This window comes from Chiloscyllium punctatum, chromosome 36 (genome assembly GCF_047496795.1).
Source record: "Chiloscyllium punctatum isolate Juve2018m chromosome 36, sChiPun1.3, whole genome shotgun sequence".
Classification (NCBI taxonomy): Eukaryota; Metazoa; Chordata; class Chondrichthyes; order Orectolobiformes; family Hemiscylliidae; genus Chiloscyllium; species Chiloscyllium punctatum.
The window spans coordinates 2424505-2568683 of record NC_092774.1 but is presented as its reverse complement, the minus strand read 5'-3'; the positions used below and the strand labels follow the sequence as shown (position 1 = coordinate 2568683).

At 44.1% G+C, this 144179-nt stretch overlaps 1 long non-coding RNA gene and 1 gene segment (V, D, J or C); one reads left to right on the top strand and one right to left on the bottom strand.

Moving 5' to 3' along the window:
• Positions 1–83724: 83724 nt before the first annotated feature.
• On the bottom strand, positions 83725–121780 carry LOC140460167 (Ig heavy chain C region, secreted form-like). The segment is given in 9 exon segments: positions 83725–84186; positions 86298–86437; positions 100432–100749; positions 100835–101137; positions 105430–105747; positions 105839–106141; positions 109061–109366; positions 110590–110910; positions 121272–121780. Coding segments are annotated over 9 exon segments (2112 nt in total).
• Positions 114291–143313, top strand: LOC140460170 (uncharacterized). The gene is made up of 3 exons (XR_011953894.1): positions 114291–114355; positions 136010–136155; positions 142858–143313. It is a non-coding gene; the product is annotated as an uncharacterized lncRNA (long non-coding RNA).
• The last annotated feature ends 866 nt before the right edge of the window (positions 143314–144179 follow it).

Genomic DNA, 144179 nt, shown 5'->3' with positions numbered 1-144179 from the left:
TCTTTCTGTTTCTGGAAGTGAAACTATGTCCTTTCCCTTTTAACACCACTACAGATCAAACACAGAGCTGTACATGTTCCCTCTACTCTAGAACCCAGGTTTCCAAACAATATGAATAATATTGGTTTTGTTTATTGTTAGGATTTGTTAGCATTTATTGCCCATCCCGACTTGTCCGGAAGGTAATTCAGAGTGAACCAGGATGCTGTGGATCTGGAATCAGGTGCAGACCCGAGCAGGTAAGGATAACAGATATCCCCCCTTAAAGGAAACCAGATGGGCTTTTATGGGAATCATTGCATGGTCACCATTAAGCCAGCTTTTTATTCCAGATTTTTGTTGAATTTCACCACCTACTAGAGTAGGACTCACACCAATCTCTTCAGAGCCTAAAGTTCTGGATTAGTAGTTCAATGACATTACCATGACAATACTCTTCTTTATACATCAAGGCCTTCATCACAATATCAAGTGAAGCATTGAGTCACTCTCTCTATCACTATATGAACAGTAATTGTTCCCAAGGGCATGGTCTCTGGGAACAGTAGAACCATATATATCCACAGGGTTAAGGATATGCTGGTATCCTGCTTTTGTTTTCAATAAACATCTTACACAGTCCACTAACACCCTGCTACATGATTCCTTAAAAACTGGAATGACAATGAAATGTTTACAGTTTGATTGAAGTTTGTGGTTTTCCAATGATCTTGTGTATATGGTTTTATAAAACATCAAGGATAAATTCTTGGAACCTTTAACTGTAACAGCTCCACCTCCTTGACCTCACTGAGCTCTCAATAACAACTAGAGAAGCTGCTACTTTCACTCCAGTCAAATCATCTCTCAAATTCTCTATAAGTTTGTCCAGACTGCTTCTGGGTATTCCAGAAATAGCTGCCTGTCAACCTCTGAGACCAGCTCCTGTGAGATGAAAATCGTCCTTTTTCTCACCTCAATATCTCCAGAAGCCTCTTCAGAAAGCAAGGTTTTGTCCAAGCAATGCCCACTTTTCTTTTGACCACAGCATCTGTTTGGCTGTCCTTTCAAAAGAAATTTTAAAATGCCTCTATGTCCTTTTCATCAAACCCCAGAAAGACTTTCACCAATTTAAAAATCTTCCCACTGGCTCTTGGGTTGAATCTAGATGTTTCCCCACTGGAAAACTCCTCATAGTCTCAGCCATCTTCTTTCTCCCTTCCAGCTTTCTAACCCAGTATTCCTTTTCACACTCCCTTTCCTTTCTCCTGCACCTCTTCTGTTTCACTTTTCAATGCTCATTCACTCTCTTTCTCCTGCACCTAAAATTCCGGTCTCTGACGATCCACCCTATTTATGTTTCTCATAATTTGATAGAGCTCGATCAGGACACCCCACAGCTTCCATTATTCCAGTGAAAATAATCTGAATTTATCCAACATCTCCTCATTATCCAAACTCTCCAGACCAGGCAACATTACAGTAAACCTTCTCTGCACCTCCTCCAAAGCACCTATGTACTTCTGGTAGTGTGGAGAGCAGAACCCCATGCAATATTAAAAACGTGGCATAAATACGGTTTGTTCAGCTGTAACATAACTTGCCAACTTTTATATTCGATGCTCCAGCCAATGAAAGCAAATGTGCTGTATGCCATCCTGACCACCTTATCCACCTGTGTTGTCACTTTCAGGGATCTGTGCACCTGAATGCCCAGATCCCTCTGTATGTCAATGCTCCAGTTTCATTTTTTATAATTCTCTCTCTCTCTTTCATCTCACTGAAGTCCTCATTCTTTGTCTGGTTTCTGTTTGTTTTCATTTTTCCTCATTTGAAGGTGGAGTTGCCCCATTTCATTTTCTTGTTCAAGCTGCTCCATCAGGAACTGAAGCCTTGGTAATTCAGTTGACTCACCTCTTGTATCAGTTTGCTTCTTTTCCAGTTTTAAATGCTCTGCTATTACCCCAATTGTGTCTACTTTACTTGTCCCTGCTTTGAATCCTAACTTCCACTTCCTCACCAATTCTAACAGCCTGGCTTTGGTTACTTTTTGTCAATCACTCAGGGATAAAATGGCCCTCTTCAGGAACGTTTCTGTAACTGCCAAAGGCATTTATCCTTTTTCCAGTTATTATTCCCTTACTTCCACTGACATGTTTGTAGCATCAGGTATCCCACAGTGAGCCTCCTGTTTTATGTTATGACTGAGATGAGAAAAGTGCACTGTCTTTCTGATCCCACTTCTCCATGGATCAGGAAGGATGTGGAAGCATTGGAAAAGGTGCAGAGGAGATTTACCAGGATGTTGCCTGGTCTGGAGGGAAGGTCTTATGAGGAAAGGCTGAGAGACTTGTGTCTGTTCTCATTGGAAAGAAGGAGGTGAAGGGGGGATTTGATAGAGACATACAAGATGATCAGAGGATTAGATAGGATAGACAGCGAAAGACCTTTTCCTTGGGTGATGATGTCAGCTTGTACGAGAGGGCATAACCACTGATTAGCTCCCATATCTCTCCAAATTGTAACATCTTTCCCGTCTCCCCACCCCCCAACTGTTTTTCCTGAGTAAACTTTACCCACAGAGGTGAAGTCTTTATAGTGATCAGGCACAAACTCAATAACCAGCCCCTGCCTTGGGGCTGTGCACTCTCCTGCAGCTCCTCAACTTTTCTTGGTATTTCCTTTACGACTGTCATTAATCCCACAGGCTGAGCCTCTTTCACCCACCTTTTCCCACAGTGCCTTTCTTCAACGACCAGCACTGTGATGTTATGTGTCCCACCTTCTGGCAGTGAAAACACCTTTTCCCAGTGCCTTTCTTAAACCCCAGGCACTGTAATTTTATGTATCCCAGTCCATTACTGTGAAAACACCTTTCATCTCCTTTCCACCCCCTGGGTCTTCTTTTTTAACCTGTGTAAACTATTCCCACTGTGCTCTATTCTTTGTTTTGTAGTAAAGGCTCTCCCCTTCTCCCAATTTCTATCCTGCACAGGATGAAATTCCTTTCGGAAGCTAAATTTCACCTTGTGCACTCTTCTACACTCATCTGCCATCTCTGCCAGTCTTCTCACTTCTTCAACTTTCTGTTCATCCTCGTGAATTCTTATCATCTCTGGAAGTGAGTTTTTAAACTCCTCAGGCAGCATAACCTCTCTTAGTGCCTCCCATATCTTATCTATTTTTAAGGTCCACACCCATCTAAAATTACTATGTTTAAATCTTTCAAATCAACACAAGTCTGACCTGGTTCCTTCTTTATGTTTCTGAACCACTGTCGAAATGCTTCTGGAACCAATTCATAAGCACTCAAACTAGTCTTTTTGACATCTGCATCATATCTTGACCCCTCATCTGACAGCACTGCATACACCTCTCTAGCTCTGCCTATCAGCTTAGTCTGAATGAGCATTACCCACAAGTTCTCTCACCGCTCCATCGGCCCCGCCAATTTTTCAAATTAAATGAAGAAGGCTTCATCATCTTTCTCATCAAAATGTGGCAATGTTTTAACATATTTGTACACATCACTACCTTCTCTCTTCATCTCCATCCTGTTAACATGACTTTCCTGTCTAATTCACAACTTTGGAAGTTCAGATTCTCTCTCCTTTGCTCTTCCTTTTTCTCTTTGCTCAGCTAAGTCCCTTCTCTCCCTTCCTTTTTCCTCTAATGTGGCTCTTCATTCCTTTTCTTTATCTTCTAACTCCATTTGCCTCAGTTTTAATTGAAGTTTTTCTAACTCTACTGCACTTGTCTGTTTCTCTGATACCCCCCAGTGCTTGACCAACTCCATTACAATGTCAGCTTTACTTTTGTCCCTGGTTACACCCAATTCTAACCTGTTTGCTAATTCTAAAAGAATGTCCTTCCTTTGTTTTTCTAAACATCCTTGGCAAATTTTCACATGAAAAGGTCCCTTTGATAAAATGTTTTCTTAAAGGTACAGTATATGTTTTCAACTTCAGAACACATATATCCTCTCTCATACTCACACTCTCAACCTCTCTCACGCACAGTCACACACTCACTCCATGTCTTTTTCTCACACACTGACTCTATATCTCACATACACACACTCTCAAACACAACCCCACACACACTCTCAACACACACACTCACATACACTCAGTCTCACACCCATGTTGGCTGTTGTCTCACTAAATGCCTTAATCATCACAACAAGACTCCCTAAATGTTGTGCCCTACTTTCCCAACAATATAGACAAGCTCACCATTGAACAGCCTCATTGTTGGCTGTAAGGGTGAAAGCGAGTATGTGTGTGTATGTCTGTGTATGCTCTCAGTGTTTTACACAAGCTCAACATTTTTATTTTGTGGTGGTTTCTGTATACAATGACAAAAACCCAATCGAGGGGTTCTGGGTGGTTTACTTACAGGAATGAGTTACAGGCAGAAATCTATTCGAGGGAACTGTCGATTCAGTGTTAACTCTGAAACCCACAATTATTTCCAATCTCTTACTGTGCTATCAACATTTTACCCAAAGTTGTGGAAGCAACAGCACGATCATGTGATGCAGCATCACTTCCTTTGATGATGTGTGCTGTGTCTGATTAGCATATTACACTATCAGAAGTGATAAAATATTCTCCAAATCCCAAGCTCAGGTTGTTTCTGTAAATGGTGAACAACAGTGTTCCTAGCACCGTTCCTTGTAGAATATCACTTCCCAGCATTTGTCAATCTGAGTAACATCCTTTAACCAATATTTGTGGTTTGGTTTAGTAGCCAACTTGTTTTCTATTCTGTTGTTGTCCTTTGATTTACACCATTTGGTCTTTGCAATTTTGTATCATCTCGCAGGCCTTTTGTAACTCCAATTGTATTACATTGAGTACATTAATCTTGTCGACACTTTCTGGGACTTCTTCAAAGAATGCAATCTGGTTGGTTAAGAGTTTCATTATTTTATTCCTTGCTGACAGCACTTTGTGATATTTTTAGTTGACATGTTTCTGTTAGATTTCTGAAGGAGTTACAGAAATGATAAGAATACACAACAACAAATATATGTTTATAAATTCAAGCAAAGGGAACAGGCTCAGAGAATGAGCAAAAAGCTGATGTGATTAGTATTTTTAAGACTGGAGATAGATTGAAAGCTTCATAAACCTCTCAAGGAACTGCTCCCGCTTTCGAGCAGCACAATGATTGTTTATGATTAATATGTGACAGATGTCTGAAACTCAGTGATAACATCAAGATCAGTTCCTTCTCCTTCCACTTCCTCTCAGAGATCACAGTCAGGTTTAATCTGAGCAGGGGGATCTCCCAGAGGGACTTGGTTACTAAAAGGAATAAGTACATTGATACTGATATGAAAATCAAATTCTGATTTTATTCTTTGCTCCAACAAACAGGTATATATTTACTGAAAGGTGACAGACCGGCAGAACTGAAACTAATTGCAAAAGACCTCCAACATCATGGCTTTAACCTCACATCAGAATGGTTAGAGCCTGCAATGAACATTCAGATTCTTTTGTGAAACATGTCCACGAGGAAGGTATGAATAGGAAATTGGACTATTGCACAGAGAATTTTATCGTCTGTTAAGTTCAAGATTTTTAGTTTATGTAAAGAAGGCTCTCAGAAAAATGTGTCAGCACAATTAGTGTCTGACTGTACACGGACTGAGGGAACAACACAAACACACATTTATCGTGGGAGACAATACACAGATTGAGGGAACGTTAGAGAAACACGGTGACAGTATGGGAACTGTGCACTAATTGAGGACAGTATGCAGGAGCACAGTTACACAGTGGGACTTTATACAGGTTGAAAGAATGCTCCAGAAATACTTAGTATGGGACTGTATGCCGAGTGAGAAAGCTGAACAGAAACACAGTTGCAAGATTGTACAGTGAGAGCGAAGTACAAATACATGGTTACAGTGCTGACTGTGCACGGAGTAAATGAACTATGAAGAAACATTTACACTGTGGGACTGCACACAGAGTGAGGGATACTTTAGTATATCAGTGACAGCATAATTGTACACAAAGTGAGGGGCTCTACAAAAACACAGTTACAGTGTCAGACCCCAATCGGAATGCGAGAAGTCGACAGAAACACAGTTAGAAGATGGGACTATACTTTCAGGATTCATTCGAGTGTGTAGTGGATATCAAGCCCTCTACTGGAGTTAGCACAAAGTTCCAAATGTTAAAATAACTACACAGAATTTCCTATTTCATCTGATTAACAGATCCAAGTAGATAGAAAGCATGGACCAAGTTTTTGTCCTGAGCAAGAAGTCAGAAAGATTGTAGCTACAGATAAACATCTGTGTATAACACAACAAACTAAAACTCCAATCCCCTTATAAACTCCTCCTTAAACTCACAGTCAGAAAAACAGACAGGGAAAAATAGGTTTCAGACATAGGAATACCTGTAAACATTTCAGTGGTTCCTATTAACAGATTGTTGAGGTGATCCTTATGATTATTATACCAGTTAGAATGTTGCTTTTCAATCATATTTCTGCAAAAGTTTCCACTGTTTTGCAAGAGACACAAAGTGCATGGTTCACTGATAAAAGGGCTGTGACGTTTCAGTTAAAAGTCACAGCTTACAACAACCGCTGAACGAAAGAGGAACAGATTTTCATGTTTAAAATGGGCTCGAACTGAAGAGACCAGAGAATCAACTCCCATGGAGATCAAACGACTTCTCTCTGTGACGTGTTTCCACCCCAAAAGGTTCAGTTCCCAGAAAACTAATGACACAATTGTTGGTAGGAAAAAGGCTTTTGCCATCAATAACTGGTCACTAGTCCATAGACCAATACATAGAAACACAGATATGTGTGGAACTATACACAGAGTAAGGAGGTTCCACAGAACCATAGTTGTATTGTGGGATTGTACAGATATCGAGGAAACTGTATACAAGCATAACAGAAACCAGTGTGGTGCTTTCCACAGACTGAGGGGATGATACAGAAATACATTTTAGGTCATGACTAGCACAAAAGAAGTTGTCTATTGCTGTGTGATGTGAATGACTTTGGTTCCAGGACCTCGCAGCTGCAGTTCCTCATAATAGTGTCCCAAGCCCAACCATCTTTAAGAATGGCCTTTGCTCCATAGTTAGGAAAGAAGTGGTAATGTTTTCAGTTGATTGCACAATGTATAACAACCATTCATAACTACTCATACATTGCAGCAGTCCATATCCTTACGGAGCAAGATCTGAACCACATTCTCTCTTGGGTCGTGAAGTAGGAAGGAACTTTCACATGAGTGCCAGGCAATGACCATTTCCAACAAAGGAGACCAGAGCTATCTCCCCCTCACATCCAATCTCATTATCATCATTGAATCCCCCACTATTAATGTCTTGGAGTTACCACTGACCAAAACCGACTGGACCATCCATCTCAATACTGTGTCTCCAAGACAAGATCAGATGATGGGAATTCCCTCACGAGGAGCTGTCATGGAAAATAGCAAATTTCTTTCCCCAAAGGTCATCAGTAAACCAGATGGATTTTCTTCTGAGGATCGACAGTGGTTACATGGTCATCATTAGGTCAGATTTTGATTCCAGATATTTCTTGGGGTTGTCTGCCATGGTATCTGGGATTATATGACCCGAAAACATTACACTGGGTTTCTGCATTGTATCAGGGGAGGTATATTGGTAATGTCACTGGGCCAGTAATCCAGAAATCCATTATTAATGTTCTCAGGACATGGGGTCCAATCCCACAGTGGGACATGGTGAAATTTGAAATGATTAAAAATCTATCATAATAATATACCAATGGCGATCATGTAACCTCTGTCCTTTATAAAAATCAATGTTGTTCACTAATGGCCTTTAGTGATGGAAATCTGCCATCCTTGACCCCAGGGCAATTAGGAATGAGCAGTAAATGCCAGCCTAGCAAATGATGACCACATCCCACAAACAAATACAAATATAAAAATACAAGTCCGGTGTGATCACCCCCACCTCCTCCCAGTATATGTGATCCCACTATGGTGATCAGCGATTTTAATAATGGGATCAAAAACACCAGATCCAAATATTCTTTGCACAGAAAGATAAGCAGCACTGGAAATAAAACATCAGGAAGCATCAAATTAGCAAGAAATAATTGACCAAACTATGGCAAATAAACTCCAATGTTGGCAATTGTGTGGTCATCCACTTCAGAACCAGAACGGGTAGATCTGAATACTTTCAAAACAGTGATAAGCTAGGAACACTGATGGTACAAAGACTCATAGGGATTCATACACATAGATAATTAAAATATCATCATCAGTTCCAGAAAATAACAAAACATGTTTAAAAGAATGTTAGAGTTTGCGACTAAATGCTATATTTGAGAAAGCCAGGTGGTGGAGGATAAAACTGGAGCCATATTGTTACACTTACCGCGATACACATCCTCCCTCTTTCTCATCCTCCCTCATCCCCATCCTCCCTCATCCTTATCCTCCCACATCCCCATCCTTCCTCTTCCCCATTCTCCAACATTCCCACCTCATCTCATCCCCATCCTCACTCTTCTCTGTCCTTTCTCATTCCCATCCTCCTTCATCCCCATCCTCCCACATTCCCATCCACTCTCATCCCTTTCTTCCCTCATCCCCATCCTCCCTCATCCCATTCCTCCCTCATCACTATCCTCCCTCACCATCCTCCCTCATTCTTCTTCTCCGAGATCCTCATTGTCTGTCATCCCATTTCTCCTGGATCTCCATCCTACCCCATTCCCATCCTCCTATATCCCCATCCTCCTTCATCCCCATCCTCCCACATGACTATCCTCCCTCATTCCCATCCTCCCTCATCGCCATCCTCCCTCATCCCCATCCTCCCACATCCCCATCCTCCCACATCCCCATCCTCCCACATCCCCATCCTCCCACATCCCCATCCTCCTACATCCCCTTCCTCCCTCATCTCCATCCTCCTACATTTCCATCCTCCTACATCCCCTTCCTCCCTCATCTCCATCCTCCTACATCCCCATCCTCCTACATCCCCATCCTCCCTCATCCCCATCCTCCCACATCCCCATCCTCCCTCATCCCCATCCTCCCACATCCCCATCCTCCCACATCCCCATCCTCCCACATCCCCATCCTCCCTCATCCCCATCCTCCTACATCCCCATCCTCCTACATCCCCATCCTCCCTCATCTCCATCCTCCTACATCCCCATCCTCCTACATCCCCATCCTCCCACATCCCCATCCTCCCTCATCCCCATCCTCCTACATCCCCATCCTCCCACATCCCCATCCTCCCACATCCCCATCCTCCCTCATATACTTTCTGTGGAATGTGGACATTGCCAGGCTGGCCTGCATTTCTTGCCTGTCCCTAGTTGCCCCCTTGAGAAGGTGGTGGTGAGCTGTCTTCTTGAACCGCTGCAGTCCACCTGCTGTGGTTGACCCACAATGCCATTCGGGAGTGAATTCCCAGATCTTGACCCAGCGACACTGAAGAAACGGTGATATATTTCCAAGTCAGGATGGTCAGTGACTTAGAGGGGAACTTGAAGTTGGTGGTGTTCCCACATATCGACCTGAACACGTGATGGTCTCCATTTCGTCATTAAAACTTCCATTTTAAGATCCTAACATTCTGGGACACACTCAGATCCTGCTTCTGTGTACGCTTTTTGATACAACTGCTTTGTTGTAATTTGACTAACCTCTCTGAACTAAAAATATCCACTTTGTCCTCCACCTATTTCTGTTTTTATTTCTCAGCCATTCAATCAAACAACGTTTCTGATAATTGAACTTTAATTTCCTTATCTTTATTCTTTGATTTCCCTCCTATTTTAACCTGTGGCTTTGTGACCTTTTTACCACAGAGTCAGGAGAATTCCCAGGATATACTGCCTGTAACATCTTACTGCCTGATTTTCCACTGGCCTTTCAACCACAATAGGTATCACTCCCACCTGTGATCCAGCTGTATCATACCTGAGGATAAACTGGATTAGAGAATCTCACCCTGTTATAAACGATCTGCATTATCTTCAAAGACATCTCATCCTCCTTTACGACCGGAGCATTTCTCTTTTCCCCAGTTTCTATCCCTCACAGATTGGAATTGATGCTCAAAGTCAAACTTTGATTTTAACTGGGGTTAAATCGGGGTTAGAGCCCCCGGGGTGAAATCGGGGTTAGAGTCCCCAGGGTTAAATCAAGGTTACAGCACCCCAGAGTTAAATCAGGGTTAGAGTCCCCAGGGTTAAATCAAGGTTACAGCACCCCAGAGTTAAATCGGGGTGAGAGTCCCCAGGGTTAAATCGGGGTGAGAGTCCCCCAGGGTTAAATCGGGGTGAGAGTCCCCAGGGTTAAATCGGGGTGAGAGTCCCCCAGGGTTAAATCGGGGTTAGAGTCCCCAGGGTTAAATCGGGGTGAGAGTCCCCAGGGTTAAATCAGAGTGAGAGCCCCCAGGGTTAAATCGGGGTTAGAGTCCCCCAGGGTTAAATCGGGGTGAGAGTCCCCCAGGGTTAAATCGGGGTGAGAGTCCCCAGGGTTAAATCAGAGTGAGAGCCCCCAGGGTTAAATCGGGGTTAGAGTCCCCGGGGTTAAATCAGGGTGAGAGTCCCCAGGGTTAAATCGGGGTTAGAGTCCCCCAGGGTTAAATCGGGGTTAGAATCCCCAGGGTAAAATCGGGGTGAGAGTCCCCAGGCTTAAATCGGGGTTAGAGTCCCCGGCGTTAAATCGGGGTGAGAGTCCCCCAGGGTTAAATCAGGGTGAGATTCCCCAGGGTTAAATCGGGGTTAGACTCCACAGGGTTAAATCGGGGTTAGAGTCCCCCAGGGTTAAATCAGGGTGAGAGTCCCCCAGGGTTAAATCAGGGAGAGAGTCCCCAGGGTTACATCGGGGTTAGAGTTCCCCAGGGTTAAATCGGGGTGAGAGATCCCAGGGTTAAATCGGGGTGAGAGTCCCCAGGGTTAAATCGGGGTTAGAGTGCCCCAGGGTAAATCGGAGTGAGAGTCCCCAGGGTTAAATCGGGGTTAGAGTCCCCCAGGGTTAAATCGGGGTGAGAATCCCCCAGGGTTAAATCGGAGTGAGAGTCCCCCAGGTTAAATCGGGCTTAGAGTCCCCCAGGCTTAAATCGGGGTGAGTGTCCCCCAGGGTTAAATCGGGGTGAGAGTCCCCAGGGTTAAATCGGGGTTAGAGTCCCCCAAGGTTAAATCGGGGTGAGAGTCCCCCAGAGTTAAATCGGGGTGAGAGTCCCCCAGGGTTAAATCGGGGTGAGAGTCCCCAGGGTTAAATCAGAGTGAGAGCCCCCAGGGTTAAATCGGGGTTAGAGTCCCCGGGGTTAAATCAGGGTGAGAGTCCCCAGGGTTAAATCGGGGTTAGAGTCCCCCAGGGTTAAATCGGGGTTAGAATCCCCAGGGTTAAATCGGGGTGAGAGTCCCCAGGCTTAAATCGGGGTTAGAGTCCCCGGCGTTAAATCGGGGTGAGAGTCCCCCAGGGTTAAATCAGGGTGAGATTCCCCAGGGTTAAATCGGGGTTAGACTCCACAGGGTTAAATCGGGGTTAGAGTCCCCCAGGGTTAAATCAGGGTGAGAGTCCCCCAGGGTTAAATCAGGGAGAGAGTCCCCAGGGTTACATCGGGGTTAGAGTTCCCCAGGGTTAAATCGGGGTGAGAGTCCCCAGGGTTAAATCAGGGTGAGAGTCCCCCAGGGATAAATCGGGGTTAGAGTCCCCAGGGTTAAATCGGGGTGAGAGATCCCAGGGTTAAATCGGGGTGAGAGTCCCCAGGGTTAAATCGGGGTTAGAGTGCCCCAGGGTAAATCGGAGTGAGAGTCCCCAGGGTTAAATCGGGGTTAGAGTCCCCTAAGGTTAAATCGGGGTGAGAGTCCCCCAGAGTTAAATCGGGGTTAGAGTCCCCCAGGGTTAAATCGGGGTTAGAGTCCCCCAGGGTTAAATCGGGGTGAGAGTCCCCAGGGTTAAATCAGAGTGAGAGCCCCCAGGGTTAAATCGGGGTGAGAGATCCCAGGGTTAAATCGGGGTGAGAGTCCCCAGGGTTAAATCGGGGTTAGAGTGCCCCAGGGTAAATCGGAGTGAGAGTCCCCAGGGTTAAATCGGGGTTAGAGTCCCCTAAGGTTAAATCGGGGTGAGAGTCCCCCAGAGTTAAATCGGGGTTAGAGTCCCCCAGGGTTAAATCGGGGTTAGAGTCCCCCAGGGTTAAATCGGGGTGAGAGTCCCCAGGGTTAAATCAGAGTGAGAGCCCCCAGGGTTAAATCGGGGTTAGAGTCCCCGGGGTTAAATCAGGGTGAGAGTCCCCAGGGTTAAATCGGGGTTAGAGTCCCCCAGGGTTAAATCGGGGTTAGAATCCCCAGGGTTAAATCGGGGTGAGAGTCCCCCAGGGTTAAATCAGGGTGAGATTCCCCAGGGTTAAATCGGGGTTAGACTCCACAGGGTTAAATCGGGGTTAGAGTCCCCCAGGGTTAAATCAGGGTGAGAGTCCCCCAGGGTTAAATCAAGGTTACAGCACCCCAGAGTTAAATCGGGGTGAGAGTCCCCAGGGTTAAATCGGGGTGAGAGTCCCCCAGGGTTAAATCGGGGTGAGAGTCCCCAGGGTTAAATCGGGGTGAGAGTCCCCCAGGGTTAAATCGGGGTTAGAGTCCCCAGGGTTAAATCGGGGTGAGAGTCCCCCAAGGTTAAATCGGGGTTAGAATCCCCATGGTTAAATCGGGGTGAGAGTCCCCCAGAGTTAAATCGGGGTTAGAGTCCCCCAGGGTTAAATCGGGGTTAGAGTCCCCCAGGGTTAAATCGGGGTGAGAGTCCCCAGGGTTAAATCAGAGTGAGAGCCCCCAGGGTTAAATCGGGGTTAGAGTCCCCGGGGTTAAATCAGGGTGAGAGTCCCCAGGGTTAAATCGGGGTTAGAGTCCCCCAGGGTTAAATCGGGGTTAGAATCCCCAGGGTTAAATCGGGGTGAGGGTCCCCAGGCTTAAATCGGGGTTAGAGTCCCCGGCGTTAAATCGGGGTGAGAGTCCCCCAGGGTTAAATCAGGGTGAGATTCCCCAGGGTTAAATCGGGGTTAGACTCCACAGGGTTAAATCGGGGTTAGAGTCCCCCAGGGTTAAATCAGGGTGAGAGTCCCCCAGGGTTAAATCAGGGAGAGAGTCCCCAGGGTTACATCGGGGTTAGAGTTCCCCAGGGTTAAATCGGGGTGAGAGTCCCCAGGGTTAAATCAGGGTGAGAGTCCCCCAGGGATAAATCGGGGTTAGAGTCCCCAGGGTTAAATCGGGGTGAGAGATCCCAGGGTTAAATCGGGGTGAGAGTCCCCAGGGTTAAATCGGGGTTAGAGTGCCCCAGGGTAAATCGGAGTGAGAGTCCCCAGGGTTAAATCGGGGTTAGAGTCCCCCAGGGTTAAATCGGGGTGAGAGTCCCCCAGAGTTAAATCGGGGTTAGAGTCCCCCAGGGTTAAATCGGGGTTAGAGTCCCCCAGGGTTAAATCGGGGTGAGAGTCCCCAGGGTTAAATCAGAGTGAGAGCCCCCAGGGTTAAATCGGGGTTAGAGTCCCCGGGGTTAAATCAGGGTGAGAGTCCCCAGGGTTAAATCGGGGTTAGAGTCCCCCAGGGTTAAATCGGGGTTAGAATCCCCAGGGTTAAATCGGGGTGAGAGTCCCCAGGCTTAAATCGGGGTTAGAGTCCCCGGCGTTAAATCGGGGTGAGAGTCCCCCAGGGTTAAATCAGGGTGAGATTCCCCAGGGTTAAATCGGGGTGAGAGTCCCCCAGGGTTAAATCGGGGTTAGAGTCCCCAGGGTTAAATCGGGGTGAGAGTCCCCAGGCTTAAATCGGGGTTAGAGTCCCCGGCGTTAAATCGGGGTGAGAGTCCCCCAGAGTTAAATCAGGGTGAGATTCCCCAGGGTTAAATCGGGGTTAGACTCCACAGGGTTAAATCGGGGTTAGAGTCCCCCAGGGTTAAATCAGGGTGAGAGTCCCCCAGGGTTAAATCAGGGAGAGAGTCCCCAGGGTTACATCGGGGTTAGAATTCCCCAGGGTTAAATCGGGGTGAGAGTCCCCAGGGTTAAATCGGGGTTAGAGTCCCCCAGGGTTAAATCGGGGTGAGAATCCCCCAGGGTTAAATCGGAGTGAGAGTCCCCAGGGTTAAATCGGGGTTAGAGTCCCCAGGGTTAAATCGGGGTGAGTGTCCCCCAGGGTTAAATCGGGGTGAGAGTCCCCAGGGTTAAATCGGGGTTAGAGTCCCCAGGTTAAATCGGGCTTAGAGTCCCCTAGGCTTAAATCGGGGTGAGTGTCCCCCAGGGTTAAATCGGGGTGAGAGTCCCCAGGGTTAAATCGGGGTTAGAGTCCCCAGGATTAAATCGGGGTAAGAGTCCCCAGGGTTAAATCGGGGTTAGAGTCCCTAGGGTTAAATCGGGGTTAGAGTCCCCCAGGGTTAAATCAGGGTTAGAGCTCCCTAGGGTTAAATTGGAAAGCCCAAGAGATGTGCTTGATTATGTCCCACACACTTCCCCCCCCTGCGTCCCCCCCAAAAACCGAAAGACGAGTCCAGTGGATTTCATTGATTATATTACAGGGACAATTCAAATGTATCTAGCCACACCTCAGGACCTCTTCAGTCTGTGCTGCTTGGCTCTGGCCCCAAGCGAGGGTTCGAGATGGAAACCCCAGTTGGGGGTTACAATGATTGGGAGGCCTTTTCCAGAGGCGTTCCCCAGCTCGGGGACCAGATCCTGGTGATTGGGGGTGCGGGGGCTCTCCAGAGAAGTCTGCAACAACACCAGGTATATATAATTAGGGTATTGGAGTGCAGCCCAAAGCAGGAGGAGGCCAGTTCAGATCGGCTTTGCTCCACATACTCCACCCATGTAGGGGACACCACTTGTCATGTAGGAAATCCCTCGCCCCAGCTTTAATGCACTACTATTACAATGTATCCCAGAGCGGATAGCTACTGCTGTTCAAACCAATAATATGGATTGGCCGGATAACACCCGCCAACAAATGAGAAGAGCGCTCACTTATTACTGACATAGTCTGAAAGAGCCTAAACAGGCAACAGACAAGCATGAAATTATACAGCACCCTCCCCCCCGCCCACCCCCTCACAAAGATTCTAATGTCCCTGTTACAGGCCCTGACTCCCTCAGGAACCACCCAATGGACCCCCACCCTTGTCCCAGGAGTGGGTCGATGGATATGACCATACACATGCTGCTCACCCGAATGGCCTCAGTGCAATGTTTCATCGTTCCCCTGACACCCCTCCACCCACTTTCCACAACTAACACGGCTGCCCTTGACCCTGTGGTGGCTACTCCCCCCATCCCCCCACCACTTCACGGACAATGACACGGCCAATGCAGACCTGTTTTCACTGTGGTGTGGATGGTCATTGGCGGTGAGACTGCCCACTGTTACACCTGCGATACAGAACCCCAGACAGGGGATGGGTTTGCTCTGCTGCCCCCTTCCCAGCCCCTGATTATCCTAGTTTCAGCTCTACCCTGTCCTGTCTAAAGACCCCAAGGATGAACCGGTCGTCTGCTTGACTGTTGAGGATAAAGAAATCCCCTTCCTGATTGATACCGGTACCACTGCCTCAACATTTGAGACTTCCTGTGTGGGCTCACATACAGCTCTGTACACCTGAGTGGTCTAACTGGACAGGAAAGGCAGTGTCCCCAAACAGCACCACTCATGATTCAGTTTGGGGCCCCCCGTACCTGTGCTGTCCAATTCACTCAAACCCCTAATTTAGGCATTAACCAAGCAGGGAGGGATTTGTTGTGTGCCCTTCAGGTTAAGATTCTCTGCCTTAATGAGGGCGTTACAATTAGACAGAATTCGACCAACAGACAGTTCTGGGTCTATTGCACCCCCCAATGGTGGGCTGTCACATTACACCCAAAGGATTTTCCACCTCCTCTCCAAGTCCCTGATCCCCACGTAACCCTTTGTTATGATTCCACTGGAGCCTCCACTGAGCAGACACCTTTGTCCCCTTCCTCGAGTCCACTGTCACTGTTACTGTAACAAGACACATTGAAGGTAAGCAGGGAACCGCCTTCTTAGTAGACGTTCCTGTCCACCTCTTGTACCAACCAGGACTGGTTTCTCCCCACATTACCTTATCTGGAAATGAGGGCAACAAAGTAAAGGCCCTGGGATTTTTAGCACACGGCAACAGTCAGATCCCGGGATCACTGACCAGACCCAAATGCTGACCAACAGGAAGTAAACTTGTTTCTCTAACCCTTACACTGTGGTGGGTTTACTTCACCACTACCAACCCCGACATGACCCCTCAGAAGGACCCTTTCCCGACCTCTGTTCGGTCTCTAAACATGAAGTGGGGTGCACCTCTGTGGATCCTATCAAGATCCAAATTACACCAGGAGTAGAATTGCCTTCGATACCTCAATACCCCCTCAGACCAGAAGCCAGAGAGGGGACATTAGCTTTGATAGACTCGTTCCTCCAACAGGGTGATCTAGTCCCCTGCCAATCGCCCTGAAATACCCCCATTCCACCGGTCCCAAAGCTAGGACACCCAGAGTGGAGGTTAGTGCAGGATCTCTGACAGATCGACAGAATAGTGCAGCCACTACACCCGGCCGTGTTGTACCCTGTGACCATTCTCAGCAATATCCCTGTCAGTGCCTGCGTTTCACCATCACTGACCTGCAGCATACTTTCTTTGCTCTCCCCCTGGCAGCTGAGTCTCAACATGTGTTTGTTCTCACCTTTAAGGGTCAGCAGCAACACTTGGACCTGAGGAGCTGCAGGAGAGTGTCCAGCCTAGGCAGGGGCTGGGTATGGGGTTAGTACCTGATCTCTACAAAGAATTTGCTTCTGTGGGTAAAATTTACTCAAAGAACAGGGCGAGAAGGGCAAGAAGTTATCATTTTGAGAGATACAGGATCTAACCAGTCGCTGATAGTAAGAGATAAGCTAATTCACACTCTGCTCATCTGTTCACCCGAGAATGTGGTCATTTGTGGGATAGATGGACAGAAATTTAGCGCTCCCCAATGTAAGATCAGGTTGGAGTTCCAACTCCAGACTGGGCAAGTAACAGTGGGAGTCATTGACAAATATAAGTTCCAGGAATTCAGTTTGTTCTTGGGAATGGTTTAGCAGGATCCAAGGTGGGAGTGACATCCCTTGTTATAGAGAAACCCAAGGAAGACCAAGAAACTGAGGAGTTGAAACAGAACTATCCTGGTATTTTCCCAGTCTGTGTAGTAACCAGATCCCACGATCATAAATCACAGCATGAAGCAAAAACTAAAGAGAAAGATGAAGGAGTTGAGGTTCAGTTCGTGGACAGCCTGTTTGAGGTAATGGTGCAGGAAAGACCTGAACAGGGAGAGGGTCAGACAGAAGTGTTTACTCCTGAAAGGCTGAGGGACGTGCAATGGAAAGACAAGACGATAAAGGAGATATACAGTGGGAAACTCGATTATCCGAACGAGATGGGCGGGCACTATTTCGTTTGGATAATCGAATATTCGGAAAATCCTCAGGAGCTTGGAGTTTTAAAAGTCTGTTCCCACGTTCAAGAGACTAGTAGCAGCAGACAACGCAGCCCCCGCCTGCCCCCAACACCGCTCCCTGGCTGCTCCCCCGTCTAACACTCCCCCACCTGCCCTCCCATCCTGCACTGCCCCCCAACCCAGTCTAACCCCACTTCCCGCCCCCCCAAGCCCACCTACCCCCAGAGCCCTGTCCAACCCCGTCCCTGCAACCCATCCAACCCCCGCCCCACAGAACCACGTCCAACCCTGAAACCAGGTCCAACCCTGCCCCCCAGCACAAAGTGCGTGAGTCCCTGCCCCCATCGCAGCCCCCTGCCATCGCCCAACCCCCACCCCCCCTCCCCCACCTCGTCCAGACCCAGCCCCTCTCCGGGGCATCTGGAGTGCACAGTAACAACAAGACTGTTGCTGCTGTAGTTGCCTTTGTGGGGTAAGTCTCCAGACAGAACACACAGACACAGACACACACACACACACACACACACACACACACATACACACACACACACAGACACACACACATACACACACACACAGAGACACACACACACAGACACAAACACGACATGCACACACACACACATACACACACACACAGACACACACACAGACACACACACATACACACACACACGCACACACACAGACACACACACAGACACACACATACACACAGTCACACAGACACATACACGACACACACAAGACACACACACACAACACACACACATACACACACAGACACACACATACAGACACACACATACACAGACACACACACATAGACACACACACACACACACACAGACACACACATACACAGACACACACACATACACACACACAGACACACACACACAGACACACACGCACACACACAGACACACACACACAGACACACACATACACGACACACACACACAGACACACACACTTACACAGACACACACAGACACACACACACCACACACACACACAGACACACACATACACAGACACACACACATACACACAGACACACACACACACGCACACACACACACGCACACACACACGCACACACAGACACACACACGCACACACAGACACACACATGCACACACACAGACACACACAGACACACACACAGACACACACACACAGACACACACAGACACACACACACAGACACGCACACACAGACACAGACACACACATACATGACACAAACACACACACATGCACACACACAGACACACACACACACACACACACACACACACACACACACACACACACACACAACATTTGACTGCGAATTGTGGACCAGTTCCACGTTTGCCCAGCACAGGACAATTTTGGAGAGATTATTCCTGGGAAGCAGGGGGATAGTTAGGGTACACCCCTCTGCAGAACTCCAGGGAAAGTGTGAGGAGAGAGAGAGAGGGCAGGAGGTCAGTCATTTAGAGACGGTGCCTGTTTACTCACTGTAAACAAAAGACACAATCTCTGCTGGAAACATGTCTTTCATGTAATATTGCCATTGGGACCTCGAGATCTCCTTCGGGAAATCCGATTTTCGGATAATTGGTATTCGGATAGTCGAGGTTCCCCCGTGTGTGGATGTGTACTCCGAAAAAGATGCTAGAACTTTCCTGAGGGTTATTATCCGAAAGATAGAACCCTGAGATGGAAATGGAGACCACAGCAGGTTAGTGCAGAGGAGACATGGGCTGAAGTGCACCCGATTGTGATGCCGGTAGCATACAGAGATGTGGTGTTACGGGTAATACTTAAACTACCAGTCGGAGGTCACCGAGGGGTACGAGAGACTCAGGCTGAGGTACTAACATATTTTTCGTGGCCTCGAATGCATAAGGAGGTGGTTAACTTTAGCTGTAATTGTCATACATGCCAAATGGGGGGGTAAGCCACAGGCGGTAATAATACAGCACCTTTGATGCAAATTCCCACATTTGAAGAACATTTTACACGGGTTATAATTGATTGTGCAGGTTCCCCTCCCAAGAACTAAAAGTGGGAACCAGTACTTGTTATCCGTAACGGATGTGTCTACCAGATATCTGGGGGCAATTCGAATACGGAATATCGAGGCAAAATGGGTGGTAGAGGAGTTAGTAGCTTTCTTCACACAGTATGGGCTGCTCAGAGAGATTCAGTCGGACTAAGGGACAAATTTTACTGCTCGGCTGTTTAAGGAGGTTATGGGTAGATTAGATTTACAGCACTTTAAGTCCTGAATCCCAGGGAGCATCAGACCTTGAAGACCATGTTGAGAGTATACTGTCAGGATTACCCGAATGATTGGGATACCTTTATCCCACTCGTTTTGTTTGCCATTAGAGATGCCCCAAATTAATCTACTCAGTTCAGTCCCATCAAGTTAATAGTCGGGCATGGAGTGAGAGGCCCTTTGAAATTAATTAAAGAAAAGTTGACAGGACCAAAGTCAGAGATCTCATCCTTAGATTATGTATCGGAGGTGAGGGAGAGATTAAATCGAGGAGGTGAGTTAGCTAAACAGCACCTAAAGAGGGCACAGCATAGAATGAAGCAGGTGGTAGATACAAGCTCCGAGACTCGGATGTTTTCCTGAGGGGATGATAGATGTGTTGGACTGTTACCAGTGATAGGAGGTCCCTTCAAAGCCAGGTTTCGTAGTCCTTATCAAATTGAGAAAAAGTTGAGTCAGGTGGACTATCTACTAAAGATGTCAGATAGGAAAAAACAGTATCAGGTATGTCATGTGAATATGCTGAAACCATATTATACTCGAGAGAAAGAACTGGAGAAACATGTGTTAGGAGCTGCACTGCAGAGTAAAGAATCAAATCCAGATGGGGTGGATTGGGGTGTGCCTCAAAATAGATGAAAATGAAGAAGTCCTTGAGGAGTGGGATAAGTTAGTAAACTATCTGTCTCAGGATCACAGAACGCAGTTAAAAGGTTTGTTACTGCAGTCCAAGGACATATGTAAGAATCAGATGGGGAGGACTCATGCTTTGTACATGAAATAGACATAGGGAATACTGCTCTGATAAAACAACACCCCTATTGACTTAATCCTTTCAAAGCCAGACCGGTCCAGAAGGAGGTGGAGGCCATGCTCGATAATGATATCATTGAACTGAGCCAGAGCGAGTGGAGTTCACCAATCGTCTTAGTTCCCAAACCGGATGGGACTCGACGATTTTATGTGGATTATCGGAAGGTCAACGTCGTTACAAAATTGGACTCCTATCCAATTCCAAGATTGAAGGACTGTATCGGGAACATTGGACAAGCCAGATACATCACCAAGTTGGACTTACTGCGCGGTCTTTACCAGAGTCAGCAAAAGAAATGTCTGTGTTTGTAACCCCAGATGGGCTGTATCAATTTAACATGATGCTCATTGGAATGACAAACACACCCGCCACATTCCAAAGACTCATGAACAGAGTTGTGGCTGGGTTAACAAACTGTGTCGTCTGTTTGGACGATGTAGTGGTCTTTAGTAAATCCTGGAAAGTGCACATGGTACAGTTGGCAAAGCTCTTTAAATGACAAGAGAAGCAAAACTGATAATAAACTTGAACAAAGCTGAATTCACAAAAGTAGAGGTGACGTTCTTGGGAGATAACATTGGTCACGGAACACAAAGACAAAGGCTATCGAGGAATTTCCATGACCAACCTCTAAGAAAGAGGTGCTTCGATTTTTGATACTCAGCAGATTCTATTGGAAGTTTTTTCCTAACTTCAGCACTGTAGTGGCACCGTTAATTGTGTTGATGAAGAAGAACACAAAGTTTCAGTGGACAGAACAATGCCAGGAGGCATTCAATCATTTGGAAGCAATATTAACCACCACACCAGTTTTAGCTACATCAAACTTTTCAAAACCTTTTAAAGTTGCCATCGATGCTCGTGACATAGGTGTTGGAACCGTACTACTACAGGAAGATGATGATGGGATTGAACTGGCACTTGGTTACTTTTCAAAGAAACTCAACATCCACCACAGGAAATGCTCCATGATCGAAAAAGAACGATTAAGTTTGGTACTGGCCTTCCAACATTTTAATGTGTATGTGACAAACAATGTGTTGGATACAGTTGTGTACACGGATCACAATCTTCTTATGTTCTTGGAGCACTTTAAAAACAAGAATATGCAACTATTTCATTGGGGTCTTATGTTACAGACTTTTAATTTACATATCGTACATGTTGTGGGTGAGAAGAATGTAATCGCAGATGTGTTATCGCTGATTGAACTGATAAAGTATAGATGAGATTGATATTTATTCATTGTTATATTTATGTGGGAATAGGTTAATCTGAACTTTAATTAAAGTCATATGTATGTCATGATATTGTAGTTAAGCATTAGAGAAAAAAATGAAACCATTCTTTCATTGTGATGGTTCATTATTTTCTGAAGGAGGGAGGTGTTACGAAGGTGTAGAGGTACTGTACATTTCAGAGTTGAAAGGCTAGTAAAACTGTCTGACACAGCACAAAGTGGTCTGAACAAGGTAACAATGTAACACACAGTCGACACAAATAGAGTAGATGGGTTGCCATGAGACAAAAAAGAATTTAAATTTGGCCAATCGGTTTAAATAATGCTCTAAGATACCAAAATCCAATCAAGTTTGAATTTTGTATTTTGATAATATTAAAACCAATGAAATGATCCAATGTTTTCGGATATGAAACCGGACATTTTGAACAGTTGAGAGAGAACTGCCAAAAGACAAACAGAAGTAGGCTGCTAGTTTAAGAGGTATCTGAGAGGTACCTGTCTGGGGTAGGAGTTTGCACAGCAGAACATCAAAACCGACCTGGAGAGAATCTACAGAGGAAAATCTATGGAGGAAACTCAGCAAAGCTGAATGGTTTTGAAACATGATTGTTTTTGTGAATCTTTATCAGACCAGCATTGTAGAGTGGGAGGTAAAAGATAGGTTGAAGAGAAAGGAGTTGGAAGTAGTTGTTATTTTCAATATTCTCTGTTGGACTTCAAGATTAAAGTTGTTAATTTTTACTTTAAATAGTGACCTCTGGGATAACTCTTTGTCTCTTGAATTTTAAGATTACAGCATGGGGTGAATCTTTTCCGGTTTGAATTAACAGAGGTGTTTATCCCATGTCATAACACTTAAAGGAAGTTCTGGGATTTACATATTAAAGAACCGAAACTAGCAAACCCATTCTAAAAAATGAAAGACTTAATCTAGGTTTATTCAATATATCATTTCAGCTAGATGACACTGTAATCTTTTGGTATAAATTCTGTGTCTTATGATCCTGCTTCACAACCACCTGATGAAGAAGCAGCGCTTCAAAAGCTAGCACCTCGAAATAAACCTGTTGGACTATACCATGGTGTTGTGTGATGTTTAACCCTGACAAGACTCCTCAGTGAAGTTGACTCTTACCCATCTAAACAACAGCCCCGATCTGTTCAATCATGAAAACATCTGCCAATTCCAGGTGTAAACTGTCTCCAGTCAGCTTCCAATGGCATTTACATCCTTCCTTGAATAAGATGACCCATGACCATCAAAGGTAGGGCAGGCTCAAGGAAGCTGTTCCTGGTGCTGGCTGGTCTGCAGCATCCCAGGGAGCCCACCTGAGAAGCTTTCCCCCCACAGGTTGGGTGGTTGGTCAGCCACTGGCAGGAGAGGGGGCCACACAAGGGAGGCTGGGCCATCCCACAAGGCCCCACATGGAGGAAAGGACTCGATCTGTTCCATGAGGAGACAGATCTGCATGGTTTCTGCCACTGCCCTATCCCTTCATTTCCTTACTTACCCTGGACCATTCGCCTCAAGGTGGGTTGGTCATGGGAAATGTAGTGTTACAGGGATAGGGGAGGGGAAATGGAGGTCTGTGGGATGCTCTTCGGAGGGTCAGTATGAAACCGTTGGGCCGAATGGCCTGTTTCCACACTGTAGGGATTCTATGATTCTGTGATGAAGAGTCAACTCAACTCGAAACGTGAGCTTCCTCTCTCTCTCTCTCTCTCTCCATGGATGCATGTCTGACCCACTGTGATATCCAGCATTTTTTTTGTTTTCAGTCCAAAACAGATTGTCTTTGTGAAAATCTGATAATATCCTCTCAGATCGGGCTGTGGTTACCACCTGGCCACAGATGGACAGGAAATTTGCGGTCATTGTGGGAATTTGGGAAGTGGACCGTAGCCCTGTTTCCTGAATGCTGCCCAGACCTTTGGGGAAGAAACAGACCATTTATACCCTTATCTGTTGGAACAGACTCTGGGAGACTGCCTGCAAAACCTCTTCCTGAGTGGGAGAGAACAATCATACCATCTGTCCTCTCCAGCACTCTTGCGAAGTCCCAAAGAGACATTTTGTGTTCTTGTGAATTTGATGATCTGCTATCCAGAACATGGGTCACAGAATCCCTAATGTTCAAGTACAAGCTATTTGGCCCATCAATTCTGCACCGACCCTCCAAAGGGCATCCTACACAGGTCCGCTTCATTCCATTACCCATATTTCCCATGGCTAACCCACCTAGCCTGCACATCCCTGGATACTATGGACAATTCAGCATGTCCAATCCATCGAGACTGCACATCGTCATAGAATCACGGAGATGTACAGCACAGAAACAGACCCTTCAGTCCAACCTGTCCATGCCAACCAGATATCCTAACCCAATCTAGTCCTACCTGCCAGCATCCGGCCCATACCCCTCCAAACTCTTCCTATTCATATACCCATCCAGATGTCTTTGAAGTGTAGCAATTGTACCAGCCTCCACCACTTCATCTGGCATCTCATTCCATACATGTACCACTTACTGTGTGAAAAAGTTGCCCCTTAGGTCTCTTTTATATCTTTCCCCTCTCACCCTAAACCTATGCCCCTCTAGGGCCAGAAAATAGACTTTGTCTATTTATCCTATCCAGGCCCCTCATGATTTTATAAACCTCTATAAGGTCACCTCTCAGCCTCCAATACTTCAGGGAAAACAGCCCTAACGTATTCAACCTCTCCCGATAGCGCAAATCCTCCTTGTAACATCCTTGTAAATCTTTTCTGAACCCTTTCAAGTTTCACAACATCTTTCCAATACGAAGGAGACCAGAATTGCATGCAATAATCCAACAGTGGCCTTACCAATGCCCTGTACAGCCACAACACGACCTTCCAACTCCTGTACTCAGTGCTCTGATCAATAAAGGAAAGCATACCAAATGCCTTCTTCACGATCCTATCTACCTGCGACTCCACTTTCAAGGAGCTATGAACCCTGCACTCCCAGGTCTCTTTGTTCAGCAACACTCCCTCGGACCTTACCATTCAATGAAAAAGTCCTGTTAATATTTGTTTTCTCAAAATGCAGCACCTCACACTTATCTAAATTAAACTCCATCTGCCACTTCTCAGCCCATTGGCCCATCTGATCAAGATCCTGTTGTACTCTGAGGTAACCCTCTTCGCTGTCCACTACACCTCCAATTTTGGTGTCATCTGCAAACTTACTAACTATACCCCTTATGCTCACATCCACATCATTTATATAAATGATGAAAAGTAGTGGACCCAGCACCCACTCTGTGACACTCCACTGGTCACAGGCCTCCAGTCTGAAAAGCAATCCTCCACCACCACCCTCTGTCTTCTATATTTGAGCCAGTTCTGTATCCAAATGGCTAGTTCTCCCTGTGTTCCATGAGATTTAACCTTGCTAACTAATCTCCATTGGGGAACCTTGTCGAATGCCTTACTGAAGTCCATATAGATCACATCTACCGCTCTGCCCTCATCAATCCTCTTTGTTACTTCTTCAAAAACCTCAATCAAGTTTGTGAGACATGATTTCCCATGCACAAAGCCATGTTGACCATCCCTAAACAGTCCTTGTCTTTCCAAATACATGTACATCCTGTCCTTCAGGATTCCCTCCAACAACTTGCCCACCATCGACATCAGGCTCACTAGTCTATCGTTCCCCAATTAGATCCTGGCTGATTTGCATCCTGATTCCCACTGCTTGGTTCCATTTCCTCTCCCTTGATAACATCAGTCCATGTAGAGAAACATCCATCTCACTTTGTTCAGGTTTGTCTCTGCTAACCAGGAAATGCCCTTCACCCTGGCACTGGGCAGGCAATACAACTTTCTGAGCTCCTGGTCCCAGCTGTAAAGTTATAATGTCCTGAGTCAAAGTCTGGGCATTGATCCAAAATCCAGCTTGATAAAGACATTTCTAACAATGCAGCTATAATCAGATTTGGTAGACTAGGGCCTGTGACTGGCCCGATCGATTAAAACCTGATACTAAAAGATCCATCAGACCTTGCAAGGAAGCCTGCTGTCGTGGTATGGACACTCCATGGAGACCAGAAGGCATTCAACCTGGTTATGAGACAGTGAGTCACATTAAACAACTGATAGCAAAACTGATTTGTCTGACTTGTAACCTGGGATTGAGACCTTTCTTACTCACTCATGTAGCATGGACACCATTTATGACCCATCCCTAGTTGTCCCCTTGAGAAGATGGTGGTGAGCTGTCTTCTTGAACTGCTGCAGTCCACGTGATGTTGGTTGACCCACAATGTTCCTTCGGGAGGGAATTACTGGATTCTGACCCAGCCACACTGAAGGAACGGTGATATATGTCCAAGTCAGGATGGTGATTGGCTTGGAGGGGAACTTGCAGGGGCTGGTGCTCCCATGTATCTGCTGCCTCTTGTCCTTCTGGATGGAAGTGGTTGTGTGTTTGGAAGGTGCTGTCAGAGAATCTTCGGTGAATTTCTGAAGTGATCTTGTAGATGGTGAACAATGCTACTTCTGAGTGTCATTGGTGGAGGGAGTGGATGTTTGTTGATGTGGTGCCAATCAAACATGTTACAGCACTTATATTGAAAGCAGTTGTGGTCCTCTATTCTCATAAGACAATATATGACAGGATTGAAAATTGTGACAGGGGTGGGGTGTTGGTCGGGGCAGTGGGTGGGGGGATGGTGTTGACTAGTCAGCACAACCCTTTCAGCAGGACTTGAAATCAGACAGCAACTAGCTGGAGCTACAACCAGACAGACTTACTCGCACTATTCTCACTGAGGCTCACTGAAGGGTTTAAACTGGAAAGATGAACACCAAGTGCAAAGTCTTTCAGGTGGACATAAAAGGACCAAATGGCAGAAAAAGGCAGCAGTTTGATCAGCATGACTGACTACATTCAGCTAGCTGCAGTGTGACTGTCAGCCACACTCACTCTAAAGTTCATACAAGAACTTGAATTTTGTAAATTACCTGGACTCAGTCAGTTTTATAAACCCAAAGCAAAAGAACTCATCAGATCACTGGTCATGGACTGACCTCACATGTTGATGTGTCCTTTGTTCTTCTGCAGCCCTTGGCACCATTCCTGCATTGAAGAAGGATTGACTGGAAGCTTGTATCCTCTGCAGCAAATGCAGCCAATGTTTCCAGGTCAGGGGAGGGCTGCTGAGTAGGACATAGGAGCACAATCAGGCCATTTGGCCGACCGAACCTGCTCTGCCATTCAATGTGATCACAGCTGATCTGATAACCCCTGAACTCTATTTTCCTGCCTTTTCCCCATAACCTTCAATTCCCCTTCATGATTAAAAAATCTGAATATCTCAGCCTTCAATATACTGAACGACACAGGGAATTCCATTTATGCAGCACCCTCTGGGTGAAAAATCCCCTTTAAAACCTCCTGCTTTTTACCATAAAACTGTACCACTGTGTGACTGACTCTTCTTCAAACAGGAAAAGCTTCTTCCCATCTCCCCTGTCCAAGCCTCTCAGAACCTGGTACACTGCAATCAGAAGGCCATTCAGCCCTTTCTGCTCGAGGGAAACAATCCCAACCTGCCCCATCTGTGGGGTTTGGTTCGCTCAGTTGGCTGGATGGCTCATTTGCAAAGTAGAGTGACGGGGACAATGTGGGTTCAGTGCCTACATCAGGCTAAGCTCTCCCTTCACCTGAGATGTGGCGACCCTGAGGTTAACCACCACCAGTCATCTCTTTCAAATGAGAGAGTAGCTCGGTGGTGACTTTCCTTTTATCTCTGCATAGCTGAATTGCTCCAGCTCAAACAACATCCTGGTGAATCTTCTCTGTATCCTCTCCAGTACAATCACATTTTCCCTTTAGTATGGCAACCAGAACTGTACACTGTATTCTATCTGGTGCTGAACTAAAGTTATGTTTCAATTAGAATAACTCCCATTCCTCTCAGCTCCTGGAATTATAACCTTATTAAATCTCTGCTCATTGGACAATACTCTTATCCCAATCTGTTGCTCTTCCTTTAGTCTGGGAATGTCCTTGTTGAGGTCAGGAGATTAACATATACACTGTACTCGAGATGGGACCTCACCAGGGCTCTGTGTAATTGGAGCAAGAATTCTCTACATTTACAATAAACATCCGAAAGGGGAAATGGTAGCATAGTGGCCATGTCAATGTAATCCTATCAGTGTGCTGATTAGGGGTCAAATCCTACAAAGGTGGAATTGTGCAAGGAAAGTGGTGAGATTTTCCCAAACACAAGCTGTCCCGTGCAGAGATGTTTTACTTCTGGGAACTGTGGATTCAGAAGAGATTGAATGAAGGAGGCACATGTCTGTTCATAGACTGCAAACGTCAGCAAATGGACCAACTCTGATTGCCCTTAACAGCTCTGATACACAAGATGTTGAGAGACTGGATGAAATAGGAGCCCAGGCACAAAACTACACTGTCTACTGTTGTATTGGAAAGAGTGAGTGAAAATCTTTCTGGATATGGGAGAAGGGAACAAACCAGAAACAGTTTCAGACAAGGAACTGCAGCAACACAACAAAAGGAATATTTTACTGGAAAGCAACACCTACAAGGGGTGTGCGTTATTTTGCACTTCCTTCAGACAGATCATACACATTGAAGGGGGGAAGAAGAGGAAATATGGAAGAAAAGAACTTGACACCTGTATCAAAAGCTAAAATACCATTTAACTCCCTATTCATTTAATGACCTAAAATTGAGCTGCCAAACCCCGAGTGAAGACGTTCCTTCTCAATTCAGTCCGAAATCTGCTCCCCCGAATTCTGAGGGTATGCCCTCTTGTCCTAGTTTCATCTGCCAGTGGAAACATCCTCTCTACATCTGTCTTATCCTGTCCCTTCATAATCTTATAGGTATCTCTAAGATTCCCCCCTCATTATTCTAAATTCCAAATATAATCCCAGTCGACTCAGTCTCTCCTCATAAGCCAACCCCCTCAACTCCAGAACCAACCTAGAGACCCTCCTCTGTACCCCCTCTACTGCTTGTCCATCCTTTCTCAGGTAAGGAGACCAAATCTGCACACAGTACTCCAGGTGTGGCCTCACTAGCACCCCGTTACAGCTACAACATAACCTCCCTGTTTTTAAACTCCATCCCTTTAGCAATGAAGGACAAAATTCCAATTGCCTTCCTAATTAGCTGCTGTGCGTGCGGTGATTCATGCACAACCCTCTGTGATTCATGAACAAGGAAACCCAGGTCCCTATGCACAGCAGCACACTGCAACTTTTTAACCATTCAAGTAATAGTCCTTTTTACTGTTACCCTGACCAAAATAGATGACTTCACATATATTAACATTGTATTCCATCTGCCCGACCTTTACCCACTTACTTAAAGTATCAATGTTCATCTGTAAAGTTTCACAGTCCTCTGCACACTTTGCTCTGCCACTCATCCTCGTGTCATCTGCAACTTTGACAGACCACACGTGGTCCCCCAACTCCAAATCACCGATATAAATTGTAAATAATTATGGTCCCAACACTGATCCTTGACGCACACCACTACTTACTGATTGCCAACCAGAATAGCATTCATTTATTCCCACTCTTTGCTTCCTGTTAGTCAACCAATCCTCTATCCATGCTAATACTTTGCCTGGAATGCCATGCATCTTTATCTTATGCAGTAGCCTCACATGTGGCATCTTATCCACCTTGCTCATAATGTCTTCATAGAATTCCAAAAGAATAGTTAAGCAAGACCTGCCCTTCATGAACCCATGTTGTGTCTGCCCAGTGAGACAATTTCTATCCAGATGCTTTGCTATTTCATCCTTGATAATAGATTCAAGCATCTTGCCCACTACAGATGTTATGCTAACTGGTCTATAATTCCCCGTCATTTGTCTACCTCCCTTTTTAAACAGTGGCGTCACATTTGCTGTTTTCCAATCCGCTGAAAGTGCCCCAAAGTCCAGCGAATCTGGAAAATTACCACAAGTGCACTTGTTATTTCTCCCGCCATCTCTTTTAGTATCCTGGGATGCATTCCATCAGGGTCAGGAGACTTGTTTATCCTTAGTTCCATTGGATGCATTCCATAGCTTTCCCACCACTACCTCTTCTGTAATACAGATTGTTTCCCAGTCCTCACCTACCTTTGTCTCTTTGTCAATTACTGGCATGTTATTCGTGTCCTCCACTGTGAAGACTGACACAAAAACCTATTCAATGTCTTGGCCATTTCATCATATCCCATAACTAAAAACCTCTTCTCATCCTCTAAAGGAACAATGTTGACTTTAGCCACTCTTTTTTTGTTTTGTATATTTATAGAAACATTTGCTATCAATCTTTATATTCTGTGCTCGTTTTTTTCTCATGTTCTATCTTACTTATATTTACACCTCTTTTTGTGACTTTCTACTCGCCTTTAAAGGTTTCCCAATGTTCTAGTTTCCTGCTGATCTTGGCCACTTTGTATTCCTTTCCTTTCAATTTGATAGCCTCCGTTAATTCCTGAGACACCGATGGTAGATAACCCCTTTTCTTACAGTCCTTCCTTTTCACTGGAATATACTTTGGCTGAGCACTTTGAAAAATTGCTTTGAAAGTCCTCCACTGCTTGTCAACCTTCTCACCATAAAGTCTTTGTTTCCAGTACACTTTAGCCAAGGCCTCCCTCATCCTATTGTAGTCTCCCTTGTTTCAGCACAGGACCCTGGTATTGGGTTTTATCTTCACACTTTCCATCTGTATTCTAACTTCAACCATACTGTGATTGCTCTTGCTTAGAGGATCCCTAACGATGGGGTCATTAATTATCCCTGTGTCATTACACAGCACCAGATCTAGGACAGCTTGCTCCTTCATTGGTTCCATTACATACTGTTCAAGAAGACTATTACGGATGCACTCCATGAACTCCTCCTCAAGGCTACCCTGACTGATCTGGTTCGACCAATTGGCATGTAGATTAAAATCCCCATGGTAACATACCATTTTTACAGGCATGAGTTAGTTCCTTGTTTACTGCCTGCCCCAAGATGATGTTATTATTTAGTGGCCTATAGTCTACACCTATCAGTGCCATTTTCTTCTTCGAATTTCTCATTTCCACCCAAATGGATTCAACCTTCTTCTCCATAGAACCTATATCATCTCTCAGCACCGCCCTGATGTTGTCCTTGAATATCAGAGCTACACCACCTCCCTTCCCTTCCTGTCTTTCCTTCCGAATAGTCTGATAGCTGGGTATTTAACTCCCAGTTGTAACCATCCTATCACCATGTCTCTGTCATGGCGACTAAATCATATTCATTCTGTATTATTTGTGTTGTTAACCCATCGACCTTGTTAAAAATGCTACGACCATTCGGGTAAAGTGCCCTCATGATGGTTTTCACACACCCAGGATTTCCAACATCTCTAATAATGTCTCCTGAGTTATCCCTCTTTTTTCATTCTTTCATCGGCTGCCTTGTACTTACGAAGAGTCATACAGCTTGGAAACAGACTCTTCGGTACAACAAGGAGAAAGCGAGGACTGCAGATTCTGGAGATCAGAGTCAAGAGTATGGTGCTGGAAAAGCACAGCAGGTCAGGCGGCATCCGAGCAGCAGGAGTATTGACGTTTCAGGCAAGAGCCCTTCATCAGTTGAAGAGGTGGGTTTCGAGGGCGGAGGTGCAGGAAGTGGATGAGATGCGCTGAGGGCATCATCGGTAGAACTAGTCCATGTCAAACAAGTTCCTAAACTAAACCAGCCCCACCTGCTTGGGCTTGGCCCATTATCCCTCCAAACCTTTCTTATTCACTCACTTAGCCAAATGTCTCTTAAATGTCGTCACTGTATCCTCATACAGCACTTTTGCTGGCAGTTCACCCACAGACAAATCACTCTCTGTGTAAAAACGTTGCCCTTCATATCCTCTTTAAATCTTACTCCTCTCGTCTTAAGAATATGCCTGCTAGTTTTGAACAACACCACCCTAGGGAAAAGACCCTTGTCATTCACCTTATCTATGTCCCTTATGATTTTATAAACCTTAAGAAGGTCACCCTTAACCTCCTCTGCTCCAGTGGAAAAAAATATCCAAGCCTTTCCAGTCTCAACTCTCAATTCTTGGCAAAATCCCGGTAAATCTTTTATGACCCCTCTCCAGTTTAATGATATGATTCCTGTAAATGAACGATCAGAAATGGACACTGTACTCCAGAAGAGGCCTCACCAATGTTCTATACTACCTCAACAAAATATCCCATCTCTGATACTCAAACATCTGAGCAATGAAGGCAAAGGTACTAAATATCTTCTTAATCGCCTCGTTTATCTGTGATACAAACTTCAAAGACTTATGTACCTGAACCCCGAAGTCTCTCTGTTCTAAAACACTACCTATGGCCCTATCATAGGTTGGGCCCTAACAGTCCTTGTCTTCCAAATCCATAACCTCCACCATGAAAAGGAGATGGCCAGCTGATACATGGGAACACTATCATCTGCAAGCGCCCATTCAACCCACACACCGTCCTCACTCAGATTTCTTCACTGTTGCTGGGCCAAAGTCTTAAAATCCCCTCCCCAATGCCATTGTCTATCAATATACACTGGAGCTGAATCCATCCAAGCAGGTGTAGAGTATTCCACCATCACAGTCCAGGTTCGGGACTTATATATTGTAGAAAATTATGGAGAGTCAAGATACGACTCACCAATTGCAGTGTTCTTGTCCTATGAATTCTGTTGTAGCCACAATTTTTCTGTAGCTGCCCTTTACAGTTACCCTTTGCAGATCAGCAGCTCTTCATTACAACAGACAATGCTGTGAAAAAGTGGGATTTACGCTGAAGATGAGATGGGGTTAGTGGAAGGGAGAGGTAAGCCGGTCAGTGGACATGTAGACCAGAGAGAGAAAGAGAGAGATATGAAAGGGGTAGACAAACAAGGGGATTATTGACAATAGGCCAATACAGAAGGGAGCTGAATAAGTGAAAATGAGAGCTGAGAGCAGGAAAGAATGGGTAGGCTGTGCTGAAAACAACCCGTGTCATGACAGGACCAGAGGGTGGAGATGGGTAGAAAGCATGGAAGGACAAAATCAGACTCTAAAGTTATTCAACTCCGTGTTGAGCCCTAGTAGAAAATGATTTGTTGTTTGTTGAGCTGGCACTGAGGGTCACTGGAACACTGCAGCAGGCTTGGGACAGAAATGTTGGTGTGGGAACATGGCATGTCACTGGAGCTCCAACTTTTTTGTCCTTTTTTGCTGATTGCTAAAAGCTACCAATCCTCAGGTTGCTGCTTTTTCCGGTCATTTTATATGATTCCTCTTTGGATCTAATACTGACCCTCATTTCTTGTGGAAGCTATGGCTGAGTTGTCTTTTCTCTATTATTTTTGTGCCAGACAGGAATGAATGATTATTGTAATTCATGCACAAGTTGTTTAAATATTCATCAATAATTCTCCACTATCAAACCTTTCAGTAAAGTTCTTCAATCTGTTCTTGCACGTTTGCAATTTATATCCTTGTATTTCCCTTCAATTTAGAATCAGGACCATAGTTTCAGATTCAACTACTTTACTTTCCACATTAATGAAAAATTGTATGATGGTTCTCTTCCCCAAGAGATCCTGTGCAACAACGTTATTAATTATTTCTTTCTCTTTGGACAATACCCAGTTTAGAAAAACCTGATCTCGAGTTAATTCCTCAACATACTAGTGTAAAAAACTGCCATCTACTCATTCCAGGAAATCCTCCCTCACAATATCATTGCTAATTTGATTTGTCCAATCTACATGTCAATTTGAGTGGACCATAATTACAGTTGCTCCTTGTTGTATGTATCTCTGATTTCTTGCTGAATGTCTTCCCTTACATTTCTGGGACTGGATAGGGTCCTGTATGTAGCAGGCACCAATATTTTCGAACCCTTGGCATTTCTTATCTTCACCAATACATGTTCCACCTTGTGAACTGTGCGTCCTTGTGTATGAATCACAAAAAAGTCAGCATGTAAGCAAACAAAGTGATTGGGACAGGAACTGGAAAGTTGTTTTTTTTTAAATTGCAAAGGAGATGAAGTGTAAAAACAGAGACGTTTTGCAATGACTGTACAGGGCATTGGTGAGACCACACCTGGAGTACTGTGCACAGTTTGATCTCCTCATATCGGGAGGGATGGACTTGCAGTTGGAGCAGTGCAGAGAAGGTTCACTCAGCTGATTCCTGTGATGAGGGGAGTTTAGTTCTGAGGAAAGATTAAACAGGTCGAGACCTTATGGATTGAAATTTAGAAGAATGAGTGATGATCTTCACGAAACCAATAATATTCTGAGGGGGTTTGGCAGTATCGACTGATGGTCAGAAGATGTTTGACTCTCCGAGGGGATCACAGTTTAAAATTGAGGTGTTTGTCCGTTTAAGTTGAAGATAAGGATGAATTTCATCATGGAGTGAGGATGATGATTCTGTGGAATTCCCACTCCCTTAAAGCAGTGGAGGTTGGGCCACTGAGCACATTCAAGGCTGAGTTGGACAGAGTTTTCATTGAAGGAGTTGAGAGTTGTGCCTAACAGAAAGGAAAGCAATGCTGAGCCCAGGTCAACCACGATCTTATCGAAAAGTGGAGCTGGCTCAAGGAGGCAAATGTCCTTCTCCTGCTCTTATTTCCAATGATCTTTTAATTTTAATAATCACTGTAGAAGGAGCACTGGAATACCTGCCATTTAAGTGAGTGGTTTCCTGGTTACGCAACACATTAATGTTGTATGTGTATAGAATCATGTAATGTTACAATACATAGGCCATTCAAACCGGTGCAGAAAGAGCTACCCAGCTGGTCCCATTCTCCAGCCCTACTCCTGCAGCTCTCTAAATTCATCACTTTCAAATATATATCCAAGTCTCTTTTAAAACATCCTGAAAGAGAATAAGGAGAGAGTAAAAAGGGAAAACCCAAGGAAAGTCGCAGAATAGAAAATAAACTTGTGTAAGCAGTAGGTGGTAGTGCTGAGTGAAATATATTCATATAAGGAAATAGTTAGTGCATGCTTTGACAATCTAACAGCAGGGGCAGAGAAAGGGAACAATCTAACTGAAGGAGTAGCTGTTATTTGTGTTGGGCAAGATGGTCATGCTATATTGATCCCTGGACCATGGGTTATTGGCATCACACAGTACAGTCAGTTAGGAACAGGAATACAGGACATGGAGGATAAATGGGGAAAACAGATTAGCCATGCAAAGAAACAAGGGAATCGGAAGGTCTGGTGAAAACATGAAAACCATAATTGGGAACTGACAAGAGGTTAATTGACATGGTGCTTAATTTATTCTGACGTTGCATGTAACCATTGTAACTCAAAAATGTATAAATATGCTGCTCTGGACTGGAACTTGCAAAACCTCTCTGAGCCAGACTTTGAGGCTCTCCCAGAAAAACATAGTACGTGTTCTTAAGAGCAACTTGGGACTGAAAACCTCCTACCAGTTGGGGTTGTGAGCAAAGTGGTGAGTGGATATGTGATGGGTACATTCATTTCACTGCCCGTAGTTAGAGGGGATAACCGTGTAGTTACTGAGTGTATGTTGTGGTACCAAAGGACTCATATAATTACAGAATCCTTACAGTGCAGAAGTGGGCCATTCAGAATAGCATCTTATTCTATCCCCATTATCATTGCTAATCCAGGTAAACTCTACACCACAGTACAATTTAGCATTGAGCACATTTTCCGAGTGTGGGAGTAAACTTGAGCACTCGGAGGAAACCCAGGCAGGCAGACATGTGGAGAATGTGCAAACCTGACAGAGAGAGTCTCCCAAGGCTGCAATTGAACCCGAATCCCTGATACTGTGAGGTTTACCACGATACCGCCCTATTCTAGGCTGAGTCGGACGGAGTAGAATGAAATACGAATTTATTTTAATCTAGGGGTGCGGCCTAGTAGAATATCTGGAAACCTCGAAGTAAGGGATGAGGATAGGTGGGGTAAACTTAAAGCCGTCTGAAAGCGAATAAGGTATATCAGGAAGCCATACAAAACGCAAAGGAACGTCTGAGGCCAACCTGTGAAACCAATCTGAAGCCCATCTAACCTACACTCTTTCATTCTCGTCCATATGACTATCCAATGACCATTTAAATGCCCTTAAAGTTGGCGTGTCTACATCTGTTGCAAGCAGGATGTTCCACACTCTTACCAGTCTGAGTGAAGAACCTACCTCTGACATCTGTCCTTTATCTATCACCCCTCAATTTAAAGCGATCTCTCCTATGATAGCCATCACCATCCAAGGAAAATGGTTCTCACTATCCACCTTATCTAACCCTCTGATTATCTTATATGTCTAAATTAAGTCACCTCTCAACCTTCTAACGAAAACAGCCTCAGGTCCCTCAGCCTTTCCTCAGAAGACCTTCCCTCCATAACAGGAAACATCATGGTAAATCTCCTCTGCACCCTTTCCTCGGCTTCCACACCCTTTCAGTAATGCGGTGACCAGAATTGCACGCAATACTCCAAGTGCAGCCGCACCAGAGATTTGTACAGCTGCACCATCGCGCTGATAAGTGTAACACCAGTGACCATCAAAAAACCTGACACCATCCAGGACTCAGCAAAACACTTGGTTGACACCACATTGTCAATGATGTACAGTAACAGCAGTGTGTACCAACTACAAGATGCACTGCAGAAATTCGTCAAATGTTCCTGACACAGCACATTCCACAATCTGTTAAGAGCCTGCTGAACAGTTTTTCAAAAGCTGGTATCGCAATTAAAGATGCAGGTGTATTGGTGGTTGGGGTTTGCCTTTGTGGGATATAGGTAAATTAATGTTACTTCTGCAATTCTGCAATTCCATCTTACAAAGTAAAATGAACTCACATCAGTGTGTAATTGTTTTAGCCAAGAGCTGAGTCAACAAGAATGGAAACGATGTGGAGGAAATATATAATTGTTTTTGTATTAGCTAAAACTGTATGTCAGAAGGTAGACATTATGGGCAAGTAGATAAGATGTTGTGAGGGGATGAAGTTAAGCTAGATACGCCTGTACAAACAGTAGATATAAACATGTGCTTCCCACTTTTACAAAAACACAGGAACAAACCCCAATTAAAAGGGTCATAGGGATCAGAACGGCCTCGGGAAAGGCACAGATGAAGGGGGTAGATAATGATGAAGAAAGAATATGCCTAACAATGACCTACAGCAGGATGAGGTCAAACGGCCTTGTGAGGCCAGGAATAAGCATTTTGTCACAGACAAGGCCGGATAAGGCAAGAGATAAACAGGGGTAATGGGGGCCGGTCTTAGGGAAGTGGATGATGTAAACAGGGGAGGGAGCAGTGTAAAACAATAGACATCAAATCATATAAATGTTGTGTATGAATTGAATTTGGGGTGTGTATGTCCTCTACCTTATAGGCACTGGACATCACTCCCACTTGCAAGTGTAAAATAAATGGCACTACTGATTCAGATCTTGTCTCGGACTGAAATTATTGAAGTGAGTGGGCTTTGTTTCTCACAATTGGGGGCTGTCCGGGATTTTCTTCCATCACCGGGGGGAGTGGCTGGCCTTGGACACTGGGAAGACGCCTCCCGTTCCCCATTGAGGAGCGGTCTCGTGTCCTGGTTTGGTCTGCTCCCTTGGGCAACTGGTACGAATCCCACAAGAGAGACATCTGAATCAGACAGTGATAGGAGCTCGATAGACAATACGGCACAAAGGGGCCAGGCAACTCTGTGCACAGACCAAGGTAAGAAACCTGACTTTTAAGTATTGCCTTGGTGGCCGGGATTGAGTTTTAGTAGTTAATAAGGGACTAACGAAGGAACTCAATATGGGTTGTGCCATGGGTAAGGAAAAAGCCTCCGGGAAAACAAAAGAAGGAAAAAGCAATGGAAATGGAGGCGGGGTCCCTTTCAACATACCTCCAGAAAGTCCTTTGGGGAGGATGTTGTGGAATTGGCAAAATAATACTTGTACAGGGGAAAAAGATGATTAAATATTGTTGCTTCGTATGGACTAAGGAATCCATTCTTTGTCCCGCCTCTTTTGGCCAAAATTCAGGTCGGACAAAGACTGGGTTTGTAAATATCTGAATTTATTTGTCAATGAGTGAGAGAGAGAGAGAGAGAGAGAGAATGAAGAGAGCTGTACAGCTGGTAGAAAGTTTAACCCTTTGTGATTTGGTTTGAATGCACATTTGTTTGTTGGTGATTGAATGTTTGTGTTTTATTCCCTGGAGCTTGAGTTCCGGGACTGTTTTGAATCTGATTTTTATTATGGAAACTTAACATGATTTCTTTTAAGGTTAAGGATTCTATAGAGATTATGAAAAAAAGAATAATAACTCCTGTTCTTCTTACAGGTCATGACTGCCTTACTATCAGTTTCTAACTAATCTCTTTTATCATTACATGAAAGCGATTTATGGAGGACAGTTGAAGTTTCAGTTCAACATTAGATTGTAGTAAAAACAAGATCCTATGGTTAATATCTGTGACCTTGGATTCGGCCATTGTTCATGCATTAGAAGTTTTTTTTTAAACTTGAATAGACAAATAATTTTAAGGCAGCTCTGATTATTTCAAGACCTATAGTATTGTAATTGAGCAATGATTAGTCAGCACTACTTAAGAAAACTAATTTTGGATTTAAATTAAGGGACTAAAACTGGGTGATTACAGTGGATTTCAAAATTGAGAACTGTATGCATTTTACATTTTGAATATTAAATACTGATTAAATGAATGTAAATATATAAATATATTTACAAGTTTGGAACAGGCTTTAAAGTTAGTCAAGCATGAATTGATGAATTGGTGTTTGAAGTTATGGGGAGCTAGAAATATTGCAATATTTCTTTAAAAAAAGAAAAAGGGGAAGAACGTAATGACTTATCCCCTTCGGGAGGTACCAATAGGGGACAAAGAGATTGGGTTTGTAAGTGTCCCCCTCAGCAGTGGGGAGGTCAGAATATTTAAAAAAGAAATGAAGGTCCTGGTTGAGGATCCGGTAGGGTTGTCTGAACAAACTGATCAATTTTTGGGGCGCAGTCTGTATACCTGGGCTGAGTTAATGTCTATTTTGAATATACTATTTACTGGGGAAGAAAGGGGACTTATATGGGGAGCAGCCATTAAAATATGGGACAGGGAACACCCCATTGGAGATGGGGATGCTGGACAGGGAGAGGTGAAGTTTCCCCTCAGAGACACCCAGTGGGAAAACCAAAATCCGGAGCATAGAGAAGAAATGAGGGAATTGAAAGACCTGATTCTAAAAGGTATAAGAGAGGCAGTTCCGAAGTCACAGAATTTGACTAAAGTCTTTGAAGTTAGACAGGAGAAAGATGAGACTCCTTCGGCTTTTTTTTGCAGAGATTAAGAGACTCAATGTGGAAATATTCTGGAATGAACCCTGAGAACCCAGTGGCACAGGGTCTTTTGAAAGTACATTTTTGTGACAAAGGAATGGCCAGACATACAGAGAAAGATACAGCAAATAGAAGGGTGGAGTGAAAAGCCATTAGATGAATTGTTAAGAGAGGCACAGAAAGTGTTTGTAAAGAGAGAGGATGAGAGACAGAAACAGAAGGTGAAAACGATGGTAGCTGCGGTTGATGAGGTAGTTAAGAAAAGAGTAGAACCAATAGTGACCAACCGGAGGGGCGGGTGGCAGCATGTAGGACAGAGAGGACAAGGGGGAGCGTTTGATAGAGGGTTCGAGCGACAGGGGCAGAGCTGGAGGTCTCCACAGGCAGGATGCTATTATTGTGGAAAGATAGGGCACTTTAAGCGGGAGTGTCCTGCTCTGAAAAGGGAAGAGAGGGCAATTCCGCTTATGAATTTTGATGAAGTATAGGGGTGTCAGGGGTTCCTGCCCCTGGGGACCCACCAGGAACCCTTGATAAACCTGAAGGTGGGACCCTGTAGGGAAGAGGTAGTCTTCCTAGTAGATACGGGGGCAGCACGGTCATCGCTGAATTTTAAACCAAAGAAAGTAGGAATGTCAACACGGTCAGTTACTGTTTCGGGGGTAAAAAGGGGACGGATTTACTGTTCCAGTATTTGAACCTATGATGATAGAAGGTCCTAAGGATAGGGTCACAGGGGAACTGTTGTATATCCCTGATATAGGAAGTAACTTATTAGGGAGAGATTTAATTATCCTCTTAGGACTGGGGATTGGAATTCAGGAAAAAGAATTAGTTGTACAAAAGGCAATGTTGACAGAGGATGTGGAGAGAGAGATAGACCCTATTGTATGGGCTAGGGAAGGGAATTGTGGAAAACTACAGATCCCTCCCCTTGAAGTAAATTTTAAAAAAAAGGAAAGGGGACGATGTCTGTGAGTGACAATATCCCATTTCCATAGAAGGTAAACGAGGACTGCAGCCAGTAATTGAGGGATTGATTAGAGATGGACTGTTGGAGCCATGTATGTCTCCTTATAATACCCCAATTCTACCAGTGCGGAAATCCGATGGAACTTATCGATTGGGGCAGGATTTGAGAACATTAAATCGAATAGTACAGATCAGGCACCCAGGGTGCCAAACCCCTATACCTTATTAAGTGAGATCCCTCATGACCACAAATGGTTTAGTGTGATAGATTTAAAGGATGCCTTTTGGGCTTGTCCCTTGGCAGAGGACGGTAGGAATTTGTTTGCCTTTGAGTGGGAAGACCCAAAGACAGGACAGCAACAGCAATACCGATGTACTGTGCTTCCCCAGGGGTTTATGGAATCCCCGAATTTATTTGGACAGATGTTGGAACAAATATTGGAGAAATTTAGCAGCCCCAAGGGGACTACCCTGTTGCAGGATGTAGACGACCTCTTAGTAACAGGAAAAAGAAGAGAAAGAGTAGTAGAAGCCACTAACAAATTATTGTATTTCCTGGGCCAGCAGGGACTGAGGGTATCTAAAAACAAACCACAATATGTGGAGCGAGAAGTGAAGTACTTGGGACATTTAGTTAGTGAGGGAAAGCGAAAGATAAGCCCGGAACGGATAGAGGGAATAGTGGGAATGCCGCTGCCCAGCACTAAACGGGAGTTACACAAGTTTTTGGGTATCACGGGTTATTGCAGATTGTGGATTGATTCCTATGGACAGAAGACTAAGAAATTATATCTCAAACTATTAGAGGGGGAACCAAAATGTCTAAGTTAGGATGATGAGGCAAAAGAGATCTGATCCATGCCCCCGTGTTAGCCTTACCTTCCCTAGATAAACCTTTCCACCTCTTTGCTACCGTGGATAAGGGAGCGGTTTTGGGAGTATTGACCCAGAGGTGGGGGAAGGAATTAGTACATGAAGAATTGATTAAACGAGTCTTGGAGTCCCTATTACTTCCCCGAGAAATAGCAGTAGTGCATGTAAATGGTCATCAGAAAGGAAATGAACCAGAGGTTAGGGGAAATAGATTAGCCGATGAAGTGGCTAAGGAAGCAGCCCTGAACCCACAAGAAGTGGTGATTCATTCCCTAATACCTACTGTCCCAGGACCTCGGGAAGCTCCTATATTTACTGAAAGCGAAGAAAAAGAATTGAGAGATTTAGGGGCTGTAAAAACAGCAGACGGGCATTGGATGTTACCTGATGGAAGGAGAATGTTGAACAAAATGATGATGCGAGACATTATGGCTGTCCTACACCAAGGCAGCCATTGGGGAGTACAAGCAATGTGTGATTTGGTTCTTAGGGAATATGGATGTAAAGGAATATATACAATTGCTAAACAAATATGTGAGGGATGTGTCATATGCAGAAAGGTAAATAAGAAAGTCTTGAGAAAACAGACCCCGGGAGGAAGAGACCCAGAACTGAGACCTTTCCAGAGTATACAAGTAGATTATACTGAACTCCCCAGGGTAGGGAGACTAAAATATATGCTAGTCATAGTAGATCATTTATCTGGTTGGGTTGAGGCATACCCCCTAGCTACCGCCACTGTGAGTGGAGTGTCTAAAACAATATTGGAGCACATAATTCCGCGATATGGGCTCGTGAACCATATTGATTCCGACCAAGGAACTCACTTTACCTCTAAAGTGTTACGGGGGGTAATGAAAGGGTTGGGAATTTCCTGGGAGTTCCATACTCAATGGCACCCGCCATCATCGGGAAGGGTTGAGAGAATGAACCAAACACTCAAACGACAGCTCTCTAAATTGATAATAGGAACCAGACTCCCTTGGATCAAATGTTTACCTATAGCTCTCTTGTGAGTACGAACAGCCCCAAGGGAAGATTTGGGACTATCCCCCTATGAAATCTTATTTGGATTACCTTACTTGGGAACGAATGGAGAATTGCCAAGTCCCGAAACTAAAGATTTGTTTTTAAAGAAGTACATACTGGGCTTGTCCTCCTCTTTGTTTTTCCTCAGGAAACAGGGTTTATTGGCACAGACTCCAGCCCTTGAATGCACCATTCATCCCATCCGGCCGGGCGATTGAATCTTAGTAAAATCATGGACAGAGACTAAATTGCAGCCGGACTGGGAAGGGCCGTACCAGGCTCTTTTGACCCCTGAAACAGCGATAAGGACAGCAGAGAAAGGCTGGACTCACTACACTCGGATCAAAGGGCCAGTGGACCCTCCAGTTGAGGAAGAAGTCTGGACAGCCGAATCAATGCAAGATTCGCTGAAACTCAGGCTAAAGAGACTTTGAGTAACTGATTATACAGTGGCGACGCGAGCGCGGGATTATTTCTGTAAGATTGTATATTCAGCATGATGGTTAGAATACTGGGAATGCTGCTAGAGATATGATGCTAGCCCTTTTAGTATTGGGATTTTGTCAAATATCATTTTCATATGTATTATTAACGGTCCCCAAGTCTAATAATCCACAAGTAATAGACGCTGATGTATGCAGCTTAGTAAATTGTGGGGATGTAGATAATCAGAGACAGTACCGCAGCTCTGAGATACATCTTAAGTCCTATGGGGATAGCCTTGGGTATGGTACTTAGTATAATGGTCTCGTCACAGTACACCAGGCCCCCTTCCGACCAGCTCGTGATTGTCCTGATAAAAAGTGTAACCCAATATACCTAACGATAAGGAAAACCACATGGCACGAAACAATCCTGGTGGGGTGGGGGGAGGCACCTATGAGATACAATGAAATGAAATGTTTGGGATAGAAATGAAAGTAAATGGGAAAGATTTCTTGGGCTATTGTTTTCGAATTAGTGTAGGACAGGGAAAACGGGTAGTACTACTGGGTTATAAGATACAATCTTTCACCCCTCCCGCTGATCCTAAAGTAGTAAAATTTATAGAGGTAAAGGACTTGAAACAGACCATTGAAATAGAAACTGGGTAGGGGAATGCAAATGCCTGGGTTGAATGGGTAAAGTATACTGTGAAAAGTCTAAACAAAAGCAATTGCTATGCATGTGCCTCCGGTCGGCCAGTGGCCCAGGTGGTTCCCTTTCCGCTCGGGTGGAAGCGAGACAGGAAGGGCATGAAATGTATGATAGCCCTGTACCAGGATGAGACTGCATGGAATGATAGAAATTGTACCTCCCTATCTCTGATGTTCCCTCCCTTGGAGAAGAAAGATGTAAAAGTTCCCCCCCCCGTTTTCTGCCACAGTTGGAAATCACACATCGTGTGTGTAGACGAGGTACAAGTTAGTCGAAAGATTTGGGGGAGCTGAAATTATGTACAGAAATTAAGAATGTAACCGAAATGGAGAAGGGAGGGAACTACTCAGCACTAAATGTTCCCCGAGCGGATCTGTGGTGGGACTGTGGAGGCAAAATATAGAGACCCACCCTCCCTCCGGATTGGAGAGGGGTATGTGCAATTGTACAATTGGCAATTCCATTTACCTTGGCATTTGAGAAGGAAAAGATAGGAGGGAAAAAGGGAAGGGGTAAGAGATTACTGTTAGACACTTCTTTCAATGACAGGATTTATCTCGATTCTGTAGGAGTCCCTGGGGGGTACCTGATGAATTCAAGGCTTGTAACCAGATTGCAGCAGGCTTTGAGTCAGCTCTCTTTTGGTGGGTAACAATTAATAAAAATGATCATATCCTGTATACGAGGGCTCACCCAAAGACTGATTGAAACAGCCTTGATGAAACAGGTGCCCCGAAAAGAAAAATGCAGAAGATAACAAATGGTAATTAAAGAAAAGGGGGAAATTGTGGGATATAGGTAAATTAATGTTACTTCTGCAATTCTGCAATTCCATCTTACAAAGTAAAATGAACTCACACCAGTGTGTAATTGTTTTAGCCAAGAGCTGAGTCAACAAGAATGGAAACGATGTAGAGGAAATATATAATTGTTTTTGTATTAGCTAAAACTGTATGTCAGAAGGTAGACATTATGGGCAAGTAGATAAGATGTTGTGAGGGGATGAAGTTAAGCTAGATACGCCTGAACAAACAGTAGATATAAACATGTGCTTCCCACTTTTACAAAAACACAGGAACAAACCCCAATTAAAAGGGTCATAGGGATCAGAACGGCCTCGGGAAAGGCACAGATGAAGGGGGTAGATAATGATGAAGAAAGAATATGCCTAACAATGACCTACAGCAGGATGAGGTCAAACGGCCTTGTGAGGCCAGGAATAAGCATTTTGTCACAGACAAGGCCGGATAAGGCAAGAGATAAACAGGGGTAATGGGGGCCGGTCTTAGGGAAGTGGACGATGTAAACAGGGGAGGGAGCAGTGTAAAACAATAGACATCAAATCATATAAATGTTGTGTATGAATTGAATTTGGGGTGTGTATGTCCTCTACCTGAAAGGCACTGGACATCACACCCACTTGCAAGTGTAAAATTAATGTGACTACTGATTCAGATCTTGTCTCGGACTGAAATTATTGAAGTGAGTGGGCTTTGTTTCTCACACCTTCGACCCGACCTGTAAGGAATGTCTGGAAAATGTAACCACATCATTATGAAATAAAAGTGTTTTGTTATTTTAGTTTGCATCTTCACTGGTTATTGGAATTTTGAGTCACGCGTGAAATATTGTTCCAATACTCACACGGAATGACCACCCAGTGAATGACTGCCCATTCCTTACTGGCTACTATGTGAGATGGTTTCCATTTCGTCATGGTACTTTTTGTTTAAGTCATGACATTCAGACATTGATTTTGATCCTGTTTTGGTGTGGCCTGTTTGATACAGATCTCTCAGTTAGGATCTGCCATTTTGTTGCATTTCAAGAAGGTGGTCTAAATAGGTTTAGCTTTACCTTTGACCCTATTGTATAAGTTTTCAAAAATTGCAACTTGGAACATCATTTCCATGACATCTCCCAATTCATTGACTCCTCTTTCTCTCTAAATCTGAGAGACTGAGATCTAATCACAACACAGTCAGAAAGCACAGAATGTTCCTCCTGTAGCATCTCAGTCGCTGTTACTTTTTCTGGTTACTGCACCATCCTCAATGAGACCAATATCTTTGAACCAGACAGGTCGTAGACGAGGATAAAATCAATTCCTCCTCTTCACTGTTGGTACACTATTCCAATTCCAACGTCTCAACATTTGCTCAGTCATTCTTCAATCCAGCTCTACATAATGGGACCAGTATATCCCTACAATTTATATTGTTCTTTCACTGATTCCTCTGGAAATCCACTTGCATCATCACCATCCAGCATTGGTGACTGATTAGTTCCAGTCTCTCTCAAAAATCGTAATTCGTTGACATCATTGATTGGAAGAATAAGAAAATACTTCCATTCTTTGCTCTCCCCCCAAATGAATCCAGGATTTTAAACTGGACTGAACGACAATCTATGGCTTTGGGGGTTATTGAGTTCACTCGATGAGAGCGACTTCTGCATTTCTTCATCTGCATTTTCATCATTTTTCTTTGCAGCTGCTGCTTCTATTTCGTCCTCCAACCTTTCCGTCCTCCACGCTGTATACCCTCTTGGAGGATAGGCGGCGCAACATCCTCCTCCGGGACCCGCCAATCACAGCCTCGCTTTTCCGCCCGCGCTCTGGCCGTTGGGATTTAAACCCCCGATCTCCCGCGCCACGCGGCAGCCCCTGCCCCGGAGGAGGGTCCGCCAATCACAGAATCGCTTTTCTGGCCGTTGGGATTTAAACCCCCAATCTCCCGCGCCACGCGGCCGCCCCTCTCGCGAGGGCGGAGGAGGGTCCGCCAATCACAGAATCGCTTTTTTGCTCGTGCTCTCGCCGGTGGGATTTAAACCCGGCTCCTCGCGGCCAGCTTCGCCCCGCCCAACCCAAAAAGGGGTGCGGCCCCGCCAATCACAGCCTCGCGTTTCTGCTCGTGCTCCGGCCGTTGGCGGTTTGAAAAGGCCCGAGCTCGCGCGGGCTGAGGGTGACGCTGCGCGATCTTTCAGTCTCCTGCAGTCAGTCTGTGGAGGGAGGGAGGGAGGGAGGGAGGGCTCAGAGGGAGGTCACTCACCCATACCACACAGGGACAAGGGGGGGTAAAAAAAAACACAGGGGAATGAATTTGGGGGTGGGGTGGGGCATGACATCGTCATTCCTGGTCAAAACTAAAAGGAAAACCCCAAAGAGCTGGAGGGAATGACCCCTTAGGGGCACTATCTGCAGGACCTCTGGCTGACGACGTCGTGGCGTTTGGCATCTTCTCCCAATTTTTGTCAACACTGTGTATGTGGTGCCCAGGTAACCATCGATCCCACCAGATCGTCCAGCACACAGACAAAGTTAGTGCCTACTGTGACCATATATAACTTATGAAGTTTATAATCTATTGTCGTTTCAGACCTTGGGTTCTAAAGTGTATGAGTGATGAATCATTTTAAATTTGATCTGTATGTCTACGTAGTTTTAGTTTCATTTTCCATTTGTTCTGTGAGCGCTGCATGGTTCCCTGGAGATTGTTTACTAGTTTGTGTAATGCGACTGTTTAATCCTTGAGGTGAACAGTTCAGTACATTAGGACACAAAGTGATCCATATGGACTTGAAAGGTTAACTTTGTTTCTGTCTCCCCAGATGCTGCCAGACCTGCTGAGTTTCTTCAGTATTTACTGCATTTGATCCAGGACATTAGTGTGGGATTCTGGAATACTAATCCAGTGGTGTTACCATAACACCGCAACCTCCCTTTGCTTTACTGCTGACCAACAAGTGCCCAAATATATGTGTGCAACAAGTAGCCTGAGTTTACAATTTTAGACCTGGAAGCCCTAACCTCTTGCAGTAGTAAAGCTGGAGGGATATATGTACGACGGATGGATTCTCCAGCATTCATTCTCAAGGTCTATTTGGTGTGTTGCCTGCTGCTCCATATCCTGAACAGTTCATTGACCTCAGTGCTGGTTCCAATCACCTCAATGCACTTGGTAAAAAATCTCAGAGTCATAGAGATGTACAGCATGGAGACAGACACTTCGTTCCAACTCGTCCATGACGACCAGATATCCGAACTTAATCTCATCCCATTTGCCAGCACTTGTCCCATATCCCTCCAAACCCTTCCTATTCATTTCCCCATCTCAATGCCTTTTAAATGCTGTAATTGTCCCAGCCTCCACTGCTTTTCTTGCAGCTCGTTCCATACATGTTCCACCCTCTGTGTGAAAAACTTTCCCGTTAGGTCCCTTTTATACCTTTCCCCTCTCACCCTCAATCTATGCCCTCTAGTTCTGGATTCCCTCAACCCAGGGAAAAGGTCTTGTCAGTTTTTCCTATCCATGCCCCTCATGATTTTATTAACCTCGATGAGGTCACCCCTCAGCCTCCGAAGCTCCAAGGAAAACAAACCCAGCCAATTCAGCCTCTCCCTATAGCTCAAATCGTCCAATCCTGGCAACATCTTGTAAAGTTTTTCTGAACCCTTTCAAGTTTCACGACATGCTTCTGATAGGAAGGAGACCAGAATTGCACCCAATATTCCAAAAGTGGCCTAACCATTGTCCGTGCAACCGCAACACGACCTCCCAGCTCTGACGCTCAATACTCTGACCAATAAAGGAAATCATACCACATGCTTTCTTCGCTATCCTATCTACCTGTGGCTCTGCTTTTAAAGAACTATGAACCTGCACTCCAAGGTCTCCTTTTTCAGCAACACTCCCCAGAACTTTACCATTAAGGGTGTAAATCCTGTTCTGATTTGCTTTTCCAAAATGCAGCACCTCACATTTATCTAAATTAAATTTCATCTGCCACTCGTCAGCCCATTGGCCCATCTGATCAAGATTCCATTGTACTCTGAGGTGGCCTTCGTCGCTGTCCACTACACCTTCAACTTTGGCGTCATCTGCAAATTTAGTATCTATGCTTCCTGTTTTCACACTCACATCATTTACATCAATGACGAAAAGCAGTGAACCCAGTACTAATCATTGCGCACACCACTGGTCACAGGTCTCCAGTCTGAAAAGCAATCCTCCACCACCATCCTCTGTCTTCTATCTTCGAGTCAGTTCTGTACCCAAATGGCTAGTTCTTCCAGTATTCCATGAGATCGAACCTTGCTAACCAGTCTCCCATGAGGGACCTTGTTGGATGGCTTACTGAAGTCCATATCGATCACGTCTACCGCTCTGCCCTCATCAATCCTCTTTGCTACTTCTTCAAAAAACTCAATCAAGTTTGTGAGACATGATTTTCCATGCACAAAGCCTTGCTGACTATCCCAAATCATGTCTTGCCTTTCCAAATACATGTAAATTCTGTCCCTCAGGATTTCCTCCAATTTTCCCACCACTGGTGTCAAGTTCACCAGTCTATAGTTCCCTGGCTTTACCACCTTTCTTAAATAGTGGCACCATGTTTGCCAACCTGCAGTCTTTTGACATTGACATGAGGGATATCGTGTTGGACAGATGAGTGGTCACAATGTGGTTTTGTTGCAATGTCAGTGAATATAGTGGTTCCACAGTAAAGATTGAAACTAATGACCTATTACCCTGGTCCTTGAATGCTTTCAGACATTCCAGCTATCCTTCGATGTTTTTGAACATAGTTTTTAAGTTTCTGTGTTGAGAAATCCCTGTAGGTAGAGGGTTTTTGCAGATTGAAATTGATTGCATTTGAATAAGGAAGCTTCAGTTCAGTGGCATGAATTCTGTCTTCTTCACAGCTACCACCACAGAGATGTGAACCCCTTGGCTTGGGATGTCGGTTATTTCTGGTCATTCTGGATTTTTAAGTCATTTCTTTATTTGCATGAGGTGTGAACTAGAGGGAACATTCACCAATCAGAGGAGAACTCAAATGGTTTTGAAGCATTAGGTTGAAGACCCAGGGAGGTGGGGGTATGTTCAAAATAAAATAAAGAGGATTCAACTCAGATCAGATGGGTATCACACTTGATCATAGTCAAATGATCAAGTTGCTGCTGTTCATTTAGTGAAGCTCCACTCACATTATAGATCAGGTAGGAGTTCCAGGTCATCGACCAAGCGACACTGAAGGGACTGGTGATATAGTTCCCAGTCAGTGATGTGCTCCTTGGATGGGGATATGCAGGTGATTGTGTACATGGGAACCTGCTGCCCTTTGTCTAGGTGGTAGCTTTTGCAGGTTTGGGAAGTGCTGCAGAAGCCTCCTTGACAAGGTATTGCAGTGAATTTTATAAACAGGACACATTGCTGCTGCTTTGTATCGTTATTTAAGGAACTGACTGGGATGTCAATCAAATGGATTGTAAACTCTTGGATTGTGTGAATCATTTTGAGTGTTGGTGAGCTGCATTTAGCATGTGATTGAAGAGTGTTCTATCATATTCCTGACTTCTGCCTAGAAGATAGTGGTCAGGATCTAGGGAGTCAGGAAGTGAGTAACTTGTCACAGAATTCCCATGGCCAAGAAAGCTGAGACCATCAAAGCAGCCATATTCCTGTCAAGTGGTGAAGCACTATTATCAGAATCAAAACTCGGGAAAATATAGAAGAGAGCAATCTCTCTACTCACTAACAATACAACTGAATTGTTCCAGATAGTGTGGAACCAGGAAACCATTCCTGTTGAATTTGAAGATGCAACATTTTCTCATTTTTACAAAAAGAAGCAAAGTTGTTGAGTTAGTAGCAACCATTGCAGGATTGTGCAATGTTGAGAAAGTATTTGCAAGTGTCCTGCTAAGTAATTTGACACTACATCTTAAGATGCATGAGGAATTGTGAGGGGTGGAAGGGCTTTTGCCCGAAACATCAATTTTGCTGTTCCTTGGATGTTGCCTGGACTGCTGTGCTCTTCCAGCACCACTAATCCAGAACTACATCTTAAACAGAACCTTCTACCAACGAGTGAATGTAATACCAGAAAAAGTCATGGTACAGTTGGCCTTTAGCTTCTCAGCAGCTTCTGGAGAGGTCGTAAGAGCATGACAGCATCTTGTCATCAATATTGTTAATCTGATTAAAGCTGTCATCATTGTGGTGAGGTAAGTCTGTGATGCCATATATGCTCATGTCCTGATTGGTAGACCAACCTCTGACACCTTCCAATTCACAAAGCGAATGAAGCAGAGCTGTGAGTTGGCTGTCATTCCATTCAGCAGGATTTTCTCTGCCATGCTTTCTGAAGCATTCTGTACCAGTGAAAGTGGCATCAACATCAAATGTTGTACAACATGCAAAGTGTTCAAATTGACAAGACAAAACCAAAATGCATGCAACTTTCTTTTTCTGGATGCACTTCTCCCTATGTCTCATTCAGCAAAAAAAAATCCCTAGTTGCATGGATCATGCAGACTCATGGTGTCATGGACTCTCCATGCCACTTTCTTCCACAGTTTTAAAGCAGGTAGGAGAACACGTTGCTATTGCCATAACCATATTTTCTCACAGTTACTTAGATTCAGGAGTTGGACCTCTGGATTAGAAATTTGCTCATGTCACCCTGCTGTTTCAGAATGGTGGCAGAGGGAAACTAGGGTTTTAAGACCAGTTGTCCGAACATCTATGATGCAAAAATTGTTGGAGTTTACAGTCAAAGATAGTGAAACTGATCACCTTGAAAAAGTTTGGTTAATCAGAGAGAGTCAGCGTGGACTAATGAAGGTTGGTCAGAGAGTTTTTGAAAGCTGGTGGAGAAGGGTGAGTCAATGCATGCTGTTTCGATGGATCTTCAGAAGACTTTATCAGAAGTCCCACTGAAGAGACTATTACTGGAAGCCAACAGCATTGAGGACAAATTAATGATTTGCATTGGAAATCGGTTGAGTGACAAGAAACAGAGAGTAATGGGTAAGTACTCAAATTAGTATGACATGACGAGTGTTGTCCTACTGTGATCTGTGTTGGGGTCTCAATTATTCACAATATTCATTAGCAACTTGAATAATAGCAGAAAATGTCAACTATCCAAACCTGCTGATGACACAAAATTGAGCAGCATTGTAGACGGTGTTCATGACAGCGTAGAATTGCAACAGCTTATTGATAGGTTTAATGAAGGGGCAGATGGATTTGAAGTAAGTGTGACATTATCCATTTCGGACTGAAGGAAGGTACATCAGGGTATTTTTTAGAAGGTTCCAAGTTAGGTACAGTGGAGGTCTAAAGAGATTTGAGGTTCAGGTGCATAGCTCTTTGAAATGCCACGAACAGGTACAGAACGTATTCAAGAAGGCTAATGGAATGTTGGCCTTCATGTTTAAAGGGCTGGAGTACAGAGATGCATGCTGTGCTAAAGGTATACAAAACCCTAATTTGACCCCACTTCAAGTTCTGGGCATCACACTTAAGGAAAGATGTTTAGCCCTGGAGGGAGTTCAGCACCAGTTTCCAATGATGATACCTAGACCTCAGGGGTTAAGTTATGAGGAGAGATGAGACAAACTATTCTTTATAGTCTAGAATTTGGAAGGTTAAGGGGTGACTATTCAAGGCCTTCAGGATATTAACAGGGAAAGACAGGGTTGATAAAGAAAATCTATTTCCACCGGATAAGATTCTAGAACAGGGGGCATTGTCTAAAAATTAAATTCAGGCCATTCAGGAGAGATATTACAAAGCACTTCTGCTTGCAAATGGTATTGGAGCTTTGGATCTTCCTTCCTCAAACATCGTTGAATGCAAAGTCACATTGTAAAATTTAAATGTGAGGTGGACTAATTTTTATTAAGCAAGAGTTACAAGGGATATAGGCTGAAGACAGTCAAATGGAGTTAGGCCACAGATTAGGTTATTGAAACACTGAACATGTTCAAGGGGCTGAATGGCCTCCTCCTGTTCCTATCTTCCTATAACACTGCTTTTTGGATGTATCACCTCTCCGTTTTCTTTGTTTCTCTGATCTTCCTGCTCTGGAATAGTCATGAGATTTTTGACATTCTCTTTGTTGATGTTTGAAAGGATGAGCTTGTCTTCTTTACAGTCATTGGCTGAACACTACAATTACTCAGGGTAAACTGGCCTGGACAATTGAAGCAGATAATGTGGAGAGCATTTTTAACAGCCCCATCTAGTCATGGTGGTGAGACATGTGATCATGAAGAGGGTTACTTCATCACTCAGGAGGCAACCTTAGTCCAGCATCACTTCAGTCTGATGGAAGAAGGTCCTGTGGCTTGAGCTGTTGATGTGCTAGATTGTGGTTACAGTATATTATGTCTGTTGTTTCATTGAACACTCATTGCCCCATGAAAGGAGTATGATGAATTAATTGGTTGGTACTCTGGTGACTCGTTTGTGGTGAGGAATCATTCCACAGTGTCACCCTGACTTGCCCTTCCAGGTATGTCTGAGCTCAGTGGTTGGATTAAATTGCGATGTTTAGAGATCATTCTGTAAATAATGGATGATTTTTGGAACTTGTGTACCTGACCACACACCTAATGCTTCAGCTTTACACAGTAGCATGATAGCCATGAATTTGTGTTGAACTATTCCACTCACTTTGGTGATTAAACTTAAAAAGGAGGGTGAGTTGAATCCTAATTCACCAATGGAGAGACATAGCTGCTACTGTCATGTGGATTTGTTCATCTGTCAAGATAGTTTCATGGGGTTTGGCCACTGTTGTGTATAAGTAGTTTTTTTTTGAAACTACACCCATTGGGGATCAATGATAAGTAAAAACAATGCAGATGCAGGAAACCAGATTCTGGATTAGTGGTGCTGGAAAAGCACAGCAGTTCAGGCAGCATCCTCCACCCTTCAGACACTCTGTCTGTATTCCTGATGAAGGGCTTTTGCCTGAATCGTCGATTTTACTGCTCCTCGGATGCTGCCTGAACTGCTGTGCATTTCCAGCACCACTAATCCAAAATCAATGACAAGTGACTTACAACAAAGATTTCTCTAAGTCCCCTCTTTAGAAAACTACAACAATAACCCTGTTCTTGAATCGTGTCAAAATAAAACTGAGATCAACCTACAACTGGTCACCCCGACATAAGTTGAAGGAGAGACTCTGAACGATGTTACTGAACTCTGAACTCCCATACCTTGGCAGCTCCCTATCTCAAAAAGGCTGCCATCAATGAGGAGAACAAATCTGACCAATTCAGCCTTCCACCAAGTAAGGCAACAAATGTTTCACAGCAGGACTTTGACAAGTGAATGAAAACCATGACATATTGCGCAGTTGTCATCACCACACTCACGTGTTCCAGTACTGTGCTGTACTGTGTATCAGTGATACAGAAGAATGCAACGGAAATTCCATCAGCAATGCTTCCAATCTCTGGATTCAGTGGGAGAACCAATGGAAAAATGCATGTGGCCTTCTTGAAAATGGATCGACAGGTGTTCAGGCACAACTTGTTTAAAATCAACTTTATTGGAATGGCCACTCTGGATGGATGTCCAAAAAAAAACTATCACCCCCACCAGGTCCTGTTCTTTCAAATGGTCAGCATTCCTTGGGAAGAGAATGAAAAACCCTTTCAAGGAAACTGTGTCAGACAGATGCTTGTTTTGTGGTTGCACTGGAACAGCATGGCTCAGGGCACCACGAGAATGAGAGTCTCCAGTATCACAAGTGGAATATTATCAGACCCCATCATTATCATTGTAACCCGTACATTCAGTAATTTCTTCATACTCTGGGAAATGGTTTGAAGTGGCTGAAATATGGTGAGAGGGATTCTGTGAGCATCAGATGAGATTGAGATGGATTATTTGCTTGATCATGGTGGAAGAAAATGGCTCGAAAATGTGAGGGAGAAGATGGTGGAGAGTGGTGATTAAATAACTTGATGAGTAATCCACCAGCCCAGGTTTACTTATTTTTAAATTTCAGAATATACTTTATTCATAAATTATTGGAAAATACAAAAGTACAAACATGTCCACACGGATTTTTGTGGGATTTTTCAGTTTCCTCTTTAAAGCTTCAAACCCTTTGCAACAAAAATGCAATTCTGAATCATGGAAGCCACTCCGGTTATAATGATATCATGAATTTTAACAGACACTTGTTATATTTTGATGGAAATACCTTAGATAATTGGTCTTCACCCATTTCACTTTGGCTTTAGTGCATCCCTCAGCATGTGGTACTGAACTTGGAATGTGCCAGTCTGCAACACTCGGGCAAAGTCAGCTCTTTCAACTGGAGCGAGGTTTTTGGCTGACCTTAATGCCCTGGGGACAGCGGCTAATGTCCCACTATGGCTGCTGGTCAAATGTAAATTTAATTGATAAAATCTGGAATCGAAAGCAAGTCTCAGTCTTTGTGACTGTGAAACATTTGTTGATTTTTGTGAAAAGCCATCCAGTTCACAGAATTTGTTTAGAGAAGGAAATCTCTCCAGAAACAGTTTGTTGTTGTTCTGATTAAGTGTCACTGGACTCAAAATGTTAACTGCTTTCTTTCGACAAATGCTGCCAGACCTGTTGAGTTTCACCAACAATTTCTGTTTCTGTTACAGCAAAACTTTTGACGTTCAATGACGTCTGAAATACCTGAGTAAGTCACTCAGTTAAAAGGAAAGTAGATGTGGGGCAACGTGTGCTGGTCTTGCCAGTGACACCCATATTCCAGGGAAAAAAATGTAAAAATCATGTCTTTTCCCAGCTGTTCTGGACTTCCAGGCTTCAGGGTCGGAAGATTCATTGAACTTTCTCCTCTGAACATATCGAGCAGTTTAGTTGCTTAATTGTTCACCACCATTCAGGACTGGATGTGGCAGGATTACAGAGTTGATCTGATCCACTTGTTATGGAACTGCTCAGTATGTCCATTGGTTACTTCTGCTGCAGTTTAGCATGTACTGGGAGAATGGTGAATCTGTGAAATTCTTGTCCACAGAGGGTTGAGTCACTATGTGTATCCAAGGCTGAGATGGCCAGATTTTTAATCAGTTAAGAAATCAAGGGGTTTAAGGAAAAGGTAGGAAAGTAGAGTTGAGGATTATAGGATCAACCATGATCTCAGTGAATGGTGAACTGGACTCAAGGGGCTGAATGACCTCCCTACTTCAACATCTTAGGGTCTTATTTCAACCTGCCTTGTAGCTGAGACCAAGTGATACAAAAAATGTCTAAGAAAGGAAGATAGATGAATGACAGATGAATGTTTGAGTTTGGTGATTCATGCTGACTCCAAGAAAAGGAGAGTGAATGACAAGTAAGTAGTTAAGTGCAGGTTTGAGCAGAGTGCTTCACAACTCAGATCAGTGGCCAGAACACAACTGTTTTCACAAATGGAAGATAAGAGGTGAATTTGGGGGATACTTTTTTAAGAATTGTGTTGTTACAATCTTTGACTACAGTGCCTGAGAATGTGTTGGTGATTGATTCAGTTGTGGCTTTCAGCGGGGGATTGGATAATTATTTCAAGAGATTTGCAGCACTGTGGGGAGATGGATGAGCTAAGTTGCTTGCAGGAAAAAAAGACCAAGTCAGAAGTCACTTCACCTGACAAAGGAGCATCACTCTGGAAGTTTGTGATTTTAAATAAACGTGTTGGACTATAACCTGATGGCATGTGACTTCTAACTTTGTCTACTCCAGCCCAACACTGACATCTCCACCTCAAAAAAGGGAGTTTGCTGGACCACTACAGAAGGCCGAGTTGTGACCTTTCTTCACTGGACTTGAGGCGTTCACTCTGTTTCTCCCTCCTTTCATGCTACTAGGTCTGCTGAGTTTCCCCTGCAAATTCTGCCTTTGTACTCCTTTGTTGAACTTGCTTATTGCCTGTTCCAAGAATTGTAACATACTTGTCATACATGACCTCCCTTTGACCAAGCGGTGCAGACTCAGCCCTATTTTACCTTGTACTTCCAAGTCCTCCCCAATCTCATTCTTAGTAATGGATTCTAAAATCCTCCCAATGACTGAGGTCAGGCTAACCGACTTGAACTGTTTTTGTCTTCTGCCTCCCCCCACCTTCTTAAAAATGAGTGTCACATTAGCAATTTTCCAATCCTGAACGTATAGAGGAGATTTACCAGGATGATGCCTGGACTGGAGGATCTGTTTTGTCAAGTAAAGTTGAGAAAGCTCGGGTTTTTCTCAATGGAGTGAAGAAGGCTGAGAGGGGACTTTTTGGATGTGTACAAGATGATGAAAGGAATAGATAGAGTGGATAGCCAGAGACGTTTTCCGAGGATGGAAGTGACGATCACAAGGGGGCATAATTTTAAGGTGATTGGAGGAAGATTAAAGAGAGATGTCAATGGAAGGTTCTTTACACAGAGAGTAATGGGTGCGTGGAATGAGAGTCAGACACATTAGGGTCATATAAGTGACTCTTGGATAGGCACATGGAAGATAGTACAATGAAGGGTTTGGATTTTAGTTTGATCTTCGAGTACGATAAAAAGTCGGCAGAAGATGGAGAGCCGAAGTGCCTGTTCTGTGCTGTACTGTTCTCTGTTCTACGTTCTTATCAGGGTTAATCCCAGGATATTCATAGTGGAGAATTCCAAAGATAGGAAGGTCATTAAACATCAAGGAGTTAAGCTTAGTTTCTCTTTTGTTAAAGATGGCTATTGCTTGGCACATGATTGAACAATACCTATAACTTATCTCCTGTTTTGCATACTGTTTTTTTTAAGGGGGGGAGACCTACCAGGCAATGACCTCAGCGGCCAGGTCTCTAACACTGAGCCTGGCTGTGTGGCTCAGAAGGGAAGGGAGAGACGAGGAAAGCGATAGTGATAGGAGATTCAATGGTGAGAGGAAAAGACAGGAGTATCTGTGGTTGTGAACGAGACTCTCAGACAGTATGTTGCCTCCCAGATTCCAGGGTCAGGGCTGGTGCAGATCGAATCTACAGGATTCGTAAGGGCACTGGTGAATAGCCAGAAGTCGTGGCACAAATCGGTGTCAATGATGTAGGTAGGAAAGGGGATAGGGACCTGAAAAAAGAAGATCGTGAGTTAGGTTGGAAGCTAAAAGGCATTATGAGCAGAGTAGTAATCTCAGGATTGCTACCGGTGTCACGAGCTAATGAGGCTAGGAACAGAGAGTAAGTGCAGATGAACACGAGGCTGCAGGGCTGCTGTAGGAGGGATGGCTTCAGATATGTGGATCATTGGGATACTTTCTGGGGAAGGTGGGATCTGTAAAACAAGGATGGGTTGCACCTGAACTGGAGGGTGCATCAATATCCAGGGCTGGAGGTTTGCTGGAGCTCTTTGGGAGAGTTTAATCTGGTTTGGCAGTGGGTTAGGAACTGGAGCTACATATTTGAGGATGGGGTAGTCAGTGAACAGCCAGATACAGCATGCAGACAGTCTGTGAGGAGGGATGGACAGTTGTTAGGGCAAAGTTGCAGTCAGTGTGATGGTTTGAAGGAAAAGGAATAATGATGATGAACTTAGAGCATGAAGCAGTACTTGGAACTATGATGTTGTGGCCATTACAGAGACTTGGATATTACAGGGACAGTAATGGTTGTTAGTTGTTCCAGGATTCAGATGTTTCAAGAGGAATAGGGGGGAGGTAAATGAGAAGGAGGAGTGGTATTGCTTATGAGGGATATTATTACAGCTGCAGAAAGGGAGGTCATTGTGGAGGGTTTGTCTACAGAGTCAGTAAGGGTGGAAGTCAGAAACAGGAAAAGAGCAGTCACTTTATTGGGAGTTTTCTACAGACCCCCAATAGCAACAGAGACAGAGAGGAGCAGATGGGAATGGTGCAGAAGTAACAGGGTTACTGCCATTTAACTTCCCGAACATTGATTGGAACCTCCTTAATTCAAATAGTTTGGATGGAGCAGTTTTTTTCAGGTTTGTCCAGAAAGGATTCTGAACTCAAAATTTAGATCGGCCAACTGGAGGGGAGACCATATTGGATTTCTGGGTGTCAGATCTCTGGGTCGAGAGCATTTCGGTGATCGGGATCATAACTCCCTGATCTTTACTATAGCCAGGGAGAGAAATAGGAGCAGACGCTATGGGAAAGTATTTAATTGGTGGAGGGGGAATTACAATGCTATTAGGCAGGAATTGGGGCACCTAAATTGGGAACAGATTTACTCATGAAAATGCACGACAGAAGTGTGGAGCTTGTTTATGGAGCACTTGCTGATAGTGCTGGATAGGTTTGTCCCACTGAGGCAGGGATGGGATATTAGGGTGAAGGAACCTCGGGTGACAAGGGATGTGGGTCATCTCATCAGAGGAAGAAGGATGCTTAATTAAAGTTGAGGAGGCAAGGATCAGACAGGGTTTGACAGAGTTACAAGGTAACCAAGAAGGAACTGGATAATGGTCTTAGGAGACCTAGAAGGAGTCATGAAAAATCTTTAGTGAGTATGATTAAGGAAAATCCCAAGGCGTTACATACTTCTGTGAGGGTCAAGGGGATGGTCAGAGTGAGGGTAGGGCCAATCAGGGATATTGGAATGGACATGTGCCTGGAGTTCGAGGAGGTAGGGGAGGTAATTAATTAATATTTTGCTTCAGTATTCATTATTGAGTGGGACCTGACATTTGTGAGGACAGCATGAAACAGACTGGTATGCCGAAGGAGGATGCTGAACATTTTGAAAAACAAGAGGATCGATAGATAAGTCCCCTGTGCCAGATAGGATATTCTCAAGGTTACTACAGGAAGCAAGGGAAGAGATTGCTGTGCCTTTGGTGATGATCTCCACTGTTTATTGGAATAGTGTCAAATGATTGGAGGGTTGCAAACATTTTTCCCTTGGTCAAGAAAGGCATAATAGGGATAATCCAGGGAATTACAGACCAGCCAGTCTTGTGTTGTGGTGGGCAAACTATTGGTGAGGATTCTGAGAGACAAGATTTATGATTACTTGGAAAGCCATAGTTTGATTAGAGATAGTCACCATGGCTTTGCGAGGAGCAGGTCTTATTGAATTATTTGTGGATGTGAGAAAACACAGAGATGAAGGTAGAGCAGTGAATGAGGTGTACATGGAGGTAGAGGAGTGTACATAGATTTTTGCAAGGCATTGGATAAGGTTCCACATGATAGGCTCATTCAGAAAATAAGGAGGCATGGGACACAGGGAAATTTGTCTGGATTCAGAATTGTCTGACCCATAGAAGACAGAGGGTGGTAGAAGGTGGAAAGTTTTCAGCCTGGAGCTATGTCACCTGTGATGTTCTGTATGGACCTGTTCTGGGAACTCTTCTCATTATGATTTTTATAAATGACTAGGATAAGGAAGTGGAAGGATGGCTCAGTCAGTTTGCCGATGACACTAAGGTTGATGGAGTTATAGATAGTGTGGAGGGCTGTTGTAGGTTACAAGGAGACATTGAGAAATGTATTAATCACCTAATTCAAATTATGGGAACTTCATTAAAGTCGGAAGCATTATATTGTGGAACTGGGAAAAAAAAATTGTTATGCACATAAGGGTATAAATATGCTGCCTTTTTATTAAACATCAGAGATAACATGATTAATACATTCAGGGATATCTTGATTGATATTCTGGATTATAGACTATTGATCTCTCACCAGCTTTGTTACAAAAAAGTGTGTTTAATTTGTAACTTACATGTGCTCTGAGAATATCTGAGCCAACACCCAGGTACTAATCCAAGCCCAAGTCCATCTGCCTTATCTACTGCATTGCTTGCATTAAAATAAGTGCACCTCAGACCACCTGTCACTTTGTGTTCATCATCTGCTCCCTGCTTATTCGTCCTCTTAGTCTTGCTGACTTCATTAGCTAGTTCCTTACAGGCTTTAGTTACTACCTCCTTCCTGTCCACTAACCTCATCATTTGGTTCCCATCCCTCTGTCACATTAGTTTAAGCCCTTCCCGACAGCGTTAGCAAAAGCACCCCCAAGGACATTGCCCAGGTGTAGACTGTTATTTGGAATCGTCCCACCTCCCCCAGAACCGGTCCCAATGTCCCAAAGATTTGAATCCCTCTCTCCTGCACCATCTTTCGAGCCACTCATTCATTCTTCCATTTCGACTCTGATTAGCATGTGATACTGGTAGCAATCCTAAGATTACTACCTCTGAGCTCCTATTTTTTAACTTGGCTCCTAATTCCCTAACTTCTGCTTGGAAGACCTCATCCATTTATTACCGATATCATTCGTGCCTATATGCAACATGACAGCTGGCTGTTCACCCTCCCCCATTCACAATGTCCTGCAGCCGATCTGAGACATCCCTGACACGTGACTTGGGAGGCAACATACCATTCGGGAGTCTTGTTTTCAACCACAGAACCACCTACCTGCTCCCTTTAGAATTGAAGCCCCTCTGACTATAGCTCATCCACTCATTTTCCTACCCTTCTGTACAACAGAGCCAGCTATGTTGCCGTGAACCTGGCTACTGCTGCCTTTCCCTGGTGAGCCATCTCCCCCAACAGTATCCAAAATGGTATCCCTGTTTTGGAGGGTGATGACTGCAGGGTATACCTGCACTGCCTTCCTGCTCTTCCTCTGCCTTTTGTCTTTCGCCCTCAGTAATCCTAATCTGCGGTATGACCAATTCAGTAAATGTGCGATCCATGACCTCCTTAGCACCTCCAGAGCCATCAATGTGGTCTCACAAGAGCTGCAGCTGGACACACTTGCTGTACGTGAAGGAGTCAGGGATATCAGCCGTGTCCCAGAGCAAGAGGAGCACAACACAGGTCTGGGATCTCCTGCCATTTTTATGATTGAGCTTAATTTAGCCCAACTATAATATCAAATAATAGATAAATTAAATAAAATAAATAAATCACAGTACTTACCAGCATATGGTAAAAGAAAAAAAGAAAACCCTTCCCTAACCATACACCAGAGTCTTTTATTTTCTGTTAGAGGAGGAGGGTGGGTGAGAGACACTGCATGTGTAGTGTCTCAGGGTTTCACCACTGCCCAAATATATCAGTTCACTCACCTTCCCAGAGTGCAGTTTGACCACTCCCACTCAGCCCCACTGCCAAAATGAAAGCCCAATGTCAGAGGTTGGTTCTTTGCACAGAAAGTGGAATGCACTGCCAGCAGTGTTCATAGAGTCAGATACATTATGGAGACTTAAGTGACTCTTGGATAGGCATATGGATGATCGTAAAATGTAGGTGTGTTTGATCTCAGAGTAGGCTAAAAGATCGGCACAACATCGAGGTCCAAAGGGCCTATACTGTGGTGTACTGTTCTATGTACTGTGTACCCAAAACTGAATTTTTGTTCAGGTCTTGCTGCAAATGAACACAGGCTGTATCTGAGATGCTGTGAATGCTGCTGAACATCATGCAATGATTAGAGAACATTCCTACCGCTGGCCTTATGATGGAGGACAGTTTTTCAATGAAGCAGTTGAAGATTGTAGGCCGAGGGGATTAGTGTCCATTCCTCGAAGGCAAGGCACCTGAGTTCAAGTGTCACCTACTCAGAGATGTGTGATAACATCTCCCAACAGATTTATTATACATTATCTACTCTGAGAAACTTCAATAATTAAGTCCTCGGAATGCGGTGACTGGCTTCCAACAACCATTTATCCATCTTCCTTTGTGTTAATGATGACTCCAACTCGTGGAAGAGATTGCTTACTTTGAATCCCTTTGACTGTAGGTTTGACACCAATGCGTGATATCACATTCAGTAAAATGCAGGATTGATGTCAAGGGCAGACCCCATCAGTTTCCCCTCTTCTTTTCAACTGTTTTGTGAATGTTTGAGCCAAGGCTGCAATGAGATCGGAGCTGAGTAGGTCCAAATTCAAGACAAATTGAGCAGGGGTGAGGCTGTTAGTGTTGAGTCAGTGTGACTTGGTAGAACTGTTGACCACACCTTCCATCACCTTGGTGATGATTGAGAGTATATTGATAGGGCTTTGTTTGTGAGTTGGATTTGTTGTGCTTTTTGTGATCAGGCTATACCCATGCAACTTTCCACATTGTCAGGGGATGGCAGTACTGTAACTGTGCTAGAAAAGCTTGGTTAGGGGCAGATTAGTACTGGAGCACAGGTCTTAAGGTACAACTGAATGTCTTGCTTGGTCATTTCACAGGGCATTGAAAACTCAAGGACAATTTTATGAATCTGTAATGACATACCAGTCATTACAGAGGATCATGGATATTCATTCCCAAATGGTCATTTGTGAACCAGATGAATTTGTATGATAATTATCAATCTATGGTCACTATTAGCCGAGCTTATCATTATTAGATTAGTTTACTTACAGTGTGGAAACAGGTCCTGCGGCCTAACAAGTCCACACCGACCCGCCGAAGCACAACCCACCCAGACCCATTCGCCTACACTTACCCCTTCACCTAACACTACGGGCAATTTAGCATGGCCAATTCACCTAATCTGCACATTTTTTGGATTGTGGGTGGAAACCGGTGCACCCGGAGGAAACCCACGCAGACATGGGGAGAACGTGCAAACTCCACACAGTTGCCTGAGGTGGGAATTGAGCCTGGGTCTCATACTAAACACACTTCACGAAAATGATGATATTTGAACTTGTCTCCTAGAACATTAAACTGGGTTTTTGAATGATTGAGTGGCAACCCCACTACCTCAACATGACATTAAAGAGGTTAGAATGAGGAATCACAGGTTAAGCTTCAGGAGCTGTTTATTTACAACTGAGGTGAGGTGAAATGTCTTCATCTAAAATATTCTGATCTTTTCAGTTGTCTTCCTGAGAGTACTGTGCATTCTGAGTTATTGAATAAATTCAAGATTGCCTCAATAGGGTTACGGGTATGAAGGGATGTGATGATAGTGTGAGAAACTGAGACTTGGGAGAAAGCAAACAAGTTTTTGTTGCAACATGAGACAAGCTCTCAGGAGTCAATGGCTGACTCCTTACAATATTTCATACTTTCTTAGGTTTGAATTTTTTTTCTCCCTGTTTCCGTCTGTCTGCCACTTAATGTGACACACAATCTGGCTGCACTGTATACAAACAGACTGCCATTTCTCCCACTTTCTCCCTCCTCTCTCTCCATGCTGCACAGAAACTGAAGCTGGCACTTCCAGGTTGTCTGCCCATTGTTTGAGCTGACAGCCTTTACAATTGACTGAGAGGAGAGAAACAAGCAGCTCAAACAGGAAGCAGAGGACCAGCCTGTTCCTTATGAGCAATTGTGTGTGTAAGGTAACTCTATTAAGTGAATTTACAGATGGGTGACCTCAGGGGTGGGAGGAGCTTCTGTTGGTTAGTAGCAGATTCTGTTTACTGGTAGAAATTCTGCAGCTGCATGGTACACAGACTGCTGTGATAAACAGGAGAATATGGGGGAGAGAGAGAGAGAGAGTGTGAAAAGAAAGAGGGGCAGAGTATGTTCTGGAGTGGGAGAGATACCGGGGTAATTGGAAAAGGGATCAAATGGAACTGCATGTGGAGAGCAAGAGAGGAAATATTGGGTAAAAGTGTGTTTTGAAATGGGTCAGAGAAAGAACAGGAATTGTAGTGACATTCTGTAATAAGTGGAAAGGAGATAGAAGGAGAAATGAATTAAACAGGAAAAGAGTAAGTGTCGGAGAGAGAAAGATTCAGTGATGACATTAGGAGTTGGAAAGTGTTGAGTTGTGCATTTTCCAGAGTGGTTTGGGGGTGTTCTTTCTCATGTGATGTGGAATCTCTGGTCTGTGATTTATGCCTCAATTTCTTAATTCATACTTCAGTCTTAAATGACAGTAAAAATCCCCTCATCACTGATCTAATAATTGTGTTCCCCCAGGTATCTACTTGTGTTCCTGGGATGTACTCACATAATGTCTTGTCCTGGGATGCATGTCTTCAGTGTCCGGTTCTGACATATTTCCAAAAACTTACATTCAGGATGTTGCCCCAACTGTAGAACCAGTTCCCTTATAACCTGGCAGAAGAAATCTCTTCAATTATCTGTTCATCTTTCCTCAATATCTAGTCCTGGGGTGTATATTCTTACAGAAAATTTACTGGTGTTGTAGCTGTCAGTAACCAGGGAACACACCGTTTACCCACACCCTGGGTATGCTCTCCAGTATGAAGCTCTCAGGCACTCGGAAACAGAAATTGCTGGACAAACTTGGTAGGTCTGGCAGCATGTATAGAGAAAGAGCAGAGTTAATCTTTGAAGTCCATTGATCCTCCTTCAGAACTGATAGCTAGGGAAAACTGACTTTTATGCTGATCATGGGGAGTTAAGGAGGGGCGGGAAGGTGGAGGAGGGAGTAATAGGTGGAGAGGGAGGGCAGACAGAGAAAAACAGTGGATAAAGGCTAAAAAAGGGGAGTCGATGGCCTAGTGGTCTCATCTTCCCACATCTGATCCTCAATACTCTGCCCCTTTCCCACTCTATCTTCCTGTTCCCCTTTCTCTCTCCTTTCCTTATTCCGCTTTCTCCCTTCTCCCTCCTGTCCCAGCTGACCCTGCACAGGGTAGAAGCTGTCTCTCAGATGCTGGCTGCACTTTGTGCAAACAGGCTGCCTGGACAATGACTGATGGGAGAGAAGCGAACAGTCTCAAAACAGGAAACAGAGGCCCAGGCCGTTATTTGCAGTCATTGAGTGTGAAAATTATACTGAGGACAGAGGGTTTCAGCATTCGCTCACTGAAGGAGAGTTAAAGAAAAAGAACTGTCCATGCCTGGGAGCTGACTCAAATATACTGCAGTGACACAGTAAGGGAATCATTTATTCCTCTCTGAGAGTGGGTTTGTCGATGGGCGAATTGTGGGAGCAGTGGGCGGGGTATTGTTTCTCGCTTGGGAACATTGCTGAAGCTGCGTGTTTGCACGCAGTACAATGAGGTGGAGGAGAATAGTATGTTATAAAGCAGGAATAAGGGCAGGACTGTGATAGATTGGGAGAGATCACAAGAGGAAGTGAATTGAATGTGGTGTTACAGAGTAGAAGAGGTGGTGATTGAGAGAGGGAGATATATGTGCCTGGATTGCACTGCCATGAATTTACACATTATATTATATCTGATTTATTATTTCATAGGATGTGGGCATCACTGCCAAGGACAGCATTTGCTGCCCCCTTCCTCATTGCTCATGACCTGAGTGGCTTGTTATCCACTTCACATCAGAATCAGTCACATTGCTGTGGGTGTGGAGTCACATGTAGGCAAGAGCAGGTAAAGAGAGCAGATTCCCTTCCCTGAAGGGAAGTTGTGAACAAGATAGGTTTTTACAACTGTAAAACAATACTGTAACTTGCTTTTAATTCCAGATTTAACTCACTGAATTTGAGTTCCATCAGGTGCTGCAGTGCAACTTGGAGTCCATGTCCCCAGAGAATTAAAAACAGAAAATGCTGGAGAGACTCTGTATCTCAGATTTTAGATGTAAACTCTGTTCATCTTCCACAGATACTGCCAGACCAACTGAGTTTCTTCAACACTTGCTGTTTTATTTCAGATTCCTGGCGTCTGTATTATTTTACTTTTCCTGCCCCAGCGAATTAGTCTGGACATCTAGATTACTAGTCAAGTGACATTATCACTCTGCCACTCTACCGGATGAGTTCAGGTGCTAGGAATCTCTCCTGGCTCCCCAAGGCCTGTCCACAATCGACATTGTTAATAAAGCGTGGTGCTAGAAAAGGCACAGCAGCTCAGGCAGCGTCCGAGGATCAAGAGAGTCGACATTTTAAGCAGAACCCTTCTTCAGGACATAGCATAAGAACAAAGAACAGTGCAGCACAGGAACAGCCCCTTTGGCCCTCTAAGCCTGCTCTGACACACTTTGCCCTTTCACATTGAAACTATTTTCCCTTACAGGATCCATATTGCTCTACTCCCTTCCTATTCATGTATTTGTCCAGGTATTTCTTGAACGCTGCTGTTGTGTCTGCTTCCACCTCCTCCACTGGCAGTGCATGCCAAGCACTCACCACATTTTGTGTGAAAAATGTGCTTCACACATCTCTTTGAACCTTTCCCCCCACTGCCCCCAGCACCTTGAACCTTGTAATTGATCCCTCCACCTGGGAAAACGCCTCATGCTTTCCACTCTATCCGTGCCATTCACAATCTTATAAACTTCTTTCAGGTCGCCTCTGAACTTCCTGCATTCCAGTGAAAACAAACCTTGTCATCCTTTCTTCATCGCTAAAATCCTCCATACGAGGTGACATCCTGTTAAGTCTTTTCTGTATCCTCTCTAAAGCATCCACATTCTTCTGGTAGTGTGGTGACCAGAACTGCACACAATATTCCAATTGTGTCCCAACTAAAGTTCGATAAAGCTGCAGCCTGACTTGTCTATCCTGATACTCGATGCCCCTTCCAATGAAGGCACGAATACCAATGGTCTTTTTCGCTACCTTGTCCACCTGCACTGCCACCTTTAGTGATCTGTGGACCTGTACACCCAGATCTCTCTGCGTATCAATACTTCAAAGGGTTCTGCCATTCACTGTATAATTTCTACCTGTACTTGACTTTCCAAAATGTATCACCTCACATTTGTCTGGATTAAACTCCACCTGCCATTTTCTGCCCATGCCTCCAACTGATCTGTGTCCTGCTGTATTCTCTGACATATAAGAATGTGATAGGATACTTCCCATTGTCTGATAAGTGCAACTCTCGTGGCACTGAAAAAGCTCAACATCATCCAGGACAAAGTAAAGCACTTAAGCTGACACCACATTGCACCCTCTGCCTATGATGCACAATCGCAGCATCTACCACTGACAGGATGCACTGCAGAAATTCACCAAATGCTCCCTACGCAGCACATTCCAGATTCCATTTACCATCCTGGCTTAGGATTATATCCATTTTCCTTCAGTGTTGCTGGGTCGGAATCCTAGAATTCCCTCATTAACACCACTATGGCTGCTGTATACCCAGAAATATCACCCTCTTTTTCTGGGCTATGGGAATGTTTCACTCATGACCGGACTTGAGAAAAGGATAGAAATGGAATGCAATCATATGGGAAAAGACAGGAGAGTAGCTGAAGACTTGTGCTCCAGAACTTGCCACTCCCCTTGCCAGATTCTTCCAGTACAATTACATCACAAGAAGCTAGATCAAAGCCAACCCTGCCCCAGCCTAATACTGCCCCATTAGTCTCCCCAATCATCAGTAAAATGATCGAAGTGTCACCAATAGTGCTATCAAACAGTACCTTTGTAGCAATAACCTGCTCAGTGATGTCCAGTTTGGGTTTTGCCAGGGCCACTCAGCTCCTATCCTCGTTCATGTCTTGGCTCAAACATGGACAAAGGAACTGAATTCCAGAGGTGAGGTGAGAGTGACAGCTGTTGCCATCAAGGCTGCATTTGACAGAGTGTGGCATCAAGGAGCCCGAGCAAAATTGGTATTAATGGGAATGAGGGGGTTAAATTCTCCACTGGTTGGAGTCATACTTGGCAGGTAAGAAGATGGTCGTGGTTGTTGGAGATCAATCATCTCAGCTCCAGGACATGTCAGCAGGACTTCCTCAAGATCGTGTCCTAACTCCAACCATCTTCAACTGCTTTATCAATGACTTCCCTCCATCATAAGGTCAGAAGTGAGGATGTTTGCCGATAATTGTACAATGTTCATTACCCCTCATAACTTCTCAGGCCCGCACCCCCCAGCAGCCCACACCCCACTCCTGGCACCTTTCCCTACCACTGGAGGAAGTACAAAATCTGTGCCCACACCACTCGCCTCACCTCCTTCCAAGGCCCCAAGCTATCCTTCCACATCTATCAGAAATTTATCTGTACCTCTACAATGTCATTTACTGCATCCGTTGCACCCGGTGTGCTCTTCTATATACTGGGGAGATAGGATGCTTTCTTGTGGATCGTTTCAGATACCCACACCCACCAACCCCACTGCCCCGTGGTTGCACACTTCAACACCCCCTCCCACTCCATCAAGGACATGCAGGTCCTGGGTCTCCTCCACAACCAAACCGTTACCACCTGACGCCTCATATTCCATCTTGGGACCCTGCAACCACACAGGGATAAATGTGGATTTCATCACCTTCGTCATTTCCCCTCCCCCGACATTATCCCAGTCCTAAGCTTCCATCCTCAGGTGACAGTCTGTGTGGAGTTTGCACATTCTCCGTGCGTCAACATGGATTTCCTCCACAGGATGTGTTTTCCTTCCATAGCAGGTTTGGGGTGGATTGTCTATGGGAAATGTTGGGTTACAGGGATAGTGGAAGTGGTTAGGTCTGGGTGGGAGATGCACTTGGAGGGTTGGTGTGGACTCAATGGGCCAAATGGACTTCTTCCACATTGTAGGGGTTCCATAATTCTAAATCTGGAGTTATGAACTTTCGCTCCAATTTGCTTCATGTGCCTCAGCAATGTAAACAGGGCATTAGATAAATCTTCAAGAGGACTGAGGGATTGTCAGTCCAATCAATGCAGGCTTCCAACCATGGACTTTGGTGTGAATCTGTCCTTGTGACAGCATTCACATTTCTATAATCTATCCATAAAGTCTAGCTAATCCATCCAGTTCAGGAAAGAACACTACTGGTTTGCTCTGATTCAGTTCAATCATGGGTTTTCCAGCATGTACTGAATCTCTGTTTCCATGTGAGCTTCTTTTTCTTGGTTCAAGGATGTAGTTTCACCAGTCCTGAATTTCCTGCACATCCATGTCATATCCAGCTATTGTGGTACGTCTGGGTTGTTCTCTACAAATTACTTCACACGTCATTAGCAGTCTTAAAAGATTTCCATGTTGTCCTGTCTGTAAATGTGATAATAAGCTCGTTCATTTGTAGGAGGTTTGATTTCAGAAATATCTCCTTCTAATTTTATCATCTTCCACTATCCTTATTATCTGATACACTTGTTCCTCCTGTTTACATATGCAGGTACGTCATCTCTAGGAGCTCCTCCTCCCGAGGGGTATCGTGGAGTACCAATTTCGTTGGGGGTCTTCCGTGGTGACACTCGCTGCTGGCACAGTCAGTAGCACCTTACAGCAGAGCTTTAAACACCTGAGGCCCATGCAGAATACCAGTAAGTGTGCAATGAGGAGAACTATCACGTGTGCCAAATTGGGTACCCAAGACTTACCTGTCAACCAATTTAGCCAGCTGTCTGTAATTGTGGCTCCCTGCCGAAAATGTTCGAGCCGGTCTCGGATATTCTTGATGGTTTCTGTACTGTTCTAAGAGGCATCAATAACATGGGTGATACATTGTCACCATTAATTGTACAAACTCTCCCTTGCTGTGCTCGTTGATAATCCAGCGTGTGACTTGTCTGCTGTGTGTAGATCTGAGTTCAGCCAGCTCTGTATTAATTGTTACCAGAATGTTTGAGCTATTATTGCCTAAGATAATGAGGCCACATACAAGGTAATTTCGGTTTTTAGCGCTGACGACCCCTGCTGTGCCCCTAAAGACAGAGATCCCAAGAATCAATATCCCAATGATGACCCCAAAGTGGTGGGGACCTGCCAGTCAGCACAGAAATCATTCTCCGAACATGTCCTCTCTGGGGAATGGTACAGTAAGGGGTGCAATTGTCCCCATCGTGAACAGGTTTGGGAGGTGTGGGGTGTCTGTCGCATAAGTCCCCTTAAATCGAAAAGCAAAACCCTTCACCGTTGGGTAACATACATTGTCCTGTCTTTCCGTCTGTCTGTCCAACATGTCGCCTCCTGGTTCCTTGGGTGCCCCCCCAGCTGGTGAGTGTCGAAGGGGTATGTCCATGTGGCAGAGCTGACATGGGTGCCATTGCACTGACCACATATGAATAGTCTGACCACGGTCACATTCAAGCATGCCTGCTCACTGCAGGTGCAGGCAAACTGTCCCCTGGTGACTGTACAGTGCTGATAAGTGCACTGTGTCTGGACACATGAGTTATCTTTAGGAACCGGGGCATAAACACATCCCCATCCCTGCCCTGTGAAACAGAGTGGGTAATCACTGGATTTTAAACTGGCTCTTCCCTTCCCTAGGCTGGGGGACCCAGTCCCATGGGCCGGTAGTCCTGCCCAGCTGCACACTTCTACCCTGGAGTCCCCTTACTGCCCCTTACACAGCGCTCCTGATGTGTCTACTGTATACAGGTCACAAGGGGTCCACACCGGGGTGGCCACAAACAGGGATTCTACTGATCGCGCCAGTGGGTAGCAGACAGTTCAGTTCCCATGTAAACTTAGGTGGGTTTTATACAAGAGGTTATCTTCAAATTCTGACAGGCTCCTGACAGTCGCGACACTTAAACACATTAAAATATGTACAGGTATTAACATTTAGCAGTTAAAAATAAAATTATCAGTCAAAGTCTTTGTTTTTGTCAGGAGGTGCAGTCGTGCTTCTGTGTGGTTTGTTCTATTGTGTTTTCGGTATTCCCACAGGGATGACCGTCTTGTCCGCCATTCCTGTCTGTACCTGGGGAATGGTCAATGACATAACTTTGGTCGTAGGAATCTTTAATGGTTTTCGTTGGGTCCAGTGCTTCCATGTGCCTTTTCCTTTAATACCTACACAGATACAGGTGTCCCCACTTATTACCACGTTGGATGGCCCTTTCCGTTTTGGTGCAAAGCTTGGTTTGTCGGGCAGTACCCAGGACACAGCTTCCTGCTGCTGGGACCTCAGGGAAGATTTCAAATTCCCCCGCCTTGTTCTTTTTATCCTGTTTATCAATTACAGATTTCCACATCCCTTTCAAGTGAGCACTTAATTCTATTACATACAGCCGAATTTTGTCTTTTAGTGGACCCACACCAGTGTCACCTGTTATTATTGTCTCTGGGAATTGTGTTGCTTGCCCGGTCATTAATTCATTTGGTGTTGGCCCGGTTGCCTGATTTGTGGTGGCTCTTAATTTCATTAGTCTGGCTGGCAGTACATCAGCCCATGTTCTGTCTGAGGTTTGCATAGTCTTAGCTAAAGTATTTTTGAGCGTTTTATTCATTCTCTCCACCATCCCTGAGCTCTGGGGGTGAGAGGGAATGTGAAATTTTTGTCTAATGCCAAGTAATTTGCAGACAGTCTTCATGACCTTGCCTGTAAAATGCATCCCTTGGTTGGAGTTGCTCTTGAGGGATACCTCCTACCTCCTACCTCGGGATTACCCCTTCCGCTAATATTCTGGTTACATTGGTCAATTTGCAGCTTTTGGTCGGGAATACCTCTACCCACCGGGTAAATTAGTCTGTGATGACCAGGCAGTATGGTTTTCCACGGGCATGTGGTAGTGGCCCTATCTGAAGGTCTCCCCAGGGTCCCCAAGGTCTGGGCTGGTGTCCCATCTTAACGTTTATGGGTCTCCCTGAGTTTCCATTGCTTGCTCTCTTTCTGCGGGGTGTCCTCCTGTAGCTGCTGAATTTGGATAGCGTCTTTTGCTAATTCAGTAGTGACTATTGCAGCCTTGACAATGGCTTCTTGTTTTAGGGCTTTCTGAGCTGCTCAGTCTGCTGCCTGGTTTCCTTTGAATTTTAGCCAACCAGGACTCGCTTTTGCTGGCTCCTTTTGATGGGCTTTTATTTTTATAACTGCAGCCTCTTCAGGCTGTTCACTGGCACGTAATAGTGCCTGAATTCTTAACTGGTGTCTGATAGGGGTTCTCCTACGGTGGTGAACCCTCTGCTACCTCATGCCACCATGTAGTCATGGGCTATACTGAAGGCACATTGATTGTCCATATGTATATTCACGATTTTTCCTTTTGCTAGTTCCAGTGCTTTGGTGAGTGCTATCAGTTCTGCCAACTGCGCTGACTGACTTCCATTAATCCTTCTAGAAATAACTGTTTCTAACTGACCATTTACCACAGCCCATCCTATTTGGGGCGACCCTGCTACATATTTTCATGACCTGTCCACAAAGAGGGTCTCCCCCACTCTGTCTCGGGGGGGGGGGGGTATCCTTTATTCTCCCCCTATCTTCATCCCCATCTATATCCCCACAGTTGTGCAGTTCCCCGATGTCTAGAATTCCCTCAGCTGGGTTCTCTCCCATATCCCTAAGTGTTACCACGGACTGACTTGGGGATAAAAGAACTGCCTCCCACTTTGCCCCTCTCATATTGGAGACGGCCCTCAGTTTCCCTGTGTTCAGCATCTCTACTAGGGTGTGTTTGGTGTGGAGGATGACATTCCCTGTCATTACGATGGGCTCACTAACCCTAATGGCCCAAGCAGCACAGTTGAAGGCTGCTATGCATCTGGGCAACATGGATTTAGTAAAGGGAGGTCATGCCTGACAAACCTGTTGGAATTTTTTGAAGAGGTAACAAGTAGGTTAGACCAGGGGAACCCAGTGGATGTGGTCTATCTGGACTTTCAAAAGGCCTTTGATAAGGTGCCACACGGGAGACTGCTGAGCAAGGTGAGGGCCCATGGTGTTCGAGGTGAGCTGCTGGGATGGATTGAGGATTGGCTATCTAACAGAAGGCAGAGAGTTGGGATAAAAGATTCTTTTTCAGAATGGCAGCCGGTGACGAGCGGTGTCCCGCAGGGTTCGGTGCTGGGGTCACAGCTGTTCGCCTTATATATTAATGATTTGGATGAGGGAACCGGGGGCATTCTAGCGAAGTTTGCCGATGATACAAAGTTAGGTAGACAGGCAGGTAGTACTGAGGAAGTGGGGAGGCTACAGAAGGATCTAGACAGGTTGGGAGAGTGGTCCAGGAAATGGCTGATGGAATTTAACGTGAGCAAGTGCGAGGTCTTGCACTTTGGCAAAAAGAATATAGGAATGGACTACTTTCTAAATGGTGAGAAACTTAATAAAGCCAAAGCACAAAGGGATCTGGGAGTGCTAGTCGAGGATTCTCTAAAGGTAAACATGCAGGTTGAGTCTGTGATTAAGAAAGCGAATGCAATGTTGTCTCTTATCTCAAGAGGGTTGGAATATAAAAGCAGAGATGTACTACTAAGACTTTATAAAGCTCTGGTTAGGCCCCATTTGGAGTACTGTGTCCAGTTTTGGTCCCCACACCTCAGGAAGGACATACTGGCACTGGAACGTGTCCAGCGGAGATTCACACGGATGATCCCTGGAATGACAGGTCTAGCATATGAGGAACGGCTGAGGATACTGGGATTGTATTCGTTGGAGTTTAGAAGATTAAGGGGAGATCTAATAGAGACGTACAAAATAATACATGGCTTTGAAAAGGTGGATGCTAGAAAATTGTTTCTGTTAGGCGAGGAGACTAGGACCCGTGGACACAGCCTTAGAATTAGAGGGGGTCATTTCAGAACGGAAATGCGGAGACATTTCTTCAGCCAGAGAGTGGTGGGCCTGTGGAATTCATTGCCACGGAGTGCAGTGGAAGCCGGGACGCTAAATGTCTTCAAGGCCGAGATTGATAGGTTCTTGTTGTCTAGAGGAATTAAGGGCTACGGGGAGAACGTTGGCAAGTGGAGCTGAAATGCGCATCAGCCATGATTGAATGGCGGAGTGGACTCGATGGGCCGAATGGCCTTACTTCCACTCCTATGTCTTATGGTCTTATGGTCTAACTCGGTGACTGCTGGCCCTTCTGTATTTGAGTAATACCTATTGTATGTATTGTTTATTTCTACGAGGGTAGTGTCACTTAGGGAAGCTGGTGTTTTATCCCCTCCTACCCTATTTTATTTGTGTGGGTTAAGGGTAAGTTTGTGATGGATGCATCCGCTCCTGTGTCTTCTAGTATTTCATATTTCCTCCCTCCTATTACTGCAGGTACATAAATTTTCCCCTCTCCCTTCTCCTCACAAATAGGGGCAGCTGGTTGTCAGCTCTGCTGACCTCGGAATCCCCATGGTTCTGCAGTGTTTTGGATGGTGTTTGGGGGTGTCCCATTCTTTTCCTAGCACATTGCTGCTATGTGTCCTTTTCTGTTGCAGTGGCTACAGTATTTTACATTGTTCCCTGCTCTATTCCCTACTCGTGCGACCCTACATTCTCTAGCAAAGTGACCCTGTTGACCACAGTTGTGGCAGGATAGTTTTATTCTGCTCTTGCCTCCATTCCGGTCGGCTGCTTTGTCAGGTGTTGCCTTTATCATGAGCTTCTGCCTCCTGCACCCTGCTCGCCCACTCAACTAGATCATCATAATCCTAGGACATTATTACTCCCATTTTCAGGGAGTGGGGTGGACGTCGAGACCCTATCTCTAAAAGCTTCAATGAATACCTGGGCCCCCCGATCTGAGTTTGCTTGCCCTGAGCATTCCTGATAGACCCTAAATAATTGTTCCCCATATTCAGAGACCCCTTCCCCTTTAACTTGCTCAGTGTTCATGATCTTGCTCCAGTTTGTGGGAGCATTTCCTCGCACCCTCTGGATTTCTTTATTAAAATTGGCGAAGAGGCCTGCTGGGCATCTACATCAGCTGTAAGGGAAGTGGCATGTGCCCACCATCTTCCCCTAAAGTCTCAGGCTGCTGTGGCATCAGGTCCAACAGTTACCTGACTCCACTTGTCTGCTGGGCAAGTTGTCCAGACCTGTTGGTGTATTTCTCTCAGGTGTAGTTGGTGCCCTACCCATAGACTATCCAGCTCATCTCAGAACCTGGTGTTTGTGCTCCAGGGTTGTAAGTTGCCTTGGGAGGCCATAATTTGCTGCCTCTCCCCTGGAGTGAAGGGTTTATAATTTGCTTTGGGCTGTGAGTCTGTTCCTCCTCTGGTAACGGGCACTAAGTTATACTCTTGCATGGTTCATCCAAAAGAGGGAGCAGTTGGTCCCTGCTGGATGGTTTTGTAGGAGGGGATAGAGTCAATCTCCCTTTCCTCCCGTACTCTTTCTAATCTTTGTTCTAGCTCCTTTATCCTGTCCTCCAGATCCTCAATTCATTCTTGGCCTTTTCTCCACCTGCTAGTGAAGGCATCTACTTGTTCAATTCGGCCTGTAATTGGTACACTAACATTTCCCCTATCTTTTTAGTTTTATTTCGTTTCTGTTTATCTATCTATCCACTCTCTCTGTTATCCTAATGTTTGGGATGGATCCCAAACCCTTTTCTTCATTTGCTCTGTCAAACCCTTGTCTGTCTGCCTTGTATTTCTCAATAAGGGAAACTGCAGTATCCCCCTTAAAACTTTGATCTGCCATTTAGCAGATTGTGTAGCCCAGATAACACCAACAGTAAAGTGTTCCTAACCAGTGGGGACTTCTCTACCCCGTGGCCGATAATACTGTCCCAGTGCCGTCCGTACGGCTGGAACAGCCTCCTAACAAGGTGTGCTCCCCATTAGTGGGACTCTTTACCCTCCCGGCCACCGTCACTATTCAAGCTCTGTTGTTCTACCATGGACTGACAGAGTATCATAGTTACTCAGAGTGTCCATGTTCCTAAGCTTGGTAACATGGGCTCCACTGAGATTTGGCTCTTGGTCAGAGTGATCAGCTCCTCTTCCTCACCACATTGGAAATTGCAAATATAAACAGCACCCAACTTTTAACTTAAACTCTAACTGGACTCTGTGTTGCTCACCCCTACAGAGTCCAATGTTACCTGGATTTGCCACTTGTGCTTCACAACTCCGAGTACCTTTGACGCTACAATTCCCACTTCAAATCCCAATCTTCGCGTGGGGGAGGCTAGCCCTCTTAACAACTGGTTTAGGACGGGGTTTTTGAGACAGGCACTACCTTGTCCTCTGGCTGTTTCAGCACAAGCAGCAGGTTCTTACAACAGTTAATACAGTTACCACTTATTCTCCACAGACATGCACTTAATTTTGTTTTAACTCAGTACTGTAGCAAGTTAGACATTGCAGTTGGTATACCTTTTAAACTGTGTCCTTGGCCCGGTCAGACTCTTCCTGTTTGCAGGTACAAATTGGTTCTTACCCTGGCTCCCTGATCGTGGCCTTTGACCAGGGCACCTGCTTGCAGCGCCCATTATTGTGGGGAAAATCACCAGCCTCAGAGTCAGAGTCAGGGTTCAACGACAGAGTGTATTGTACAAGGAAATACAGGAGCTCTGGGGAGAGAAAGACACCAACAGCACAGTGGTCAGCTGTGAGTCTTCTCTCAACCTGGAGCACATGTCAAGATACTTTTATATATTTTGTAAGATAATAGGTCAGTGATGAGGTCCTTGTCTCTGTAACATAGTTTGTTTATTGTAAACATGGCAGAATCGTTGTCAGTTTCAGTACAGATATTGTCAGTTTCAATGTCTGAGCAGAAGTCCATTGCTGTAGTAATTGACACTAGTTGCTTTTCCTGAGAAGGACAATTACTGCAGCCCTGGCTATTAGCACTTTGTCTTGAGTCTGTATCAAGCTGTTAGCATTTCTGTCAAAGGTGTTGGTGGACCCAGACACTTTGGCGGGCACTATGCGCTACTCATGTGTATTCTGTCCCCCACCCGCCTTAAACTAATCAGATAGGTTGTGAGTGCATTGTGCTGGCATTCTGGTGGCCCCAGGCAGTGTCTGTGTTTGCTCTGCTGCCTCTCGCCATATTGTGGTTTAGCAGCCATCTTGTGTGTCAAGTGGCCAACTTATGAATCAGCGGCCATCTTGTGTGTCCGTGTGCCTATTGTCACACTGCACCATGCCACCTCCCACTTCACTTTTTATCCTGTTCCCAATGATAATCCCATTTCAGAATGTTTGTGTAACATAACCAATTCTTCTTCCTATGATCAGGATTATTTTCCCAATCAATTACTTTCCTAATCCTCTGAACATTTTTATATGAACCACAGAATTTTGCTTTCATTTGTTCATTTTGTAACAGCATCAATGCTCAACCTTCGCTTTCCTTGAAACATTCCAATTGCTGAATGTTTCCTTGGCCATTCTTTCATTTTCACCTGTCAAACATTCAAATGCCTTTGTGCTACCCTACATGCTCTTGGGAGTCTTCCTTGAACCATAGACACATTAACCATTATTGAGGAATCATCTTATTTGTTCAAGAATTTCTCCCCAATTAACTTCAATAGACCTCTAATCTCATGACCAGAAACCAACCCAAACCAATTCAAAACCAGTGGATTGATCTGTGACCCTCTGGGAGCAAATAGCAAGAATCTAATTCTTTATCCTACTCCTGTGGGTATCCATGACAGTATGCCTTGATTATGCTTTTGAGGGTCTGATGATCCCTCTCTAGAGCTCACTGTGTTTACAGATAATATACAAATGACTTCAATTATTTTATTCCCAAGCTGTTCATGATTTGCTGGAAAGGTTGAGACAGAGAGTCATAGAGTCATTGAGATGAACAGCACGGAAACAGACCCTTCGATCCAGCTCGTCCATGTCAACCAGTTATCTGAACGTAACTTAGTCCCATTTGCCAACACTTGGCCCATATCTATCTAAACCTTTCCTATTCATATGCCCATCCAGATGCCTTTCAAATGCTGCATTTGTACCAGCCTCCATCACTTCCTTTGGCAGCTCATTCCATACACGCACATTTATCTGCATGAAAAAGTTGCCCATCTTGGTCCTTTTTATATCTTTTCCCTCTCACCCTAAACCTATGCCCTTTAGTTCTGGACTCCCCCACTCCAGGGAAAAGACTTTGTCTATTTACCCTATCCATACCCCTCATGAATTTATGAACTTCTATACGGTCACCCCTCAACCTCCAGGGAAAACAGCCCCAGCCTACTCAGCCTCTCCTCATAGCTCAAATCTTCCAACCCTGGCAACATCCTTGTAAATCCTTTCTGACCCCTTTCAAGTTTCACAACATCCTTCGCATAGGAAGGAGACAAGAATTAACTCAGAACCTTGACTAGACTATGATAGTAATGATCCGACACAATCTATTGACACTTTATTGAAGTTCATCAAAATTGGTACAGGTATCAAAGGCACTGCTGAGATTTTCCGACCGTCTGACATATGAGATATGTTTTACAAAACTGCATTATGTCTTTCTGAAGTCCTGGTCATGTAAAATACCTGTGCTTTCCATATTCCTCTATGCCATGCCATAAGAACTCCATGTACTATTCACAATATCTCCTCGTGATACCTGGGCAGTGCCATTATTTGATGAACAACCATCAATTCTTCATCTGCAGGTCTGGTCATCAAACCTCTACTTTTAATACAATAATTCTCTTGAACTTCTTCAGCCTCAGCTACAGCAACAGCAGTGGAATATCTGTTTACATTTCCATAAGCATCTCAATCTTCTTATATATCTCTTTCTTTGCCCTTTTCTGTCATCTCTCGTTTCTTCATTCTGTTCTGATGCTCCAGCCACTGTAACTGAATATGTCCTGATACCAGTGTTTGATTGTGCAAAATACCCCACCTCCTCTGTATTTCCTTTCAACCTAAGACCTTTTTGAGTACCTGAATTATTCTGCCATTCTTGCCCTGTCAAGTATTACGACCTCCAACGTATCCATCAGGTCAATCAACCTGGGTTTTGAAAGTCCCACAGACACTGCCGGGGCATGTCTGCCACCTGCTGGACATTCTTTGCCATTTCCAGTGCCCTGTCTGAAACACAGGCACAGAAACTGCTGTTTTCCTTCATCTTTCTATCTACCAATATCACACCCAAATCCTCATTGTCCAGTTTTAATTCCAGTCATGGCCAAGAGCCCTCAAACTTTATCACAACTCACTGTAGTGATGTACTAGAAACCAACCCCCCACCCCCCCCTCCCATTTTCAGAAATCGCTGCTGCAACAGTTGTTAAAGAGAAGATAAACGAGGTTTCTTGATGTTTCAAGTGGTTTACTGCACAGAAATGAGAGTAGGAACTCCCGATTGCTACAGACCTGGTAGTTTTCCTCCTGATCTGAACCAACTTCTCTCTGTCTTGTTCATAGTCCTAGTATGTTCAGCAAACAGACAACCAATCACATCGAGTCACAGTGAGTCATAGAGATGTACAGCATAGAAACAGATACTTTAGTCCAACATGTCTGTGCTGACCAGATATGCTAAATTAATCTTGTCCCATTTGCCAACACTTGGCCCATACCCCTCTAAAACTTTCTATTCATATATCCATTCAGGTGCATTTTAAATGTCATCTTTCTCAATTGATTCACTAACCATGTCGTTTCTGACTTTCCCTCTCTCTTCCTCCTTTTTAAAATGCCGTTGTTTGATCTTTTTTGCCCCAAAGTTCCAAAGCAACACAACAGCTTATAGAATTGTAATTACTGCTCCTGGAATGTGAGGAAATCAGCTCCAACACTGAAAATCCCTGAAAAATGAACAGCTTCTGCAGCCACAATTTTTTTTCCCATCCTCCATCTTGGATTACCCAGAATCTGAAATTGGCTGGCAGAGGGCCTTTGTTACTCATCCATAATCCAGTCAGCTTCACTTGGGAACAAGTCCCTGGCTCCAGTTCATCTACACATTGCTGTAACCCACAGCTGCACAAACATGGTTCACAACTGATAGCAAATTACTTGCTTTCAAAACATGCAGCTTCCTCGTGGATGCCCTTATTAGATCTCAGCTGAAGTATTGTGTGCATCTTTGAGCACAATATTAGCATATACCATATGTTTTACAATGGAAACTCATTTTATGGAATGACGTTTCATTGTCTTCAGGGTTGAAACCTGGAAGCCTGCAAAGACCATGTCTATTTTAATTTGTGTTTCTTTAATAACCATGGAGTGAAATGATAAAGAATTGTTCCAAAAACTAGGAATCACAGAATCAGAGATATGTTACTGTGCAGAACGAGGTCATTCAGTCCATCATGCCTGTACCAGCTCACAAAATGATTATCATGCTCAAGTGCCAATCTCCTGCTATTTTTCCCATTCCTTCCATATTATATCTTTCCAATAATTTACTCATTTCTCCCTTCAATGCCTCAATTTTCCCACACATGCAGCAAGTACATTCTATTCCCCAACTACTTCCTGAGCGAAAGAAACTTCTCCTCACTTCACTTTTGCCTCGTTTGCAGATCTTTTTAATCTGTGCCCTTTCCCTTTTCTTGTCCCTTTTGCAAACTGGAACTTGTTCTCCCTACCTACTCTGTTTAGCTCATTCACCATTTTTAAATGCTCGACCTGATTTCCTCTAAACTTTCTTCTCTCGAAGGAGAACAGTCTCCTGAATCTATCCCCATAACTGAAGTTCCTCATCCCTGGAACCATTCTTGTAAAGCTGCATTCTCTCCAATGTGCTCACATCTGTCCACACATGTGGCACACAGATCTGCATGTAGATCTCCAGCTGAGCTTTAAGAAGTGTCTTATACACATTGAAGATCACCTCCTTCCTCATGTACACGATATCCCTATTAATAAAGCGAAGGATGATGCCTGCTTTCCTTTCTATTCTCTCCACCTGAGCTGCACTTTCAGTCTTCAGTGCATACATATATGCTGAGGTAATCCTGCTTCTGCACCCCCACAGAACTGTATCCCCAATTTTGTGTTGTCTTTTAATGTTCTTGCTTCACCTTACACTTCTCTGCATTGAAAGTCATCTGCCACCCATCTGCCCACTCCACTGACCTTTCCACGTCCTTTTCAAGTTCTACACTGTCCCCTTCACAGTTTATAATTCTTTCAGGTTTTGTGTTCTCTACAACCTTTGAAATTGCCCCCTGCACACCAAGATCTAGATCATTAATATATGTCAGGGAAAGCAAGTGTTCAAAATCAGACCCCTGGAAGATTCTATTACAAACATCCTCCAGCCTGAAACACATCTATTGACCATGACTCTCAGTTCCCTGTCACTCAGGCAAACATTGTCTCCGTGTTGTTCCTGACAATTTTATTGCATGACCTATAACTTTACTGATAGATCTGTTGTGTGTCACTGTATGAACTATCTTCCGAAAGAAAAATATAGAAATTGTTGGGAAAGCTCAGAAGGTCTGGCAGCATTTGTGGAGAGAAATCAGAGCTAATGTTTCAGGTTGAGTGTCCCTTCCACAGAAGTGATAGTCGCGAGGAAAATGTTGGTTTATATGGCAAGGATAGAGTGGAGGGAGGGGGTAAGGAGTGTGCAATAAGTGGGTAGAGCGCCCAAAGAGAGAGAAGAACTGTAAGCCAGACAAAGGAGTTGATAACGATCTGGCTTGGAGGGTTTGTTAGTGGTTAACAATGGGTGGTGTGTAATAACAGGCTGTGTGATAAGGACTTGGGAGAGTTAAAGCTGTAAATTTATTGAACACAATATTGAGTCCAGAAGGCTGCTGGGTCCCCATGTTCTTCTAACTTGCAGTGAGTTTAGCTGGAGCACTGCAGCAAGCCTGAGACAGAAATGTTGGCAATGCTACAGGGTGGTGTGTTGAAGTGGTTGGGTCTTTTTTGCAAGTAAAACACCAGTATTCTTCAAAGCAGTCAGCTAGTCTATGCTTCACTCCCCAAGACAGAGGAGACCACATTGTGATCAGTGAATGCAGTAGACTAGATTGTGTGAACTGCTGGTAAAGTGCTGCTTCAGCTGGAAGGTGTGTTTGAGCCTTTGGATACTGAGGAGGGAGGAAGTAAACCGACAGATATTACAGCTTCTGTGGATGCAGCAGAAGATGCCATGAGGCTGTGGAGGTGTGGTGGGAGTTTAAGAAGAGTAAACCAGGGTATCCCAGAGGGAACAGTCCCTGCAGAAAGCTGACGAGGGAGGGGAGGTGTGTATGTGTCTAAAACTCTCTTCTAAAAGTCTACGTACATCACATCAACAGCATTACCCTTATCAAATCTTTCTGTTCCCTTTCCAAAACCTTTCGCTTCAGCAAGATAGTTAAACAGGATTTTCCCTATGGGAATCCATGTTGACTGTTCTGGTCAACCCATGTTTTTCCATGTGTATTCCATTTTCCCAAATATCTCTATTTTGAGAAATTAGCCCTTTCATTTAACCAACTTGTCCATGCTGCCCAGTTTTCACATTTCAACAAGTCCCATTTACTTGCTTTTGGTCCACATCCCTCCTTGCCTATCCCTTCCATGTCCTTGTCTAAATGTTTCTTAAATGATGAAATTGTATTCACTTGCACCACTATCCCTGACAGCCCATTCCAAACACTCACCACCCTCCCTGTGAAAAAACTGTCCCTCTGGATCCATCTGTATCCCTCCTCTCTCAGCTTAAACCTTAGCTCTCTAGTTTTAGACTCATGTAACCTGGGGAAATGCTGCTAGCTCTCTACCTTATCTGTGCATCTCATGATTTTCTTGACCACTACAAGGTCAGCCATCAGTCTTCTATGCCCCAGGGAAAATGTGTCCCAGACTATCCAACCTGTCCGTTTATCTCAAACCTTCCAGTCCAGGTAGCATCTGTGTAAATCTTATCTTCACTCTTTCGAGTTCAACAATATCCTTTCAATAGTAAGGTGACCAGAACTGCATGCAGTACTCCAAATGTGGCCTCACCAATGTTTGTACAGCTGCAACAAGATGTCCCAACCCCTACACTCAGTGCTCTGACCAATAAAAGCAAGCATACTGAGAGACTTCTTCACCACCCTATCTGCTTGTGACTCCACCATCAAGGAGTTATGAACCTGTACCCCAGATCTCTTTGTGCTATAATACGGCCCATGATATCTATTTCTTGATTATGTTCCTCCTGTCACACATACATGAGATTTTCCCAGATTTTCTTCTGTTCCATAATGCCTACCAATACATGGCCTTGAAGTGGGTGCCACAGACATCCAGATCTTGAGTCTAACTATCCGGACCAGACTAACTATCAGGACTCCATACAATCTAGTCGACTGTATTCGCGAATCACAATGTGGTCTACTCTACACTGGGGAAACAAAGCATAGACTGGGTGACTGCTTTGCAATACACCTGAGTCCTGTTGGTGAATAACACCCTGATACTGGATTCTTTTCCCCCGAGTTCATAGCTTTCCTGGTTCTCATTCTACCCTTAATTCTAGTGCCTGCCATGATAGGATTCAAACCCATATCCTCAGATATGGATTCTGGCTTAATACTCCAACGATAATACCACTGGGACAATACCTTCCCACCTCATCAGCCATCTTCAACCTTCACTCCCTTCAGAACCAACACACAGTGGCAGCAGTGTGTCCCTTCTACAAGAACCATTGTGGCAACCCACCAAGGCTCCTTTGACAGTTCCTTGTAAACTCACAACCTCTACCAGCTAGAGGTACAAAGGCAGCAGAAGCCTGGCAGCGTCATCACCTGCAATGCAGTGACCAAGGTGCACACCATCCTGATTTGGAGTCAAAGCACCTTTCCTTTACCGTCACTTTGTCCAAAACCTGGAACCGACTTACGAACAGCCCTGATACTCAAAGAATTGCAGTGATTCAAGACGATAATTCATCTGCACCTTCTCCAGAGCAATTAGTTCGGCAAAAAACACCGACCTAGTCAGCATCACCCATACCCCATTAACAAATGAATGAAGAATTCACCAAATATCTATTTCTGTGATATAACACTCCTGTGGTTATAAAACTGTGGTATTCCCATAGCTTTTCTTAACAGGGGTTTCCCGCCAATATCTTGCCCTGGTTTGTGTGACCTTGTTTACTGCATTAGACACAAACCCTCAGTCTGTCACCTACACTGTAGAATATTCACTCCTTCATCAGTTTGTTGGTCTCCGATATCTGGTTCTGGGGACTGTGTCCCTCAACAACTGGGGTATTTGCTCATACACGGGGTTTCAGTTCTCCTCCAACATCAAGTCCTTGGGTATATTTGCCCAGTGACTGTAGTCATTCAGTCCAGTACTTATTTCATTTCACCTTTCATTTTTATTGATTTCATTTCACATCAAAACTTTTACATCAATGAAAAGACTTTTTAAAAAGCTGCAGGCCGTAATCTGAATAACTTTTATTTCTACAATAATTTTCACAAGACCCAAGGGATCAGCCCTCCACCATCCATCCCATTCTTCCACTCCATCCTGATTCACCTTCCACTCTCCCCCATTCCTCATTCCATGCTCCCAATCCCCATTCCCTCACCTTATCATCAACTCTCCTATTTTCTCCCAATTCCCCTTTTCAATTCTCCTGAGTCCATTGAAGTTTTATCTCCCTGAATGAGCTGTTGCAGTGCAGTAGCTGAGTATTTTCCATTGAAAGTTGGAAAGCACCATTCTCAAACATGACAATGACATTTCTGGACTATTCACATCTTGAATTCGTCTGAATGTGAGTCTTATCCATCTGTTGGTCACTGCTGAACCTGTAATACAGACAGCAGGGTAAGGTACAATTGTGTGACACAGGCAGTCTGAGCCAAAAATACAGATAGACACAAAAACACAGGTGGACTTTCCTTACTGTGGGACACAGACCCCAAAAGTGAGATAGTCATTCCTTATTCTGGGAGATTGTCCCTAAAGGGACAGGTGGTCTTTCCTTATTCTGGGAGATGGACAAATTAGCCCACAAAAGGTTAGGTCATAAAATAAGTGCCCATCATGTTGGAGATAGTAGATTAACATGGAACAATAAACTGCAAGTGGGGGATAAAGGTTTCTTTTTCAGGTTGACAACTTGTGACCAGTGGGGTTCTGCAGGGGTCAGTGCTGGGACCAAAACTGTTTACAATATATATTCATGACTTGGAGGGAGAAAGCAAATGTAATGTCGCAAAATTTGCAGGTGACACAAAACTGGGGAGAAAGGCAGGTTGCAAGGGGGTTACAAATAGTTTAAAGAAAAGTATTGATTGGTTAGGTAAATGGGCAAATAGAGTATGATCTGACAAAATGTGAAGTTATTGTTTTGGAAGGGACAACAAAAGATCAAGCAAGTGGAGAAAAACTGCAGAAAGCTGCAACACTGAGGGACTTGGGGATATTTATACATGAAACACAGAAAGCTAACATAGTCACTCCTGATGAAAGATCCCAACCTGAAACATCATCTCCCCTGCTCCTCCAATGCTGCCTGACCTGCTGTGCCTTTCCAACTCCACATTTCATTGACTCTGACTTCCAGCATCTGCAGTCCTTACTATCTCCAAACCACCACATCGGGTTCAGCAGGTAATCAGGATGGTAAATGAAATATTGGCCCTTATTTCAGGAGGGGGGGGGTTAAAGTGTAAGGGTAGGGGCATCTTACTGCAACTGGACATGGTGCTGCTGAGGTCGCATCGGGAGTAGTTTGAATGGTTTTACTCTCCTTATTGAAGGAAAGAGATTATTTCATTGGAGGCCGTTCAGAGAAGGTTCACTTGGATGATTCTCTTCTGAGTAAAGTTTAAACAGTTGGGACTCTACTCGCAGGAGTTTAGAAGATTCAGAGGTGATCTTATTGAAACATGTCGCATTCTTCCGGGGCTTGACAGGGTAAATACTAAGAAGATATTTCCCCTCATGGTACAGTCTGTGAGCAGTGGACACAGTCTCAGATTAAAGTAATGCCAATTCAAGACTGAGATGAAGAGTAAATTCTTCTGTCAGAGGGTTGTATGTCTTTGGAACTCCTTACTGCAGACAGCTATGGGGCCAGAGTCCTTGTATGTACTTAAGGCTGAGACCAATAGATTCTTGATCAATTGGGGAATTGAGGATTATGAGGAAAGGGCAGGAAAGTCAACGTGAGGGGTGTTGGATCAACTGTGATCCTGTTGAACGGCAGAGCAGGTTTGAGGGACCAAATCCCTCAAGTTCACTAATGCTCTTTAGGAAAAGAAACTAGTATCCTGACCGGGTCTGGTATAAAAGTGAGTACAGGCCCACAGCATTGTGGTTGATATTTAAGTGCCCTCTGGGCATTTAGGAATAGTCTAGCCAGCGATGATCGGATCCATGAATTTTTTCTAAATGTCTGTCACTTCAAGAATTTGATGGATAAATTTGAGGCCATCTGCCCTTATCCGAAGAGATGATGGCTACAGATTAAGTTCTTGGTTGTGATCAGGGCCATAATTATGCAGGACTCTGTTGTTCAGGTACATAACTGCTGACTTATCTTTCAGATGATGGAATATGCTGTGTAACCCAACAGAACAAGCTGTCCTTATTCTCAGAGATGGGTTCTTCAGGTCAGATCATCTGACCTTATTGTGGGAGATAGACTTAAGTGCTTTGATGTCTGAGCTTATTCTGGAACACAAGACCTATGGGCCTGACCCCCTTCTATGGGGGGATGAAGACCCACAGACCCAGTGATGAGAAAAACTTCAAAGTATGAAAGGATCAACATTCAACTCTGAGTTTGTTTCTAATGTGTGAGCTCGAATCTCAGAGTCAGGTGAGAAATTCTGGTGATAAACTGAACATAAACCTTACACATATAGGCAGGATATGTTATTGTTCATTTGGGAGTGAAAGTTCCAATTACCTTAACAACAGTAACAAAGGTGCTGTAGAGAAAACTTAGAATAAAGAGAATGGCAAAGGCAGCAACTGTTAGTGCGTTGTCATCTCCATCCATATCTTCCACTTCTTCCTTCCCTTCTTCTCCTTTCACATCGGGAGGGACTGCTAAAGCAGAGAGATATTGTGGCTGTTAAAGTTGACTGTGAACATTTCATTAAGGTCACCAGCATCTCAATAATCTGAGGATAAGACAATTAAGGAAGAAACCATGGTAGAGCTGCACTCGGAGCAGGAAACTTTTAGAAAAGCTTTCTCTCATTCTCAATCTGTCTGATTTTGTCTCGACCATTGGCTCTATCTTCCTCCCTCTTTCACTGTCTTCCATCTGGCCTTCGCTGATTCTCTCCCTTCTTTGTTTCATTGTCACTCTCATTGTTTCTCTCTCTCTCTCTTCGTCACATTCATTGTTTGTCCCAAAGGAATGCAGAAACAAACAACATGAACATTAAATTGTTTCCAAAATCTTAATCTTTCCAACTCTGTCAGTTCTCGGTTTCTCTGGTGCATTATCTAATCTACAGGCTGGAACACTCAAGTTTCTACCTCCTTGGTACTAATAACACTCAATGACCAGCAAACAAACAAGTCTCTTGTGCAGCACTCTGAGATTATCCCCACAGTCAGGATGATATCCTTGAAAACTTCAAATACGTCTTTCTTTTTGATTCGAGAGAATGTTTTATTTGACCTCATATTATACGAGACACAAAACTACCTTGTAATATCAATTGTAGAATAGAACATCTGCTCAATGACACAAAGACTTGTCGGTGGTGATGTGAGGGATGAAATGAGTCTGAAAGCCTACAATTCATGAATCACCGTGATGTGGTTTGGTAGTGAGCACTTTTGCTTGTGGGTGACAGGACCGTGGGTTCAAGTTTCATCACTGATCCTTGTGATCCTCAGCTAAGTTGACACTCCAATGTAAGATTGAGAAAGTGTTGCGAGTGGAGAAGAAGGTACCTCCTGATGAGGTTGATGTCTATGATCTCATGGCCATTTCAAAAGAGTTGGGCGATTCTCTTCAGTGTCTCAGCCAGTCATCATTTATCTCTCAGCCAACAGCAAAAAGCAGATGATCTGGTTATTATCAAGCTTTTATTGTAGAAACTTACTGTCTGCAATTTGAAATGGAGAAATCAAGAGACCAAAGGCAAGTACTGCTATGACATGATGATAATCAAAGTGTGGACGAATCACAGCAATTGATCACATCAATTCGTCTAAAATCAACCAAGATGTAAGGCAAGGAAATCACAGTGGAGTGGGAGAGCTTTGTCAAGTAAAGATTCAAAAATACCTTTCACTCTGAACATGCTGCATTCACCACAGCTCATGTCCCAAGTTATTGATTTATTTTCTCCCAAACCCATCAACAATGATCACTTTAAACTAACACTGAAACTTTTCATGTCAGGTTTATTGAAATTTGATCAGTACATTGACATACAATTAACATTCTGCGGAGTTTCACACATATTTCATACATAATCAGGGGCAGCACACAAAACATTTCAAAAAAACCTGAGGATCTCAGGTATTTGGAGAAAACAATGTTGGCTGATTTAAAGATTTATTTTTACTCTCAAGTTCTGAGCAATGTTGGAATTTGTTCATGTTTGAAGCACATTGCTACCAGAAGAGAGGTTTCAAAGTGCTCACAACAGTTTTCTGGTTGTGTTAACCATTCATTTACAGGGATTATATAAATGGGTGATTGTATAAATCAGCAGATGTTATGAACAGGAGTTATAGCTATCAGTTAGAACAAGTGAGACATTAACCAGGTTGGGTTTACTGTGAGATTTATTAATGCTTCTGAACACATTTGCTGTAACTGACTCGTGTCCCACCACACAGGAATACGTGGTACCGCTGTTCCACTCCTCTGCAGAGACCGTCAAGTGACTGCCTGAATTCCAGCCACCTCTGCCGTCCTCAGTCACTGGCTGATGCATGAACCCTGTCTTCAGAAGGGTATCATTGGCCATCCAAACCAGGTCGATCTCTGCGGGAGAGAATCCAGTGACCAGGCAAACCAGGGTCGCAGTGTGAGCAGTCTCCATCTCATCCAGTGAAGGGGGCAGGAGAAAGACTTGAGGGTGAGTCTTAACATCAACTGTAAACAGAGAAAATGGAGGTTAGACTTCATATTTCACTCAGTCTGTATTTACCTGACACGTTTGTCTATTAACACAAAACTAAGCAACTTCTGCATCCCCAGGAATTCCTCTGAGATCAGGAACTAAAAGCATTTCTTTTCCTGTTGATTTTTCGGGGAGGTTGTGCAAGGATGGGATCTTCAATCTTGTTCATTGTCTCACCATGAGTGAGGATCACCTTTTCAGAAAGAGTGTCCAAATCATTAATGGAGCTGTGCTGTTCTTCAAATTAATTAAATTCCTTCAAATCATGAGTGATTTAAATGGATTAAACATGGAGAAACTGTTTCCAGTGACAAGCGAGTCAGAACAGACATTGCAGAGGAATGGCAAATGAACTGGTGGGGTATTAATTGAATTTGATTTGTTCTGTTCTTTGTGATAACTTGGAATGCACAGTGTGAAAGAGGGTACAAGCAAATTAAAGAGTAATATTCACCAGGGAATTGGACACAAAATTGAAAAGTAGACAATGATAAGGTTGCTGAGATGGGGCTGATGATTCATGGGATCATTTGAAGAGATATTTCAAAGAGCTGGCAGTGACAAGATAGAGCAAATGGCATCTTTTCAAAGTGTACTGTTTCTGAGATAAACCATGGAGAACCACTTCCTGAGGTCAACAGGGAGGTTTCAGACATTATTCTCATGTGGTGCTCTCTGCTCTGTCTCCTTTTCCTCAACGTGGATTCGCTCAGATCCAGCCTACACCTCAGACTGACCAATCTCCCTTACAGTCCAGTGTTGGATTGATGGGATGTTAATGTTGAAAATGCTGCTAATCCCTCTCTGTCTATCCTATTGCCATCAATCCATTCCCTAGGAGCTAGTGTGATTCACACCAAGGCTGCTGTGGTGATTTCAGGTTTCATCTGTTCAGTTTCTTGATGGGGCTCGCACACATCGCTGGGCTTGTAACATAGTCTGACAACCAGAGTTAGGCTGCTCAGCATTCTGGAATTAAATCACTTCATTTGCTAAGATTAGATGCACAGTTCCATGAACACATACCTTGGGCTTTCCTGATTGACCTCTTCTCTGGCGTTGGCAAACTTCTGTCCTCCACCAAACACATACACTCTACCCCACTCTCCCACTCTGCAGCAGGGACTGTAAGTCTACTGAAGATGGTCTCTTTATGTCCATTCTTCTTGGGACTCTGGGTCTTCACTCCATCTTGTCTCATGATTCCATCGACTTTCCAGGTTACCCTAACTCCCTCTAAATCAGTGTGAAGTACCTCACAAAGAATGGTTGCTGTTCTGTTCCTCCAGATCTCTTCAAATTGAGGCTTGCTTATGGTGACCGAGATTCTGGAATCCAAACATTCATCTGGGAGGAGAACGACAATTATTAATTCCTAACTTCCCAGTGGGATGTGTGTGCCACTTGTAAAGATGACAATTCATGCTCACCACCAGACATACAACTAATAACTTCCTCAGCTCTTTCAGAGGGCAGTTATGAATCAGTGACATTGTTGTGTACATTTTACCTTTCTTGTCCTTTTAAAATCTCTGTCCTCTCATCTTAAAAATACACCACACTCTTGAAATCCCCCATTATTGGGAGGAGATAACTATTATTAACTCTATCTGTTCCCCTCATTATTTTATAAAGTTCTATCAGGTCGCCTCTCAACCTCCGACATTGGAAAAAGTTCCTGCTGATCCAGTCTTCTTTGTAACTCAAATCTTCCATACCCAGCAGTATCCTGGTAAATCTCTTCTGAACCTTCTCCAGCTGAATAATACCCTTCCTCTAACTGGGCAACTAGAACTGGACACAGTATTTCAGAAGTGGTCTCATGAATGTCCTATACAACCTCAACATGGCTTCCCAACTCTGAGACTCAAAGGACTGAGTAATGAAGGCAAGTATGCTAAATATCTTTTTAACCGACCTGTCTCATGTGACGCAAACATCAAAGAATTATGTACCTGGACTCTTCAGTTCCTCTTTTCTACAACATTACCCAAGGCCCTCCCATTCATTGCATCAGCCCTACCATTATTTGTTGTACCAAAGTGTAATAGCTCGTATTTATCCACATTGAACTCCAGCCATTTTTTCAGCCCATTGACCTATTTGATAAAGATCCCTTTGAAACCTTAGCAAACCTTCTTCACTGTCTGATGTACTACTAATTTTACTAACCATGCTTTCCATATTCTCATCTCGATCTTTTATGTAAATGTCAAACAGAAGAGGACTCAGAACCGGTGCCCTTGGGAACACCGATGGTGACAAGCCTCCGACAGGGCTGAAGTAGTAAGAACAGCTAGTATCTGTCTCTAAACAAAGAACTACAAACCAATTCGGTTTTTCTCAAATTCCCACAGCTTCATGGTTAATTTTTCTAATTCTGACATTTTATTTCCAATCTTTAGTTGAATTCAAATTCTGAAACTGCCTGAAATTTGAACCATATTCTCTGGATTACTAACTGTACTTACTGGATTGGTGGTGCTGGAAGAGCACAGCAGTTCAGGCAGCATCCAATGAGCAGCGAAATCGACGTTTCGGGCTGGACTTGTGTACCTTTGAACATTGTCAGGGATTTCTCCTTTCTCAACAAAGGTTTTATTTTCAAACCCCACTCAAAAGACCTGAGCTCATCATCCCGACAGGTCTCCCCAATACCAGTCCTGAGGGAATGTTGTGCTGCCAGACATGCCGTCTTTTACACAAAACATTAAACAGAAGGCCCCTCATCACACATACCAAAGAGATCTCCTGGCTGCAAGTTCAGACAAGAGAAAGGGAGATCTCCTCTGTGGCCACTCTCACTCCTCTCTGGTTATTATTATATTGCTGTTTGTGGGCCCTTATTGTGCAGAAATTAGTTCATATATTTCTTACATTGGAACAATAACTGCACTGCTAAAAACACATTTGATCAACAGTGAAGTATTTTGGAACATTTTGACTTTGTGAAAGGCACGACAAACCCACTATGGCTATGACATGTACATTGTTCATGTTGAAGCTGAATGATCCTAATAGAGTTTACAGCAGTGAGGATAAATGATTTCCATGTTGGAATTACGCCCAACACCCTACCTTCGATGTTCTTCAGTGTGGCACTGATGGTGGAGTTGGAGGGGGGATGAAACACTGTACAGACGACAGCTGAGCCTTTCCTCCACTCCTCTGCACTCACAGTCAGGTAATGCCTGACACGAAATGTCTGTGCCTGTTCTAGAGCAGTCAGTCCAGCGCTGGTGTTGGAGGAGATCAGAGTGCTGTCTTTCTCCCAGGAGACGTATACGAGGTCCGGGTAGAACTCAGTGATCATACAGTCAAATGTGACTGTGTTTTTATTCTTGCTCTCTTGCGGTGGTACAAGCAACAGTCTGACCTTGGGACTTTTTGGCTCAACTGGAACAGATGGGCAAACGAGAAAGCTATTTCATCATTTCTCACGGGATTAACAAGTTCAGGTATTTAAGTTCTGATCTGATTGCCTACCTTTTACTCCACGTATTTGCTTTGACATTGGTGAGGATGAGGAAGCACTTTGGGCAGAGCAAACAAAATCGACCCCACTATCCCACTCCTCAACACTGGTTTGGAGTTGACTGATGACCGTGGGTAAGCTTCCTTCTTGTATTAGCTGCTGAGTCTTAATCACTTCATGTCTCTTCTTCCCACTCACTTCCCAGGAGATCTGAACCTGGCTTGGATCAGAACAGACCACTGCACACTCCACAGTAGCGGTCTTATTGATCCAAATCTCCACAATAGAAGGATTTCGGATAAATATAGACATTTCTGGGAATAAGAAAGGAAAAACCTCAGAAGAATGGCTATTGGTTGTTGTCAGTAACCCTCACAATTTTACTGAAGACAGTTTTGCATTGATCATGATCAATATGAAGTAAGGACAAGACGGAATTTAACTTTGAATCCTTTTTAACCTGTAAAATCTCCAGCTGATATTGAATGAAGCTACACTGCAGCTAGAACGTTAAAAATAGAAACTTGGAGCAGGAACATGCCATTTAGTTCATTCAGTCTGATCATGCTGATCCTCTATCTCAATGCCATTTCCCTTCTCTCTTCCCATTCCCATTTATACCCTTAACCTCTATTTTCTTGTTAACTATGTTCAGTGACACGACCTCCCCAGCTTTCTGAGGATTCTGAGAACTCCACAGGTTCACCAGCCTCTGAAGAAAGTTTTCTCAGTTCAGTCCAAAATGGCCTACCCTGTATGCTGAGACCATGACCCCTTGCTCTCCTACGATTCAGCAGTGGGTGTGAGTAACTTTTCGAACCTACACTCCAAGGTCTCTTTGTTCAGCAACACTCCCTAGGACCTTACCATTCAGTGTATAAGTCCTGCTAAGTTTTGTTTTCCCAAAATGCAGCACCTCACATTTATCAAAATTAAATTCCATCTGCCACTTCTCAGTCCATTAGCCCATCTGGTCAAGATCCTGTTGTAATCTGAGGAAACCTTCTTTGCTGTCCACTACACCTCCAATTTTGGTGTCATCTGCAAACGTACTAACCGTACCTCTTATGCTCACATCCAAATGACTTATATAAATGAAGAAAGGTTGTGGACCTAGCACCAATCCTTGTGGCACTCCACTAGTCACAGGCCTCCAGTCTGAAAAGCAACCCTGCACCACCTCCCTCTGTCTTCTACCTTTGAGCCAGTTATGTATCCAAATGGCTAGTTCTTTCTGTATTCCATGAGATCTAACCTTGCTCACCAGTCTCCCATGAGGAACCTTGTTGGATGCCTTCCTGAAGTCCATATAGATCACACCTACCGTTCTGCCCTCATCAATCCTCTTTGTTAAATCTTCAAAAAACTCAATCAAGTTTGTGAGGCATGAATTCCCACACACAAAATCATGTTGACTATCCCTAATCAGTCCTTGCCTATCCAAAAATATGTACATCATGTCCCCCAGGATTCCATCCAACAACATGCCCACCAACAAAGTCATGCTCACCATCTATAGTTCCCTGGCTTGTCCTTACCACCTTTCTGAAATAGTACCACCACGTTAACCAACCTCCAATCTTCCAGCACCTCACCTGTGACTATCGATCATATAACACCTGATGAGGTCCTGGGGATTTATCCATTTTATGCATTTCAAGACATCCAGCACTTCCTCCTCTGTAATATTGACATTTTTCAATATGTCACCATCTATTTTCCTACATTCTATGTCTTCTGTGTCCTTTTCTACAATGAACACTGATGCAAAATACTCGTTTAGTATCTCCCACATCTCCTGCGACTCCACACAAAGGCTGACTTGCTGATCTTTGAGAGGTCCTATTGTCTCCCTGGTTACCCTTTTGTCCTTAATGTATTCATAAAAACCCCTTGGATTCTCCTTAAACCTACTTGCCAAAGCTATCTCATGTCCCCTTTTTGCCCTCCTGATTTCCCTCTTTAGTATACTCCAACTGCCTTTCTATTCATCTGAGGATTCACTCAATCTATCCTGTCTATACCTGACATACGCTTCCTTCTTTTTCTCTACCAAACCCTGAATCCAGCATTCCCTACATCTACCAGCCTTGCCTTTTACCCTAACAGGAATATACTGTTTCTGGACTCTTGTGATCTCATTTCTGAAGGCTTCCCATTTTCCAGCCATCCCTTTACCTTCGAACATCTGCCCCAATCAGCTTTTGAAAGTTCTTGCCTAATACCATCAAAATTAGCTTTCCTCCATTTTAGAACTTCAACTTCTTTACCCTTTTCCATCACAATTTTAAAACTAATAGAATTATGGCCGCTGGCCCCAAAGTGCTCCCCCACTGACACCTCTGTCATCTGCCCTACCTTATTTCCTAAGAGTAGGTCAAGTTTTGCACCTTCTCTCGTTGATACATCTACATACTGAATCAGAAGATTTTCTTGTACACACTTAATAAATTCTCCTCCATCTCAACCCTTAAAAAATGGCAGTTCCGGTCTTTGTTTGGATAGTTAAAATCCCCTACCATAACCACCCTATTATTCTTACAGATAACTGAGATCTCCTTACAAATTTGTTTCTCAATTTCCCGCTAACTATGAGGGGTTCCATAATACAATCCCAATATGGTGATCATCCCTTTCTTATTTCTCAGTTCAACCCAATTAACTTCCCAGGATGTAGTTGTGGGAATATCCACCCGCGTACAGCTGTAATGCTATCCCTTATCAAAAAAGCCACTCCCCCTCCTCTCTTGCCTCCCTTTCGGTCCTTCCTACAATGTTTTTATCCTGGAATGTGAAGCTGCCAGTCCTGTCCATCCCTGAGCCATGTTTCTGTAATTGCTATGATATCCCAGTCCCATGTTCCTAACCATGACCGGAGTTCATCTGCCTTCCCTATTCAGCCTCTTCCATTGAAATAAATGCAGTTTAATTTATCAGTCCTACCTTGTTCTCTGCTTTGTCCCTGCCTGCCCTTACTGTTTGACTCGCTTCTGTTCTCAACTGTACCAATCTCAGATTGATCTGTTTCCTCACTATCTCCCTGGGTCCCAACCCCCCACCTTACTAGTTTAAATCCGCCCAAGAAGCTCTAGCAAATCACCCTGCCAGTATATTATCCCCCTTCGAATTCAGGTTTAATCCGTCCTTCTTGTCAAGGTCACTTCTACCCCAGAAGAGATTCCAATCTCCCAAAAATGTGACTCCTTCTCCCATGCACCAGCTCTTCAGCCAAGCATTCATCTGCTCTATCCTCCTATTCCTATCCTCACTAGCTCATAGCACAGAAGTAATCCAGATATTACTACTCTTGAGGACCTCCTTTTTACATTCCTGCCTAACTCTCTATATTCTCTCTTCAGAATTTCATCCATTTCCCTTCCTCTGTCGTTGGTTCCAATGTGTACAATGATCTCCTACTGGGCTCTCTCCCCCTTAAGAACATTCTGCATCCTCCCTGAGACATCCTTGATCCTGGCACCAGGGAGGCAACACACCATTCTGATGTTTTGCTACTGGCCACAGAAACATCTGTCTGAGCCTCAGACGAGATAATCCCCGAACACAATTGATCGCTTGGAACCCGACGTACCCCTCATTGCATTAGAGCCAGTCTCAATACCAGAAACTTGCTGTTTGTGCTACAATCCCCTGAAAATCCATCACCCCTTACATTTTCCAAAACAGCATACTTATTTGAAATGGGGATAGCCACAAAAGACCCATGCATTACCTGCCTATCTCTCTTACCTTTCCTGGAGTTAACCCATCTATGTGACTGTATTTGCAACTTTTCTCCCTTCCTATAACGGCTATCCATCACACCCTCTTGCTCTTGTTAATTCCTCATTGCCTCTAACTGTCTCTCCAACCGATCCATTCGATCTGATACGATTTGCAACCAACAGCATTTATTGCAGATATAATCCTCAGTAACACGTAAACTCTCCGTAAACTCCCACATCCGACAAGAAAAGCACATCACTCTACCAAAGGCCATTTTTGCTTTTTTCTATCTACAGATCCAGAGAATAACTTTGTCTTATTCCTCTACAAAACACTGCTCCAGGCTAACTTAATACTTATGGCTTCTATGTTTAAGTTTAATCAAGAGACATATCTCAATAAAACATATAATCAAGAAAGAACCCACTCTTACTCATAACTGAAGACTTACTGTAAGACCACACTTAAATCTATTTACTTACCTGTTTCTGTGCTGTCACCTCTCCCAAACAGGTTCCTCCAAGATCAGTTGTACATCTCACTGTTTGTTAATTCAAACAGCAAAGACAGTAACTGCGCAGTTTCACTGCTGTCTCACGGAGTGGTGTGGGTTTCTCTCTCTCTCTCTCTGTCTCTCTCCTGCACTGCCTGACCATGTGCTGCCTTTGTCTGTTCCTCTCCCTTTGAAAACTGCTGTTGTTTTGACTTTTCTTCTCTCCAAAGTTCCAAAACAATCCAACAGCATATCAAACAGCCACTGCTGCTCCTGGAATTCGAGGAAATCACCTCTAACACCTAAAACACCTCAAAAAAGGAGCAGCCTGTTACAGCCAGAAATTTTTCCCATCCTCCATCTTGGATGCTGAATCAATGTGAATGTCTCTTTTCCAGGTACTGGGATTACTTCAATTTTAAATGTGGTATCCTTGTTCAAATGTCTCTGTAGTCTCACGTCCTTCTATCTCTGTAACCTTTGCCAGACCTAAAACTCTCTCTTTTTCCAAGTCAGTGATGTAGATTGTAAATAGCTGCAGCCAACTGGTATTTCTCTTATCCCTGCACTTTGCTTCCTGTCCATTCAACAATGCCTTTTGTATACAGAACACACTGCTGACACTGTGTCTTGGTCCAACATTTGTATCCTCTCTTTTTGAAATGAAGCATTTTGCTAAACTTTATTCTATTCAACGCACTATTTAAATGCAAACTCAAGCTTTCACGCCTTGAGCAGAATAGTCAGACTAGAGGACTTGCCCTGGATGTGGGTCAGGGGTCAATTCAGAACTAAAATGGGGAACCAATATTTTGATGAGAGGTCAACTTCTGGAGCAGGTTCTCATGGGAAATGACAAAAGCAGATCATGGCAACAATGTAAGTAGATGCTGAAAGATTTCTTGCACAAGTCAACATTTTGGAGGCAGTAGGAAAGGAACAAGTAGCAGCTGACTTGAACTTTGGACACTATCATGTGCTGCTACAGTTTCATACCATGACCCATTTCCTGCAGTCACAGAGAGTCTAGTCACGTAAGAGTTAAAGTAAACTTCCCAGTCTATTTTACTGATGTCAACTTTTTCATTTCCAAACTTAATATGAATTCAGATTGTCAAAATGTCTTGGAGAGCATTCATATCAGTTCTCTGGATTATTAGCTGAACATTTCAGCTTTAACTCCTTAGTCGGACGTTCTCATCCAGATTACTAGGTAAAATGTGTCCAAAGACCACTCTCAATCTGTACAACACATCGGTATCAATACTAAGGCAATGCTGCACTGCTGGATGTGGCAATGCTATGTCTGCGCAATCAAGTGGAACAAGAAGATCCCACAACCACTAACTTGAAGACAAGAACTGGGAGATCTCATCCATATCTTAGATAATACAACACTCTTCAAACAAAAGCAATAAAGCTGTCTTTCCTGATTGTCTGAACATTGCTGGGTGCAAAGTAATTGACTGTACCATGCATGAGAAGAGTCATTATACTTCCAAAGTACCAGGATTGGCTGGATTGTCAAGTGCTTTGGAGTTCTGAACTTGTGGAAGGAGTTACACAAAGAGCAATTGTGTTTTTCTTTCTTCAGTTGCCCTGATCTTAAGATTAGTTTCACTCATTGGATCAGAAGATATTTATAAGGATGTTGCCAGGGTTGGAGGGTTTGAGCTATAGGGAGCGGCTGAATGGGCTGGGGCTGTTTTCAGTGGAGCTTCAGAGGCTTATGGAGGTTGATAAAATTATGAGGGGCATGGATAGAGTCAATAGTCAAGTCTTTTCCCTGGGGTGGGGGAGTACAGAACTAGAGGGAAAATATTCAAAAGGGATCTGAGTGGTAACTTTTTCATAGAGAGGGTGGTGCTTGTAAGGAATGAGCTTCCAGAGGAATTGGTGGAGACTGGTACAATTACAACATTTAAAAAGCAACTGGATGGTCATATGTGCAAGAAGGCTGCTCACAATTACCAAGGACAATTAGGATTAAGCTACAAAGGCTGGCTTTAACAAGCAATGGTCACATCCTGTCATAGAATAAAATTTCTAATTTCCTTTCAACTTACTGATGGATTGAGATTGATTGTGTTGAGGCCTGTCATAGGATATCGTCGAAAGTTTTAAAAACATATTTTGATGTGCAGTCAATGATTTTAGACTGAGTTTTGTTTTGCACTGTGTTGAATTCAAACATTCTCATGTTTCTGAGTTGCTCATCCCTACCTTCCACTATGGCCATGTCTGAACATGTCACAGCCCCCCCATTACAGGTTACCTCCAATAATAAAGCCTCAATGAGTGAAATTGAGAAATGCTGATATTATTGGGTGATTGTAACTAATTCAATATATCATTCCTAAAAATTATTTTAAAAAAGGATTCCACCAGCATCCTTCTTGTGGACACGGAGTGCCCTGTCATTGACTAATATTGTTCCAGGAGACGGACAAACGATATTATTTTCATTTCTACTGCACAGGAATCTCACCCTACAATTGCTGAATTTGAATTTCTGTGTTCTGCTTCTTTAACCTTTCTCAGCACCACATCAGTGAAAGGGTTGAACCTACTGGTTCAATTGAAGATATCTGGCTGCTGTATCCCTGTCCATCCCTTTCACCCATTTCCAATTCTGCAGTCTTTCTGAGTCAGATGATACATTGTAAGTCTTGGCTACTAGAATCAGACCAGAGAGGTAATGGTCAAGCTGTGAGGCTGAATCCAATCCAAACTGGCCTGGTCAAGGTTACAAAACAAAATGACTGTATCGATAAGGATTGGATTGGTTGGGAGAATTTCAGATAGGTCTGTATCTCTTCCATGTTTGCATACTTTAATTAAGACAGTCACCACAGACTGATTTGAAATCCAAACAATTTGCAATAAAATTCAACGGACCATTTGATTCATGATCAATCACTTTATTTCACAGATTTGTTGGTGGCATTTATATTGGTGTTGTGCACCATCAGGGAGTGTCAGGTTTAAATTAGTCTGAAACAGGAACCTTGGCATACACCCAGAACAAGAGCAAGGAGGGCAAGAGCAAGCAGCATTTCCACCTGGAACGGGAAGATTTGTATTTCCACCTGGAACAGGAAGAGTTGCAGATTTAAGATTTGTACATTTTCACCTCCCAATCCCTGTGCTGGGAATGTGGGAGCTCCACCCAGCCCCTGAATTCTGCAACACCCTGTTTATTGAGGAAATTCAAGGCACACCACCATGTAAACCATGGCAAGCTTTTGGACCTTGACCAGAATAGTCAGATTAGAGGAGATGCCCTGCACTTTACGTGGGTCAGGGGTCAATTCAGAACTAAAATGGGGAACCAATATTTCACTGAGAAATCAAACTGTGGAGCTGGTTCTCTCGGGAGGCTGTGGAAGCAGATCAGGGCAGTTCAATGAAATGCAATATTCACAAATCAATATTTGGAAGGCATGAGAAAAGGAACAAGTAGGAGCTGAGTTAAACTTTAGACACTCCCCATATGGCACCACAGTTTTAGGCCATGCCCCATTACCTTTCCTGCAGTCACAAAGGGTCTTGGTAGGCAAGAGTTCAAGTAAACTTCCCAGTCCCTTTCACTGATGTTAACTTTTTATTTCCAGACTTGATATAAAGCCAGACTATCAAAGTACTTTGGAGGGAGTTGATCTCAGTTCTGTGGCTAATTAGCTAACATTTCAGCTTTACCTTCTTGGTGGGACTTTCTCATCTAGATCAGAAAGTTGTGTGTGTCCAAAGCCCACTCTGTGTCATTGAGTGTATAATCAATGCAACACATCAGTGTCAACACTGAGGCAGTGCTGTTGGATGTGGCAATGCCCTGTCTGTTCTGTCAAGTGAAACAAGAAGACCCCACAGCCACTAACTTGAAGATGACAACTGGGAGATCCCATTTATGCCCTGGATAATACTACAGCAGTAAAACTCCCTTTCCTGTTCATCTGAACATTGTGTGTGCAATTAATTGGCAGGTATCAAGCACCACAATAGTCATTAAACTTCAAAAAATTCCTTGTTGGCTGCATTGTAAAGTGCTTTGGAATCGGAAATTGTGGAAGGAGTTACACAAAGAACAATTGTGTTTTTCTTTCTTCAGTTGCCCTGATCTTAAGATTAGTTTCCCATTCACATAACTACAATAATGTACATCATTACTGTTAGCATTAAACATGACTGGCCCAATTACAGGTTATAGTAATGAAGAGACAAGTGTGTCAATGTTGGAGTCAGGTCCAGCACCTACCTTGAACATTCTTCACCTCCTTCCTGCTGTTAAAGTTGGAGGGTGGATGACTCACTGCACAGGTGAAGACTGAGCCCTTCCACCACTCCTCTGTGCTCACACTCAGGTAGTGCCTGACACTGAATGTCTCTGTCTGCTCCAGAGCAGTGAGGCCAGCACGGGTGTTGGAGGAGATCAGGCTGCCATCCTTCTCCCAGGAGACCTGTATGCTGTCTGGGTAAAATCCAGTGATCACACACTCGAGTGTAACTCTGCTGTGATTCTTGATCTCTTGGGCTGAAGGAGGCAGCAGTCTGACTTTGGGACTTTTTGGTGGAGCTGGAACCAACAGACAAAAGAAGGTATTAAACTCTTTCCTTTGAGGTTGACCAGGTCATCATATTTTTTTTAGTCTCTTACTGACCTTTTAAGCTCCTTGTTCGTTTTGACACAGTGGAGGAGGAGGGAGCACTTTGGGCAGAGCAGACAAAATCGACCCCACTCTCCCACTCCTCAACACTGGTTTGGAGTTGACTGATGACCGTGGGTAAGCTTCCTTCTTGTATTAGCCGCTGAGTCTTAATCACTTCATGTCTCTTCTTCCCGCTCACTTCCCAGGAGATCTGAACCTGGCTTGGATCAGAACAGACCACTGCACACTCCACAGTAGCGGTCTTATTGATCCAAACCTCTTCCTTAGAAGGATTGCGAATAAAAACTGATATTTCTGGGAATGGGAAAGGAAAAGTTCAGAAGAATTGAAATTGTTTTGTGTCGGGAGTGACATGCCAGGACAGCAAATGTGGTAGGAGACTGACAGGACAGGAGGTGTCAGGAGGATTCAGAACGTTAATAGAGATTTTGCAGTTGATGAGAAATGGTGACAGATCAGCACAGAGAAGAATTTTGTCTTCAGTACTTTATAATGTGCAAAATCATCAGCTGATACTGGATGAAATCAAACACCAGTTAATCTCACATTGAATTGAACATTCGATAATCTCAAGATTGTTTAAACGTTGTCACATAGTCCTTGGCTTGCACTCTGACTGCGAAAACAGAATCAGAGCATCAAGATCCTGCTCCGTCCTCTTTGAATGCATTTGCTGTGACTATGACCAATAGATTCACAATGAGGACTGTGATTGAGTTGTGGGTTTGAACAACATGTAACTGTCACAATGTTAATAAAATGGAAACTCTGTGAAATGCAGTGAGATAAATGCAGATGCTTTGCAAAATATACAACTGAAAAATGGCTTATTCACTGAAAGCACCTCCAGCCCAGTCCCTGATTTGTGACATTGAGCAGATTGAAGCAATGAGGACCTCTCCCCTCTTTTCGAACCAGCCTTGGAATGTCTCAATTTTAAAATGCTTATCCTTGTGTTTATGCCTTTCCTTAGTCTCCCATCTCCTTCTGTCTGTCACACTTATCAGCTGCACATGTGTCAATGAACTCTACATTCCTGCAAATCTGACCCTTTCTACATCTCCCACGCCTTTCACTCCAGTACTGGTAGTTGTTCCTTCAGGCACTGAGGCCCTGACTTCTAGAAATCCATCCCTGAATCATGATTACATGTCCAACTCTCAGTCCTGTAAGGTGCTCCTTCAAAAACTATTCCTTCTCCCTGATATCTGCTCCATTGGCTGAGTGTCAATTTCTGATTGATAACTCTCCAGTGCAATACCTGAGGATCTTTTCCTGAATGGCAGCTTATTGTAGGTAACACTCTGTGAAGGAAGATGATTTGTTTGCAACAAACAGAACAGCCCATAAATTCAGAGGGAGTGTCAAAGATCCCCCTTTTGCTACTGTTTGGGGGTCATTTGGGCAAAGCATGTACATCCTGCACGACACTGGCATGTCTGAGTTGTGGGAGTAGGAAGTGGATGGTTTACCAAACACTTCACACATTTTCCCCATTGCTACTAAATTTCCAAATGCTCGTTGTCATTTCAGATATCCCACACTCAGCACGTGTTCTGAACACTTTCCAGGCACATTCAACCCAAAAATCACAACTCCCTTATATATTATGATGTTAACTGTTGAATGCAATGTAAAACATAACATCAAGACGAAGTCCTCAATAAGCTTTGAGAATCAACTCCCCGGCTGCATTTTCGAATGACATTCAACACACGGTGTCCAACAAGAAAATAATTTTATTCCCTTGAGATGGCTTTGTTTTCTCTCCCCTCCTCACTTTTTACGTATGATACTGAACAGTTCCAAGACAAAAATATTGACAAATTGAGAGATTGATTACATTGAAGTTAATCACAGTCTGTTGTCAGTAAGTTGTAATCATTGGTTTAATGTACACAATCCAAAGGCAGTGTGTATAAACATTGGGTGTGGTCAGCAATTTGACAGCTTGGATTTAATATTCACATTGGTAATGAGAAATATTCTGATATTTGTAAACTGCTTAACCCTACCTTCATAAATGACCAAATGTCACCATCTAACCATCCCTAATGATCGGTGATCTCTCAGCATATAAGCTCTCAGAGTAGTGGAGAAGACGCCTTATTGTTGTAAAATCCTGATACCGTTCAGCAAACGAGGTTCAATTTCATTTGCTCCTCAAAACCCATAAACTTTCTGATCTGGGTATTTTGTGAGGATTGAAGTGTAATGGACTGCGGTCAATAACTGGGTAATGGGGTACATCGGCAAGATGGCAGCAGAGTGGACACTCCAGCTGGAGCTCCTCTGCTCCACCAGTTCCTTTTCTCTTTCCCTTCTCTTTGCTGCAGTTTTTGTTTCTTCCAAAACTTTTAACTTCTAAAATTACCCAGAGGAATGGAGAAGATGATTCCCAGACTGGAGGGCGTCGTTGGTGAGACCTGGAGGTGAGTTTGAGACCAGGACCGCACATGGGGTAGAGTCTGAGACCAGGACGGCACGGGAAGCAAGTCCTTGTGTGAGTTCTAGACCAGAGGTCATCACGCGAAGGTGACTCCTGGACTGGAGGCTGTCATGGGGAGATGAGTCCTGGACTGGAGGCTGTCATGGGGAGATGAATCCTGGACTGGGAGGCATCATGGGGAGATGAGTCCTGGACTGGAGGGCATCATGGGGAGATGAGTCCTGGACAGGAGGGCATCATGGGGAGATGAGTCCTGGACTGGAGGGCATCATGGGGAGATGAGTCCTGGACTGGAGGGCATCATGGGGAGATGAGTCCTGGACTGGAGGCCATCATGGGGAGATGAGTCCTGGACTGGAGGCCATCATGGGGAGATGAGTCCTGGACTGGAGGCCATCATGGGGAGATGAGTCCTGGACTGGAGGGCATTCATGGGGAGATGGGTCCTGGACTGGAGGGCATCATGGGGAGATGAGTCCTGGACTGGAGGGCATCATGGGGAGATGAGTCCTGGACTGGAGGGCATCATGGAGAGATGAGTCCTGGACTGGAGGGCATCATGGGGAGATGAGTCCTGGACTGGAGGGCATCATGGGGAGATGAGTCCTGGACTGGAGGGCATTCATGGGGAGATGAGTCCTGGACTGGAGGGCATCATGTGGAGATGAGTCCTGGACGGGGGGGCATCATGGGGAGATGAGTCCTGGACTGGAGGGCATCAAGGGGAGATGAGTCCTGGACTGGAGACCATCATGGGGAGATGAGTCCTGGACTGGAGGGCATCAAGGGGAGATGAGTCCTGGACTGGAGACCATCATGTGGAGATGAGTCCTGGACTGGAGACCATCAAGGGGAGATGAGTCCTGGACTGGAGACCATCATGGGGAGATGAGTCCTGGACTGGAGGGCATTCATGGGGAGATGGCTCCTGGACTGGGGGGCATCATGGGGAGATGGGTCCTGGACTGGAGGGAGTCATGGGGAGATGAGTCCTGGACTGGAGGGCATCATGGGGAGATGAGTCCTGGACTGGAGGGCATCATGGGGAGATGAGTCCTGGACTGGAGGCCGTCATGGGGAGATGAGTCCTGGACTGGAGGCTGTCATGGGGAGATGAGTCCTGACTGGAGGCCAAGAGTACTGGATGCAGGTCCCCGAGGCAAGCCCAAGACTGTAGACCAGAGGGAGAAGGCAAGTCCCACGAGCAAGTCCTGGACTGCAGGTCACCACCAGGGGTGGGGGGGGAGGGGGAGGCCCTTGCAGACTGGAAGCCCAGTGTGGTCTGGAGGCTCACTTGGAGAAAAGTAGCTTGGGTACTTTTAAAAAACTTTTTATTCTTATGCTGGACATTGAGTAATTCGAGTATTTGTCAGAACATAGAACAGAATATTACAGGACAGAACAGGCCTTTTGGCCCTCAATGTTGCGCTGGTCTGTGAGACCCATCTGAAGCCCGTCTAACCTACACTATTCCATTCTCAAAACCTTTCCCTTCCTCTGGTAGACTTTATTTATTCATCTTTCAATTCTATAACAAAGACTTAAGTATCTGTACCTAGGTCTCCTGTATATAAGATGGCGGCAGAAGCAGCTCCATTGCAAATTTTTCACTGTACTCATTCGAGTGCACGTGTCAATAAAACCAACTCGAATTCTAATTCCAATTTGAATAGAATACTTCACATTTCAACAGTCAAACTGTTCTCAAAGTTTACTTGACCGTATTGGGCCCAGTAGATTTCTCGTGTTCTCTCTCAGCAATTCCACTGACAACCAACATCTTTACAATAGAACAACCGTCTTTTACCAGATCAATGTGATTCATTCACAACCAACCCATCAATGGATTCCAGACATTTGTTGGTCACATTTATATTGTCTTCAGAGAGAATGATGTCAAAGTTAGCTTCACACAGGAACCTCGCCATGTCGTGAGAACAAATGCAGGAAGGGTTCTGTTCCTAAATCAAACTGGAAGACTTAATGATTTAGGTGGCATACATTTTCACCGTCATTGCCCTGCGATGGGAAATATGGAACTACACCCAGGGACAGAATTTTGTCTTTTTGAACTGGCAGAAGGAGAGTTTGTATGAGGATGAATTATGTCAATCTTGGCATCAGGCTGAGGTCTTACCTTGAACATTCTTCACCTCCTTCCTGCTGTTAAAGTTGGAGGGTGGATGACTCACTGCACAGGTGAAGACTGAGCCTTTCCACCACTCCTCTGTGCTCACACTCAGGTAGTGCCTGACACTGAATGTCTCTGTCTGCTCCAGAGCAGTGGGGCCAGCACGGGTGTTGGAGGAGATCAGGCTGCCATCCTTCTCCCAGGAGACCTGTATGCTGTCTGGGTAAAATCCAGTGATCACACACTCGAGTGTAACTCTGCTGTGATTCTTGATCTCTTGGGCTGAAGGAGACAGGAGTCTGACTTTGGGACTTTTTGGCTGAACTGGAACCAATGAACAAAACAAAGATGGTGTTAAATATTTTCCTTTGTGGTTGGCAATGTCAGTGATATAACTTTTCATTCACTTGCCTACCTTTTATGCTCCTTGTTCGTTTTGACACGGGAGAAGAGGAGGAACCACTTTGAGCAGAGCACGCAGCCTCCATCCCGTTCTCCCACTCCTCTGCTGTGGTTCGGAGATGGCTGATGACCATGTATTGGGCACCTTCCTCTCTCTGTGCTTGAGCTATAACCCCTTCACTTCTCTGCTTCCCATTCACATTCCAGGTGATCCGGACCTGGCTGGGATCAGAACAGACTGCTGTACACACCAGGGTGGCAGTCTTGTTGATCCAAACCTCTTGCATGGAAGGATTTTGGAGAAATAGAGACACTTCTGGGAAAGGGAAAGGAAAAATTTCAGAAGAATTGGCATTTTCCGGTATCAGCAGGTGTCAGATGTTTAAGGAAGGCTTAGCTGTCATGAGAAACAAGAAATATAGGGACAGAAGTGGCCTGGAACTGGAATTGTTTTTAATCCAGGACATCTGGAACAGATACCTGATCATTAGAAAATCATTAGAAAATCCAAGGGTTATTTCAAACATGTTTTGTGGTTCTCAGTTTGTAAGTTTGGACCAAGAATGTACAATCAGTGCATTAAGAAAGAGCCAGATCCATTTTGAATGTGTTTACCAAGTGATCAAGAATCCACTGCGAGGACTGTAATTGAGTTGTGGGCTGAGCAGTTTTCAGAGACAACACTATTAATAAATGTAATCTCTGATTTGTGAAATGGAGTGAGACAGAGATACAAACTGCTCAGCAAAATGAACAACTGAACAAATTTGTTTTCACTGGGTGTGACAGTGGATTGATTCCTGATGTCGAGTACACCAAATCAAAAAGAAGCTCATTTCTTTCAACCAAACACTGTTGCTGGCACCTCTGTGTTGGCATTGTTGGCTCATATCCCACTTGGGTACAAATCTCAAAGCTGGCAATTCAGGGCAGACCAGAGGGAGTGCTGGCCTGTCAGAGGTGTTGTCTTTGGATGAGAAATGAAAATGAGGTCCTGACTGCTGTGTCAAGTGGAAGGTACATATGGCAGAGCACTATTCTGCAGAAAAGCAGGAAGGTTACTGCTGATGTTCTGGTCAATTTTATCACTCACTCACTGGGTCATTCTGTACAGGTTGGCTGCTGTGTTTCCTACATTATAAGAGTGACTTCACATTAAAATACTTAACTGGCTGTGAAGCACTTAATGATGTCATGTGGTTGTGAAAACGATATATTAATGCAAATCGTTCTTTACTTTTCCTCTCATTCAGGTCAGCACTGGAAGTTTCTGTTTTATGATTCTCATCGTAATGTTCCATTGCCTTGGCCTTTCCTCTATCTGTAATCTTCTTCAGCTCGACAATAATCTGGAAACTCTGTACAACTCGGGGTGTGAATCCTCTGTTCCCTTTGTCCAAACTGATGATCATGCCTGTGAAGGAGGTTGGTTCATTTTTGCATTGGGACAGTAAACCTGGTGTATCATAGGAAGTAATAAAAGTCCTCTCTTGTTGGAGGTTGGTGATCATGTATATATAATATGTTCCCCATCCTCTCTAATTTCGTTCAAGAGCTATTAGACTGGGAGGATAATGATTCATTGAATTTGTCATCTGTCCTTCTTCTTAGTTGCCTGTCATAGGATCACCATCACTTCAGATATCCTGCAGAATCAGTGTACAAACACATTCACTGTGCAAACCCCCACAACTAGGGTATCTGCTTTGATCCACACTGATTGTTCTCTGTCTATATCATATTGAGTTAATACTTGCAGAGAGAATGATGACTCTGTCTGTGTCCTGGTCAAAACCATTCATGAACACTGTGTACCGACTCCTCTGGCTGCAGTTTGAGCTGATGTTCAGGACAGTGTCTGACAGGGTCACGCCTGTTATTAGCTTCAGATGTTCTGCTTCCCTCACCCACCTTTCAGACAAGATGTTGAGCAATTTCCTTCCAGGTTATCATTGATCATTCTATTAGTAACCAAGTCTTAATGTTTGCTTTCCCACAATCAATCCTCACAGGGTCAGAAGCACTCCCCATACCATTGTAAAATGGTGAAATCACAGGGTAAGGGGCAGTTCACTCCACATACCCTCATGGAGACATTAAAAGGAACTTTGTCAATTTGAATTCCTTGTGAACATTGAGAACCTTTCATTGACCATTGTCAGTCTCCAGGATCGAAGGGAACTTCTCCAATTTTACTGTCCTGTGTTTCCACCCAAAACCTATCGGATTGTACAGGGCACCAGATAAGTCCTTGTGGCCTGAATTACCAACTTGCCTCAGGACCAACATCATTGAAGAAAGAGACCAAATCCTACTTTATTAGATCAAGGTGGTGGCCCCCATGGGTGACAAATAATCGTCAAATTCTTATCAACTTGGTGGTGAGGGTCAAACTGTGAGATCAGGACATTTCAACCTAAACCAGTCCAGGTCACCAAACAGTGACCATTTCAATAAGGAGTGGGAAACATTAACCAGGGCTGTCACTTCTCACAGTCTTTACACTATCATTCTGACAGACTCCATGGGCTGGGGATTTGAACCTGCCAGATGACTTGTAATAAACTTCAACAGTCAATTCCATTCACAATGAGCTCACAACTTTATTTGACACCTTTGTTGGGCACAGTTATATTGGTGCTTTTCACCGTTTTTGAGGGTCACATTAAGGTTAGTGTGGTAGAGCAGTACTGGCACAAAGTCAGAACAAGAGCAAGGAGGACAACTGTGGCATGTCGGTTTTTCACCTGGAATTGGAAGAAATACAAATTTAAATGTTATACATGTTGACCTCTCCTCCCCTATGTTATGGACAAGCTCCCTCAGGAGATCTTCGAAACAGATCATGGTAATTCATTCAAATTCAGCATTGGAAAGATTTCTGTGATGAAACAGCACTTGGGTAACACTGGGAGGAAACAGAAGGTGATTTGGACTGTGGATGGTTTCAGAAGACCATTTGATATCTCGTCTGATTTTCTTTCTACTGCAGTTACGTCGAGTAACATGGAATGAGGGATTTAATAGGCAGGCAACCCCACCCCGGTGGTCTTCCTGTTTCATACATTACATTACAATACTCCACTCAGATGTGACTTTAATATCAAAACAGAAAATACTGAACATCTCACCTCTCCCTGCAATGAAGGACAGTAATTCAAGTGTTCAGGCATTCAGTCAAGAGGAGATTAGGTTTCTAACAGGGTATTCTTTCTCCCCGTCAGACTCTACTTACCCTCTTGGTACTTCATGTTGATCCTGGTATTGAAGCTTGTAGCCTCATGGATCACTTCACAAGTGAATTCATCCCCTTTCTTCCAATCTGCCACCTGTACAGTCAGGTAAGAGATTGTTTCAAACATATTGCCATTTCCCTTTTTGGAAGGGAGTTTGGTACCCGATTGGTGCACTCCAGCTTTAAACCAGGAAACCTGGACACTGTCAGGATAGAATCCAGATAGCATGCACCCCAGGGCAGCAGTAGTTTGATTGTAGACAACCTCCGGGGATGGAACAACAGAGAAGACATGGGGAGCCTGAGCTGTGGAAAGATACAATATTTCAGATGATGTGATTGTTTTGGAAACAGACCTCCCCCAACATCGAAAGAAACCATTACAATACCAGTGCCTTCAATATTGATTTTGATTCACTTGGGAATAAACAGCCTGATGAGAATGACCATGAATGTGAAGTGAGCTGGGTTAGAGAGTGCTAGCAGCATATCTACGGTCTCCCAAGTGAAGTATCACATTTTACTGGGACCTGGAACAAAGGCAGGTAACTGGAAGTTGAGGTGGAGGTCACCCATGATCTAATGAAATGGTGGAGCAGTCTTAAGGAGCTGACTGGACTCCCCCTGTTCATGTGTCATGGCTCGGCAGCTCCTTCACTGCCATACTCATATTATCGAGATATCTCTTGATGTCAAGAGCATGTTGAAATCTATGAATCTCTGTTTTGATCTGAACGACTGAGCTTCCACACTGCAAGATTTTGGGAGTGTGTGTGAAATCAGGTAAACAACCAGTAAAGGATGGAGAGGAATTGTTTCCATTTCCAGGGAGATCACTCGTAATAAGTGATACAATAAACCCAGGTTGGCATGAGGACGTTTTCCTTTGGAAATATAATAATTTGTTTGAATTTTCCTGAAAGGGGCCGGTGAAGCAGATTCAACTGTATTTTCCGAAAGAGAAACAAATTATTATTGAGAACACAAGACATTGGGAGGATCGTGGATAAAGAGCAGAGCAGTGAAACAATTTTGCATCTTTGATAATGCAGGCACAGATTTATTGGGCTAAATGACCTCCTTTCCTGTATGATTTTCTAAATCAGGATCTTGTTGGTGATATGTTAAAGGGTGGGTGCAGGGCTCTAATATTGGAGCTGAATCAGAAAGTGGACAAAGTTATGGGATTTGTTTCCTGTGTGTCACAACCCCACCACCCCAGCCCTCCCCCCTTTGCCCCAGTCCCGATATTCAGTTTCACTGACTTGAGCAGAACTAAATGCTGGGATTGGGACATCACAGGCGATGACATTGTTGCCCTGCCTTGGGTCGTTTGGGGTGATTTCTCATGGCTCTTTACTTAGCTCCCAGCAGCACTGCTGTTAAGTCAGGATAGACTCTGTGGCTACAAGAATTCATTTGTGGTCTATTTGGCAGAAACCTCCTTCACTGGTTGCTGAAGGTTCCTTTCCAACTTCATCCCCTGATCCTAGTACAGTTTAGAATGGTATGTAAGCTCTTGTACTAACGTGTAGGCTCAAGCTTTTTGATTACAGCTGCCACCATTTCATCTGACTTGTAACCCGCTTTGCAATGGTAGACCTTGTTGGCATTCCAATCCGATGCAGAGACTTTGAGCACACTGCTCATTGTGTACTTCATATTTTGCCCCAAGACTGCTGGATAGTTATTTACTCCAGTTGTGATCACTCTATTGTCACTGGACCAATTCTGATTGATGCTCTTGGGCTGAAAATCCTTGACTAGACAGAGGAGGCTGATCTCATCTTGGTTGGAGCTTGTCTCACAGTAAGTACTGGAAGCATAAACTGAAGGTTTGATCTGGACATCTGAAACAGAAATAGATAGACCCAGTAAATAAATTCATGGCAATTAGATGAAACTGGAGAGATTGTGTTAAAGCTACAACCAGCTACTTCTGAAAACAATTACACTGTTACACAGAGAGTTTACACATTTATAGATCAGCTGTGGCTCAGTTGGTCTCACGGTCACATCAAAATCAAAAGGTCATGTGTTCAAGCTCATTTCAGAGTTGAGCTGATACTGTTGGAGTGTTCCACTGTTTGAACCACCATCCTCCAGATGAGAAATTGAATCAGAAACACAAACTAATTAATTAATCGATTAATTTAATATAGAACTGACAGCACCAGATGGTACTTCACATAAATGGAAGAATCTAGCTCCAAAATTATGGTGATAGTAATAATTGTTTTGAGGTGACATTGATTGAGAGATTAAAATACCATAGATTCAAAACAAGTGACATTTCTAACCTGGAGGCAATAGCAATATGGGCAAGAAAGGATTCAGGACTCATGGAAATATATTGTCTAACAGGCCGTGAGTTCAAAACCTGCCCTGATTGAGATGGTTAAAGCTGTTGACTTGCATGGACTGGCACCAGATCACAGAATCTGGAGAAGCTGACAGATTGTGATACAAGAGGCAAATGTGAGAACTGCAGATGCTGGAAACCAGAGTTTAGATCAGAGTGGTGCTGGAAAAGCACAGCAGGTCAGGCAGCATCCGAGGAGCAGGAATATCGACCTTTTGGGCAAAAGCCCTTTATCAGGAATAGAGGGAAGGAAGCCTCCAGGATGGAGAGATAAATGGGGTTGGGGGTGGGGCGGGGTGGGGGGGGGGGAGGGGACGGTGGTTGCTGGGGAGACGGTAGCAAAGAGTATAATGGGTGAATGGGGGTGGGGATGGATGTGATAGGTCAGAGAGGAGGGTGGGGGAAGGTCACAGAGAGTACAACAGGTGAATGGAGGTGGGGATGGAGGTGATAGGTCAGAGTGGAGGGTGGGGGAAGGTCACAGAGAGTACAATAGGTGAATGGAGGTGGGGATGGAGGTGATAGGTCAGAGAGGAGGGTGGGGGAAGGTCACAGAGAGTACAATAGGTGAATGGAGGTGATAGGTCAGAGAGGAGGGTGGGGGAAGGTCACAAAGAGTACAATAGGTGAATGGAGGTGGGGATGGATGTGATAGGTCAGAGAGGAGGGTGGGGGAAGGTCACAGAGAGTACAATAGGTGAATGGGGGTGGGGATGGAGGTGATAGGTCAGAGAGGAGGGTGGGGGAAGGTCACAGAGAGTACAATAGGTGAATGGGGGTGGGGATGGATGTGATAGGTCAGAGAGGAGGGTGGGGGAAGGTCACAAAGAGTACAATAGGTGAATGGAGGTGGGGATGGAGGTGATAGGTCAGAGAGGAGGGTGGGGGAAGGTCACAAAGAGTACAATAGGTGAATGGGGGTGGGGATGGAGGTGATAGGTCAGAGAGGAGGATGGGGGAAGGTCACAAAGATTACAATAGGTGAATGGGGGTGGGGATGGAGGTGATAGGTCAGAGAGGAGGGTGTGGGAAGGTCACAAAGAGTACAATAGGTGAATGGGGGTGGGGATGGAGGTGATAGGTCAGAGAGGAGGATGGGGGAAGGTCACAAAGAGTACAATAGGTGAATGGAGGTGGGGATGGATGTGATAGGTCAGAGAGGAGGGTGGGGGAAGGTCACAGAGAGTACAATAGGTGAATGGAGGTGGGGATGGAGGTGATAGGTCAGAGAGGAGGATGGGGGAAGGTCACAAAGAGTACAATAGGTGAATGGAGGTGGGGATGGATGTGATAGGTCAGAGAGGAGGGTGGGGGAAGGTCACAGAGAGTACAATAGGTGAATGGAGGTGGGGATGGATGTGATAGGTCAGAGAGGAGGGTGGGGGAAGGTCACAAAGAGTACAATAGGTGAATGGAGGTGGGGATGGATGTGATAGGTCAGAGAGGAGGGTGGGGGAAGGTCACAGAGTACAATAGGTGAATGGGGGTGGGGATGGATGTGATAGGTCAGAGAGGAGGGTGGGGGAACGTCACAAAGAGTACAATAGGTGAATGGGGGTGGGGATGGAGGTGATAGGTCAGAGAGGAGGATGGGTGAAGGTCACAAAGATTACAATAGGTGAATGGAGGTGGGGATGGAGGTGATAGGTCAGCGGGGAGGGTGGAGGAAGGTCACAAAGAGTACAATAGGTGATTGGAGGTGGGGATGGAGGTGATAGGTCAGAGAGGAGGATGGGGGAAGGTCACAGAGAGTACAATAGGTGAATGGGGATGGGGATGGAGGTGATAGGTCAGAGAGGAGGGTGGGGGAAGGTCACAAAGAGTACAATAGGTGAATGGGGGTGGGGATGGAGGTGATAGGTCAGCGGGGAGGGTGGAGTGGATAAGTGGGAAGGGAGATTGGCAGGTCGGAATGGTCATGAGGACAGTGCTGAGCTGGAATGTTGGAACTGGGGTAAGGTGGGAGGAAGGGAAATGAGGAAACTGGTGAAGTCCACATTGATGCCCTGGGGTTGACATGTTCCGAAGTGGAAGATGAGGCGTTCCTCCTCCAGGCGTCAGGTGGTGTGGGAGCGGCGGTGGATGCAAACCCTTCAGGTTTTTCATGGAATTGAATCTGTCACACTAGGGACAGGCCAAGGATAGGAAGGGTAATATTTCAATTGTACAGAGAAATATGTACAACCACAGACTGTCAATCTTATGATTCAGTCTTTTAGATTTTCACCTCCTTCAATGACATATTGATATTATCTCCATATCTCTTGATGTCAAGAGTAACTCATTGTCTCCCAATCTCTGTCTTGAGTTAAAGATTGAGCTTCCATGCTGCAAGATTTTGGGAATGTGTGTGAAATCAGGGAAACAACCAGTAAAAGCCAATGGATAGTTGGTGATTGTCAGAGGAAAGGGAGAGCTCATGCTGGGTAAGGGATTACATAATGAAATTATTATTGAAGTTACCTTGGGAAAACACTGGACAGCTGGGAATTGGAGGACAAAGCAGAGACGGTCTACATTATCAAGCAGGAATCTTGCATTATTCAGGGGAACAGCAGATTGACATCAACCCCACAGGCTTGAATAGGCTGGAATATTGTTTGGGTGTGAAGTCAATGTCGTGTCTGATTCACTCAGTTTGAAAATGGTTAATTATCTTGTGATCTTATTGCTGTTTTTTAAAATATTGGCTGCTGTGTTCCCGACATTCCACTGATCATGAAACTTCAAATGTAGTTCTTTGGCTGTGAAAAGTTTTACCAAAGACACAATGTAAATTCAAGCATTTTGAGAAAATAGAGAAATTAAATTAATCCACTGTGGGCTTCAGAAATCTGAGTATTAATTCTATTTCTGTCTCCACAGATGCTGATGGAGCTGCTGAACTTTTCCAGTGTGGGTGACAGGATCATATCAGTCAACATCGTTTCCAGGTGACAGTCTTTCACATCCTGCAACCAGTGGGCAGTAAGTCTAGTTCATGATGGATCAGTGGATCAAACAGTGTTGGGAAGTGGGGGTCAGGAGATGGATCTGGGGATAACTTTGATAAATTCCTGAGACTGTCAGCATTGTGCTGAAGGACAGCAGTAATGAGGAGAATGATGAGCATAACTGTATCGGCTGCAGAGAGCTGGAATTGATAAAATTCAGGGTGAACCTGGCCTTGAGTGATTCTGGTGAGAGTGAATCTCAGCCCAGGTTACAATCTGCCCTGGTCTCTTTCTGACTGTACTCAATGGGATTGAAAATCTGAGCAGCTGGAAAACACACAGATGATTCACTGTAACCTGATGTGTTCTACAGCCAAGACCAAATTCACCCTCAGTGTACCCTCGGTGATACCTCATGTCAGGTCTGTGGGTAATTCTGACTCAGCCAGAGGCAAAGGACTCTCTGGTCCATGAGAGCTCAAGGTGCAACAGATCCAGGATGGTTCAGAGTTTTAGGAAATGAAGTGGGGGGGTGAGGTGGGGGGGAGATTAAGCAGCCTGGGGTTATTTTCTTTGGAAGAGTTGATTACGGTAATGTTCCCTTATGGCCCTGGTATAATGCAGACAATAGCTGTTCACTGAGCAGTGGCTCAGTGGTCACAGTCTCACTTTAAACCTGAAGGTTGAGGGTTTAAGCTGATTCTTGGAGCACAACATCTAGGTTGATATTACTGAGGGAGTGCTACACTGTTGGAGGGGCTGGTCTTTTAGATCAGACATTAAACTGACTTCTCAAAGTGTCGTCCAGTATTTATCCCCCCCCTCCATCATCATTATAAACTGGTCAGTATCTTATTGGTCTTGGGGTCCTGGTTTAATGACGTATTCACTGCTTCCAAAAAACTGACAGCACTTCAAATCTATTCAAAAGCTATAAACTGGTCAGGTATGTCCTGAACTCATGGAAGGTGCAATAAAAATACAAGTTATTTCCTTCGCAACTACTTTGAGCACATGACAATGAGTATTGGCTAATATAATAAAGGAGCTTTGATAGCTAGACAGAATATGCAGCACAGGATGTGTCCATTCAGCCCAACCAGTCTATGCTGGTATTTCTGGTCCACTCAAGCCTCCTTTTATTATTTTCATTCCTAGAGTGAGGGGGTCACTGTCTGAGGCAGCATTAATTACCTCTCCCTAATTGCCCCAGAGAACATGATGGTGAGATGTTTCTTGAACCCCTGCTGACCATTTAGTATATGGACACCCATGCATGTTCGAAAAGGTGTTGCAGCATTTGAGGCCAGTGACAGTAAAGATCCAATAATATAGCTCCAGGTCAAGATGCTGTGTGGATTGGAAGGGAACATGTAGGTGGAGATGTTCCAAAGTATTTGCTGCCGTTGTCCTTCTAGATGGTGGTGGTTGTGGGTTTGGAAGGTGCTGTTGAAGGAACCTTAGTGAGTTGTTGCAGTAGATAGTACACACTGCTGTCACTAAGTATTGATGGTGGAGGGAGCAGATGTTGAGGGGTTTCGATGGGATGCTAATCAGTTCTGTCATATTTCCTCATCTGAACCATCATAACCATCCATTCCCTTTCTCCTCACAGCCTTGTCTAGCTTCCCTTTAAATCCATCTCCACTCTTCACTTCAATGACTCCATCCTTTAACAATTTCACATTCTCACCACTCTTCGGCTGAAGAGGTTCCAATTGGATTCCTTGGGAACAGTCTTATACTGATGGCCTCAAGATATGCCGTTTAAGATAAAGATGAGGAGAAATTTTGTCTCATAGATTAGATTCCCTACAGTGTAGAAACAGGCCATTTGACCCATCAAGTGCACACCGCCCGTCCGAAGAGGAACCCACCCAGACTCATTTCCCTCTGACTATGCACCTAAGACTATGGGCAATTTGCCAATCCACCTGACCTGCAAATCTATGGATTGTGGGAGGAAACCGGAGCACCCGGAGGAAACCCAAGCAGACATGGGGAGAGTGTGCAAACTCCACACAGACAGTTGCCCAAGAATGAAATCGAACCCGGGTCCCTGGTGCTGTGAGGCTGCAGTGTTAACCATTGAGCCACAATGCCGCCAAGAAGGTAGTGAATCTGTGAAATGTTTTCCTGCAAAGGACTGTCGAGGGTCTGTCATTACGTATATTCAATATTGGCATAGACAGATTTTTAATCACAAAGGGAATCAAGGATTATGGAAAAAAAGGTAGGAAAATGGAGTGGAGGATGATCAGATCAGTCATGATCTCATTGAATGGTGGAACAGAATCAATGGGCTGAATGGTCTACTCTGTCTTAGATCTTCCCCACAAGGTGAAACATTCTCCTTCTACTCCATTTGATCAAAACCTTTCAGAACATTAACAATCTTGATGTAGTCACCCCTCAGCCTTCTCTATCCAAGAGAGAAGACACCCGGTGGCCTGTCAATCCTTTCATTGTGTGTCAGTCACACACAGGAACTTAGGAACAGGAGTGGGTCACTGAGCCTCTCAAGCCTGACCTGCCATTCTAGATCATGGCTGACCATCCCCTCAATTCCATTCTCCAGCTTTATCTCCATTTCCCATAATGTCATCAGTCTCCAGATCCACACTGATTTCTGTCTTGAACCTGATCAATGATCGTACTTCCACAGCCCTCTGGGTAGAGAGTTCCAAAAGATTCACCATCCTCTGAAAGAGGTAGTTCCTCCTCATCTCAATTGGAAATGGCCTGCCTCTCATCCTAAGAGTTTTGGTTCCCCCGGCTCTAATCGCCAGCCAAGGGAAACATCCTGTTCACATCAGCCCCTGTAAGAATTTTGTTTATTCAGTCAGATCACCTCTCATTCTTCAAACTCCAAAAAAATACAGACACAGTTTCCACAGTTTCCTCAATCCCTCTTCATTAAACAACCCTGCCAGGGATTAGTCTGGTAAACAACCATTGCACTGCCTGCACAGCAAGTATTATCTGTTCTTGGATAAGGAGACCAAAGCTGTACACAATGTTCTGGGTGTGGTCTCACCAAGGCCCTATACAACTGTAGTAAGGCACCTTTCCTTGTGGACTCATATCCCCCTGTAATTAATCCCAACATCCTGTTTGCTTTCTTTGGTAATTGTGGCACCCACCTGCTAGGTTTGAGTGACTCATGAACAAGGACACCCAGATCCCTTTGGACACTCGCACTTCCAAATCAGACTTTCTGTTTTTTCCTGTCAAAGTGAATAACTTCAGACTTCTGTATCATATATTTTAAAAGCCCAATTCTAGCCCATTCACAAAGCCAGTCCAAATCTTCCTGAAGCCTGTTTGCACCCTCCTCACAAATAATGTTCCCAGCCAGTTTGATGTTATCAGCAAATTTATAAACATCCCCATTGGTCCCCACATCCTTGTCATTTATACGGATTGTGAGCATTTGTGGAACTAGCATTGACCCTTGGAGTATCTCACCAGTAACAGCCTGCTGTCCTGAGAATGATCCATTTATTCCAACTCTCTGCTTCTGTCTCCATCCAGACTTATACATTCCCCCAAGTCTAACTTATTATCCCCAGTATGGGAATTTAAAGGCAGAGAGTCACAGAGATGTACCGCACAGAAACAGACCTTTTGGTCCAACTCGTTCATGCCAACCAGATATCCTAAACTAATCTCATCTCTGACATTCCGGGGAAAACAGCCCCAGTCTCTTCAACCTCTCCCTGTAGATCAAATCCTTCAACCTTGGCAATATCCTTGTAATTTTTTTCTGAACTTTATCAAATTTCACAACATTCTTCTGATAGGAGGGAGACCAGAATTGCACAAAGTATTCCACAACTGGCCGAACCAATGTCCTGTACAGCCGCAGCATGACCTCTCAACTCCGAAACTGGATGCTTTCACCAATTGCCTTCTTCACTATCTTACCCTCTTTCAACTCCACAAGTTTCTTTGTTCAGCAACTCTCCCCAGGCCCTTACCATTAAGTGGATAAGTCCTGCCCTGATTGGCCTTTCCAAAATGCTCTGAAAAGTTTTCTGAAAATCCAGATGCCACATCCACTGTCACCCCTCTGTCTATGCTGCGTGTATCAGTGTATGGTGGCTCTTTGGTGGAACAAACCACTCAATCCACCCCCCTGTTACTGTCCCAGAGGGCTGTAAAATGTTTTCCTTTCAATATTAATCTGATGTTGATCTTTACAATAGAATCTGATTCTTCTGTCCTTTTAACCAGAATATAACAGATCACTGGAACTCCCTGAGTAAATGAGGTTGCCTTAAATTTTATCCTGAATTACTAACTGTAAAAATATCCTCAACTCCACCATCAGACTGACTGGACTGTGTCAGTGATAGGTTTGCTTTTAATTTATTCCCTTTTACCCTTATATCCTGCATCCACTTTCTCAGTGTCATTGAGAATTTTAACCACCTTTCCCACCACTGAGCCAATCAGATTAAAAGCTCCGAGATCCTCAATAATAAATGCTGAGAGACTTGAAATGTCTGTTCAATGCTGACAGGATCTCACACCAGTATATTACAGTCCAGTATCAACATCCTACTGCAGACCTCACCCCCTCACACTGAACTGATCCTTTCAGCATCTTTCCAGAATGTTCCAGCTTTAACCCCAGTGATGGGGGGAGGTGGGGGGGGGCACTGTTCTATTGGCATTGTAGGTCACAGAGAGAGAGAGAGAGAGAGAGAGGAGAAAGGTAAAGGCTAAGGAATGAAAACAGGGAAAGAAGAGAAACAGAGACCAAAGAAAAGGGAAGGAACTGACAACAAAGGAAGAAAAGGTAGTGGAATACAAAAAGAAAGATGAGAAAGGAGGTAGAGCGCACTCCGTGAGTAAATTCAGACAAGAGCTTGAACAACGACAACTGCAGAAACACACCTAAAATTACCCAAGTACAAGAAATATTTGTTCAGTGTTTTATATTTTCCCGGTGAGGAAGAATAGGAATTGCAATCAAACAGACTGAGGTGTTTCACTCCAGTGACACTGAACCCTCACTCAGTGTTTGTGGTCAGAGATGTTCCCACTGCATACACCTTGTTACAATCAGACACTACAACGTAGAAATTCCTCCAGGGGGTGGGGGTGGGGGTGGGGTGGGTTCAGGGAGAACTGAGGGAATCGGATCACTTGCCTGTTCCACACAGTGCCCGGTATTCAATTCCAGGTCAGTCCCTGAAATTCAGGATCAGGCTCTGGGCAGGAGGAGTGGCAAGTCGGAAACTGCCTGATCTGTCTCACTCCCCGGGAGGAATTTCTCTCCCAGTGAATCCAGGGAGATCGAGGAAACTTTACTGTGTGCTTTTTGTAAAATTCATCTTTTTAGGTAAATGTCCTCAGGGGGACATGTTGAAATCATCATTGTCCTTCCTGTTAATTTAGTTAACGATGTTATTAAAATAAATTCATTTTAAAAGAATGAAGAAAACTCATTGTAAAAAGCACACAGGAGAATATCATCGTGCTCAGGAATAATGATAGAATCAGTTTCCTTCACAAAACTCTTGTTCCACAGGAAAGTTGTGAAATATCAATTCAAGCTCCTTGATCTCGAGTGGATATAAACCTGTCCCTGAAAAAGGATCATCCCCTTCCTTTCCCACAAGCCTTACTTCCATTTGAGGGACCATCTCCATTAAAAGGAGCAGTGGTCAGAACTGGCTGAATATTAATAACCTTGTTCCACTGACACTAAACCCTTTGGACTTAGACTCACGGTGAGATTTAATCACTGTCCAGCTCATATATTAGGGTGAAGTTTCCTTGTCAAATGTTTTAATCCAATGATTGTAAACGTTGAAACAGCGAAGAGGAAAAATATGATATCCATGAATTTAAAAATAATCAATTCCATGCAATTATTGCCCAAGAACGATTTCAACCAAGCAGAAACTCTTCTGTTCTCAACCTTTCAGCGTGGGTCTAGTTAGAGATTTCAGAGTGAGAGAGGGTTTAAAATCTCACAGCTAATGAAACCATTCATGTCAAAGCACACCCTAAATCCTGTCTCAATCAGACACAACTTCATTCCACACCCACAGCCTGTTTGCTGTCTGTCTGGACAGCTCAGTGGAATATGCTACAAATTTGTTGGGATGAGGGATTTTTAATAAACACTCATCCCTGTATCTCACTCTGTCCAAATAATTTCTCTCAGTTCGCAAAATTATCAAGTGAAATCAGGAACTTAACACTTTTAAAGCTGTTCAACAAGGTATGAACTATAAAAAAAACAAAAATGGAAACCACTGTAACACCAACTATTAAATCACAACCCAATTGGATCCTGTCTTTTAACTGAGATTATAACAAAATCCCAACCTGCCTCCAAATATCCAACAGTCGAAAATCATTAAACCTACCCCAATACAGCAAGTATCCTAAATAATGTAATCTGGATCAAGCTGAGCATGTTAAACAGATCCCAGAACCTTCATTAGGTTTTCTGAGGTTTAATATTAACGATTGAGAATAAATCTAGTCTCAGGTTTCAGCTCCAGTTACTGGGTATATTCTTGACTCTGCAGAAATTCACCTCTCTGGGATGGAATCATGTAATTGTCCAAAATATCTCACTGATTTTACTGAATTATCAAATTCACTAAACACACATTAAATACAATAAATAGTCGAAAATAGTAGAATTGAGAAGTTTGTCTTACCTGAAGTCACTTCCAGGAAGGTCCCACTCCCCCAGTAGTCAAGATAATACCACTGTGCTCTGTCTCTTCATTCACCCAATACAATAACTGGCCCTGAGCTCAATATATAATAATCCCCAGGGAATTAAATATAAACTGTGTTTTAACCCGGAGCAGCCATTTCCTGTATTTTCATCTGAAATTCCATCCTGATCCTGTCCCAAATGTATCTATAAATGAGGTGTTTTTACCGTTTTCCTGTCTGTGGTACACCAGCTCCTGCAAGTTATCCATAAAAAGAATCGCCTCCTCTTTTTCTTGTTTTCTACCAGGAATCGACATTTTCCCTGACAATCCCAGTCAGTGTTTAGATATTTCACTCTGGGAAACAGAAATGTGAAATCCATGGATATACACTGTCATTAGGAGCGGGGCAGTTTGTGTCAGGTTTTGTGCTGCTGTGGTAGTATATCCATCACAGTGTTTCAGCCGGGCTCAGAAACCACAGCTACAGGATCCAGCCCGAAATCAAATGTCCCAAACAACTCCACAGTCTGTGTCCGAGTGTCTCCCACACTCCAGGAGTCAATGCCAGGGTTTTCAGGATTGTATGGGAAGCTGGGGGAATCCACAAGGAGTTTTCACTCTCCATCATCCTCTCTCTGTTCCTCACTGTTCTGTCCATCTTTCAAACGATATCTTCACAGAAAGTTGTTCCCACACCCAGATTATTGAATTGGATCTGATTTATTTCCACAGCTCAGGAAGTAAAGCCAGTGATAGCACCCGGAGAGAGTAGTTTAAATAGATTTCCAGTGGCTGGTTTTTGAATGGGGAGACCCCCGATCTCTCTCACTGTGTCACTCCAGCATCTCGCACAGTAATACATGGCGGTGTCATCCACTCTCAGATCCGTCACCTGTAGATAGACTGTGCTGCTGTCCTTCGATATTTCGAAATGGCCTTGAACTCCTGATGCGTAACCTTTGTTACCCGAAGGAGCTATCCATGCTAACCATTCCAGCCCTTTCCCAGCGACCTGTCTTAACCAGAACACATCGTAGCTGCTGAGGCTGAACCCACTCACTGTACAGGTCAGTCTGACAGACTCCCCTGGCTTTTTCACTATTGACTCAGGCTGTGTCAGCACGATCTGAGAGCGGACACCTGTGAATAACAGAGAAACAGAAGAGAGCTCACTTTAATAAACTTGTCAGATAAACAGAGAGTCCCAGAATCTGGGAAGAAGCAGTCTCACTGTGTGGGGAGAAAGCCCCGGGAACTCTCACCTGTCAGACAGAGCAGGAGGACACAGAGATAAGGAGTAATCCCCATCGCCGTGTGGAAGCAGAGACAGAGTCAGACACTCCAGAGATCCGGCTGCTTCAGGGCACCTTTGTCTGGAGCTGGAATCAGTGCTGTTTAAATAGGGGAGTGAAGTGAGTGAGGGTTCACCAACTTCACCAGCAGCTCCACCCACTGAAACCAGAAACAGAGCTTCCTGTCCACGCCTCCAGCAGAGATTTCACTTCTCTCCAACAGGCAACAGATCCACAGCAATAATCAGGTTAAAGATCCTGTCACACATTGTCCTGGTTCATTATTTCAAAATTAAAGAGCTTGTGAAGAACAAACAAACTGAGAGACACCAGTCAGTGCACAGATATCCCTCAGAGAGAGAGGGGGTGGGGGGGACTGAGGGACACCAGTCAATGTACAGATATCCCTCTGAGAGAGAGAGGGGGGACTGAGAGACACCAGTCAGTGTACACATATCTCCCTGAGAGAGAGAGGGGCAGCAAAGAAAAGTGGCCGAGCAGAGGCTGATAACTAAGTTCGGTACCCGTAAGGGAGGGCCTCAATCGGGACCTTGGGTTCATGTCACATTACAGGTGATCACCATTACACTACACACACACACACACACACACACACACACACACACACACACACACAGATATTCCTACACACACACACTCTCACATACACACGGAGACAGGTACACACAGACGCGCATACAGACCCACACACACACTCACACATTCACCCCCTCACAGACTTAAGACACTCTGCACTCACTACACACTCACACACACATTCTCACACTCACACACTTTCTCACACTCACAACCCCCACCCCAGACAGACACACACACAGACAAAGACCCACATGCACACATATTTTTTGTGGGGTGAATTTGTACTTGCAGAGTTACATTGTACTTTGCTCAAAAACTGCATACATTCATGTAGAACTCTGAGCTCAAAAACTGCTTGAATTTATGTGAAACTCCGTTATCTCACTTGTTAGATTAGAATCGATTTAAACATCATGGCATAGACAGAGGACACAGGGGCCAACACTTTCAACATGTTGTCTAGCTACCACCATTGTTAACAGCTAACCTGAGAATGCAACTTTTAAAAAAAGGTTTTGTGATTTACACATGAAAGAAGTGAAACTATCACTGTATTCTAACAGATGAAAGACTTAACAAACAATCAATTTTTTCAATGTATAATTTCAGTTACATCACACTGTAAATTTTTGCTATAAATTCGGTGTTACGATCGAGCCCTCCACTATCACCTGATGAAGGAGCGCCGCTCAGAAAGCTAGTGTGCTTCCAATTAAACCTGTTGGACTATAACCTGGTGTTGTGTGATTTTTAACTTGAGAGAGAGAGGGGGGACTGAGAGACACCAGTCAGTGTACAGATATCTCCCTGAGAGAGAGAGGGGACTGAGAGACACCAGTCAGTGTACAGATATCTCCCTGAGAGAGAGGGAGGGGGAACTGAGGGACAATAGTCAGCTGCAGATATTTCCCTGAGAGAGAGGAGGGGGTGGGGTGACTAAGAGACACCAGTCAGTGTACAGGTATCTCCCTGAGAGAGAGAGGGGACTGAGAGGCACCAGTTAGTACACAGATATCTCCGTGAAAGAGAAGGGACTGAGAGACACAAGTCAGTGTCCTGGTATCTTCCTGAGAGAGAGAGGACTGAGAGATGCCAGTTCGTGTACAGATAACTCCTTTATGAAGCTTGGCACCATCCAGGACAAAGCAGCTGGGTTGTTCGACACCTATCCACCACCATTAATATTCAACACATCCACAATGGCAGCAATGTGTACCATCCACAAGATCAACTGTATCAATTCACCACGGCTCATTCGACAGCCCCTTCTAAACCCATGACCCCGACCACATGGATGGACAGGGGCAGCTTCTGTATGGGATCACCATCACCTGCAAGTTCCCCCGGTAACTCACACACCATCCTGAGTTGGAATGACATCACTGTTCCTGCATCATCACTGAGTTTAAATGCTGCAAGTCTCTCCCTTATAGTTTCGACTGCAGCAGTTCAAAAAGACAGATCACCCCACTTTGGCCAATCCTTGTTTATGATTTGCAGAGCTGAGCAGTGGATGAGGCCAGAGCGATCATCTACTTTTTACTGACCACTCCCTCCCCCGTACCCCACAACCCCATCCCCAACCCCAACACCTATCCAGCACAGGTCAGTGGGTTGCTCACAGAACTGGCCCACTGCTACACTCGGGTTAAACAACGGAAATGGCTTTTTGGATGGAGCCCTTATCAACAAGAAGCAGTGTTACACACACCCAAACATAACCTCACCCTATCAGCAATGATTGATGGAAACCATACTCGAAATGTTTCATTGACTGTGTCAGATCCACATGCAGCAAATTGTTTCTGAGCTGAGAACGTTGTCCACCCTTGAATGTCCCCCTCCTGTGTTTTCCCTCCTGTTTTCTCCTTCACTGTTTACCCCTCAGACTTCACTCAGTAAGACCCTGTTGTGAAACCTCACCCAGGGCTCACCAAGGCCACACTGACCTTGACTGATTCAGTCACTGATGGGATTGAAGGAGTGTGAGGGAGTTGTTCAGTCACTGATGGGATTGAAGGAGTGTGAGGGAGTTGTTCAGTCACTGATGGGATTGAAGGAGTGTGGGGGAGTTGTTCAGTCACTGATGGGATTGAAGGAGTGTGAGGGAGTTGTTCAGTTACTGATGGGATTGAAGGAGTGTGGTGGAGTTGTTCAGTGACTGATGGGATTGAAGGAGTGTGGTGGAGTGGTTCAGTGACCACTCTTTCCCAAGTATGTTTCCCAAGATTACATCCTGCTTGACAATCTCCCTGACAGTGAGACACAGTGATGGAGGGGTTCTGTTACTGCACTCATAATCCAGAATCCTGGATTCACAAATCCCACCAGTTTGAGAACTTGAAATCCATTTCACAACGTCAGCATTCAAAAGTAAGCAATCGAGTTAGGAAGGAATCCAGTTGTCCTTTCCTGGTTTGCACATTGGTTCAGAGCAGGTTCTGATCGAGAGAATCAATACTACAGGGAATAGAATGGTAGGGTGGGGGATCCAGGCATAGTCTTGTTGATGGAGATGTGAGCATTGATGAAAATTCAGGAGATTTCTTCACTTGTCTTTCATATCCAGAGAGTATTCCCCAATAGATTTTCCACAGGAGATTAAATGGAGTTGATAAACTTTTTGGATAAGGGAGTGTGTCCATAAAATGTGGAAGGAGATTAAATGGGTGGTAATCCCAGGACAGTGTGGGTTGTAAATGGGCTGTGAATGACCCAGAGTTATTGGTTGTCTGATGATTCAATTATTCTCCATCACAAGGTTAATTCACTTTGTTGTTCACCAGTTAATCACCATCCCCAATCTGAGACAAACTCTGTTTTATTGGAACATAGAATATAGAACAATACAGCGCAGAACAGGCCCTTCAGCCCTTGACGTTGCGCTGACCTGTGTACTAATCTCAGTCCATCCCCCTCCACTATCCCATCATCATCCATGTGCTTATCCAAGGATTGTTAAATCTCCCTAATGTGGCTGAGTTCACTACATTGGCAGGCAGGGCATTCCATGCCCTTCCCACTCTCTGAGTAAAGAATCTCATTTGGTGTCTTTGTTTAAAATCTTGATCAAGGTCTTCAAGTTTAGGGTGAAGATTATCTACTTTAGAGACAATTTTGTCTGATATGGAAGGTGCTAGCTATGAAGAGAGGTCGAGTAGGTTAAGATTATTTTCATTAGCAAAGCGGAGATTGGGGGGGACTTGATTGAGGTCGACAAAATCATGAAGGGTATCGACAGGGTAGATAGAGATAAGCTTTTTCCCAGGGTGAGGTATTCAATAACGAGAGGTCATGCGTTCAAGGTGAGAGGTGAAAAGTTTAAGGGGGATACACGCAGAAAGTACTTTCCACAGAGGGTGGTAGGAGCCTGGAACGCGTTGCCAGCAGAGCTAGTAGAGGCAGACATGGTAGATTCATTTAAGATGCAACTGAACAGACGCATGAGTATGTGGGGAACAGAGGGATACAGCTGCTTAGGAATTGGGCGATAGGATTAGACAATGGATTTGGATCGGCTCAGGCTTGGAGGGCTGAAGGGCCTGTTCCTGGGCTGTAAATTATCTTTGTTCTTTGTGCTGTTTCTGTCCAAGGGATTGATTGTTCTTCACTCATACAGGGAGATTCATTTTTGACCCTCTTTACCCTTCACATTCTCAGACCTCTTTTCAGTAAATATAAGAATGAAGAATTGGTGTCAGTCACTAAATCAGAACCTTATTTCCATATGTAAAACACGGTGCTTATTCTTTTTAGTAACTTTATTCCCTCTGGGAGGCCCCCTGTTCAGTTTCAGTGGTGCTGCCTACTCCTACAGGAAACGTTAAGAGAAGGAAATAGCCCTGAGGTTGTTGCCAAGTTTCACACATCTGACAGCTCTGAATTAAAATATCAAACCTGTTTCTCATAACACGACAGCTGCACACTGTGAGATTCTGTTCAAATACAGAGGAAAATCAGAACTGGAGGAGACGTTCAGCCCCTTGATGCTGTTCCATTATTCACAGGTAGATCATAGCTGAGGTGTACTGACCTGTCTCAGTTCTAGATCCTTCAATGCTTCTTTCAGAAAATTGCTGTCAGTCTCAATGTTGAATTTTTCACTGGATTCTCCGGCTTCATCAGCTTCTCAGGGGAGAGAGTTTGAGATTTCCCTCACCCTTTGTGTGGAGAAATATTTAATAGCATCCCTGAATGACCTGGTTTGAATTTAAAGATCTGCACCCCCACCACCACTGGAGAAATCATTTCTCTATATTTATCCTATTGAATCTTTAATCAGCTTGAACCTCTCAATTCAATCACTCTTTAATCTCCTAAATTCCACATTTGAGGGAATATAAGTCAAATCAATGTAAATGCCACCTTGTTGTAACCCTGTTAGCTGGTATCATTCTGGTAAATCTCCACAGCTCCCTCTCCAATGTCAATCCATCCTTCCTGAGCTTCATTCCTGATATCAAGTGACATTCTCCTCGAATGATGGAACCAGAACTCTATTCAATTCCAGCATCAATTCCCCGTCTTTGTATTCCAATATTTATCATCAACTGCTGAACATTGAGAGATTCTATAAAAATGTGTTTGACAGATTAATTCAATCTCAAACGTAGCAGTTGTCTGTCACACATGAAGGAAACCTTCTGCCTTTACATTCATATCCTGCAGGATTGGTCATTCCACTTGTGGGATATTTATTTCAATGATCTGTATGATTGATGTAAATGATGAACTCTGTGTCTCAATGATCATGGTGCACTCTCCCTTCTCATCCCCATCCTGCAGCCTTTCACACACTTGATCACCCAGTGTCCAGTGTCCTTCTCCAGTGTCCAGCAGAGTGGGACTGTCCTCACTGGTTCCACACTTATCTGTCCAGTCATAGCCAGGGATTTTTAATATTTTTTCAAAGGATGTGAGTGTCATAGGCAAGGGCAGCATTTATTGCCCATCCCTAATTCCTCGAAAGTGAGGGCTTGCTGGACCAGTTCAGGGGGCACTTGTGTGTCAATTATATTGCTGTGGGTTTGGAGTCACAAGGCAAAAACCTTCATACACTTGTGATGCCAAAATATATAGGCTATGGGCCAAGTGATGGAAAATGGGGTTCGAACAGAGAACATTACAGTGCAGTACATCGCAGACATTCGATGTTGCAACAAAATGTGAAACCAAACTGAAGCCCATTTAACCTACACTATTCCATTCTCATCTATATCCAATGACCATTTAAATGCCCTTAAAGTTGGCGAGTCTACTCCGATTGCAGGCAGTGTGTTCCATGCCCCTATCACTCTCTGAATAAAGAAACTATCTCTGATATCTGTCCTATATCTATTTACCCCTTGTGCGAGCCATCGCCGTCCGCCCTACCTAATCCTCTGATTATCTTATACGTCTCAATTAAGTTACCTCCCAACCTTCTTCTCTCCGATGAAAACAGCCTCAAGTCCCTCAGCCTTTCCTCATCAGACCTTCCCTCCATACCAGGCAACATTCTAGTAAATCTCCTCTGAACCCTTTCCAAACCTTCCACATCCTTCCTATAATGCGATGACCACAACTGTGCACAATACTCCAAGTGCGGCTGCACCTGAGTTTTGTCCAGCTGCAGCATGATCTCATTGTTCCAAAACTCAATACCTCTACGAATGAAAGCTAACACACCATATGCCTCCTTCACAACCCTATCAACATGGGTGGCAAGTTTCAAGGATTTATGTACATGGACACCGAGATCCCTCTGCTCATCTGCACTTCCACGAATCTTATCATGAGCCCAGTACTCTGCATTCCTGTTCCTCCTTCCATAGCGAATCACCTTACACTTTTCCGCAATAAACTCCATTTACGACCTCTCCGCCCAGCTCTCCAGCTTATCAATGTCTCTCTGTAACCTACAACATCCTTCATCACTATCCACGACTCTACTGACCTTAGTGTCACCCACAAATTTACTAACCCAACCTTCTGTGCCTCATCCAGGTCATTTATAAAAATGACAAACAGCAGTGGACCCAAAACAGATCCTTGTGGTAGACCATTAGTAACTGAACTCCAGGATGAATATTTCCCATCAACCACCACCTTCTGCCTTCTTTCAGCTCACCAATTTCTGATCTAAACCGCTTAATCACCTTCAATTCCATGCCTCTGTATTTTGTGCAATAGTCTACTGTGGGGAACCTTATCAAACGCTTTACTGAAATCCATATACACCACATCGACCGCTTTAACCTTATCTACCTGTTTGGTCACCTTCTCAAAGAACTCAATAAGGTTTGTGAGGCACAGCCTAACCTTCACAAAACTGTGTTGACTGTCCCTAATCAACTTATTCCTCTCCAGATGATTACAAACTCTGTGTCTTATAACCCTTACCAACACTTTACCCATAACCGAAGTAAGGCTCACTGGTCTATAATTACCCAGGGTTGTCTCTACTCCCCTTCTTGAACAAGGGGACAACATTTGCTATCCTCCAGTCTTCTGGCACTATTCCTGTCGACAATGATGACATAAAGATCAAAGCCAAAGGCTGGGCAATCTCCTCCCGGGCTTTCTAGAGAATCCGAGGATAAATCCCTCTCAGCACAGGGGACTTATCTATTTTTACACTTTCCAGAATTGCTAACACCTCCTCCTTGTGAACCTCAATCCCATCAAGTCTAGTAGCCTGTATCTCAGTATTGTCCTCTACAACATTGTCTTTCTCTCGTGTGAATACTGACGCAGAGTATTCATTTCACTTCCCCTGTTAGGGGTGGTGGAGTGGTGCAGCGGGAGTACACTGGGCCCATAATCCAGAGGTCGATGGATCAATACCATCCTCTGCTATTGCTCAATGTCTCCTTGAGCAGCTTTCCTTTCTAACGGTGTTCTTTTAATGCTGCTGGCTGTGAATCTTATCAGATCGAATGGATTGGTTGGGGAGACAGTTAGAAGCAATGAGGAATTTGCAACAGCAACAGTGTATGATGGATAACAGTTATAGGATGGGGGGAAACTCTCAGATACAGTCACATAGATGGGTTAACTCCAGGAAAGATAAGAGAGGTAGGCAGCTAGTGCAGGAGTCTTTTGTGGGAAAAACCCATTTCAAACAGGTATGCTGTTTTGGAAAATGTCGGGGGTGATGGATTCTCAGGGGAACGTAGCACAAACAGCCAAGTTGCTGGTATTGAGACTGGCTCGAATGCAACGAGGGGTATGTCAGGTTCCAAGAGATCAGTTATGTTCGGGGATTCTCTAGTTTGAGGTACAGACAGACGTTTCTGTGGCCAGCAGCACAAAAGCAGAATGGTGTGTTACTCCCCTGGTGCCAGGATCAAGGATGTCTCAGAGAGGGTGCAGAATGTTCTCGCAGGGGAGAGGGACCAGCAAGAGGTCATTGTCCACATTGGAACCAATGGCATTGGAAGAGAAAAGGTTGAGATTCTGAAGGGAGATTACGGAGAGTTCGGCAGAAATTTAAAAAGGAGGCCCTCGGGAGTAGGAATATCTGGATTACTCCTGATGCTACGAGCTAGTGAGGGCAGGAATAGGAGGATAGAGTAGATGAATGCATGGCTGAGGAGCTGGTGTATGGGGGAAGGATTCACAATTTTGGATCATTGGAATCCCTTTTGGAGTAGAAGTGACCTGTAGAAGAAGGACAGTTTGCACCTAAATTGGAAGGGGACCAATATACTGGCGGGGAGATTTGCTCGAGCTGCTCGGGAGGATTTAAATTAGTAAGGTGGGGTGGTGGGACCCAGGGAGGTAGTGAGGAAAGAGATCAATCTGAGACTGGTACAGTTGAGAACAGAAGTGACTCAACCAGTCAGAGCAGGCAGGGACAAGGTAGGACTAATAAATTAAACTGCATTTATTTCAATGCAAGGGGCCTAACAGGGAAGGCAGATGAACTCAGGGCATGGTTAGGAACATGGGACTGGGATATCATAGCAATTACAGAAACATGGCTCTGTGATGGGCAGGACTGGCAGCTTAATGTTCCAGGATACAAATGCTACAGGAAGGATAGAAAGGGAGGCGAGAGAGGAGAGGGGGTGACATTTTAGATGAGGGATAGCATTACAGCTGTGCTGAGGGAGGATATTCCCGTAAGTACATCCAGGGAAGTTATTTGAGTGGAACTGAGAAATAAGAAATGGATGATAACCTTATTGGGATTGTATTATAGACCCCCTAATAGTCAGAGGGAAATTGAGAAACAAACTTGTAAGGAGATCTGAGCTATCTGTAAGATTAATAGGGTGGTTATGGTAGGGGATTTTAACTTTCCAAACATAGACTGGGACTGCCATAGTGTCAAAGGTTTAGATGGAGAGGAATTTGTTAAGTGTGTACAAGACAATTTTCTGATTCAGTATGTGGATGTACCTACTAGAGAAGGTGCAAAACTTGACCTACTCTTGGGAAATAAGGCAGGGCAGGTGACTGAGGTGTCAGTGGGGGAGCACTTTGGAGCCAGCGACCATAATTCTATTAGATTTTAAATAATGATGGAAAAGGATAGACCAGATCTAAAAGTTGAAGTTCGAAATTGGAGAAAGACCAATTTTGACGCAAGAACTTTCGAAAGCTGAATGGAGGCAGATGTTCGCAGGTAAAGTGACGGTTGGAAAATAGGAAGCCTTCAGAAATGAGATAACGAGAATCCAGAGAAAGTATATTCCTGTTAGGGTGAAAGGAAAGGTTGGTAGATACAGGGAATGCTGGATGACGAAAGAAATTGAGGGTTTGGTTAAGAAAAAGAAGGAAGCATATGTCAGGTGTAGACAGGATAGATCGAGTGAATCCTTCGAAGAGTATAAAGAAAGTAGGAGTATATTTAAGAAGGAAATCAGGAGGGCAAAAAGGGAACATGAGATAGCTTTGGCAAATAGAATTAAGGAGAATCCAAAGAGTTTTTACGAATACATTAAAGACAAAACAGTAACGAGGGAGAGAATAGAGCCTTTCAAAGACCAGCAAGACTTGCGGCCTTTGTGTGGAGCCGCAGAAAATGGGGGAGATACTAAATGAGTGTTTTGCATCAGTATTTACTGTGGAAAAGGATATGGAAGATATAGACTATAGGGAAATAGATGGTGACATCTTGCAAAATGTCCATAACACAGAGGAGTAAGTGCTGGATGTCTTTAAACGCATAAAAGATAAAAGTCGATAAATCCCCAGGACCTGATCAGGTGTATCCTAGAACTCTGTGGGAAACTGGAGAAGTGATTGCTGGGCCTCTTGCTGAGATATTTGTATCATCGATAGTCACAGGTGAGGTGCCAGAAGACTGGAGGTTGGCTAACGTGTTGCCACTGTTTAAGAAGGGTGGTAAGGACAAGCCAGGGAACTATAGACCAGTGAGTCTGAACTCGGTGGTGGGCAAGTTGTTGGAGGGAATCCTGAGGGACAGGATGTATATGTATTTGGAAAGGCTAGGGCTGATTAGGGATAGTCAACATGACTTTGTGCGTGGGAAATCATATCTCACAAACTTGAAGCTCGAGTTTCCCCATTTCATTTTCTTGTTCAAGCTGCTCCATCAGGGACTGAAGCCTTGGTAATTCAGTTGACTCACCTCTTGTATCAGTTTGCTTCTTTTCCAGTTTTAAATGCTCTGCTATTACCCCAATTATGTCTACTTTACTTGTCCCTGCTTTGAATCCTAACTTCCACGTCCTCACCAATTCTAACAGCCTGGCTTTGGTTACTTTTTGTCTATCACTCAGGGATAAAATGGCCCTCTTCAGGAACGTTTCTGTAACTGCCAAAGGCATTTATCCTTTTTCCAGTTCTTATTCCCTTACTTCCACTGACATGTTTGTAGCATCAGGTATCCCACAGTGAGCCTCCTGTTTTATGTTATGACTGAGATGAGAAAAGTGCACTGTCTTTCTGATCCCACTTCTCCATGGGTTAGGAAGGATGTGGAAGCATTGGAAAAGGTGCAGAGGAGATTTCCCAGGATGTTGCCTGGTCTGGAGGGAAGGTCTTATGAGGAAAGGCTGAGAGACTTGTGTCTGTTCTCATTGGAAAGAAGGAGGTGAAGGGGGGATTTGATAGAGACATACAAGATGATCAGAGGATTAGATAGGGTAGACAGTGAAAGACCTTTTCCTTGGGTGATGATGTCAGCTTGTACGAGAGGGCATAACCACTGATTAGCTCCCATATCTCTCCAAATTGTAACATCTTTCCCGTTTCCCCACCCCCCAACTGTTTTTCCTGAGTAAACTTTACCCACAGAGATGAAGTCTTTATAGCGATCAGGCACTAACTCAATAACCAGCCCCTGCCTTGGGGCTGTGCACTCTTCTGCAGCTCCTCAACTTTTCTTGGTATTTCCTTTACGACTGTCATTAATCCCACTGGCTTAGCCTCTTTCACCCACCTTTTCCCACAGTGCCTTTCTTCAATGACCAGCACTGTGATCTTATGTGTCCCACCTTCTGGCAGTGAAAACACTTTTTCCCAGTGCCTTTCTTAAACCCCAGGCACTGTAATTTTATGTATCCCAGTCCATTCCTGTGAAAACACCTTTCATCTCATTTCCACCCCCTTGGCCTTCTTTTTTAACCTGTGTAAACTATTCCCACTGTGCTCTATTCTTTGTTTTGTAGTAAAGGCTCTCCCCTTCTCCCAATTTCTATCCTGCACAGGATGAAATTCCTTTCGGAAGCTAAATTTCACCTTGTGCACTCTTGTATTCTCATCTGCCATCTCTGCCAGTCTTCTCACTTCTTCAACTTTCTGTTCATCCTCGTGAATTCTTATCATCTCTGGAAGTGAGTTTTTAAACTCCTCAGGCAGTGTAACCTCTCTTAGTGCCTCACATATCTTATCTATTTTTAAGGTCCACACCCATCTAAAATTACTATGTTTAAATCTTTCAAATCAACACAAGTCTGACCTGGTTCCTTCTTTATGTTTCTGAACCACTGTCTATATGCTTCTGGAACCAATTCATAAGCACTCAAACTAGTCTTTTTGACATCTGCATCATATCTTGACCCCTCATCTGACAGCACTGCATACACCTCACTAACTCTGCCTATCAGCTTAGTCTGAATGAGCATTACCCACAAGTTCTCTCACCACTCCATCGGCCTCGCCAATTTTTCAAATTAAATGAAGAAGGCTTCATCATCTTTCTCATCAAAATGTGGCAATGTTTTAACATATTTGTACACATCACTACCTTCTCTCTTCATCTCCATCCTGTTAACATGACTTTCCTGTCTTATTCACAACTTTGGAAGTTCAGATTCTCTCTCCTTTGCTCTTCCTTTTTCTCTTTGCTCAGCTAAGTCCCTTCTCTCCCTTCCTTTTCCCTCTAACATGGCTCTTCATTCCTTTTCTTTATCTTCTAACTCTGTTTGCCTCAGTTTTAATTGAAGTTTTTCTAACTCTACTGCACTTGTCTGTTTCTGAGATACCCCCCAGTGCTTGACCAACTCCATTACAATGTCAGCTTTACTTTTGTCCCTGGTTACACCCAATTCTAACCTGTTTGCGAATTCTAAAAGAATGTCCTTCCTTTGTCTTTCGAAACATTCTTGGCAAATTTTCACATGAAAAGGTCCCTTTGATAGAGTGTTTTCTTAAAGGTACAGTATATGTTTTCAACTTCAGAACATATATATCCTCTCTCATACTCACACTCTCAACCTCTCTCGCGCACAGTCACACACTCACTCCATGTCTTTTTCACACACACTGACTCACTCTCTCTCACACACTGACTCTATATCTCACATACACACACTCTCAAACACAATCCCACACACTCTCAACACACACACTCACATACACTCAGTCTCACACGCATGTTGGCTGTTGTCTCACTAAATGCCTGTATCATCACAGCAAGACTCCCTCAATGTTGTGCCCTCCTTCCCCAACAATATAGACAAGCTCACCATTGAACAGCCTCATTGTTGGCTGTAAGGGTGAAAGCGAGTATGTGTGTGTATGTCTGTGTATGCTCTCAGTGTTTTACACAAGCTCAACATTTTTATTTTGTGGTGGTTTCTGTATACAATGACAAAAACCCAATCGAGGGGTTCTGGGTGGTTTACTTACAGGGATGAGTTACAGGCAGAAATCTATTCGAGGGAACTGTCGATTCAGTGTTAACTCTGAAACCCACAATTATTTCCAATCTCTTACTGTGATATCAACATTTTACCCAAAGTTGTGGAAGCAACAGCACGATCATGTGATGCAGCATCACTTCCTTTGATGATGTGTGCTGTGTCTGATTAGCATATTACACTTTCAGAAGTGACAAAATATTCTCCAAATCCCAAACTCAGGTTGTTTCTGTAAATGGTGAACAACAGTGTTCCTAGCACCGTTCCTTGTAGAATATCACTTCCCAGCATTTGTCAATCTGAGTAACATCCTTTAATCACTATTCGTGGTTTGGTTTAGTTGCCAACTTGTTTTCTATTCTGTTGTTGTCCTTTGATTTACACCATTTGGTCTTTGCGATTTTATATCATCTCGCAGGCCTTTTGTAACTCCAAATGTATTACATTGAGTACATTAATCTTGTCGATACTTTCTGGGACTTCTTCAAAGAATGCAATCTGGTTGGTTAAGAGTTTCAGTATTTTATTCCTTGCTGACAGCACTTTGTGATATTTTTAGTTGACATGTTTCTGTTAGATTTCTGAAGGAGTTACAGAAATGATAAGAATACACGACAACAAATATATGTTTATAAATTCAAGCAAAGGGAACAGGCTCAGAGAATGAGCAAAAAGCTGATGTGATTAGTATTTTTAAGACTGGAGATAGATTGAAAGCTTCATAAACCTCTCAAGGAACTGTTCCCGCTTTCTAGCAGCACAATGATTGTTTATGATTAATATGTGACAGATGTCCGAAACTCAGTGATAACATCAAGATCAGTTCCTTCTCCTTCCACTTCCTCTCAGAGATCACAGTCAGGTTTAATCTGAGCAGGGGGATCTCCCAGAGGGACTTGGTTACTAAAAGGAATAAGTACATTGATACTGATATGAAAATCAAATTCTGATTTTATTCTTTGCTCCAACAAACAGGTATATATTTACTGAAAGGTGACAGACCGGCAGAACTGAAACTAATTGCAAAAGACCTCCAACATCATGGCTTTAACCTCACATCAGAATGGTTAGAGCCTGCAATGAACATTCAGATTCTTTTGTGAAACATGTCCACGAGGAAGGTATGAATAGGAAATTGGACTATTGCACAGAGAATTTTATCGTCTGTTAAGTTCAAGATTTTTAGTTTATGTAAAGAAGGCTCTCAGAAAAATGTGTCAGCACAATTAGTGTCTGACTGTACACGGACTGAGGGAACAACACAAACACACATTTATCGTGGGAGACAATACACAGATTGAGGGAACGTTAGGGAACCACGGTGATAGTATGGGAACTGTGCACTAATTGAGGACGCTATGCAGGAGCACAGTTACACAGTGGGACTTTATACAGGTTGAAAGAATGCTCCAGAAATACTTACTATGGGACTGAATGCCGAGTGAGAAAGCTGAACAGAAACACAGTTGCAAGATTGTTCAGTGAGAGCGAAGTACAAATACATGGTTACAGTGCTGACTGTGCACGGAGTAAATGAACTATGGAGAAACATTTACAATGTGGGACTGCACACACAGTGAGGGATACTTTAGTATATCAGTAACTGCATAATTGTACACAAAGTGAGGGGCTCTACAAAAACACAGTTACAGTGTCAGACCCCAATCGGAATGTGAGAAGTCGACAGAAACACAGTTAGAAGATGGGACTATACTTTCAGGATTCATTCGAGTGTGTAGTGGATATCAAGCCCTCTACTGGAGTTAGCACAAAGTTCCAAATGTTAAAATAACTACACAGAATTTCCTATTTCATCTGATTAACAGATCCAAGTAGATAGAAAGCATGGACCAAGTTTTTGTCCTGAGCAAGAAGTCAGAAAGATTGTAGCTACAGATAAACATCTGTGTATAACACAACAAACTAAAACTCCAATCCCCTTATAAACTCCTCCTTAAACTCACAGTCAGAAAAACAGACAGGGAAAAGTAGGTTTCAGACATAGGAATACCTGTAAACATTTCAGTGGTTCCTATTAACAGGTTGTTGAGGTGATCCTTATGATTATTACACCAGTTAGAATGTTGCTTTTCAATCATATTTCTGCAAACGTTTCCACTGTTTTGCACGAGACACAAAGTGCATGGTTCACTGATAAAAGGGCTGTGACGTCTCAGTTAAAAGTCACAGCTTACAACAACCCCTGAATGAAAGAGGAACAGATTTTCATGTTTAAAATGGGTTGGAACTGGAGAGACCAGAGAATCAACTCCCATGGAGATCAAACGACTTCTCTCTGTGATGTGTTTCCACCCCAAAAGGTTCAGTTCCCAGAAAACTAATGACACAATTGTTGGTAGGCAAAAGGCTTTTGCCACCGATAACTGGTCACTAGTCCATAGACCAATACATAGAAACACAGATATGTGTGGAACTATACACAGAGTAAGGGGATTCTACAGAACATAGTTGTATTGTGGGATTGTACAGATATCGAGGAAACTGTATACAAGCATAACAGAAACCAGTGTGGTGCTTTTCACAGATTGAGGGGATGATACAGAAATACATTTTAGGTCATGACTAGCACAAAAGAAGTTTTCTGTTGCTGTGTGATGTGAATGACTTTGGTTCCAGGACCTCGCAGCTGCAGTTCCTCATAATAGTGTCCCAAGTCCAACCATCTTTAAGAATGGCCTTTGCTCCATCGTTAGGAAAGAAGTGGTAATGTTTTCAGTTGATTGCACAATGTATAACAACCATTCATAACTACTCATACATTGCAGCAGTCCATCTCCTTACGGAGCAAGATCTGAACCACATTCTCTCTTGGGTCGTGAAGTAGGAAGGAACTTTCACATGAGTGCCAGGCAATGACCATTTCCAACAAAGGAGACCAGAGCTATCTCCCCCTCACATCCAATCTCATTATCATCATTGAATCCCCCACTATTAATGTCTTGGAGTTACCACTGACCAAAACCGACTGGACCATCCATCTCAATACTGTGTCTCCAAGACAAGATCAGATGATGGGAATTCCCTCACGAGGAGCTGTCATGGAAAATAGCAAATTTCTTTCCCCAAAGGTCATCAGTAAACCAGATGGATTTTCTTCTGAGGATCGACAGTGGTTACATGGTCATCATTAAGTCAGATTTTGATTCCAGATATTTCTTGGGGTTGTCTGCCATGGTATCTGGGATTATATGACCCGAAAACATTACACTGGGTTTCTGCATTGTATCAGGGGAGGTATATTGGTAATGTCACTGGGCCAGTAATCCAGAAATCCATTATTAATGTTCTCAGGATATGGGGTCCAATCCCACAGTGGGACATGGTGAAATTTGAAATGATTAAAAATCTATCATAATAATATACCAATGGCGATCATGTAACCTCTGTCCTTTGTAAAAATCAATGTGGTTCACTAATGGCCTTTCGTGATGGAAATCTGCCATCCTTGACCCCAGGGCAATTAGGAATGAGCAGTAAATGCCAGCCTAGCAAATGATGACCACATCCCACAAACAAATACAAATATAAAAATACAAGTCCGGTGTGATCACCCCCACCTCCTCCCAGTATATGTGACCCCACTATGGTGATCAGCGATTTTAATAATGGGATCAAAAACACCAGATCCAAATATTCTTTGCACAGAAAGATAAGCAGCACTGTAAATAAAACATCAGGAAGCATCAAATTAGCAAGAAATAATAGACCAAACTGTGGCAAATAAACTCCAATGTTGGCAATTGTGTGGTCATCCACTTCAGAACCAGAACGGGTAGATCTGAATACTTTCAAAACAGTGATAAGTTAGGAACACTGATGGGACAAAGACTCATAGGGACTCGTACACATAGATAATTAAAATATCATCATCGGTTACAGAAAATAACAAAACATGTTTAAAAGAATGTTAGGGTTTGCGACTAAATGCTATATTTGAGAAAGCCAGGTGGTGGAGGATAAAACTGGAGCCATATTGTGACACTTACCGCGATACACATCCTCCCTCATCCCCATCCTCCCTCATCCTTATCCTCCCACATCTCCATCCTTCCTCATCCCCATTCTCCAACATTCCCACCCCATCTCATCCACATCCTCACTCTTCCCTGTCCTTTCTCATTCCCATCCTCCTTCATCCCCATCCTCCCACATTCCCATCCACTCTCATCCCTTTCTTCCCTCATCCCCATCCTCCCTCATTCTTCTCCTCTGAGATGCCCATCGTCCGTCATCCCATTTCTCCTGTATCCCCATCCTACCCCATTCCCATCCTCCTATATCCCCATCCTCCCTCATCCCCATCCTCCCTCATCCCCATCCTCCCACATTCCCATCCTCCCACATCCCCTTCCTCCCTCATCCCCATCCTCCCTCATCCTCATCCTCCCACATGACCATCCTCCCTCATCCCCATCCTCCCACATCCCCATCCTCCCTCATCCCCATCCTCCCACATTCCCATCCTCCCACATCCCCTTCCTCCCTCATCCCCATCCTCCTACATTCCCATCCTCCCTCATCCCCATCCTCCCTCATCCCCATCCTCCCTCATCCCCATCCTCCCACATCCCCATCCTCCTACATCCCCATCCTCCCACATTCCCATTTCTCCTGTATCCCCATCCTCCCTCATCCCCATCCTCCCTCATCCCCATCCTCCCACATCCCCATCCTCCCTCATATACTTTCTGTGGAATGTGGACATTGCCAGCCTGGCCTGCATTTCTTGCCTGTCCCTAGTTGCCCCCTTGAGAAGGTGGTGGTGAGCTGTCTTCTTGAACCGCTGCAGTCCACCTGCTGTGGTTGACCCACAATGCCATTTGGGAGTGAATTCCCGGATCTTGACCCAGCGACACTGAAGAAACGGTGATGTATTTCCAAGTCAGGATGGTCAGTGGCTTAGAGGGGAACTTGAAGTTGGTGGTGTTCCCACATATCGACCTGAACACGTGATGGTCTCCATTTCGTCATTAAAACTTCCATTTTAAGATCCTAACATTCTGGGACACACTCAGATCCTGCTTCTGTGTACGCTTTTTGATACAACTGCTTTGTTGTAATTTGACTAACCTCTCTGAACTAAAAATATCCACTTTGTCCTCCACCTGTTTCTGTTTTTTTTCTCAGCCATTCAATCAAACAACGTTTCTGATAATTGAACTTTAATTTCCTTATCTTTATTCTTTGATTTCCCTCCTATTTTAACCTGTGGCTTTGTGACCTTTTTACCACAGAGTCAGGAGAATTCCCAGGATATACTGCCTGTAACATCTTACTGCCTGATTTTCCACAGGCCTTTCAACCACAATAGGTATCCCTCCCACCTGTGATCCAGCTGTATCATACCTGAGGATAAACTGGATTAGAGAATCTCACCCTGTTATAAACGATCTGCATTATCTTCAAAGACATCTCATCCTCCTTTACGACCTGAGCATTTCTCTTTTCCCCAGTTTCTATCCCTCACAGATTGGAATTGATGCTCAAAGTCAAACTTTGATTTTATCAACAACCCATAATCATCAGCCATTTCAGCTGCTAATCTTGCTGCGTTAACACTCTGCCCTTCCACCAGTTCTCAAATTCAGGAAGTGTATATTTGAACTCCTCCAAGCTAATGGTCTCTCTCACATGTACTTAATGATCATACTGCTATGAAGGTTTAGATATGTACTGTCCCTTTAAGAGGGACTGGAAGCTGGCATGGGCTGAGAAAGGCACAAAGTGTGCGGAAAGAATCTAAAATGTAAAATTTGACTATGAAACCTATAGTGCAGAGGAGTTGCCATGATACAAAAACAAATTCGATTCGGTCAATTAGTTTAAATTATAGCCAGATACCAAAATTAAATCAAATTTGAATTTAGTGTTTTCATGACAACAAACCAATGAAATGATCCGATGCTTTGAGGTATAAAACCAGATACGTCGAACAGTTAAGGGGAGAACTACCAAAAAAACCAACAACTGCAGATTGCTAGCTGCATAACAGAGGAAGATATAAAGAGAAGATTGGACAGCTGGCTGGTTTTGAAATTTGAATTTTTTTTTGTAAATCTTAATCGTGTTTTTAATCGCTCAGTATTGTAGAGTGGGGAGGTAAAGGAAACATTTAAGAAAAAGGAGTTGTAAATAGTTGTTGGCTTTAATATTTTCCATCGGACTTAAAAAGTAAATTGTTAATTTTTCCTTCAAATAGTGATCTTTGCCTCTTGAAATTTAACAGATTACGGCACAAGATGAGCTTCTCTGTTTGTCAGGTTTAAATTAGCAGGAGGGGTTTACCCCGTGTTGTAACAGTTTGGGGACTTTCGTCCAGGATTTGAACAGGTTTAGACAGATTCAGTCTGAGATTTGGACAGATTTGTAAACATTTGGAATACGAGAAAAACCCAGTCGATTTAAACATTTGCAGATTAGTGTCCCATTTCTTGAAATAAAACATAGGTGAGACAACTTGTTTAATTTCGGTGACTTGTTGTTGGTGAAATTAAAAGCGAGAGAAATGGCTCTTAAAATTGCTAAAGAGGTTCTGGGGTTTGAAAATGATTCTCAACTTTGCCAGAAAATTTAGAAGGAAAGAAAAAAGCCATACTTTTAGAATTAGCAAAGAAGTTGGATTTGGGTTTAACCAAGGACAAAAGTAAAGCTGAAATTGTAAAGGAATTACTCAAACATTTGTGTCAGAGAAACAGACAAGTGCATTAGAGGTAGAAAAAAACATGAATTACAATTGAGGAAAATGGAGATAAAAGATAAAGAAAGAGAGAGAAGGTTTTTAGCTGAGCAAAGAGAGAGAGAAGAAAGGGAGACAGAAAGAGAGACAGAGGAAAAAGAAAGAGAGAGAAGGTTCTTAGCTGAGCAAAAAGTGAGAGAAGTTGCGACTGAGTCAGCAAAGTCGTTAACAGGATGGAGATTAAAAGAGAACATAGTGATATATACAAATATGTCAAAACTCTGCCACGTTTTGATGAGAAAGATGCTGAAGCCTTCTTTATTTCATTTGAAAAAGTGGCGAGACAGATGAAGTGGTCTGAGAATTTATGGGTAATGCCAGTTCAGACCAAACTGGTAGGCAGAGCTAGTGAGGTATTTGTCTCACTGTCAGATGAGGGGTCAACAGATGATGAAGAGTTCAAACAACCTATTTTAAGTTCTTATGGATTGGTACCAAAAGTGTATGGACAGCCATTCAGAAACATAAAGAAGGAACCAGGTCAGGCTTATGTTCAGTTCGTAAAACATTAAACATAGTCATTTTGATAGATGGGTGCTGACTTTCAAAAGAGAGAAGACCTATGAGGGGCTAAGAGCTAATTGTGCTGGAGGAGTTTAAAAACCCACTTCTAGAGATGGTAAGAATTCATGTGGATGAACAGACAGTTCACAAAGTGAGAAGGACAGCAGGATGAGCAGATGAAAACATCTTGGTGCAGAAGACAAACTTCAGGCCAGAATTTCACCCTGTGAGGGATAGAAGTTGGGAGAAGGGGAGATCCTACACTATGAAAGAATGAGTAGAGAACACTGGTCAGAATTTAACACAGGTTAATAGAGAAGCCCAATGTAATGTTAAAAGATTAAATGGGAATATCTCTGTAGACATTCATGTAATATTAAAGAGTTAGACTGCAAAGCTGAACATTCTGGAAGTGGGTTGGGGTGACATTCTGTCTCCCAGATAGCATGCAGGAATGTGGATAACTGTCCAGTGTAATTCATGCTTCATTTAGTCATTTACTACTACTCCCCCTCCTATTATCAAATTAAACTCTCATTTAATCTCTTCTGTCCTTTCATAGCCAGGTTTGCTTGCATGATTATCCCCAACACTGAGGCCAGCACACCTCCACTGTCTAAGGAAGAAGCAAAGCCAGAACCCATTTGCAGGGCCACCCTGAAGCTTGGACACATCACACCGACATTGTCTTGGGGAATCACTGAGTCAGGAAATCATCTGCATAATGATTCCCCAGGATGGGAACAATAGCATTTGCATTATCTCCGAGGATGATCTCATACTCCCATTGGAGCTGGGGGAACATGTGACTGTGAGTGACTGGGGGTTGTCTTGAGTGGCATGTGACTGTGGGGGAGTGGCCAGAGCATCTGTAAGCATTGCCAACTGACCTGGATAAAGGGGATGTAGTTTCTTTGTTCAGGGTCTCTCTTCTGACTTGACTGCACACGCCTGGGAAGAGTATCAGAGGGGTTACCTCGCTTGTACAGGCTTTATTAAAGTTTAACTGTTTTCAGAAGTTGGTGTGAGTAAATTACATCATGTGTGTGAAACCTCTGGAAAAGAACCGAACATATGGTGGTAGCGGTGGGATTCCAACATACACGGAGCTTCCAGGTGGACTGAATAAGCAAGTGCCTGAATGTTGGTGGTGTGAGATGGATGGGTCCACAAGGTAAACTTCACCTTGATCTCTCTCTCTCTAAACTTCACACCCAGTTGACCCCTTGTCTCCTGGGACTCGATGGGGATGGAATCTTTGAGCTACTCCTGCACTTGGACACTAACAAGTCACTTTGCACGAAGCTGGGGTTTTAAAGGGATTAGAGTCCCCAGGGTTAAATCATGGTCAGTGTTCCCAAGGTTGAATCAGGGTGAGACCCCAGGGTTAAATCGGGGTGAGAGTCCCCCAGGGTTAAATCGGGGTGAGAGTCCCCCAGGGTTAAATCAGGGTGAGAGTCCCCGGGGTTAAATCGGGGTGAGAGCCCCCTAGGGTTAAATCAGGGTTAGAGTCCCCAGGGTTAAATCGGGGTGAGAGTCCCCCTGGGGTTAAATCAGGGTGAGAGTCACCAGGGTTGAATCACGGTGAGAGTCCCCAGGGTTAAATCAGGGTGAGAGACCCCCAGGGTTAAATCAAGGTTAGAGTCCCCCAGGGTTAAATCGGGGTTAGAGTCCCCAGGGTTAAATCAAGGTTAGAGTCCCCCGGGTTAAATCGGGGTGAGAGTCACCAGGGTTAAATCGGGGTTAGAGTCCCCAGGGTTAAATCGGGGTGAGAGTCCCCCTGGGGTTAAATCAGGGTGAGAGTCACCAGGGTTGAATCACGGTGAGAGTCCCCAGGGTTAAATCAGGGTGAGAGACCCCAGGGTTAAATCGGGGTTAGAGTCC